The sequence below is a fragment of the Suricata suricatta genome, chromosome 2 (assembly GCF_006229205.1).
Source record: "Suricata suricatta isolate VVHF042 chromosome 2, meerkat_22Aug2017_6uvM2_HiC, whole genome shotgun sequence".
Taxonomy (NCBI): Eukaryota; Metazoa; Chordata; class Mammalia; order Carnivora; family Herpestidae; genus Suricata; species Suricata suricatta.
Genome location: NC_043701.1, coordinates 31379644 through 31508964, shown reverse-complemented (window position 1 = coordinate 31508964; position 129321 = coordinate 31379644). Strand labels below are relative to the sequence as shown.

At 38.1% G+C, this 129321-nt stretch overlaps 2 long non-coding RNA genes across 4 annotated transcripts; one reads left to right on the top strand and one right to left on the bottom strand.

Annotated features, from left to right (window-relative positions):
* Positions 1 to 31167: 31167 nt before the first annotated feature.
* LOC115279931 lies at positions 31168 to 126088 on the bottom strand. Of its 3 annotated transcripts, none has more exons than XR_003903588.1 (5): positions 125953 to 126088; positions 119451 to 119530; positions 114071 to 114145; positions 63578 to 63719; positions 31168 to 31436 (listed from the first exon to the last, which is right to left on the bottom strand). It is a non-coding gene; the product is annotated as an uncharacterized LOC115279931 (long non-coding RNA). The 3 variants fall into 3 exon arrangements; XR_003903590.1 differs by lacking the exon at positions 31168 to 31436 and adding an exon at positions 118923 to 119080 and having other exon boundaries at positions 63453 to 63719; XR_003903587.1 differs by lacking the exon at positions 31168 to 31436 and having other exon boundaries at positions 63453 to 63719.
* On the top strand, positions 87683 to 92029 carry LOC115279942. Its single transcript, XR_003903591.1, has 3 exons — positions 87683 to 87742; positions 88207 to 88268; positions 91872 to 92029. It is a non-coding gene; the product is annotated as an uncharacterized LOC115279942 (long non-coding RNA).
* Positions 126089 to 129321: the final 3233 nt, after the last annotated feature.

Here is a 129321-nt window from a genome sequence, read left to right as displayed (position 1 = left end):
GTCTGGCTAGAGGTTTATTGATTTTGTTTATTTTTTCAAAGAACCAACTCTTGGTTTCATTGATCTGCTCGACTGTCCTTTTGGCTTCTATATTGTTTATTTCTGCCTTGATCTTTATTATTTCTTTTCTTCTGCTGGGTTTGGGGTGCTCTTGCTGCTTCCTTTCTAGTTCCAGTAGATTCTCTGTTAATTTTTGAATTTGCGCTCTTTCTAGTTTGTTGAGATTGGCCTGGATTGCAATATACTTTCCTCTTAGGACTGCCTTTGCTGCGTCCCAGAGATTTTGGATTGTTGTATTTTCGTTTTCGTTGGTTTCCATATATTTTTTAATTTCTTCTCTAATTGCCTGGTTAACGCAATCATTCTTTAATAGGGTGGTTTTTAACCTCCCCATTTTTGGAAGTTTTCCATATTTTTTCCTGTGGTTCATAATATTATGCTTTTATCTGTGATGATGCAAACATGCAGTTGTTTCCATTTTCACTGTTGTAAAATATTTTCATGGTGGATATGCCACAGATTATGTATTCTTCCTAATTCTGATAAACCTTTGTGTTTTCTTTTAATATAAACAATGTTGTATGTATGTGTTTCAAGTACACATTTACAACAGTAAAGATACTTGGAAGTAGAATTCTGTATATAGGACTTGAACACAAATTCACTGATGGCTGTACCATTTTACCATTAGCAGTTAGTGAGAATATTCTAGGCTCTACATACTCACTGACATTTGAGATTGTTAAACTTTAAATAATTTTTTTCAATCTAGTGGGTTTGAAATGGATTCTCATTATAATTTTAATTTGCATTTTCCCAATTTCCTAATGAGGAAATGTCTTATGTATTATATACATATATAATACAAATGTCTTATATATTACATAATATAAAGATTCTAGATATTGTCAGATGCTTGTATTCCTTCTGTTGAGGTATGGTGAAGTCTTCTGCTCATTTTTTTCCAGTTGAGTGCTTGTCTTTTAGTTATTATTCTGTAAGATTTTAAAATATTCTAGATCACAAACCATCTCAGAATCTAAGTATTGCAAATATCTTATAGTTTATGACTTGTCTTTTTATTCTTTTTTCTGTTCTTTGATGAACTGAGTTCTTAATTATGAAGCAGTCAAATTTGTCACTCTTTTGCCTGTTGATTTGCACTTTTTTTGGTCTTATGTAAGAAATCTTTATGTTAAGGTCATAAAATTATTTTTTTAACTAGTCTTCTAAAAATGTTACCATTTTTACTTGTATTTAAGTCTTTAATACATCCCCAAATAACTTGGTGGGAACAGCATGAGATCAAGATCCAATTTCATTTTTCTCTTTGGATAATCTCTTGTTCTAGTACTATCATATTAAATAATCAATTCTTTCTACTGATATGCAAAGCCTGATGTATCACAAGTCAAGGGTTTATGTATTTCTGGTCATATTCTGGCCTCTCTATGCTTTTCAACCACATCACAATGTCACATTAAGAAATAAAGCTTCATACTAAGTCTTTATTTAGATATTTTATATTTTTCAAAAAGTTTGGCAATTTTTTCCAAAAAAAGTGTTCTCCTTCTCTTACAATTCTTATTACATTTTTTCCTAGGTACTTCATGTTTTGTTGTTTTTGTAAAGGATGTGGTTTTTATTTTTATTATTATTTTTTCTTTATTTATTTTGAGAGAGAGAGCTGAGTGTGCAAGCAGGGGAGAGGCAGAGAGAGAGAGAGAGAGAGAGAGAGAGAAAGAGAGGCAGAGAATCCCAAGAAGGATCCCTACTGTCAGCACAGAGCCCGATGTGGGGCTCCATGTCAAGAACCATGAGATAATGATCTGAGGTAAAACCAAGAATCAGACACTTAACTGATTGAGCCATCCCAGCACCCCAGAATGTCATTTTAAATTGCACATTCTTGCTGATTGCTACTAATGTATAAGAAATATATTTGAAAAAAAGAAATATATTTGAATTTTATACATTCATTTTTATTTCTGTAGCAAATCTTGCTTAACTTTATTAATTTTAATACTATAGCTATGATTCCCTTTGTATTTTCTTTATTGTCAAACACCTCTCATTTCTTATATATTTATTTTTATTTTTTAAACTTTAAAAAAGTTTATTTATTTATTTTGAGAGAGAGAGAGAGAGAAAGAGCACAAGCAGGTAAGGGGCAGAGAGACCGAGAGATGGATTCCCAAGCAGGCTCCACGCCATCAGTGCAGAGCCCATGAAATGTGAGATCATGACCTGAGCCAAAACAAAGAGAGACCCAGGCAGCCCTCTTATACATTTTAATTCTTTTTGACTTGCCTATTCTGGCCATGGCCTCAACTACAATTTTGACAAGACAGTGAGACTCTCTGTATTTTTCCTTAAGAGGAAAAATCATAAGAGGACTTATTTTGACTTCATCATTAAGTATGATTCTTGTGATATGCTTTTTGCAAATGTCCTTTCTTAGATTAATGATATCCCATTCTATTTTCAGTTTGCAAAAACAGAAAAATTATCAAAGTTTCCAGCATTTTAATAAATTTTTCTGCATATGGTTTGTCTTCTGTAAGTTAGAAACATGGTGAAATACATTGGTTGATGTTTTTAAATTTCATTTACAGGTACTTTCTTTTCTCTTTCTTCCTCCCTCCCTAAAACTCTCTCCCTTTCTTTCTGTCTTCCTTCCTTCCTTCCTTCCTTTCTTTTCTCTTTCTTCCTCCCTCCCTAAAACTCTCTCCCTTTCTGTCTTGCTGTCTTGCTGTCTTCCTTCCTTCCTTCCTTCCTTCCTTCCTTCCTTCCTTCCTTCTTTTCTTTCTTTCTTTCTTTCTTTCTTTCTTTCTTTCTTTCTTTCTTTCTTTCTTTCTTCTTTTCTTTCTATTTTAAAGAGATAGTGCAAGTGGGGGAAAGGAGCAGAGGGAGAGAGAGAATCCCAAGCAGGCTCCTTGCTCAGTGCAGAGCCTGATGTGGGCTTAATCCCATGACTCTGGGATCACAACCTGAGTGGAAATCAAGAGTCAGACCCTCAGCCAACTAAACCATCTAGGCCCCCCTACATGAACTTTAAATTTATTATAGCAACTTCAAAAGACCCCGAATAGCCAAAGTCATATTGAAGAAGAAAACCAAAACGGGAGGCATCATAATCCCAGACTGTAGCCTCTACTACAAAGCCGTCATCATCAAGACAGTATGGTATTGGCACAAAAACAGACACATAGACCAATGGAATAGAATTGAGAACCCAGAACTGGGCCCACAAATGTACGGCCAATTAATTTTTGACAAAGCAGGAAAGAGTATCCGATGGAAAAAAGATGGCCTCTTTAGCAAGTGGTGCTGGGAGAACTGGACAGCAACATGCAGAAGAATGAAACTAGACCACTTTCTTACACCATCCACAAAAATAAACTCAAAATGGATGAAGGACCTGAATGTGAGACAGGAAACCATCAAAACTCTCAAGGAGAAAGTAGGAAACAGCCTCCTTGACCTCAACCGTAGCAATTTCCTACTCAACACATCCCCAAAGGCAAGGGAAATAAAAGCAAAAATGAACTATTGGGACCTCATCAAGATAAAAAGCTTCTGCACTGCAAAGGAAACAATCAAGAAAACTTATAGGCAACCGACAGAATGGGAAAAGATAGTTGCAAATGACATATCAGATAAAGGGCTAGTAGCCAAAATCTACAAGGAACTCACCAAACTCCATACCCAAAAAACAAATAACCTAGTGAAGGAATGGGCAGAAGACATAAACAGAAACTTCTCCAAAGAGGACATCCAGATGGCCTACAGGCACATGGAACGAGGCTCAACATCACTCATCATCAGGGAAACACAAATCAAAACCACACTGAGATACCACCTCACACCAGTCAGAGTGGTTAAAATGAACAAATCAAGAGTCTATAGATACTGGCGAGGGTGTAGAGAGACGGGCACCCTCCTACACCGTTGGTGGGAATGTAAACTGGTGCAGCTGCTCTGGAAAACAGTGTGGAGGTTCCTCAAAAAACTATCCATAGAACTCCCTTATGACCCAGCAATAGCACTGCTGGGGATTTACCCAAGGGACATAGAAGTGCTGATGCATAGGGGCACAGGTACCCCAATGTTCATAGCAGCACTGTCAAGAATAGCCAAAACATGGAAAGAGCCTGAATGCCCATCACCTGATGAATGGATCAAGAAGATGTATATATATATATACATATATACACACATATATATACACACACAATGGAGTATTACATGGCAATGAGAAAGAATGAAATCTGGCCATGTAGCAAAGTGGATGGACCTCGAGGGTGTCATGCTAAGCAAAATAAGTCAGTTGGAGGACAGATACCATATGTTTGCACTCATAGATCTAACAGGAGAACAGGAGAAACCTAATGGAGGACCAGGGGGAGGGGAAGAGAGATAGAGAGTTGGGGAGAGAGAGGGATGCAACACCTGAGAGACTATTGAATACTGAAAACAAACTGAGGGTTGAAGGGGAAGGGGGAGGGGGGAAAAGAGGTGGTGGTGATGGAGGAGGGCACTTGTGGGGAAGAGCACTGGGTGTTAAATGGAAACCAATTTGACAATAAACTATTTAAAAATAAATAAGGAAATAAAAATAAAATAAAATAAAATAAATAAATTTATTATAGCAACTTCATACTTTTCGGTGTGAATTATCCAGCTTATATATAGTAAGATTCATACTTTTTTCAGCATAGAATTGTATGAGTTTTGACAAATGCATAGAATTGTGTAACCATCACCATGATCAAGACACAGAACAATTACATATCTCACCCAACCCTCACTCCCCATTTCTCTTGTAGTGACTCCGTATGGTTATATTCAATCTCACCCTTATCCTCTGGAAACCACTCTGTCCCTATAGTTCTACCTTTCCCAAAATGTTATATAAATGAAATCACACAGTACCTACACATTGAGTCTGCTTTTTTTGCTTTGTAGAATGCATTTGAGATTCATCCACATTATTGCATGTATCTATACTTCTTTTCTTTTTATTGCTGAATATAATTCCACTGTGTGAATGTAACACACTTTGCTTACCAGCTCCCTAGTTGAGGTAGATTTCTGTTGTCTCCTGTTTCTGATTATTACAAATGAAGTTGCTATAAACATTCATGTACAGGCTGTTAAGTGAACATTGGTTTTCATTTCATTTGAAATAAAATATCCAGGAGTGGGATTGCTGGATTGCAGAGAAGTCAAGGAAATGAATTAGGAAGTATTTCCTCCTTTTCTGTTTTCTGGAAGAGATTACATGGAGTTAGTGATTTTTCTTCTTTAAATTTAGTAGAATTCACAAGAAAAATAATCTGTACCTAGATTTTTCCCTTTTGGAATGTTATTAGCTGTGAATTAAATTTAATAGATAGATAGATAGATGATAGATAGATAGATAGATAGATGATAGATTACTTGAGCTACCTCTTCTTAAGTGAACTTTAGTAATTTATGTCTTCAAGGAAATGATATGTGATATCTAAGTCATCAGATTATAGATACAGAATTGCTCTTGTATTTCATTATTATTTTTTCATAATGGCTTCAGTATTTATAGTGAGATCTTCTCATTTATTCCTGTTATTTATAATTTGTGTCTCTTTTTTCTTTCATCAGTTTGGTTAGAAGATTATCAAATTTATCTCACCAAAGAAGTAGTTTTGGCTTAAGTGATATTTATTGTTTCTCCTTTTTACATTTCATTGATTTCTTCTTTCAACTTTATTATTTTCTTCTTTTTGTTTACTTTGTGTTTAGTTGGCTCTTCTTTTACTAGTTTCTCAAGATGAAAACTTAGATTATTGATTCGAGCCTTTCTTGTTTTTAAATGTAAGTGGTTTTTTTTTTTTTGCCACAAGATTTCCTTTAAGTATCTGTAGCCCACAGATTTGATGTGTTGTATTTTTATTTTCATTCTGTTCAAAATATTTTTTAACTTACCCTGAGGCTTCCTCTTTGACCCACGGATTATTTAGAAGTATCCTGTTTAGTTTCTGAATATTTTGGGATTCTCCAGGTATCTTTCTGTGATTTTTTAAAAATTCTTCTCCTTTTTAAATTTAATTTTTAAAGTTATCTCTATGGTCAATGTTGGGCTAGAATAATGACCCTAAGATTGAGAGTCATATGCTCTATAGTCTGAACTAGCCAAGTGCTCCTGTGATATTTCTGTTTTATACTTTATCCAGAATTTTATTATTCCATTTGGGATGGCTTGCAGGGTATCTAGTCTATCAAACTGCTATAAACAGAGCTCATGGTTTTTATTTCATGTTATACAGCCTCTTATTTTTATGTGCCTTCTGTTTATTGTTTACACTAGTAAAATATCTCTAGAAGTTTCTTTATATAATAAAAAACTTATATTTATATAGCAACCTGCAGTTTATATAAGTAACTTTTATGTTCATCCTACTAACTTTATTAGGAATGTAGGTTACAATGATTGTCTCTATGTTAAAGAGGAATAAATGAGCTCATAAAGATTTGCTTATCAAAAGTACAAGGTGGAATCAGAATGATTGTTCAGTCCTCGTTCTTCTTTATCATGTTGCATCCAGGATAGTACAAAATAAACTGCAAATTTTCTGCAGTTGGGAAATTGACTGGGGAGGTCAAATTGAGGGGGCTGGAGAAAGGGGCAACAATTGGCTTTGCATTGACATTGACTACAGTTCTGCACTGGCTTTCTTGTTCTACTGCAAATTGAATGTTAATTTAGTAAGGAGGCTTGGAAATGCTTGATCACAAAAGTATTATCCTTTTTATTTACCCTTAAAAACAGTCCAAAAATTGTATTCAAGACTTTAAAAACTTTAGAAGAATAGAATGAGATATGTAGAGACTGCATTTGATCCTTAAATACCAATCAAGGAAGGGTGCTGACTTGACTTCAAACATAGGAAAGGCTTGTTTTTGTTGATACTCAAGTTAAAAATACAAAGCGTAAGTCTTTGGTCTAATATTTTTCATAATATGGATGTTTTCTTTTAATATCTCTAATGATATTTCTACTATAATAAACTTTTAAAATGGAAACAATACATACCTCTCCTTTTAAAAACATTTAATGTAATAATATCCAGGCATAAGATGGTGTTATTTTTTTAATTATATAGTTTATTACCAAGTTGGTTTCCATATAACACCCAGTGCTCTTCCCCACAAGTGTCCCTCTCCATGGCCATCACCCCCTCCTCCTTACCCCCTCCCTCTTGAGCCCTCAGTTTGTTTTCAGTCTTCAAGAGTCTCTCATGATTTGCCTCACTCCCTCTCCCTAACTCTTCCCCCTCTTTCCCCTTCCCATAGTCCCCTGTTAGGTTTCTCCTGTTAGACCTATGAGTGAAAACATATGATATATGTCCTTCTCTGCCTGACTTATTTCGCTTAGCATGACTCTCTCTAGGTCCATCAATTTTGCAACAAATGGCCATATTTCATTCTTTCTCATTGCCATGTAGTATTCCATTGTATATATATACCATATCTTCTTGATCTATTCTTCAGTTGGTGGACATTTAGGCTCTTTCCATGATTTGGCTATTGTTGACAGTCATGCTATGAACATTGATGCCCCTATGCAACAGCACTTCTGTATCCCTTGGGTAAATCCCCAGCAGTGCTATTGCTGAGTCATAGGGGAGTTCTACTGATAGGTTTTTGAGGAACCTCCACACTGTTTTCGAGAGTGGCTGCACCAGTTTACTCCTATCAACAGTGTAGGAGGGTGCCTGTTTCTCCACATCCTTGTCAGCATCTATAGACTCTTGATTTGTTCATTTTAGCCACTCTGACTGGTGTGAGGTGGTATCTCAGTGTGGTTTTGATTTGTATTCCCCTGATAATGAGTGAGGCTGAGCATCATTTCATGTGCCTGTTGGCTATCTGGATGTCTTCCCTAGAGAAGTGTCTATTCATGTCTTCTGCCGTTTCTTCACTGGGTTATTCACTATTCAGGTGTGGAGTTTGGTAGGTTCCTTGTAGATTTTGGCTACTAGCCCTTTATCCGATATGTCATTTGCCACTATCTTTTCCCGTTCTGTTGTTTGCCTATAAGTTTTTTCATTGTTTCCTTTACAGTACAGAAGTTTTTTATCTTGATGATATCCCAATAATTCATTTTTGTTCTTGATTTTCTTGCCTTTGGGGATGTGTTGAGTAGGAAATTGCTGCGATTGAGGTCAAGGAGGCTGTTTCCTGCTTTATTCTCTAGGGATTTTTTATGGTTTCCTGTCTCACGTTCAGGTCCTTCGTCCATTTTGGGTTTATTTTTGTGAATGGTGTAAGAAAGTGGTCTAGTTTCATTCTTCTGCATGTTGCTGTCCAGTTCTCCCAGCACCACCTGTTAAAGAGGCTGTTTTTCCCCCCATTGGATACTCTTTCTTGCTTTGTCAAAGATTAATTAGCCATACACTTGTGGGTCCAGCTCTGGGCTCTCTATTCTATTCCACTGCTCTATGTGTCTGTTTTTGTGTCAATACCATACTGTCTTGATGATGACAGCTTTGTAGTAGAGGCTAACAAACAGAGGCTGACACCTCCAATGATCCCTTGTCAGTTTACTGATAGTGTGATTTTCCTCATTAGATTTACCAATTATGTCTTAATATATTGAAGAAACTAGCTTCAGAGGAACAGTATAGATCCACTTTTTGTTTTATTTGGTATAACACATCAAATGCTGTAACATTTGGGGTAGATCTGGATGAATGGCATTGGTATGTTGTACTCCAGTCATTAAAAAAGGATATTTGGTTAAAATATTCATCTTTAATCTCAATTATTACTTTCATCATTTCCGTAAACCTAGTTTCTTGATGCTTAAAAATTTTCATGTAGCTCTTGACCCAAACTCTACTATTTGGACTCTGTATAGTTTAGATATAGTCTTCTATATTAAAAATAATTTTCCAAAATTTCTCTTCTAACCTATTGCAGTGATTGCATCAATAATTTCACACATGTTTACCTTCTCCACAATGAGACACAGCCCACATTTCTTGCCAGTTATTGCACCCATCTCTGAGTCTATAATGTCTGCATAATGTCTATTCTTCTCAGTCAAGTCCTGATATGCCTCCTGGTAATCCCTACTCCTATGTTCCAAATGAGAAATTTAACCACTCCTAATATATCCAATCTACAAATAGAAGAAATATTGATTAAACAAACAACAACTTGCACTTAAAAAAATACTGCATAAGAGTGGGGGGTATGCAGGAAAGCAGCACAAATGGCACTATCCTTGCCTTGCTGGATAAGGAAGCAGGTTAATTCTGCTGGGTCACTCTCTCTCTCTCTCTCTTTTTAATGTTTACTTATTTTTGAGAAAGATAGAGAGACAGAGTGCAAGTGTGGGAGGGTCAGAGAGAGAGGGAGACACAGAATCTGAAGCAGGCTCCAGGCTCTGAGCATTCAGCATACAGCCCGACATGATGCTCAAACTCATGAACTGTAAGATCATGAACTGAGCCGAAGTCAGACACTCAACTGCCTAAGCCACCTAGGCACCACTCCCTTTAAAAAATTTTTTTAATGTTTATTTATTTTTCAAAAATGTTTTAATGTTTATTTGGGGGCACTCTCCTTTACAGCAATGGATGATCCACTGGATTAGTCATTTAGGCCTGTCTGTTATCTACCAGAATGATTTATTTTTTTTTAATGTTTTATTTATTTTTGATAGAGAGAGAGACAGAGCATGAGAGGGGAAGGGGCAGAGAGAGAGAAGGAGACACAGAACCAGAAGCAGGCTCCAGGCTCTGAGCTAACTGTCAGCACAGAGCCTGACGTGGGGCTCGAACCCACGAATGTGAGATCTGACCTGAGCCGAAGTCGGAGGCTTAACCGACTGAGCCACCCAGGCGCCCCTACCAGAATGATTTAATGTGCTTGGTGTTTTATAATGGTTTTGATCATCAGGGACATTTGGGAGGAATTTTCAATTGGGAGATAGAATAACCTATGATAACAAATAGAACAAAACATGGAAGGGCTCAACAAGCTAGAGGTTTATATCTTGCTTATATAATAGCTCAGGACAGCTCCAGCTTTGGCATCATCAACATGCAGTTTACAAAGTTGTTCTGGTGGTCATCTCCACCTCTATTAGCTAGAAGGAGAAAGAGCATGGAGATGCATGTGTAGTAGGTTTTCACAAGCCAAGACTAGAAAGAAAGACACCACACCCTCTCATGTGTCATTGGGAATATTTAGTTAAAGAACTACAATGCAGTGGAAGGGAGTCTGGATGTGTGCTTGAAGAAGGGAAAACAATTTCTTGGTGGATAGTGAGTCATCTTTGCCCTGGTGTTTCCTTAGCTGTGCATTTCCTGCTGTTGGTGATATAGAGCATCAAGAATTGCCTCAGGCAGTTGGGTAGTCGAGGATTCCCTTAAGCCAGGCTTGTTTTTGTGTTTTCTTTTTTTGTTTGGGGGAGTTGGTGACAACAGAACCACCTGGAAACTCTACAAGGTTGCATGTTTAGGAACTCCAGTTTGCTAGTAACCGAAGCCAGTAATCTTACCATGTCAAGGCATCTGAATCTGGATCTCCTTCACCTCCACAGTCAGTCTCCTGGTGACTTCCCAAGGCACACCACCCACCCTTCTCTACATGATGGGCTGCTGTGTTGGGGCAGGGACAAATGTCTCTCTGTACCAGGTGCTTTCAATATCCTTTGTAATCTCAGGAAAGGAGAATGGCCTTTGCCAGGTAACAGGGCTTTGTGAAAATATAGGAGAGCAGGCTTCTCCATTCTGACTGTGCATTGGCTGGATTTTGGTGCAGAGAAGTGCCTTTTGAAATCGAGAGCATGCCCTGTGGCAGAATGGGATCTCTATACATGGCTGTGCCAGGCCACTACACCTGTTCCACTTTCAGATGGCTCTGCTCAGACCACATTTTTTTTTCACGCAGCACCTTATCAAAGGTTGCAAGATATAGATAATACCTCCAAAATCCCATTTTGTTTTCTATCAAGTTCAGTAAAGCTCTAAGCTCAGTAAGGATAGGCACATGGTCTAAATAACAACAAATAACCTGTAATGATTAACTGCTTTGTTTTTGAGCTTCCTAACTTATGATGGAGAAACTCTCCCTGCCCCTCTGCACCTAAACATGGCCACTTCCATGTTTTGGATCTGTTCCTCTCAATGCCTTTGTTCCAGTTACACAATTTGGGATTAATTAGGGTTCTGTTGGTTGCCAATGTCACAGACTCCACCCAGAGTTGCTCAACAAGAAATAAACTAAAAATACAGACCCATTAGTAAGCAGTGCTATTTCAAAACAAATATAATTTGGGACCCATATGTAATATAAACATTTCTAGAAGCATTAAAAAATAGGTGAAATTAATCTTAAAATCTAGTTTATTTACACTAACATATCCAACATATTATAATTTATATGTATTCATTATAAAAATTACTGATGAATTTTGCATTCTTTTTTTTAATGCCATGTCTTAGAAACTCAGTGTTATTTTAAACCATAAAGAACAATTCAGTTTGGATTGGCCATATTTCAAGTGCTCACTAGCCACAAGTGGCCAGCGGCTACCATATTAGATAACACAACACTGAAGCACATTAGTGTGACTCTTAGAATCAAGGAGTTGCTTAAAACCACCTCTGCCTTTGAGATTATTTGATTTTTTTAAAGTAATCTCTACACCCAATATGGGGCTTGAACTCATGAACACGAGATCAAGGGTCATATGCTATTCCAACTGAGTCAGCCAGGTGCCCCAGCACATCTGCTTTTGTGTGAAAGCTCCATTTTTGTTTGCTTTTGATTTGCTTTCTTAGTATGGCTGGCCACATAACTACCAGTCTCTCTGGACTTACACACCCATAGCTTCATCACCAGAGAGGGAAGAACTCTATTTCCCCTCCCTGTCACTATTTTCCTAACTGCCCCAGCTCCAGTTCAAGAAATCTTTGGGAATAACTCTGACTGTGCCTATTTCTAGGCCAATCAGGTGACCCCTTGCTGAGGTAAGGTAATGAGATTGGTCTAGCTTGGGCAGGCATGGAGTTCTATGATTGACAGGTCCCAGTAAAATTTTATGACTAGAGTAGCTAAGAGAGGGCAATCTTGGAAAGGAGAGGGGCTGCTGTTAGGAAGCAAAAACAATAAATAGATATTACGATACCTATGAAAGAATAAAAATGGCTATTAATGACAGTATTAAGAGTCTTTATTCTTGGATAAACTGAAAACTTGAGTATAGATAGTAGCATATGTGCTTACTATGTAAATACTCCATGAACAGGTTTGGAATATCAGAAAAATGAGAACAATAGCTTCATTTAACAACTAACCTCTCAATCAGCCTATTACTCTTAAAACACTTATTTTTGTTCCTTTGTTAAAAAATAATCAGGAAGTGTAATACATTGATTTGGTAGTTTAATATTAAACCATACAATGTTGTGTTCCTAACTAGGAATGAATGTGTGGAATTTCTGAATCAAAGAACAAAATTTCAGGGAGCAATAGCTTTTCTGAGAACACACCCATGGTGATTATTTTACAAAAAGCGGGGAATAAAGCAGAATCCCATAAAACTCTGATAAGTAACAGACCCTATTGATTCCAGGACCTTACCAATTACTGTCATTTTGCAAAATCCTTCTTAGAAAGATTGACTGATATATAAGTGAAATCTGGGATGTTTTCAGATCAAGACACAGAACAGAAACTACTCTGACTACTGCAGTAGGTGATCATTTTAAGGTTAAGGTTAAGGATGACTTTATCTTAATCCATTGGGATTCATCAGTAGCTTTCAACATTATGAGTGCCTGATGCTAATATTCTCCTTAAGTGTTCTGGCTAATGTAAAGGAGACAGCTTTCTCCAGGGTAAATGCCATCCTGTCTAACACACTGTAACCGAAGATGTTCCTATGCTTAGTTTAAATTGGTACTGACTGCAGAGAACATCTTGAGAATTGGCAGAGTTGAGAAAAGTATTTTTTACATATTTTTCTTAGGTTCCAACTCTTCTATGTTTTGCTGGGAAGTCAAAAACAGAGAATATCCACCACTATACCCTCTTCATCACAGAATCAGCAGTTCCCTAAGTGGACATTGCAGTTAGCTAGGTGCTGATTAAAACTGTGTCTGCGGCCCCACAAGACTCTATCTGGGTGGGACTTAGGGATACGGGTGTTTTATAGGCCCTGCAGGTAATTCTAATACAGATCACATTTAAGAAAAATCTACTTTAGTTCATAAGTTGTATTAATCTAATTCTCCATTCTTATCATGTATGGAGGAATAAACTAAAATAAAATGAAATAATCCCCCTTGTGTAAAGCTCCTTCTCAAACTTTCTTTAATCCAGGATTCCCAGGGAAGGAGGCCCTGGAGGAGAGCTCCGTGTCTGTGAAACTTCTGAGATGGTGTGTGGATTGTGTACACATGTGCACTTTTCTGGGGAAAGGCTCCCGTAACTTTTACCAGATTCTCAAAATTCTCAAGCATTGCATTAATGGCTCCCCACTGACCACTGAGTTAAATACAAATCCCTCAACTTGGCATTTAAGGCATGCAGAGAACTATCCCAAATTCTCTTTCTTGTTTTTCTCTTACTCCTCTGCATGTGCCCTAATTCTACTCAGAGACTACTGATCATTCCCTGAGTTTATTTCTATTTCTTCACTTACTCAGTCCAGGCTGCTACAGCAAACTACCATCGACTGGGTGGCTTAAACAACAAACATTTATCTCTCCCAGTTCTGGGGCTGGGAGGGCCTCCTCTTTTTATAAGGGCAATAATTCTATTCATGAGGGTTCTACACTATGACCTTATTATCTTCCAAAGGCCCCACCTCCAAATGCTCTCATAACAGAAGGGGAGGCTTCAACACGTAAATGGGGGACAGACATTCAGTCTAGAGTGTGCACCTTTGTCCGGGAAGTTTCACATGGGATTCCTTTTTTGTTGAAATCCACAATCATCTATTTCTGTTTTCAGCCACATCTCACTTATCTGAAAGAGATCCTCCCATTTGGGTAGGACTGCTTCCTCTTCTAAGACCCCAAAGCATTTGGTTCAGATCAGTTTTGTACTGGAGTTCCTTGCTTCTTTTATGCTGTTTTCTAACTTGAGAATTGTTTCTCAGTCATCTCTGTAACCACTCCTGGTTCCAGCCCTGTGCTCAGCATAGGGTCTTCCACAGAAAATACTAAAAAAACAGTTGTCAAGTTAACTAAACAAAGTAGTCACTTTGGGATGTTATATACTTATTTCAATAAGCAAAACACCTCTTCAACTTTTCTTTAGGAACTAAAGGCAGAACTTGTAGTGCCTTGTTTTTGTATATCTTCAATGGTGGAAAAATCATCATCCTTTGGGGATGAATATATATCAGAAAACAGTAAAAAGTCACGTAAAACCAAGTCAGCTGCAGCTGTCACTAATTATCCTGTCAACTGATGTTCATATGGTTCCAAAATATTGGTTCCACACTGTTTTTTTAAATTTAAATCTATGTTAGTTAACATATAGTATAATAATGCTTTCACATACAACACCCAGTGCTCATCCCAGCAAGTGCCCTCCTTAATGCCCATCACCCATTTAGCCCATCCCCCCAACACCCCTCCTGCAACCCCCCATTTGTCCTTTGCATTTAAGAGTCTCTTATGGTTTGCCTCCTTCTGTGTTTTTATCTTACTTTTCCTTCCCTTCCCCTAAGTTCATCTGTTTTATTTCTTAAATTCCACATATGTTGCTCCACACATTTTAAATCAAGAGGTATATAAACCGAAAACACTTTAAAATAAGTGTTTCTGAGGTATAATTTATATTTAGTTAACTATAGCTTTTTAAGGTGCATGTATAGTTTAAGTTTTTACCAACTTATACAATCATGTAATTATCACAGTAATCAAGACACAGCTTATGTCGTCGACTATATTCTCATTAGTTCCCTTGTGTCCCACAGGAAAACACTCTCTCCCACCCCCTTCTCCCAAGCCCCTGACAACTGCTGATCTGTTTTCTGGCATTACAGTTAGCCAACTTTCTCCCAGTAAATACATGTTAAATGAGTGAAATTATATAATATGTCACGATGAGTCTGGCTTCTTTTATTCAGCAGAATGTTTTTGAGACCTGAGGTGACTTTTTAAAAGAGGACATCACTCTTTCGGACATACTTTGGCATATTCTTGAAAAACTGCATTGGGGAACCCCATACACATTTTCTATTGCTTGGTGACTGCATTAATTTCCTTAGGCTGGCTATAGCAAATTATCACAGACTTGGTAGCTTAAGACAACAAAAATGTATTATCTTACAGTTGTAGAAGTGAGAATTTTAAAATCAAAGGGTCAGCAAGGCTGTGATCCCTCCAGAAGCTCTAGGGAAGATTCCATTCTTTGGCTCTTCGTGGTGCTGGTGGTTGCTGGCATTTCTAGGGTTGTGACTGGATCATTTTACTCTCTCCCCATCTTTACACCCTTCTCCTCTTTTCTGTGTGTCCTTCATCTGTGTGTCTTTCATAAGGATACTTGTCAATGAATTCAGGGCCCACATGGATAATCTAGAATGATCTCATCTCAGAATCCTCAATTATGTCTGCAAAGATCCTTTTTCCAAATAAGGTCAGGCTCAGTTTCCAGGTATTAAGAGGTGAGCATATCTCTTGGGGATGGGAAAGTCACCATTCAACCCACTATAGTCTACTCTCTGGTCCTCCAAAATTCACATCTGTCCCATGTGCAAAATACATTCACCCCGTCCCAACACTCCCAAATGTCTCAACCAATCAAGGCATCAAGTCTAAGTTCAAAACCTTACCTAGTCATCACCAGGTCAAAAAGTTCCAAATCTCATCATCTACATCAACCAAATCAGGTGTGAGTGAGATTCTGGGTATACTGATCCTGAGGCGAAATGCCTCTCCATTTACAAGATCTATGAAACTACAGCTGAAGGCATCTGCTTCCAAAATACAATGGTGGGAGGAGCATAGAATAGACATCCATTCCAAAAGGGAGCAAAGGGAGGAAATAAAGGAGCAACCAGCCTGAAGCAAGTTCCAAAAGGGCAGACCTAATTCCTTTTGTTTCTATGGCTCAAGGTTCTGTCCTCTGGGGCCACAACAGCTCGGTAGCCTCTGTGCCTTGCTCTCACTGTCCGTAGAGTCATTTTTCCATTTTCTTGAAGGATAGCACATGTTTGCAGCTGAGTAGCTCTCTCAGCTCGTTCCCTAAGGAGAATTTTGAAAAGTCCAGCCACCGTCTTTCACTCTGTCGTCTCTTGTCAGCCTTGGTGCACGCTGGCATCAGTTCTGCTTATGCAAGGCTTCAAAATCTTGTGGGTTTTTGTCAATGTGATTAACATATATAACCAGTTGACTTTAAATAAAGGAGATTATCCTCAGTAATTCTCACTGAGCCTGACTCAATCCATTGCCTTAAGAGCAGAACCAAGGCTTCCCTGGGGAAGAAGAAATCCTGCCTGTAGAAGCAGCGGCGGTCCCTGCTCAAAACTTTCCAACCTGCCTGCCTTTTGGCTTCTGGCTTCTGTTCCGTGCCCGCCGTCACAGCAGCGGCTACGTCACTGTTTCCTCTCTCAAAGCTGCCACCACTTGCTCTTTTTTCAAGCCCTCCCTCTTTTTATGCCTCCCACCTAGTTTTAACAGTTTCAGAATAAACAAACGGGATAACAAATGTAAACAACATAGATTTATCTTATTAAAGTTTATCTATTTATTTTGAGAGAGAGCTCTCACACGAGCAGGGGAGAGGAAGAAAGAGAGAAAGAGAGACAGAAAGAGAGAGAATTTCAAACAGGCTCCCTACTGTCAGTGCAGAGCCCAACATGGGGCTCAAACTCACCAACCATGAGATCATGACTTGAGCCAAAATCAAGAGTAAGATACTCAATTGACTTAGTCACCTAGGTGCCCCACAAACACAGAAATTTTACAAACATTCCCGCGGGACTGTAAAATGTTAATAGCCATGTTAAAAAATAGGATTTTCCAAGGCTTTCATTTATTTGAGGGGAGGGCTCACTAAACACCCCTTCTATTGATCTTTCCTTTCTCTAGGGCCCTTTGTAGGAATTGAGGTGACCAGAGGTGGAGCGGTGGCTGCCTCTTTATCTTGGGTGGCCAGTCTTCTTCCTTGCTGGGAGACAGCAGAGTCCCTATTGTCTCTTATGTCTTTAGCTGACTGGCAAAATTTTATGAGTCTTACATTCTAACTTGTTTAATACTGCTAAGAAGTAACATTTTTTTTCTAGCCCAATAATGTGAATAGTTTTTTTAAAATATGAAGACTCAAAGCATGAATGTTCATAATACATAATACATAATGCTCATCATCACTGATTGGATTTCTAATGGTTCATTTATTTGGGATGACTGAAAGGAACTTTTCAAAATGAATCCCATTGATATTGTGAATGCCAAGACAGTAGGCTGATTAAAATGATCCCAGAGAGAATGGTCAAAATCTTCTTTACTTCCTATCTCTGTATCAAAAAAGATAATTTTATTGCAAAGAAATGAGTACCAGGAAAAAACTTTGTTAAACAGAAATGTGGCAGTGTCCTACTTTTTCATGTTATCTCCACTATATGAGACTCAAAGCATTTACAGACAAATTTAGTGTCATAGTACTTTACATCAATAGGAATGACATGTGCACATTTTGTCTCTCCTCATTCAAGCTCAGGAAGCAAGAGTTCACAAGAAGCTGGTGAATCCTGAGATTTTATAACACAGACAAATTGAATAAGTTATCAACATGTGAATGTTTTTGATCCAGTTTTTCTGTGTTCACTATGAAAATGAGCCACTGTGTCCATGACGATTTTCTAAGATCCAATGAGTGTCAGTTATGCAGTCACAGACATGGTATAAAGTGCTATGGAAGGAAAGGAGACACCGCATGATGAAAAAAAATGTAATTTTCTATTTTTAAGTCTCATGACGGCCCCTAAATCCCTTGCCTCATTTCCTTCTAACAGCTGTCTTTGAAATTGGAGAAAATATGTGCCCAAGATTAAATAAGGGCCAAGGCTTTCAAATGTTCCTCTGGGGATTGTGTGTATCAAATTTCCTTCATGTAGACCATTTATTCTTCAGTTTTGAAACCATATACATCATTCAGGTCCATGAAACTTGATATGTAACCGGATTTTGCTGCTACGATGATAATGATCACTATCTCTCAAATTTTTTTAAAGTTTTAAACAGATGCTTATGCCTTACGAATATCTAATTTTAAGGATGAGTCCATATACACCAAGTTTTTGATATAATAAAATAAAAAGCAATTTATTTATTCATTCATTAGATACTTATCCTTTACTAGCTTTCTGACTTCGGATAAATCATGTAAATTCTGGGTGTTTCAGTTTTCTCATTTCTAAAACAGAGATAATTATAAAATACATAAGTCCAAGGGCTGTTTGGAAATAACTCACTTAGCAGACTGCCTGACACACTGTTGGTATGTTGTTGTATCATTTTTATCATTATGGATGGTAATATTTTTTTGATGTTTATTTATTTATTTTGAGAGAAAGAAAGAACATGAGCAGGGCAGGGGCAGAGAGAGAGGGAGAGAGAAAAGCCCAAACAGGTTCTGTGCTGTCAGCACACATCCCAACGAGGGGATTGATCTCATGAACTGTGAGATCATGGTCTGAGCTGAAATCAAGAGTCAAATGCTCAACTGACTGAGCCACCCAGGCACCAGTATCACTGTGGTTGATAGTATTATTTATAGTTCATCTTCATGTACAGGTGATCTTCTAGGCATATGGCATGAAAGGAATAAATCAGCCACAGTCCCTTCTTTTTAGAAATTCCTTAAAAAAAACAATTTGACAATAAACTATTTAAAAAAAAGAAATTCCTTGTGTATAGGGAGAAAAGGCATATAAACATTTAATTGTACCTCATTATTACACCTACAGAAATAGAGGCCTGCTGTATAAAGCATTATAATAACTCAAGGAGAATGTTAACATGTCCTGGTATTAGCAGGAGAGGCTTGGAAGGAGAGCTGACTTTTGAACTCAGCCTTGAAAGACGGAAGGGCACCTTCTAAATCAGACCAGAAATGGAGGAAATTTTTGGAAGTAAGGAAACAACATGTAAGAGATATGAATGAAAATGGCTCCTCTGTAGACTGGCTGGGAGTTCCGGAGGGATGCCGCCTGGAGAACACATGAGGGTTGGTTGAGAAATGAGGGAGAGTATGACATTACTCCATTATTCACGTTTTTATTATCTCTCTCTCCCACTAAGGCTTAAATTGCATCAAGGCAAGGACTTAGCTTGTTTTGTTTTCTGTATCTCCAGCAACTTCCAAAGTGTTTGAAACAGTGGAAAATATATATTGGTTAAATAAACATCTTAACCATCTTAACTTTGTGTCATCTATTAATGACACAAGGTACTTGCCTCTAATATATTTTTTAGCCCCTTCCTATGTGCTTCTTGCCTCTTTGTTAGTAACTTGGAAGCTATACCTTTCTATGTACATCTCTGTGAAACATGATCAGTTTTATGGTGGCTGGCATATAGCCAATACGCATAAATATTTGCTGAATTTAAATATTAAGTGTAAGATACTTCTATGAGCTTATTTCCTATTTCATTATTTGGTATGGATAGATGCTAGAAATAGGGAGAAAACGTTGCAGAAGGCAAGCTAGCCTCCCTCACAATTACACCTCTGGAGGCTGTTTTCTCTCACCTGCTTACAGAGAAATAAAAGCCACACTGAACGTGCAGGTATTTTGTACTGTGTCCAGTTTCAGTGCAGCATGCAGCTCTCTTTAGGTAGTAGCCAGGTATCTCTCTCTTTGCCTGCATAGGATGACTAACTCAAATATCTTGTTTGAGCAATTTTAATAGACCCAAACACATGTGGAGTGCTCTACTCACCCCCTGCATTTTTGTGGGCGAACCTTTTTACATAAATAAAACATATGACTCTCATGGGGCCAGGCAGAGTGATTTAGGGAGGTCAAAACTAACAATATAGTCAATGGCCATCAACTCCCTTTACAGAGAGCTATCCCTGGAATTTTTCACACATTGACCTCCCTTCTCCTCCCCTGAATTGTGACATGGTGGAAATAAAAATGTGTGTTCTTTTCCCTGTAGGATTTATAACTAGCTTGAGAAGAGACTTTTAATTTAAAAAAATTACAGCATAAGGCAGAATGTAATGGGTGGAACATTTAGCTTCAATCATAAACAATCACTTAGCTGTTCAAATGATCAATGTTCTCATTTTCCTAACAGTTAGATTAACTCAAGGAGGGCCAAGAGCATGTCAGCCTCTGTATTGTTGCATCCCAGTCCCTAATCCAGTGCTAGCAAAGCAGGTGTTCAATACATATTTATGGGATAAAGGTTAATCCTTTCCTATCTAGTGGAAGAGTTTTGTTGTGTGACCAGCCCATTATGTAGCTTCTGGAGCTCTTATAAGCATATTCTTTGTCCAAGGGCTAGTTCAGTATTCATCACCTCTTACAGTGCATACCTGTGTCCTCCGGAGAAGCTGCCTGATGAGGAGAGGTATGTGGTTGAAAGAGGTCTAGAGTTATTATTTTGAATCCCTTTTTTCTGGGAGCCACTTCTGAAGTAAGGCAGGTTTGCAAGGCCTCTCAACGTAGGGATGGTGACCAGCATCTGCACCCACTCAACCCCCACTCAATTTCTGCTTGAGCACCGACCCCCAAGGCACCTGACTGACTGATATCAGGAGTGACTTGCCTTCTAATGTTAAAAATACGTGAATTGTACCTTGTGAAAAAAACTTGTTATAGTACTTTCTTCTTTAGTGATTATAGGAGCAAATGTTACATTTCCTGAGAAAACTTGTTTTTCTTCTCCTCAAAAACAGGCTATTGACCCCTGTTCACAAAGACCTAATTCTTGCCTTAGCTATGCTAAAAACTTTGCCTTGTAGTTGAATGCTAAAGATCCCTTCCTATCCCATATGACAAACATCTAGTCACCTATTGATAAAGGTTATGCATGAGCCTTCCACCAATCTATGTTCTGGGTAATTTTTACATACCAAAGAATTTGTTATCAGAAATTACTGTTTAAGGCAATTGCCACTTCTGTTTTGTACCCCATACATTTTTTTCAATAAATAAAGCTGACTCTCAGGATAGAGATGCCTGCCTGGTGAACAGAAAGAAAGAAGCGAGGCTCTCTCACTCCCTTTTGCTGACACCGTCCATCCTTCAGGGAGACCCTGACCTGCTGGAGCTGGACTCTGGCACCTTTTCTTGCATTCCTACATATAGTACCTGAGTAACTCCCTTAACTCTGAGACCCAAATACCAGTAGGAACAGTTACTCTTCTGCTATCTTCCCAAAGCTGCTGCATATAAAAGTGTTTGCAAATTATCAGGCAATACAACAAATAAAAATAGCTGTTAGACTCCTTTACAGTCAGGACAGATAAAAGGGCTGTGCTCCTGAAGCTGTTTGGTGAGCCGTCTTGACCACTAAGTATTCCTCTGATCTCAACAATGATAGCTATCGGACCACTTAGGAGGGCAGATGCTCTTTGTAGTATGTTCAGTTCCTACAGGAGACATATAGCATCACAGTGATGGTACATCCTGGCTGTGTGTAAGAATGGCATGTCACATAGGCATTATAATGACTTCTCGGACTTGTTTTTATATTTTATTTTTTAAATCTTTGCTACTTCTTGAACATATTGCTTAGCAAGAAGGCCTCAGAGACCAACTATCAACTTTTATCTGCTGAGGAATACCCGTAAATGTACACGCAGCCCTGAGGTAAATTCAGGCAGGGCCGATCTGTATTACTGCCTTAGATACTGGCTCTGAATGATGTTGGCAGCTTCACAAGGGACATACATCTAGATGTGACAACAAAGCCAGAAGCAGACTCTCATATCAATCCATCCTTAGGCCTAAGCTGAAATGCAAACACCCATCAGAGTGTTAGTCATTAGGCATTATCAATCAAATTTGCTCCTCTCCTGATGTAGGACGAAGGTAGTGATGCACAGAAGGTGCTCTGAGTGTTGGGAAGGGAGGGTATGTGTGTGGAGCAAGGGAGCCCCTGGAAAGGAAAAGGAACGCAGGAAGACCATCATGGGGGCACTAGGAGATAAAGTCCGTTAAAGGCTGAAATTATGTTCATTTCAGTTATTGTGCCAACTACATATATTAACTCATGATCAATTACAAATGTAGTTTAAACATTCTGGGGAAAACCTCCATGTTCAAGATATTTTGTTTCATTTCTAAAAATGGAGAAGTTATTTAAGTGGTATCAGACACTTCTTGTTCAGGCAGTGAGAACTTCAAGTTGATTTATTTATAAATTATTCTCTTCTTTTTGTGAAGTGTACTTTGTAGAATGACAGTGGCTGTGTAGATGACCAAAGCATTCAATGTTCTTCCAGGTACTTTTGGCAGTCTTCATATTGGAGCATGAGGGTTTGGACTGTGCATCCTGAGTGTACAGAGAATGATAAAATTACTACCAGAGTTCTTCTTCCTGTTAAGAAGAGGAAACTGTACGATCCAATTTTTAAGAATGTGCCTTTTATTCAACATTCCTCTGCTGCTCCTTGAAAGATATTCAGTCCTTGCCAAGATAAGGTCATGTGGGATTTACAAGGCTCTTTAAAGCTGTGTCAGAAATACACTAGGAAAAAGCATTTTATATACGACTACAAGTGAGTCTAGAGAGTCAGAGTTCTGAGAATTCAGCACTTTGAGGAAGAGAGAGTGCTAGAATGTTTGGGAAGGTACATTTGGGATTGTGACTATGAAAACCAGGATACAATAGAGAATGTATAGCTGGAGTTTTTAGGTGAAAACAACAGAACCCTATCATGCCAGTTTACACAGGAAAAGAATGTAATAAAGGATATTAGGCAGCTCCTAAACTCTCTGGGAGGTCAGAGAATGGCCAGAATTGAACCAAGAATAATGCCCAAACCGAACCATATACTGAGGTTAATTCAGCAGAGACCCTACTGCTTTTGCTACTCAGTGCAGACACACAGCTTGCCTCACTGATGCTTGGTATTTGATCCTAGGACTTCTGTCACTGCTTCTCTGCAATTTGGCTATCTTTTCTAGTGGAGTCCCTTTGGTACTTGCTTCTCATGTTGATTTCTTTCTATATAGAAATCTCAGGTAATACATCGGACTGCTTTTAGCCTAGCTTCAATAAAGGCTGGGAAAGAGTTCTACCATAGGGATATGGGACACAATCAGGGAAATACTTCAAATAATAGAAAGAGAAGTAAAAAGATACTGGTTACATTCATGACAAAGGTTTATAAAAAGTAAAATGTTTTTATTTGTGGAGCACTTGGGTGGCTCAGTTGGTTGAGCATCTGCCTTTAGCTCAGCTCATGATCTCACGGTTTATGGTTCCAGCCCCACGTCAGACTTGCTGCTGTTGGTGCAGAGCCCACTTCAGATCCTCCATTCTCCTCTCTCTGCCCCTTCCCCACTCATGCTCTCTTTCTCAAAAATGAATAAACATTTATTTAAAAAATTGTTTTTACTTGCCCTTTCCCTATAGCTAATGTGGGATTTCAGCCCCTGGCAAAGATGCCTTTAAAATATGGTAGGACTTCCAGATAAATCTCGTCCATGCTCATAAATAAATCTAGATCATGATCACATGGAGGTAAATCTGGACATAATATTTCTCAACATTTCTGAAGCTATAGTGTATTAAAGAGTGTCACCATGGTCTTCATTACTCCCAAAAGTCTCATAGAACTTTGATGAAAACATATCTTTCAGTTTTTAATAACAGCCAGGTTTGTGTCTTCCTTACTGGCTTCAGATCTGAATCCCATGGACACCTGGCCATGTGCAAAATCCAAGTGACTGTACATTGTACTTAAAATAGTACTGTTCCTGCACCCATTATCACTGAACCTTATTTCTGGGTCAGTCTGCTTCCTGTGTTTCTTAAGATGCCTTTTCTACCGAAAGATTTCTCAGTCCCTCATACAAGTAGACTTCTGGATGACTTTGCCCCTAAATTTTCCAAACTCACCAGGATATTTATGAATTCTCCTTAGAAACTAGCAATGCTTTCTTAGCTCCTGTTATCTGAAAAGTCTTTATTTCACTTTTTGAAAGAAATTTTTGCTAGGTATAGAATTCTAGATTGATACTTTACTTTTCTCAATAATTTAAAGATGTCACTTCATTTTCTCCTGACTTGCAATGCTTCAGATGAGAAGTCTGCTGTCATTCTCATATTTGCTCCTTTTTACATATTGTCTTTTTTATTTTTTCCTTTGTGGACTCTTAAGATTTTCTTTCATTGTTAGTTTTCAGTAACTTGAATATGAGGTAGAGTGATATTATTTCCTTATGGCTCTCATACGCTTTGGACAATTAAGATGAAATAAAGACATTTTCAGACATGTTAGAGCTGACAGAGCTCTAATATGCTGCCAATCAGGTCTGCTCAAGGTTGTCTGATGGCATATTTTTAACAAATAGCTTTCCAGTAAAACAAGCCAAGAGTTGTTGAATATTCTGATTTCCATGTTGTATATAATCCTATAATGGCCATTTTGAAGCCATCAGCCAGTCATCTCTGAATATAGAGTAAAGAAGAGATGCACAGAATTTGTTATTGCAAGCCTTATGTGAGGAGGCTCCAGCACACCACTGCCTTCACTATAGAAATATTAAAGGAAGTCCTTCAGGTAGAAGAAAAATGATGCCAGATGGAAACTTGTATCTACATAAAGAAATGAAAAACACTAGAAATTAAAAATATATGGGTAAATATAAAACACTTTTTTTCTAAATAAGTGTTTTGCTTTAAAAGATAATAGACTGCCTAAAGTAAAAATAAACCCTAGTGTAATCACTAAAAAGCAATAACAACAGCAAAGAGATACAAGTAATGAAATGATGGAGAAAAATAAAATTATACAGAAACTAATTAATCTCCTTGTCCCCCCCCCCCCCAAAAAAAGGCAGAAAGAGAGAAAAAAGAATAGTTCAAATAGAATGCCTGAGCTCAACCATATTGACTGTTACATGTAATTTAAATAGTCTAACCATACCAGTTACAAGGTCAAGGCTGTCAGATTGCATTAACAAAAAAAGCCCAACTGTATGCTCTTTTTATGAAACCCACTCACACATATATAACCCTCTCACAACTGGTCAAAAGTGATACTTGTATCAATCTCACTAAGGGAAGCCATTGGTGATTTATGGATAATATAAAATCTTAAAAATTAAAGAAACTTTATAATCTGTGTTTTCAAAGTAATAGATAGCCAATTCATACCATATGTAACACATTTAGCTAGGCCCTAAGGGGAAGGATTACAAAAGATTATAGCATGCCATTTCTAAATTTAACAACAGATTGATCATATTCTAATAAGAATGAAGTAAATTTACAGTGTTCTGACTTTGGAATCAGAATATATGGGATGTACAATTTTTAGCTATGTGGTTTTGCTAAAGCATACTTATCTAGGACTCAATTTTTCTTTCTGTAAAACAGTGGGTTCTCTAGGGAAGTAAGGAGTCATTTATCATAATTTTAAAATATATGTAAAAGCATCTCACAATACACCCCATCTTTAACATACTCCCAGCTTGAGTCATGAGGTTCTACATAATCTGTGTACATATTTTGAAAAAGCTTCCCTGTAATTCTGCCCACCTCCAGCCCTACAGCCTACCCACCAGTTGAAGATCACCAAAGTAGATCATTTCTATGGACCTTCCATCTATGACACTTTATGATTCTCTATTTTTCACAGAATTAATATTTGGGTGTTCTTCAAATTAAGTCAAATTTGCAGACAACTATTAGGCTAGTGCTGACAAGACCCAGTATGTCTTCTTGACATCTTGCCATTTCCTTTCAATTGATGTATCAGAAATTGCCCATTATAACTTTTACTTACCTACAAATATTTTATTTCAGAGTGAATGCATATATCCAATAAAGAATACACTGTAGATGCACATATTTAGTTGTCTATGCAATTCAGTTCACTACAGCAGAATTGCTTAGGGATTGTTTAATGCTGCCTTGGTCTAGGGTGGCTGGCATTGATCTGTTGAAAAATCAATGAAGTCTGTGCTTTGGAAAAGAGAGCACTAAATTAGTTTTACTGGTTCACAAAACTGGAAAGTAGGTCATTGCCCAACATTCCAGTAATTGCTGCTAGTTCTTGCAGGCTCAGTGGCAGATACTGAGGGACAGGACAGTCACTCAAAGCCCTGGGGGTAGAGGGACTCAGGTCCCATTATTCCAAGAGGGGCTAGTCAAGCATAGTATTCAAAAAGGGAGAAGAGCATGAACTCCCCACTCAGTCTTCATCATCTAGGGCTACAGGAAATAATTTTCTGCCACAGCATATGGTTTATTTTAGTTTTAATATGTCAGAGATGTTTCCTTTAATTATTTTCTCATTACTTTCTGCTTTTCAAAAAAGACTTTTACCCACCCCTCCCCTGAGAGTGCTTGAGATTTCTGTGTTATTTCATTTCTAACATGTTGCATTTCAAAAGACTTGCAGAATTAAATCTTGGCAGAAAAAAGGGGGCTAATTAAGTAAGAGTGGGTCATGTTCTAATTTCCCATTCTTAGAATGAAAGCCTTTTTAATTGTAAGGCTTAAGTTAAGGGACTAAAATTTTTATTTTAATAACCATGAACATCACCATCTCATACATTGGTCAAAAGAGAAACTTGTATAAATCCCATTGAGGGAAGCCATTGATGATTTCAGAGAGAAGGAGATGGAAGGCAAAGTAGAATAGCAAGGGATCACAGGCAAGAATGATACAGCTTTGGTGTTAGCTATCCTATGATATGTGGTATTACTCTTGTGGCCCTCGGTTGAGACCTAGACTATAGATTTAACAAGGGCTAGCCTTTATTGGAATCAAGGAATATGAGAAGCCTTTTCCCCCTGACTTCACATTTCCCCCTGACTCTCAATGTCTCCCCTTTCAGTCTTCTCCTTTTTCCCACAGAGAAGGTGCCTCTCTTGCCCTCAGTTACTTATCAACAAGGCCGTGACTTAGCATAACCCCAGGAGGCACCATTTAGAGATGGTGCCTGGAGTTGGGTAATACTATGACTCTTTTGCTTTCACGGAAAGATTGAAAAATCTTTGAGGCAGAAGAACCTCACTCTCCAGTAGTGAAGCATCAGGAAATTTGGCAGAGACAGGAGAGACAGTTGAACTGGTAGTTTCCTAGTGTTCTATTATCACTACATTGTAAGGGACTATGTATGATATGTCTCTAGCAACGATTCTTGCAGGACAGCATCACTGCTGCATTGTTCAGTACATTTTCTAGAGAATATGATAGAGAAGGATGAGAATTTGTTACCAGAGATCTTGTGATATCTGCAGTGCTCTGACATACATTATATTCTTTCAGACTTTTGACATCATTTTGGGGCTAGGAATATCAGACATTATCATGTCCACTATATAAAATTAGAAACACTAAATCCGAGAGACCAAACTACATTCCTAATATGCATAAATGAAAAGTTGAGTTCCACTAAAAATCAAGTGGCCTTCCTCTTAATCAATCTTATTCTAAGTTTGTGTGTGTGTGTGTGTGTGTGGTATTCATTCTACACATTCATTTTACAGTAGAGAGTTCCATTTTGGATCAGGTCCACTCAGGGCTATGAAGTAGAAGCCAAAACAAACATATGTAGCTTTCTGGTCTTTTAGTCCCAGCTCTGTTTTCTAAACAGAGCCCGAGGCAAAAGCTTACATGCTAATACTTCATTATCAATGTATCCCAGGAAATTAAGAGTAACAGAAAAAAGGATATGAGGGAAGAAAGGAAGAAGAGTTTAGTGGATTCTGGGATATAGCACCTAGATCTCATTTCAGGAATGACAGGACTGTTCCCCGGGCTGCTGGAACTGCTGCCAGGGGACAGCCCTTTGTGGTCAGCCCTTTTCAGGAATTGCCTCAGTTGAAGAGAGACACTTCGTCCTACCAACACCCTCTTCCCAGTGACTGATCAATGCAGCAGCATAAAGGTCTGGCCATCTTGTCTCAATCTGAGACAATTTTGAAGGCTCATCTCAGTTCCAGAGTTCTCCCATGGAATCAGATGGCTCCTTTGTTGGGACTCATCACAGCCCAGCTTTTCCCTTTGCCTATTTCCATCCTTTCCCAAGATCACTCCCTAATAAATTTCTTGCATGTTAATTTCTGTCTTAGTTTGCTTCCCCAGGAGCCCAACTTGTAAAATTACACATTAACCTTTTGCAGTAGGCCAATGTTAACTCTTCTGCCCTCTGTCATAGGATTGTCCAAAGAGATCTGGGTGATCTGAACATCCTGCAGAACATTATACTGTCATTATAATGAGGATATCATGCCAACTGGACCATAAAAGTGAGAAGTGGTAAATATTTTGGAGGCTTTGGTAAGACACAAGTGCCCTAGCAGGTGGGAAATAACCCTTACAAAGCCTCAAGGGCCTATCACATCAATGGTATTTTGGGTGTCCAAAATCTAAGAAATCTCCAAATAAAAATAAAATTATTTTATCTTTTATCTCTCACTACAAAAAAAAAAAGAATTGTTATGTCTAATAGACCTCCTCAGATTCTGAAGTAGCATATCGCACAGTTGGGAATTCTTCTCTGACCTGAATACCAGGTAACACAAGAGGGTCTCAGCTCTAAGTGGGTCCTAGAGTAGGAAAGAGCTCTTCAGCTGGTATAGGCCCAACAATAGCTGGGCCACACAAATTAGCTAACCCTATAATATTAAAGGCATCAGTGGTGGGAAAGTCACCATATGGAGTTTATGGCAGCCTCAGTGGGAATGATAATACAGACTGCTAAGGTCATCCATGTGCAGAGAAACTGCCATGCAGCTTCTATCATACTACTAGGGAAAGATGGACTACCTGACTAACGGGACATTAAGTGACTATGTGGCCATAACTACCATCATGAGCAGGGCTCTGTCAAATACACTAAGCCATAGGTTCAGGGGGTTCCAGCTCCAAACTGAGCCCAAGCAAGACCAGTGTCTACAAGCAAGCTGCATAACAGGTGGCATAGACCCCTCATGTCATCTGTCTCTGCTGTTCTAGGGCCTCTTGTTGAGTTCACTCTTATAACAGCAGAGGGAAATCTCATGCCCAGCTGATAGAGGAAAATCCTCAGGCTTGGTTATAGATGGTATAGCTTGGTATGTAGGTATAACTCAAAAGTGAATGGAACCATTTTATAGTCTAACTTGAGTGTGTTCAGTGTGCAGCACTTTTGTTGGTGCACCTGGTTAACTGAATTTATGAGCAAAGAGAACCCTCCTAAGGCTATAACATATCCAAATACATAGGCAATGGAAAACATCTTGGCCAGCAGATAAAGGGTCCTGAAGGAGAAAGATTGTAAGGAGTAAGCACAACATATGAAGATTTTTGTATTACATGCAACACCCACTAGAATACATCTATCACAGAAGAAGCACTAAATAATCATGTAGACAAAACAACTCAACCATTGTCAGCTCAGAGCCCAATGCAGGGCTCAAACTCATGAACCATAAGATCATGACCTGAGCCAAAATCAAGAGTTGAATGCTTTGCCAACAGAGCCACCCAGGCACCCCTGGTTTCCCAATTTTTATAGGGCACATAGAGAGACTATGCAAAGGAACTGCATTTCAGAACTGTCCATGGGGATGGAGAGAGGGGAAGATGACAGAGCGCTTTTTCTACTGCCTCCTTCCCAGGGGTTCCTAAACCTATGATGGTGGTAGCAACAGCAGCCAGAATTTCTGACCACAGGCATGACATGAGCCATCAATAGTACCACTCTGGTCAGAAAGTGACTGAGGATACAGGGCCGAAGAGAGGTGTGATGGAAAATAAACTATGATCAGTATAATTAGTAGGGATGTATATACACATGTCTAATTTCTGAAGGACCTAGCTATATGTTTATCCTGCTATGAAATATTTACTTCTCTTATCTGATTGAGGGAGAGAAAGTAAGCAGAATAGTAAGGGTGGCAAAACAATAGCAACAACAACAACAATAATAATAATAATAATAATAATAATAATAATAATTTTTAAAATGTATGACTGTTAGTTCTTCACAGCTAACAAAAATGGAAAAATATGCTTCTTTAGATGAGAAATTATGAGACATTTTTCTTCTACTTACCCACAAGCATTTCAATTTCCTCTCTCTTTCAGCAAAGGGGAGGATTTGATGGCTGGGCTAAACTGGATTTTTCCATGCAACAGAAAGCTAGGAAGAAGCCACAGAAGCCCAGATATTGAAGGACACTGGAGGTGAAATATAATCCAACCACCTCACTATACAAATTAGGAAGCAGATCTAGAGAGGGAAAATGAGCTCGGTGTCAGCTTTTGATTTAGGAGGAAATGATTAAGAAAGAAATGATTGTATTCCTGTTAAAATTAAGTGGTGTCCTCATTAAAAGTTAGCCTCTTAGGAAAGAGCAGGCATGGGTGGAGACTGTGTTCACTGGATCTCTGTTATGCTATATGGATTTCATATTCATTATTTCCTCTAATTAACTGATTAATCCTCACAAAATCCTAAGAGGTAGATATCATTACACCTATTAATTAAGAAGTTTAGTAGCCTGTGCAAGGCCAGATTAATAATTAGTAGCTCCTGGAATCAAACCCTGATTTCTGACGCTGAATATCCTATTCATTCAATAGTGCTGTACCAACTCCAGAAGTGAAGCAGTTAAAGATCACTGAAGCCAAAAACAATGAAATCATATTTTCATTTTAATATGCTGTTTCCACTTCCTTTTCATTATGTGAGTCAAAAACATCAAAGATTATAGAACAATGGCTTGTCCCAAGTTAATAAGAGCTTAACTTTCCGTTTGACTCAATAAAACACTGACATAAATATGAGCAAAAACATTCAGGAAAGACATTTCCAAATCTCCTCACCACCACGTGGGGCAGAAGCAGCAAAGTCTTCCCACCCCAGCACCTCCCTGTTTAAAATGAGGCCACTCCATTCCTGGGCTTTCTAGCTCTAAAACAGAACAGAGCAGAACAAAACAGGACAAAACAAAACACAACCACTACCTGCATAGTTCGTTTCTTTCTTTTCCTGTAATTTTTTTTACAAACTTTTAAATCTTCCAAGAATAGGAACACCAGTGGGAAAGGGGCAGACTCACAGAAATGCTGACCCAGTGCAAACACAGGAAGTGCAGTTGCATCAGGAGACTGGAGCAAGTCACCCTGAGTTGCCCGTGGTGCTTTAGATTGACTGGCTTAGGCTGGTTGGTTGCACAGCTCATGGGGAGTCTAGTCTGGGTGCTATTGCTACAGCACAGTCATATCTTAGGTATCACCTGGGAAAAGAATAAGAGATTCCTTTAGACCTACCTATCTAATCAATCACAGAAAATATTTAATTTTTTTCTTTTTCTTTTTAAATTTTAAAAATTTATTTATTTTTAAAATAAGCTTTATATGCATTGTGAATCCCAATACAGGGCTTGAACTCATGACTCCACGTTTAAGACCTGAGATGAGATCAAGAGTTGGGAGCTTAACTAACTGAGCCACCTGGGCACCCCCCACCCCAACGACCACCAATTTTTTTTTCTTAAATAAGTCATTGGATTTTTCCCTTCCCTTTTCTTTGCTCCCACTTTTCTCCTCCTCTTACACTTACTATGTACCAACCACAATTCTCTGTACTTTACATGTTTTAACTCTGAGGAAGACAAATTTGCTATTCTCATTTTACAGATGAATCCACTGATATACAAAAAAAAGTTAAATAAATATCTTTGGTCCCACAGTAAATACATCGGGGGGCCAGTGTTTGAACTCAAGAAGCCTGGCTCAGGATGTTACAATCCATAATCACAGTGCTATAGTCATATGCTGTACGTTCTTCTTACTTCCCAGAATTGATCAACCATGTGCTTATTTGTTTATGAAGATCACTAGAGATGCCTGGCTCAACCCAAAGCAATTAAACAAAATGTTTATTTATTTTAAGAGAAAGAGAGAGGAAGCTAGCCAGGGAGGGGCAGAGAGAGAGGGAGAGAGAATCCCAAGCAGGCTCCATGCTGTCAACACAGAGCCCGATGTGGGGTGTGATTCTACAAACAGTGAGGTCAGGACCTGAGCCGAAGTCAAGAGTCAGATTCTTAACTGCCTGAGCCACCCAGGTACCCCTCAACCCACAGCATATTAATCAGTTTTTAGCTCATTTATAAATCTGAAAGACAGTCACATTGAAATAGCTAGTTTCTAACAGCACTCCTGTGGACTGCTTAGGGTTACACTGTGTACCTGTCTAGTTGAGTCATTTATTCTTCATCTCCAGCTTCAAGCTCATCTGTAGCCTTCCAGCCTCCATGTTCCAGCCACACCGGATGTCCTACTGTACTGTCATGCCTCTGTGCTTTGCCTACATTCTTCCCACTTCCCCTAATGCCATTCCTTCCTTTCTGTACCTTAGGAACAAATTCCATGCTCCTAGCCCTATCATTCTAGCCTGTAACTAGAAACATTATAATCACTTATATGTCCTTTGCCCTCTAGATTGAACTTCCCCTGAGAGATGTAACAATGTTTTTTCTTCTCTGTCTCATTTCCCATAAGAGTTAATACAAAAAAGACACTAAGTAAATTTATACATGTTTTATCAAGAAAAATTTAAATGTGAGGAAAACCCTTTTAAATGTGTCTGGTATTTAAAACATTAACAATTCATTTTAGGGAAGAATCAGTTCTGAACTGACTTCATAATCCTTTTATGCTAAGACCTTCAACCAGCATAGCAAAAGTATATATAAAGATAATACAATGAGAAAAGTTCACAATAAAAATACGCTTGTGTTATTATGTGTAACCCACTGTAATTTGTCACAAACTGTCAAGCACCTAAAGGTCTTTCTCTTCTTTCAGCACACTTCCCTGGCTGGCAGAGGTGCACGTTCTATGCTACAAGGGTTTTAGAATTTAAGGACTGCACAATGCAAGGCAGTTAAAGTTTATTTAGGTCTTAAGAGAGCACCACAAAGAGATTTCTCTAAACTTACCCAGTGAGAAGGATTCACTAAATTTGTGCTCTTCTTGGAGAGAAAAGCTTGGGCTATGGGCAATCCTCCAACTCCAGGTAGGACTCAGTTGAGGATAGTCTGGCTGGAGTACTAACACTACCTTACAAACCTCCCCCTTGTCTAGTAAAGGAAAACCAACATGAGAAGTAAGTGGTCAGAACAGCACACATCTAATACTGTGGACAACTGAATCTGTAGCCTAGTGGAAAAGGCAGGTTGATACCAACTAACATTGAATTTTGTTTTATTTTATTCATTAGAAACTAATAAGAAAAGAACTAGTATATAATCGATGGCTTTAATAACAATAATAATAAAGTATACAAAAAATAGCATCATTAAACTATTGGTTGACTTTCTTCCACTAAGGCCATATTGAACTATGGCCTATTTTAGGATAAGAAAGAAACTGAGATTCTGTGTCAGGAAGGTCAGTGACTAATTTAGCTTAAACTGAAAAATATATGAACTCTCTTCACCCCCAACTCCAGTTCCTTGAAGGTAATAAGGGTTCACAATTCTTTAGCAACAATTTTGAAAACTGGAAGTTTTTAAAACTAATTTGGTGGCAATATCCAATCTGAGCTCTCTTGGCAGCAAAATCAGACCTGAATAGACACGAAGCTATTTAGAGTCTTTATTTTTCCCACTAAGTGTGAATTATTTATACATTTCTTAGCAGAAAATGAATGTGTTTAATTTGAGGGTGCTACCCCAGATCTGGAAGAAGGTATCTGGTATATGCCCATTTTCCCTTTCTAATAATGACAAACTGCATTCTAAAACACTTCTAGATTCAAAGGCGTCAGGTATTTGACCATGTACTTGTAAACAGATAACAATCCATTCCTGGATGCTAGTCTCCTTGTCATCCCGCAGAGACTAAAATGCATTTTGAATGGCAACCAACAATCAGCTTAATCCATTATCTCCTATTGTCTGCACATGTAAAAAATGTCCAGTTTTTTGGTGGATTTCAAATTAAACCAGAGGAGGTTATCATCACACTTTTTATTTCCATTTTTTAACTGCTAAAATCACCCTGGGTTTATTTTAAAAAATTATATTCTTTCACACCAGGAATGGTGCCCCTTCTATTCAATGAAGTATTTACTTTGCATTTTTCACACCAACCAGCCAATTATAGGGATAGAGCACGGAATATAAATGTTGGGAGGGTCTCAAAGATAGACAGTTCTAGACTCTGGTCTGTCATACCTCTCTTTTATTGGTAATAAATTCAAAACAAAGAATAATTGTTCCTTCTTAGAAGTTAGTGATGATCAAGTCATGCTGCAGAAGACCACAGTTGTATTTATTTTTATTATTCTCTTTTGCTCCTCCTACTCAATTATGTAGTCCAAAGCTCTACACATAGCAGGTAAGTTATGGAATTTCAGTAATAAATTACAAAGTGGTTAACCTGCTTTATGTGGGAGTGGGGGTGTCTTTTTCACATTTTTCATCTCCCTCTCCTCCTGTATTTTATTTTGGGTATTTCCTTCTGTTGTCTTTCTACTGACTACTTTTATTTTTCTACATCTAGTTTACTCTTTGTTTCATGCATTAAGATCCTTTTTACTTCTAATAACCATGTTTTCATTTTTATTATTTACTGCTGGTCTGTTTTCATGTATTCCCACTCTTGTTTGATAACTTTATGTTCTTCACTTCTGTATTTTTGAGAAATTTGGACATACTTATTTTTTTTAATGTTTTATTTATTTTTGAGAGAGACAGAGAAACAGAGCACAAGCAGGGGAGGGGAGAGAGAGGAGACACAGAATCTGAAGCAGGTTCCAGGCTCTGAGGTGTCAGCACAGTGCCTGATGTGGGGCTCAAACCCACGAGCTGTGAGATCATGAGCTGAGCTGAAGTCAGATGCTTAACCAACTGAGCCACCCAAGCACCCCAATGAACATATTTATTTTGAATGCAGAATGCTATCTTATTTATATTTTATGATTTGTGAATTCTTCTTATATATGAATCTTTTGGCTATCTCAGATGAAAGGGACTTCCTTGGGTGGTTTATAATTTTCAATCAATTCAATTTTCAAAAGAGTCTCAATTGCAAAGTACCTTATTTTTATTGACACCCTCTCCTGATCTATTTGTTTCATAGTTGGCCTAATTAATGGCTGTCGGTTAGGGTAGATTCTTAATCTTTTTTATCCTTAGTGCTGTTCTTGTTAAATGACTTCATTGAAAATTTAACAACATCCTTGTTTCCTTTCCCCAAGAAATACTTAACCAAAACCATTTTATTGATGACTTCAAGAAGTTTACAGGCTCCTTGGGGCACCTTGGTGGCTCAGTTGGTTAGGCATTGACTTCAGCTCAGGTCATGATCTTGCAGTTCTTGAGTTCAAGCCCTGCATCAGCCTCTGTGCTGACAGCTCAGAGCCTGGAGTTGCTTCAGATTCTGTCTCCTCTCGTTGCCTCTCCCTGGCTTGTGTTCAGTCTCTCTTGAAAATAAATAAAACATTTAAAAAATAAAGAAGTTTATAGGCTCCTCAAGACCCAGTCAGTTATCCTGTAGGAGGCTTTAGATCTCAGGTGAAGGACTCTGAGTTAGAGATTTTGCTTTTGTCTCCTATGAATAGAAAAATTCTAAATGTTTAGCTTTCTTGCAGTATACTAGTTACAATGATCTTAAAGGGATTTGCTTGGGGCATAGATATGTGATGCATTTTAATTTTAGGCATCCTTAAAGGTGTGTAGAGGTAATCTGTTGTGATTTTAGTTTGCATTTCCTGATGACTAGTGATGTTGAAAATTTTTTCATATGCTTGTTTGAATTCTATACACTTTTTTGGGTTGTTGGTAAAGGGTTTGAATCTTTTGCCCATTATTTAAAAATTAGGTACTCTGATTCCTTATTTTTGGGATTTTAGAGTTCTTTATATACTCTGGATGGTAGTCCATTATCAACTACATAATTTGCAAAAATTTTCTCTGACTCAACAGCTTATCTTTTTATTCTCTTAATGTCTTTTAAATATTAGAAATTTAAATTTTGACAAATTCCAATTTTCAACTTTTCCTTTTGTGGATTGTGCTTTTGGTGTAGTGCCTATGAAATCTTTGATTAACTAATGCTCACAAAGATTTTCTCTTTCTTTCTCTTTTTTTTAAGTTTTGTTATTTTAGGCCTATAATTTATTTTATTTTATTTTTTTAGGCTAATGATGTATTTTAACATTTATATATGATATATGGTTACTGCATTTTAAAATAATATTTTAAAGCATATCTTATTTCTCCTTTTTTATTTGGAGTTGTGGGGGGGCTGGTAATGAACTTATTTAATCCAGCAGATTGAGCGTTAATTGGTTCTACATTATATACTCTTTTCATTCAATAGTTCATCTGCTTGATATGCAACTAATTATATATAGGCTAATTGGCTAGTTTCCAATTAAGATAGGGAAAGGGCTGGCCATGCATGAAATACTGAGTAATGTAGAACAGTATGTAAATCATTTTTCCTGACTCTCATCAGACTGCCGGACTTCCTAAACAACTACGCTGGCGAAGTTCTTTGCATAATGATATCAAACCCATACATTAGCAAATGCATATTGGTAGTTAGGTAGTATATATTAATGGGGTGTAAATAACTTAACACAAAAGTGATTAGTTCATGAAGGCATCTCTTCAAAATATAATATTTATGAAATATATTTAATGAATATACATGTTATGATGGGAACAGATGGGTTAAGGGTTTCCTAATATTGTTTTAAACTTTAAGATATTTTCTTACCAAGTTTCTATTATTGAAAAATGCAGAAATTCATTCACATTTTTCCTGAGAAAATAAATACGTTTATAAAATAAATAACTCACAGAGACGGAAAGTACAGCATGGGGATATAGCAAATAATATTGTAATAATGTTGTATGATGACAGATGGTAACTATACTTATTGTGGTGAGCAGAGTAATGTATAAAATTGTCAAATTATTATGTGTAACACCTAAAACTAATATAACATTGTACGCCAACTACACTTCTATAATAAAAACAAAAATAAATTAAAAATATTAATGTTTCTCTGACCCAGAAAAAAAGAGATTCTTTTATAATAAAAAAATATTTTTAGAAAAAAAAATCAAAAGGAAACAAAGGGCCTTGGAATAAGACAGTGATATCTGGAATACATATTCATGAGCAGTTTGAAAAACGTAGGTCATTGTGATGCCACTTTATCTTTTGTATAAAAATTCCAAAAACTATAAAATGTAAATCACCAGGAAAAAGTCTCTGCATTTGTACCTTTGTGGGAAAACCACTGCTAACAATTTAAACTATTGTAAGAAGTTTTTAACCAATGTTTGTTTTAGGATGGGAATTATGTTTAATTGAGAAAGTGCTTCAGGCAAAATGTAAGACCTTAACAGGGTCTTGTGATATTGATGGAAGTTTTATGTAAAACAAAAGCATAGTTTTACTTATTACTTTATAGAGAAAGGGAGATGAGAGAGAGGGAGATCAGCTGGGTTGTAGACAACTGTCCATAACCCGTCATGAACTCCTGCCCTCCATCCCAGTCTCCTCCACTATTCAGTAAAATGCGCACACAAATCACAGAACATTCATTCCTGGACATCTTGTGGAACTGATGAAGAAGCCAGACCCCTATCCTGGACTAATACAGCACAAAGACATAATATGTGGATGAGGATCCTAAAGAATTAAGTACAGGAACTAGTAAAAACCATGGGATTTCTCTGGCAGGACAGTGGAATTGGTGTTTGAACCAAGTTGAACCATATCTCTAGGGGTCAGGGAGCTTCCAACGAGGGGGCTATAATCCGGGCTACACATAGATTTTACTTTTATCAAAAAGAACACACTTACCGATATAACAACATGTCCTTGGGGCACCTGAGCGTCCAACTTTGGCTTGGGTCATGGTCTCACAGTTTGTGGGTTTGAGCCCTGCATCAGGCTCTGTGCTGACAGCTCAGAGCCTGGAGTCTGCTTTGGATTCTGTGTGTGTGTGTGTGTGTGTGTGTGTGTGTGTGTGTGTGTGCGCGCGCGTGCCCCTCCCCCACTCACACTCTGTCTCTCTGTCTCTTAAAAACGAATAAATGTTTTTAAAAAAAGTCCTCAGAATATTATTAAATAGAAAAAGCAAGTTGTATAAGAGCAAGCTGTGCTGTTGTTCCAAATTCAACTGGAAGTTGAATTTCAGAGGGAGAATTTGTTATGCAAACCAGATCTATATTAAGAATGCATTCAGATACAAGTAACAGGTTGTGATTATGGAGTCTATGTGGAAAGAGATGGGGAGAGGGTGAAGAATCAAAGTTGTAAAGGATGTACGCAGAACAGACTCTGCAAAGGAAAGTGGGAACACAGAAGCCTACATCGTTTACCTGGCTCAGCGACAAGTGAAAAACTGGGATCTCCTAATGAGAAATACTTTTTGAAGATTTTGAAGATTTCCGAGATGGCAACTGCAGAGTTATTAAATTGCATGCGGGGACCCCTCTAGGGCTGAGGCCACATGCCCATGATGCCAGCTCTCAGAGGACATAGTCCATAATTCCTGTGCTTTATTGCACACTTTTCTCTTAATTGCCTACTTTTTGGGGGAAATGTATCTTTGCTTCCAAAGACAATACATGGTGAGAAAATAAAGGTTTATCTTGGCCCAGATCTCCTTGCTTGCCATCTATCTTTGCTTCATTTCAGCTTGGCAGCTTGGAAGGTCTTGCGAATTCTCTTCCTGGGACTCACCTGCATCTCTCACATTGACCAAGACCTGAAGTCTCTCACACACTACTCTCAATTATACCATTTGCTTATTATTTCGCAGTTCCAATAAAACTATCTTCCTACCTGATTGTTGTAGGAACAGTGTGCCAGCATGCGGTAGATTGTTAATACGACTTCCTGAATCACTGATTCATATAGATTTCATTCTAGTCACAGTTCTGACTGTTACTGAGGAAGACACTGAGAGGCCCCAGCTTCTCTTCTAATAAGTGATGAGTTTGAGACAAATATCAAGTCTAACACTGTATGAGTGGTTCCATGTGTAGAAAGATAACATTTAAAAAGAGAAGAAGCTGAGAGGATGGTAAGGCTTACTTCTAGCAGGTGTTCTATCTGCTTTGGAAAATATGCAAGCTGTTGGAACAGGAAAAACCATAAACACAATTCTTGATTTCCAACATACAGTTAATTAATGGATGTACTTATAACTTCTACATTAATACATTCATAGCTGCATTAGTTATTTATTCTACATGTTCAAGTCTGCTATTATGTTATTTCCTACATAGAAAATACAGCTAAGGAGGTTAGTGTGTGACTATATCTAGTTGTATATCCAGACTATTAACTGGATAAGAATTGAAGTCTGTCTTAGTCTTTGGGCAGACTAAAATTGGTTGTCTTTGTGAACTTCTTTAAGTACAATGTGGATCCCCAAAGCATAAAACCAGGTGTTATTTCCAAAAGAAATAGCAATGGAAGCGAGCTAATGACCAGAAAAGCAAGCCTTGTGCAAGATCCAGCCAGCATAGAGCTTAAACACAAAATTTCTCTTGAAATGAGCCTTCGTGTAGCAACAGACAAGAATCAAGATGTTGGGGTGCCTGGGTGGCTCAGCTGGTTGAGCATCCAGTTCTTGATTTCGCCTCAGGTCATGATCCTGGAGTCACAGGACTGAGCCTCACGTTGGCTCCACATTGAGGGTGGAGCCTGCTTAGGATTTTCTCTCTCTCTCTGTCTCTATTTGTCCCCCTCCCTCCTCCACTTGCACTCGCTCTCTCTTTCTTTCAAAAATTAAAAAACAAACAAACATGTTAATCACCATTACTAATATTAGCTGATCCAAATTCTCTTGGAAATTTTAAAATTCATTTGGGGCCAGAGGCAATGAGGGGAAATAATCACCTCCTTATTTTCAATTAAATATCTAATTTACCTTCTTTCTCTTCAGAAGTGGAGACAGAACCAATAAAACTTCTTCCCAAAAACGTCTCACTTATTGAAAGTAGCCTAATAAATTTAGAATACTAATTTGTGGGTAAGTCCAACTAAATCTAATGAACTGATTTTTCATATCAAACATAATACCATTTTGCTCCCCACCCCTGGCCTTTTCTAATTTGGAATCAGCAAAATTGATGATTTTAAGAAGTGAATGTTGTCTGGGAACATTAAATGTAGTGAAAAAAAAACTGCAGAAATCTGTGAGTTTGAAAATAGTTTATATACTTCAGCAGGAAAGTAAAATAAACACAGAGCCAATTATGAGGCAGTAGAAAGACAACTGGACCCCTAGTTTTAAGGATTTGAATTGTAGCTTTGTCACTTACTAGCTTTGAGGCTTTAGGTAAGTTTTTTAAAATATATTTCTTAGTTTCTTTATTGTGTGTGTGAGAGTGAGAGAGTGCAAGCACGTGAAGAGGGAGGGACAGACAGAGAGAGGAATGGAGACGGAGAATCCCAAGTAGGCTCTGCACTGACAGTGCAAGGCTGGATCCCACAAACCATGAGATCATGACCGGGGCCTAAGTCAAGAGTAGGATGCTCAACTAACTGAGTCACCCAGGCGCCCGTAGGCAAGTTTTAGAATTACTCCAACTCTTATTTTCCTCTCTAAAGGGATACAATTGTCTGTAGCTCACCAAGAATGCTGTGAAATCCATGCAGTGGAATGGCACTGTGGTTTTGTTTATTATGCAAATAAAGTGCATTCTCCCACAAAATTAAAATATATTATTACTATGTGCCCTTTTTTATGTAATTAATACTTTGAGAAATGAATTTTGTTTACCATTGTGTATTGTATATTTTACACTAAAAATTACCTACGTATGTATATTTTAAATATATAAAACCAAGCATACTTTTCTTTATGGGCTGAGGGACTTTCATGGGTAATTTTATCCATATGGGATTTTCACCTCATAAAAATGACTTCAGAATACAACCCCCACATAAGATGTAATTCCACTGCATATGCAAGTGTTCTGCAAACCATAAAGACCATGCAGGTATAAGATGTTATTAATAGTTTGTTTCTGAGGAGGACAACAAAAATACAGCAACAACGACAACAACAAAAGAAAAGAAAGAAAGAAAAGGAAGAAAAACACACTCCTTACATGAAAGGTTTCTCATATTGTTTTTCTTAACTACACCAGTTTTATATTTAGATGAAATAATATTGCAGTTTAGCACATACTGTTTTTAATCCTGAACAAGTATATTTGTATTCAGTTAAATATCTACAGGCTTAACAAAAGTGAGTTAAATTTTTTTGAATTTTATATCCATAAACTAGTTTTAATATAAATTTCTTGAAAATAAAAACATTGCAGCTTTTACAGATGAGAAAAAAAATTACAAAAGAATCCCAGAGGACAGAAAGACTAATTCAGCACAGCTTTGCAGTGTCAAATAAAAATTGTTTAACTTCTGTTTCCAAACTTCGATCCGAGTGGTCAAAAAATTTGTCCTTGCTTAGGGCATCTGGGTGGCTCAGTCAGTTGAGCATCTGACTCTTTTTTTTTTTTTTTAATGTTTTATTTATTTTTGAGACAGAGAGAGATAGAGCATGAGAGGGGGAGGGGCAGAGAGACAGGAAGACACTGAAACAGGCTCCAGGCTCTGAGCCAGCTGTCAGCACAGAGCCTGATGCGGGGCCCAAACCCACGACCGTGGGATCACGACCTGAGCCAAAGTCAGAGGTTTAACTGACTGAGCCACTTAGGCGCCCCGAGCATCTGACTCTTGATTTTGGCTCTGGTCATGATCCCAGGGTTGTGAGATAGCGCTCCTCGTCAGGCTCTGAGCTGAGTGTGGAGCTTAATTGGGATATTCTTTCTCTCTCTGTCTCTCTGTCTCTCTCCTTCTCTCTCTCCATGATGCAGTTTTGGAGTGGTGGGGGTCTGGAGCTGGCCAAGAACAAATTCTTGAGAAGTCTTTGGTGCAAAATAGTAATTTTACTAAAGAATGGAGACAGTACTCATGGGCAGAAAGAGCTGCCAAAAGTGAGCTAAACTTGACACAGTATTTAATAGTTATTGGAAGTCAGCTTTTAAATGATAAACAGTTTAAATTCCTTAAAAAATTTTTTTTGTTAATTTCAGAGAGACAGAGTGCCAGCAAGGTGGGGGGGAGGGGGGCAGAGGGAAGGACACCCAGAATCTGAAGCAGGTTCCAGGCTCTGAGCTGGCAGCACAGAGCCCAATGTGGGGCTCAAACTCATGAATCATGAGATCATGATCTGAGCCGAAGTCAGATGCTTAACTGACTGAGCCATCCAGGCACCCCTAGATAGTTTAAATTCTTGAGTAATCACCTTGTTATATTAGATAAATAGCCAATTTGAGAATCTTCATATTTGTTCTGTGATCACTGGAACTTCAGCAATAATTTTCAAAGTAACTGGTTATTCAACCAAAATTAATACATACATGTTTGTCTCACAAAAAAGAAAAAAAGGACTTTAAGTTATAATTTATCTAATGTTAGCAACAGAAATTTTAAAGATGATTTTTCCTCTTTTACAAATTAGAAACAAAGTGGAAAAGGCTAAGTTATTTGATGTAAATCAAGCATGTGTCACAGAGAAAATGGAACTGGAGGCAGGAAAGTCGAAAGCCAGTGAGAACAGGGCAGAGTGGCAAGGACAGCTGAAACAGCCTGCTAGTGAACACTAGCCTTACTAGACTCCTCAGAGCCATCATAAACATCTGAACTTTTTGGCTGATCTTGCAAGGGTTCCAGAATACATGCATGAAGACTCAGAATACATATATAACCCTAAATGTTGAACTTCAACATTTTCAGCAGCAATATGAAAAATGCTGTATGATACATTAATAAGCATCAAAATATAATTGCATGCTAGTAAGTGATTCTCTTGGTTTTATTTCCACTGTTTGTAGACTGATTTTTTTTTTATTCTTTAATTTGTGTTCTTCTATGATCACATCTTACTCCCAAGTATTTAAAGGTAGGCATTACCCTGAAGGGTTTCTGGGGCATGTGGTCTCGAGGAAAATGTACTAATATCAAGTGAGATCAACCTGGGTGTGAATCCTGCCTCCAGCGTTTACTAGTCAGATACCTTGGATCAAGAAACTCGTTCTCTGAGCCTTTCTTTCCTCCCGGTAAAACAAGGATCATACTGCAGAATAGACATAATGATTAAGTGAAATATACAAAATGCTTAGTTTAAAGTAGGCACACAATACATAGTAGCTCTTCATCAGCAAGACATCAGACGTTTCTCATTTTCCTCAAAGAGAAGGAAGAGCAACTTTAGAAAGAAGAGTAATGACTCTTCCACGGAAAAAAATATCTGGCTCAAATAGTTATGGTAATTGGTCATAATTTTCTCTTTCTGGCATTTTTGCAGTGGTTTTCAGATCATTATAGTAAACATTTTTTCAGCATTGTTGAGGTATGATTGGAAAATAAGAATTGTATATATTACAACATACAATGTGCTTTTTAAAAAGGTGTACTATATGATGACTTAATGGGCATAAACATCGTGAAATGATTACCACAATCAAGTTAATTACCATATTTATCACCTCACATGGTTACCATTTGTGTGTGTGTGTGTGTGTGTGTGTGTGTGTGTGTGTGTGTGTGTGGTGGGAACATTTAAGAGCTACTCTCAACAAATTTCAAGTTAACAATATAATATTATTAACTACAGTTACCAAGTTGCACATTAGAGCTTTCATTATTTATCTTATAACTAAATTTTACTCTTTAACCCATTTCTCCCTCTTTGACCCTGAACCCTGGTTCTATGATTTCAACTTTTTTAGATTCTACACATAAGTGAGATCATGCAGTATTGTCTTTTTGTGTCTGGCTTACTTCACGTAGTATAATGCCCTCCAAGTTCATCCAGGTTGTCACACATGGTAGGATTTCTTTGTTTCTTATGGCTGGATTATATTCCATTGTGTACACATACTACATTTTCTTTATTCAGACACTTAGGTTGTTCCCATGTCTTGGCTATTGTAAATAGCCCTAAAATGAACATGGAAGGAGTGATTTCATTTTCTTCTGATATACGCCCAGAAGTGGGATTTCTGGATAATATGGTAGCCTTACTTTTAATTTTTTGAGGCATTTCCATACTGTTTTCCACAGTGGCTATACCAATTTACATTCCTACCAAGAAAATGTAACATGTCCATTTTCTCCACATCCTCACAACATTTGTTATCTTTTTATTAATAGTAATCTTAACAGATTTGAGATGATATCTCATTGTGATTTAGATTTGCATTTCCTTGATGATTAGTGGTGTTGAGTACCTTTTTGTATATCTGTTGGCCATTTGTTTATCTTCTTTGGAAAAATATCTCTTCAGGTACTTTGCCCATTTTTTTCTTTGTGTTCTTGTTTTTTTTTGCTGTTGAGCTATTTGTGCTCCTTATATGTTTTAGATGTTAGCCTCTTATCAGATACATGCAAATATAAAATATTTTCTCCCATTCCATAGGTTGTCTTTTCATTTTATTGTTTCCTTTACTGTACAGATGCCTTTTCACTCAATATGTTTATTTTTCAATTTTGCTGACTGTACTTTTGGTGTTATGTCCAAAATATCATTGCCAAGGCCAATGTCAAGAAGGTTTTTCCTTATGGTTTCTTCTAAGGGTTTTATTGTTTTATATCTTACACATAAGGTTTAATCTATTTTGAGCTAATTTTTGTGAATGGTGCAAAATAAGGGTTGAATTTCATCCTTTTGGATGTGGATATCCAGTTTTCCCAACACCATTTATTACAGAAACTATCCTTTCCCCATTCCCTTTTGGCACCCTTGTGAAAGATTAATTGACTGTATATGTGTGGGTTTATTTCTGGGTATATTGTGTGTTTGTGTGCATGTGTGTTTGTATATACAGGAGAAAAGTCTTTGTTTCTCAGTTTATTGACATAAGTATTCAGCGAGGACCTGAACAAGGTCCAGAGAAAACATGTTACTGTTATTCTGGAAAGATTATTTTACTGGATTATTTATCTTGCCATTTCTTCCTGTAAAAAGGAGTAAGAAAGATGCTTTTAAGAGAAATAACTATAATCACTAGATACGTGTTATGTAATCTGAGTCACCATCCTTTAGGAGTCTTCGTTCTATCAAGTCCTGCCCTCACCCAGCTTCTTAGTGGTTAAATAATCTCCTTTGCCTCTCACACCATCACAGGGCAAAATCTGATTTGGTTATTTATTTAGGCTTCCAACACAACTCTGAATGATAATAAATGCAGTTATTAAGTAACACCCTTTTATAGTAATTCCCAAACAACATTAAGTAGGAAGTAAGAAGTCATTAAAACAACCAAGTCTCAAATCTTAGCAAACTTAACCCAGTGTGCCAGCAGTGACACCTGCTTACTAGGCTATATCTAGGGGATCTGAAGAGTGACTTCACGAAATAGAGATCAGCCAAGAGGACAGACTGCTTTTTGCTGCTTGGAAAAAGTAGAGAAAATCTGAGATTTGGTGTTGTCATACCTATTTACCTTACTTTCGGTATTACTTAATTTATCCGTATAAGAGGTAATGAGTTTTTACATACTGATGGAAAATAGCATGAGACAAATGAAAACAACCCTCTTCAAAAGGCTTCCCTAATCGCACTGGCTGGAAATGGACCTTTTTGTTTTCCCTGCTCTCTTGTATTTGTTTTTATCATACTTCGTTAAATAGAAGTGATTTGTGTCTGTTTTATCTTTCTACTGAGACATATAGTCATTGAGAACAGGTAACTATGTCATCCATATTTTTCTATCACCTACACATTTAGCAAAGTTTTTTATATTCAGAAGATAATAAAAATATATGAAATGAGCATTTAAATGGATAAGTAGAAGGAGAGCTTTGGGCCCATTCCAGAAAGTGATCATGAAATGAGAGTAACCAAGATAAAATTAGCCTAGAATTTAACTTTACATCAAGGCATGGAATCATTATAAGTCTGCAAGCATTATTACCAGTTTGGTCTCAATTCTCCACTTTACCTGCCAAATATTTTATTTCTTTGACTTTTCTTCATGTATATATGGAAAATTTCTTACTCATTTATTATTTACTTCTCAGTTTTGTTTCTATATAAATTAGCTCTTTCAAGTTAAAAATTTCAGTGAAATTGAGCAATTGTTATTTTCTTTAAATTAGATCATAAGACTATTAGAGTTGATGAGTTATTTTCCCCCCTGAATTCCGCATAGACGTTTAGCTTCCTGTCAATCTTCAGTCATCATTAACATTGATAAGGCTAATTGTATTTCCTGTGGAGTCCTGGTTGACAATACATAATACAATTAATCAAAAGCAAAATGAAAGCAAATTGTGGACAGGGTAATTCTTTTCATAATGAGTAATATACATTGACAGATGATTTTTATTAATGAGAAGTTCACATTACTTTATAAATTTGACGTTTTCTTCCTTGTAAGCATCTGGTAAGGATTAGTTTCCCTGTCTTTGGAGAATTTGAGTCTCAAGACTGCACAGGGATAATCTGGACAGGGCCCATTGCAGACTCCTAAATTAATATAATCTATCTCCCAGATCATTTGTCTTCCTATAGAAACCTATTAAGTTCCTCTGGTATAAAGACAGACACTCATCAATCACATGACAAATGTGATAACAAGCTCGCAGTGAGGTTATGGGAAAACAGAGGGACTAAATGAGCACACAGCTCTGCTCTCTGGCTGTAAGTTGGACTCATGTATCCTCTAGAAGGATCCAGAAGCTACCTCTCCTTCTTCCCCCTTACATTTCACCAGCACATACTGTTACAGGGAGGACTGTTACCAAATTGTTCTAGCTGGCTTCAAATGCCACTGAAGACTGGAATTCATTGGGGGCTACAAAGACCACTGACTCTGTTTTAATAATCTTCTGCTCAAAATATAGAGGAATGATGTGTCTTGTTAAGGGCATAATAATGAATTAGGGAGACTGTCATTTTTAAAAGGGAGTTATATCTTCTCTTTTGTTCTTGAGACAGGAGTTTGGACAGTGCCACACGGGAGTTACATACAAGATGAACAGTAACTGAATAATGGACTTTAAAAACAGAATATTGTTTCCCATAAATATCTCTCCCAAATAAATAAATAAAATCCCAAAAGTATTTGAAACAGCATTATGTTATTAGAGAAGATGCTTCACAGTTTTCATCTAGTTGTTAGGTTTCTTCTTTTTTGTTTGTTTTAAAATCAAGAAGCCTTTCAACATAAATTGGAAACCACAGTGTTTCCAATTGGAGAGGAATGCCTACTGCCTGATGCTTTTATTTATTGCATGCATGTATTTGTAAAAATGGTTGAAGCAGTGATCTAATAATTCTTGTTTCGCTGGGAAACAATTTAATCTTAAGCCCTGTTTATGTAGCCTCCCTCAAGACTGAAATGCATCATTACCCTTCTTAGTCTTTGTGGACCCAATGAAGATCCTGCAAGAAAATTTATAGTGCCCTACAGCTACCACCACCAGATGAGAGAATTGCCCTTTATTCTGCAAGCTGACTAGAGAATGATCTCTATTGATCTCTGAAGTCATACTCAGGTTTTAACATTGTTTTTCCTTAAGTCAATAAATGAAAACTGAAGTAACCCTCAGCCAATTCTGTGTTCTGGTAATAACAGGATAACCGTGTCTTCCACTGGCACCGCACAGGCAGTTTGCTGAGGAGGCTAACTCCCCAAGTTCTGCTGTCAGGAGAGGAGGTTATGCAAGCACGGAAACAAAGCTGTTCTGTCAGCCAAAATACCAGTTAGGCTGTGTTTGCTATGGCATAAATAAGGGTTCCCTTCAGATCCAGTCAATGTGAGAAAAACAAGGAAATTACCAAGGGTGGTTTAATGTTAAGAAGATAGGAAGTTAGGAAGCATAGAGAAACTTTTAATTGTTTTACAAACGTTTCCAGTAAACCATTCTAAACAGCTGGGCATACAAAATCACTACCACAACGGTTCAGAGAAGAGCAGCTGAGACTTGGAACAGGAGGAACAAGCAGGCTGCATGATCCTCCAAGAACACAGTTAGAGAAATGACCAGAATAATGCAGATTCTAGCAAAGCACACAAGATTTCCTTCTTTTTTCCCAGCAGATCAATTTATGCAAACAAGGTACCATTCTCAAAATAAGCCACTTCTTTTTAAAATGGCATTTAATGTAAACTGAGCCGTGAGTCAGTCTTTAATACAAAGGGTGACATAATCTTCCTATGACTCTGGACGCAATATCTGTAGAGGCAGAAAATCCATAAATCCTGCAACTTTTTAATCTTGCTCTAAAAACTCTGTTCAGTATATCGTTGGATTAATAGAAGTGCTTTTTTACTATTTCCCTGAATAATACAATTATTTTATTTAATAGCTCTTTGGTTTGTCATATCTAGCAGAGTCTTTGATACTGGCCTGAATGTCTCAGATTCAGCATTTTCTCCATTTGGTCTAGAAATTCAATTCATACATATATAGATGTTTGTGCATCTACTATATATGGTATATGTTTATTACTTATGTATGTGCTTATGTCCCACCTTATCCTATGAAAACTTTAAGTGCTAACTGTAAATTCACACAATAAATTTGCAATATAAAAAATTGAGACTATAAGACAGGGAAAGTCTAAATTAGCATGAGACGTACATTGGCTAGAGGAAAAAGGGAGAACTTTTATGCTTAAACATGCTATAAATTTCTATTTAGTTGCTATAACAGAGCTATGACCTGAGTTCTGAACTTTAGAAATGACAATATAATAATGTAAACAGGGATAATTAAATTGTTTTCATTATGTATAAAGATCAAAAACAAGGCACAGAACGTTTTCAGGAGGATCACAGCTTATGCCTAAAAGTTAGCTACTACAACATTCCGTCATGACCCATTGTATTGGGCACGCTTGTGGAAGTCATAAACATCACCCTCAAGAACAAACAGAAAAGTCATGCGTGGTAGTGTGTCCTGAGGAATGACAACAGCTTGATGTCTTATTTCAATTTCAGGAAAACAGTTCTCCCTGACATGTTCATGGGGAGGGAAGGTGATATAGTCGATGCACATAGAGTTTTAATGAGCGGTTTGGTCCAAGGATAAAACATACTGTGTCTCTAGTTAAACAGATGAACTGCATGAAATGTACCTGTAGGTAATTCTACTGTTGAAATTGACCCTATAGAAACTAATAGCTATGACCTATTGAGCAGTTACTATAAACCAGGTGCTTTGTTTATGTGCATTTTCCACTTATTTGTCCTAAGATTTTTAAAAATAATTACCATTTCCACTTCTGTATTTTATTAAAATTAAGACAAGAGGGCTGGAGAGAATTTAATATACCTACCAAAGGAGTGTGTGTGTGTGTGTGTGTGTGTGTAACATATATATTTAAAATTGACAAAATTAAAATAAAAAATGAAAATACACCAATGTAGTGGAATATTTGAACAGAACTCTCTCAATTAGTGATAGATCAAATGGAGATAAATCAGTACAAATAAGGAAGATTTGAAGGGAAGAACAGCTTTGCTTTCCCACAGGATTTCTCAAATTTCCCTCATGGCTTAGTACCAGACCCAGTGAATGAAAATCTCCAAGAGAGAGACTCAGAAAGCTGTATTGTAAAAAATTGCCTCAGGGGTACCTGGGTGTGTCAGTCAGTTGAGCGTTTGACTCTTGATTTTGGCTCAGGTCATGATCCCAGGGTTGTGGGATCGAGCCCCACATCAGGCTCTGAGTTGAACGTGGAGACTGTTTAGGATTCTCTCTCTCTCTCTCTCTCTCTCTCTCTCTCTCTCTCTCTCCCTCTGCCTGTCTTCCCTATTCTCTCTCAAAACTAAAAAAGAAAATAAAATGAAAAAATTACTTGCCTTAGATGATTCTTATCTTACAGGAGGTTTGGTAAACACTGATCTAATGAATATATAGAAATTCCTGAACCTAGTTCTTTTCACATTACAAGGAATATTTACCCAGATATGAAACATTAACCATGACAATACTTTGGCCATATAGTGAGTTAGAGTAAATTCCAGAGAATTGATTTCACATAAATTCCATCTCTGACTACAATTAAACAAAAATGAAATGAAAATTAAATTTTACATTCATCCACACACATGAGGAACAAAACAAAAGTAATTTTGGAATTTAAAAATATGTTTTTAATAACTCATGGCTTAAAGAAAAGGAAAAAAATTGGAAATTCAAAAATACTTAGTATTGCACAATAAAGAAACACTGTAACTCAAAATTTTGGAAATGTTGGTGAGTGGTTTGTAGTGGGGAATTTTTAGATTGAAAGGCTGTCTTGGGAAAGAAGAAGAGAGTCTAAAAATTAATGAGCTAAGCATCACTCTTAAAAAGTTGGTAAAGAACAGTAGAATAAACCCAAAGAGAGTCAAAGAAGAAAAAAAAGGCAGAAAGAAGTAGAAAACAAAAATGAGAGGATCATCAAAGCTAAAAATTGGTTATTGAAGAGACCCAAAATATTGACAACTCTCTGAAAGTTTCAAGAAAATAAGACAGGAGTTTCAAAGAAACACTTTAAAATGAAAAATTACAGATACCAAAGAGATAAAAAAAATGCTCTAATGCCAAAAGTTTTGAAATCTTTGAAGAAACAGATATCTTCCTAGAAAAATGTTTATCAAAATTGACCCATGACAAAATAGAACATGTGAGTAGCTTTCTAACTATTAGTCATTAAACAAATATATATATATTTGAATTCCCAGAAGATGCCATGCACAGATGGTTTTAGAGATGAATATTCAAGGGACATAACTCCAACTATGGCACAGAAACAGAGAGAACATTTCACAATTCATTTTATGAGGCTAAATAACATTGATGACCAAAGCAAATACGGACAATCTGAGAAAAGACATTTACATGCCAGTCTTACTTATGAAAATAAATCCACTGATTTTTTTCAGTAATAAGTTATTTTTTTATAATTTTATTTTACTAGTGTTATCATGTAATTATTTTATTAATGGAATAATATAATTCCAGTTACATTATTAGTGTCTACAAGCTGGGCACAATTACATATTTCTGGTGAACTGAAAGTTTGATCATTAGGTAGTGAACTTCTTTATTTCTATTAATGCCTTTTGTCTTAAATTATATTTATGTATTATAAATTAGCTTTATGAGCTTTCTTTCAATTAGCATTTTTAAGATACATTTTTTTCTATCCTTTCCAAATTTTCTGTGTTTTCTGTGGCTTTTAGTTATGGTTCTTATAAACAGCATCTACCTGCATTTTTTTTAATCCAATTAGATAAGGTATGTATTTTAACAGGAGAGGAATCAGTCTATTTACATGTATTTTGGTTAATCTCTATCAACAGTTTGGGCTCTCTCTTTGTCCTACTTTTTATTTTTTCCCTCTTTTCTTCTTTCTTGTCTTCTTTTAAAATTAAAAGACTTTTATTTTCATTTGTGTATTTTCCCCTCTACTGGTTTGGATGTTCCTCACTCTATTTTATTCTTCGTAAAAACCCTTGAAATTTTACCATGCTTCCATAACAAGACTTAATTTAGCATATATTTACTCTTCTCCTGAATAGCTCCAGCTCCCATGAATGTTTAATTCCACACACAACATACACTACCTTTTAGGTTTCATGCTATTTTGTTCTTTATAGTTCTTTGCTACTTTTGATGATTTTTATTCTCCAAGTTGAACATAGTTGTTTTTGCTTTGTTCAGTAGTTTTTTTAGATTTATTCTCATCTTTTAGCATTTTCTTGATTCACCCGTCCTTGTATCTGAGCCTTCTTTCTGGGAAATACTGGATTTTTAAAATCCATCCTTTAGATTTTTCTTGGCTGAGAATCTCTTGGTGGTAAGTTATCAGTTTTTATTTTTCTAAAAATGTCTTTCTTTCATGCTCCTTTTTGAGTGTTTTAAGTGTTTTGTCTTGCTACTAATTCCCCTGTCTTCCACCTTCCATTTTTGCTCTTGAGAAGGAAAACCATTAGATTAATGATTTCTCCCTTTTAGCCAGCCTATCTTGTCTTGCTGGCTGCTTTTACAATCTTTAATTTTCTCTTTGGGTTTCCCTGGGTAGGTTTTGATATGGGGTTTCTTCTAATTGTCCCTTTTTGAATTCATTAGATTTATTCAATCTTAAGATAGATGTGTTTTCAATTCTGGAAAATATTCCAATTTTTACTTATTTAAAATACTTTCTCTTCATCTTCCTTTTTTTATTCTCTCCTTTTGTCCCAGTAGGATATATTTTAGGCATTTATCCACCATGTTTCAACTTCTTCATACTTTCTCTGTCTCTCCCCAAAAATATTTGGGAATATGTTTAGGCTCTGTCATCTAGTCTGTGATTTTTCTTTTCAGCTACGTCTGATTCACTATAATAATCCATCAAGTGTTATAATTTCAATGATTTTATATTTCATCTTGAAAAGTTTTATTTGATTTTCTTAAATATGACTATTTTAAAAAATAATCTCTTGCTCCTGATGGTTTTAATTCTCTATTATATGTCTCAAGCATATTAAATATGCTGCTTTTATGTGTTTGCCCAATAATTTAAATATGTGAAGTCTAAAAATATCTAGTCCTTTTAAAAACATTTTTAATGTTTATTTTTGAGAGACAGAGAGGGAGGAGAGAGACAGAGTGTGAGTGGGGGAGGGGCAGAGAGAGGGGAGACACAGAATCTGAAGCAGATTCCAGGGTCTGAGCTGTCAGCACAGAGCCTCACATGGTACTTGAACCCTCGAACTGTGAGCTGATGACCTGAGCCTAAGTCAGGTGCTTAACTGACTGAGCTACCCAGGCACCTCCTCAATGGCTTTAACAACCGAGATTTATCCAGGTGCCCCTAAAAATTTCTAGTTCTGATGGGGTTTTGTTGTTTTTTTTTTTTTAATTTTTAATGTTTCCTATTTATTTTTGAGAGAGAGACACACATGTACACACATACATGGTGTGCAAATAGTGGAGGAGCAGAAAGAGAGAGAGACACACAGAATTCGAAGCAGGCTCCAGGCACAGACCTCAACACAGGGCTCAAACCCACAAGCAGCAAAATCATGACCTGAGCTGAAGTCATACGCTTAACCTACTGAGCCTCCCAGGCGCCCCTTGTTTTGTGATTCTTAGTCATGGTGCTATTACCTGGTATGTTTTAGAACTTTGTTTTCCATTATGTGTTATAGTTATTGGAATATTATATATGGGAGTACTCTGAAGTTTGGATAGAGGAAGCATTCTGAAAGAATGCTTCTGCTTCTGCTAGGCACACAGAGACACAGCATACTCTGGTACACTTTGTAATGACCATTAAATTCAGGTTGTAGAGGACAAAGTGTGTGGTATCAGGCCCCAATCTCTATCAAGTGCTGGCCCTTGGCTATGGATCATCAGGGGAGATACGCTGCGCCTTTCTCCAAAGCCAAGACTGATGAGTCCTTATGGACAGGTTTTATTTGTGGTTTTTCCTTTCCACCTCACTCTTTCCTGGAAGATATAGTCCTTCTTGGGTCTCTGCCCTGTACTGTGAGCCTCCAACTTGACCCCAGCATGCACACATATAAGGCCTCGCCCTGGTTCCCTGTGTGACCATTAATCTGGAGGTCCAGCCATCTTCTGCTCCTCCTGCGGGCTGCATGGCCTTAAGGTTTTATCACCTCTCATCTTACGGTCTTCCTTAACATCCCTGCCTCAGAGGATTTTTCTTACTTTCTTGCAAATTCATCTAAGACTTGTGAAGGATGTTTACACAATATTTTATGCAGCATATCAGTGTTTGGCAGGTTTTCAAGATCTCTAGTCCATCCTAATGTTGAAAATAGAAGCTCCGGTACATTTCCTTAATGGTACCTAAAGGAGGTCTTTCAAGTCTGGACTTGATAAATATAAGATTGATTAAGAATTATAAAGAGTTTTCTAAATGTTTAGCTTAAATGTAGGTATATATACAAATAAGTTTTAAAATGTGAAGATAAAGCTAGGGAGTAATCCTGCAGTGCTGTGTTAGTGGTAACTCCTTGCCCACGGGAGGCTGAAAGAATCTGTAGTTGTCATGATGACTCTGTAGCACCTACTGAGTTCTCCTTTTTAATAACGCTGATCTACACCAGTGGGTAGCTTAGTCTGAAGACTTGCAGTCCTTCTGTGTCTCTAATGGGTCTGATTTCAGCCCCCAGTGATTAGAGATCAAAGCGCTAGCTAGTCTGTTCTTTGTGTTACTTCACACATCATGCATGTGCTCAAAGTGAACTAATTTGCAGCTGCCTCGTGCTCATGGTTCACTTAATTTGAAATGCTTTCTATAATTTATAGTGATAAGTCATCTGAGGGCTTCTTGAATTTTGTTAGGAAAGAAACATAAACCATGATCTGGCCCTGGGACAACATAATAAGGATACTATGGGTAAGTTTGGGTTAAAAGCCCAAGGACATTTGCTCTATGTATACTTCTTTTTCTGTCTGAAAAATCAGGCATCTGTATTAGTTAGGATACAGGTTAGGTGCTGTGATGAGAAGACCTCTGGGTAGTGTCAGCCAGAAGTCAAGGTTCTATTCCGAAGGGAGAATGGGTACTGGGAACAACTAAGTCTCTGTGGAGGGCAATAACATGAGTTTACGCTAGATGCATAGGTTGTGGACAGACCATGAAGAATCCAAACTTAAGTACTTTAGCCTTAGCCTGATATGTAAGGGGAAACCATGGGGAAGTTTAAGTAATGCAACAGAATCTTCACATCGTGTGAAAATATAAAGTACAACTGCCGTTCAGAGAAGCCAGGGAGAAGAGCAATATGAAGAACAATTTGAAACTATCAGAACTACATTCCAGTTAGTGTTTACTACTCACATATTTAGTCTTTCTACAATGTATGTATCATTTCTGTATTAAAACAGGCTTGTTTTGGGGGCACCTGGGTGGTTCAGTCGGTTGAATGTCCAACTTCAGCTGAGGTGGTGATCTCATGGCTCATGAGTTTGAGCCCACATATGGCTCTGTGCTGACAGCTCAAAGCCTGGAGCCTGCTTCAGATTCTGTAACTACTGCTCTCTTCCTGCCCCTCCCCTGCTTGCTGTTTGTCTCTCTCTCTCAAAAATAAACATGAAGAAACATTTTTTAAATAAAAAAACAAAACAGGGTTATTTTTAATATAAACATATAAATCACTAAAACTTTTAGTATGGGAAATATCTATTTTTAGAGCATTTAGTGAGTGCGAATAAAAAGCCATTGGTGACATACTTTGGTTTCCATTATCTGTCTGTTGAAATCCCTTAAAAGGGAATACCTCACATTTACCACAGAATGATAGCTTACATTCAATTTAATACTCATCTTTATTCTTAATATTCCCTTGGGTCATTTCTCAAACAATAAATTTAGTTAATTGGGTTGACACAGGAAATTAGGAGTAATTTCAAATGCACATTCCTCTTTGCGAATAGGCAAATTGTTATTCATTAGCCCTTCAATTCCCTAGAAGAAGACTTTGACCTAAGCACAAGTGTTGTTATTGAAAACTTTAAAAGAAAGTCAAAATTGTGAGTTTCTCCTAACAACAATTTTTGGTATTTTTATACAGGCTTTTTACAAAAAGATTTTAAAGGATTTCACTGGTATTTTGACAAAGCGTCACTTCACTTATTTAATGACAAGGAAATTAAGATGTAGGTTGGATGTATATAACATTCAACATGACTCAGTTAGCTATTTTCCTGTCGGCTTTGATTTTGTTTTTAATAAATATTAGCCCATTAGTGACATAGCAGTCACTAGATTTTGTCATTGATTAACTGAAATAATAAGATCAAATTACGTGGCTTGATTTCCATGCGGACCAAACTGGCTGGGCACAATTCCACTTGCTGGAAAGGGAATGATCATCTGGTCATGTTCTTCTATAATAATTGGCATAACTTTCTGAAGGGTTCATACCCAACCAATCTGATTTCTTGCTACAACTGATGAGCCATAGAGCCTGTAAATAATTTAATTCCATTCCTTCGACATTCGGATCTAGCCAACTGTTTCTCAAACTGTGAGGTTGTGAACACTCAGCATTCTTCTCTTATTTAACATCTGATTTCTTTCCACTCTATTTCCATGTCAGCACATTATTCTTTATCTTTTATTTCCAGGTATTGTGCTCTTGCCTTCTTCCAAACAGAATTCAATTTTGAAAAGGAAAAAAACAGACAAACCATAATTTGAGTTGAGAACCTGTCTATTAGGAAAGAAGGATCCATTGCACTGTCAACAATAAGAAAATTTAAACCGTTTGCGTTTTGTTGTTTAGTGATATGAAGCAATACACCAAGAATGTTAGAAGATCCATTTAAGGACTGAAACATTTTTAAAAATTGAATCAAAGTAGATGCAAAGCTAACTAAAGGGTTTACACTGAAGCTTATAAGTTCCTTAAAAAGATTGTAAATGGAGACTTTATGAGGATGAATGCTTGCTTTTATTCTCTGAAAAGACGATGAATTTAGCTCACCATGAATTCATGCCTCTAGTGCTACCTAGGCTGTCTCTGGTACCTGGCCATCCTTTCAGGCCTGTCTTGGAGACCATTTGTGCTCACTAGCAATAAGAGCTCTTCCAGATCTTTTCTGGTCTCAAGCCTGCCTCCCACCTTCCTCTCCATTGACATCCCTGCTGGCCTTTCTGACCAGATGAAAGCCATCAGCTCTGAACTCTTCCTGTCCTGCTTCTTCTGACTGCATCTGTCTGCCCTTCTATGCTCTTGAAGGGTGGTGGGATCCCAGCACAGCCCTACATGAGGCCCTGAATAACCTCTGCTTTAAATCATAGGCTGTAGCTCAAGCAACAGTGCACCAAGGTAAATGGGCTGTTCATCCCACTCTGACTTTATGGCTAGTTTTACTAATTGACCTTCTGCTCTGTTCTTTTGATCCATAATGGACATTGTCTTAGTGATAATTTGTCCTCCCTACTAGCCTCAATTACTAAAATTCTGTCTAAATCACCATCCCATTGCTAAAACTTTGTCATTTGCTTCTAGATGCCCCAGTGCTAGAAGAACATTGCCATTTAGCACCTTCCTCAGATTCTCCACTCATGTTCTCTAGATACCTGAACTCCAAAATTCTCTCCCTTGCTACATCCCTGATAGTGGCCATGTGCTCGACCATCACCTTTTTCTTATCACCATAAGCTGGGTACTATGCTTTACTGTCCTCTGTAGACTTCCCTACTCTACTTGTACTTAATTTTGACCCCACAATCCTGCCATATCCTGATCATTATATCCAATCTCCATCTCTTGATTTGGCCAAGTATCACCAAGGCGATTAGCTCTGTTATGAAACATTGCATTTTATAAGCTTATTCTTTTTCCTTGTCTTTTTCTTTGTCAAAGCACTTTCACATCTTTCCAAGGAGAACTCTTAGAATCCTTGAAACCTGTCCTTTTAGTCCTCTCCAGTTCTACCTTTTTTTAGTTTATCCATGATTTTGATCTCTCAGTTATTTACTCTCACTCATACTTTTTCTGTGCAATCTCTCAACTGTGCCTTCAAATGTGCATGGTTTCTCAGGGTTGAGAGAAAATAATGTCTCTTGATCCTCTCGCTAGCACTTGACTACTGCCTGTTTTCTCCTTCCTTACAAAAATAAGCTTTTGGGGAAAAATGGTCTACAGTAGCTACCAGTTGATTCTGTGTTTTTATTTTATAAATGTTTTTATCTTTTTTAGTTTGTTTTTCGTTTTTAAAATCTATTTTTGAGAGAGACAGAGAGACAGAGCATGAGCATGGGAGGGGCAAAGAGACAGAGACACAGAATCTGAAGCAAGCTCCAGGCTCTGAGCCATAAGCACAGAGCCCGATGCAAGGCTTGAACTCAAAACTGCTAGATCATGACCTTAGCCCAAGTCAGATGCTTAACTGACTGAGCCACCCAGGTGCCCCTACAATAGATTCTTTAAATCTTAGATTGTGGTCTAGTCCTCTTTCCTATCCACATTGCTGAAGTGTTTGGTGTCCTAATCAATAAATTTGGTGATATATTATCAGTTCTCATTATTTTTTTTAACTCTCTGCAACAGTAACTGCCAACATTTGTTGAGTAGTTGTGTGCTAAACAACATTCAAGTTTAATGAACATCTGCAGAGTATTTTTCTCCTACATTGTCAACTTTCACCATCTTAGGAATAAATGAATATTTTTAATGTGAAATTCTTCATGAAAATGGGTCCAATAAGTGATTAAAATTTGGCCTTAGCTTCTGCTCTGTGCTTTTCCTTGTATGCTATTCTGTACATTGGGGATCCAGTTCTGTGGCACTTAGGAAGGGTTTCCTGCTTGACATCACATACTCATTTGCAAATGTCATTTTTCTAATAATCAGTGTAGAGCAGTTAAAGGCACCATTATAAACCACAGCAAGATATGAACAGACCTTTGTATGTCCTAATTACAGAGGCCCCTGTTACATGTGAAGCTTGGAGTCTCACTTATGATAGGCTTTTCTTCTTTCTAGTGTAAAATGAAAATGTACTTAGCCAGAAGGTTTTCTTTTCAGGACTTCATGTATTATTGATGTTTAATAAAAACATAATAAAAAATAATCTTATCAACAAATGCATCCTTATACTGAATTGCTCGTATCTCCCTAGAATTTCATATTTCTCTTGCTTTACCAACAACACCCTTCCCCCCTCCACACACATGCATGCACACACACAGAGAAATGAAACATCCTAAACATTTTGTATAGAAACAGCTAGAGGATAAAAGATCTAAAGATATATTTTCAGGTGGAAAAAAACCTGCATATTCTAAACCTAATACCTGCCTAAGCTCCCTTTATGCAAAGTAGCATAACTTCAAGGTCATTGTGCTTTACCTATAAATGACTGCATTTCTGTTTGGATTTTTTCCCCCTTATAATTTTAAGATATTTCTCTGTGATACCATATGAAAGTAGGGGGAAAGTATTAGTTGATGATTCTGCTTCACATCCTTGGAAGAATAAGAGACAAAGTAAATAACCAAATAAGTTATGAATTAAGAGAGAATCTACATGAGAAACCCTGTATGTCACTCCAAGGCCTTGTTTGTGCTCAGATCAAACCATTTCCTGCTCAGCTCTGTGTCACAGATATGGAGGCAGCAAAGGCTCCTGTGTCTGCTGCTGACAGATGTGCTTGGGCAATGGCACGCACTGGCAGGAGGCTGAGAGCAAGAGGAAGGAAGAAGCCAGACTATTTCCACCCCCTCGCTCTGCTGAGTACAGGTTGGATAGATACCACTTTCATCTCATGGTTCCAGTTCCCACTGGACAGGCTCCAACGGCCCCAGCGTCCTGTGGACAGCCAGCCCCTGGGCTCTGCTCACACTGAGGCCTCCTTTGTCACTTCAGCCCTGGGGTGAGAGTGGCTCTCTGAGATTAACTCCTGGGTTGCCTCGTGCTCTCTTTTGGTCTTATCTTCTTTGTAAACAATTCCCTATATTTAATTTTATCTGTTCTAAACACTCAAGTTGGTTTCCGTCTTCCTGGTTGGATCACAACAGACACATCCTGGTTATTTAGAAAAACCCAAAGAATCCAATGACTCCCTGTTTCTTCCAGATGTATTTTTTTATGGATAGAGGGGGGAAAAATCTAAGTGTACCACTTAAAAGAATGCCAACAATATTTGTTAAATCTTTTGAATTTGGAATTAAAATTATCTTCAAACATTTCCACTTTTTCATTCATGGTTTAGTGTTTCTGTATTTCTGTCTCTTAACACCAACTCCATAATGGAAATTTTATACCAGTATTTGTACTGTTCTTCAGGAGGTACAAAAGTTGACATTGCATTTTTCCAGTGTTTCAATTCACCGTCACACTTTCACTCATGGACATCTCATTTTTGGTTCAAGCTTCCCTTTCTCATTTTGCGAACATGTCTTCTTTTCCTAAGTCAGCCTCAAAGCAAAACTGTGTTTGGACTACCTCAGGCTTTGTTTAATTTATTCAAGCCAGGGAACATTTTTGATTCAATAAGTGAACCATTACTGTTAAGTGCTCAACAATATTTATATGGTGCCCACAGTCTACAACCTTGCAATACATATTATGGGCAGATAAACATGAAGGAGAACATGGGGCCCCTCCCTGATGGCTGGGGAGAGAAATGCCATTTGGCCTTCAAGGGACAAGGATAAAGAAAGACATGAGTAGTAACTATTGAAGAAAATGTAGTCCCATGGACATATGTACACTTAGATGTTGTATGGGGACATTCCATCCTGAGATGAGTATGTAAACAGACTACATTATAACCAGGTAAGAATGACGAAGAAATACTTTATGAGAAATGTAAGCCATGAGCAGAAAAAAGGGACCAGGCAGCTTTAAAGGAGATGGAGGAGTAAAATGGCATTTCCAGGTAAGGAAGAACCAAGCATAAGAGTCTTAAGTTACAAGAACAAAAAGGCAAATGGACTCACTAGCAAGGAGCAAGGAGGAAAGAATCAATCAGGGAGACAGGAAGAAAGAGATAATTGGTACAGAGTTCTGAACAAAAGCAAGGAAGAAATTTGATTTGGAAGACAAGAGGATTCCGAAGGTGAAGATAAATAACTTTCTTCTAGCCTTATCTAATTTAGGTACATTTAGACCAGGAAACATTAATATGTTTAGGGCTTTGGGGAAATGTTCCTAATATTTGAGAATAGAATAGAAACCTTTGTATTGAAGCCTCATTATATTGAGGCTGCTTGGATCCTTGGAGGTTAAGTGATTTGTACAAGTTCAAATGGCCTCCATAAAGGCTGAAAGCTAGCTCTCCAGAGTGAAGACCCATGTTTCTCTTGCCATGTCATTTTTTTTGGTTTGCTTTTTTTGTTGTTTGTTTTTTGTTTTACAAAGTACTGCTTGGTGCGACTAGCAGACAAAATATTGGACTGTATAGATAACTGCTTCAATCTAAAATGCCATATTTTCAAACAGAGGGTTACCAGAGAGGGGGTAGGTGAGGGTGGGTGAAATAGATGATGGGGATTAAGGAGTGTATTTGTTGTGATGAGCACTTGGTTAAAATAAAAACTTTTAAAAAGGGCATATTTTTTGGTTTGTCTTTGTGACAAAGTCCTTCAGTTTCTTTCCCTCTGTCCCAAGACCCTTCACTTTAATGTTGGTCTCATACATCCACCCTCTACCCTGGTAATCGAAAATCTTTGTATAACACAGATTTGGTGTGATACCCCTGTGTTTAAAATCCATGAATGCTTCTCCATTACCTGGAGGACAGGTCCATTCCGTAGTATAGCGTACAGGTAGGGTTGCCAGATTTAGCAAATAAAACCTCAGGACTTGCAGTTACATTTGAATTTTAAACAACAGAATTTTGTTTTTGTTTTTGTTTTTTTTTAAACAACAGAAACTATAACTATGTTCTATCCAATATTTGGGACATTCTTATACTTCAAAATTATTTGTTTTTTTCTTTAAAATTTAAATTTAACTGGGCTTCCTGTATTTTATCTATCAATTGTATAAATGGGGCCTGACTCCATATTCCTTAGGCTCTTCTTACACTATGCCCACCCCACCCCCAGTGCCAACATTTCAGTCCTCTCCAGAACCCCCAGGTATTAGCTGCCACCTCACATTCTGCTCTTTGCCTGAACTAGAGTTCCTGTACTTGAATCCAGACCTGGAGGACTACAGAACTCCTGGTGGGAGAAATCTAATCACGTCTAACCTGCCATTGCTCTTGGAAACCTTGACTCCTGCCAGTGGGGCAGAGTGCTGGCTATAGGGTGCAGCTATGCTGTTGGGGGCCCACAGGGGGTGTTCCAGGGCTGATCCTTTCAGTATGAAAGGGTTCTTCTTATTTCCAAGTAACCAAGGCTTGCTTGTTCCTAAAATAAGCTCCCTTACAGCTTTATGAGCCCATGACTTGGAGACTCCTTCCAAGAGTCTGGTCCTTCCTGAGGCTGCTCATCCCCTCTCCAGACTGGTAGTTCCTACCGTGACTCCTTCCTGGTTAATACGGCTCATCCCTAGATACTTTCAGCCACGTGGTTACAGGTGTCCAGCTTCTCTCCACACCAGACAGCGCTCTCCAACAAAGCTGCTTCCATAAATTATGCCTCAATTGATGTTTGTGATAAACTGATTTCCTTTACTGTATAATAGTGTCTATGTTGTAATCCTAGGAAAACTGACCCTTGGATAATCTACTTTTGAACTAAAAATCTGCATATTGTATTGAAATTCTTTGAACTTAGACATGTAAACTCAAAACTGAGAATCAAGTATACTTTCTATCATGGTATGAGGACTATGAATAATGATCTTAAGTTACTATCTGTGACAATATGTTGACCTAGAATTGAAAACAATCCCCTCATCCAAGGAAGAGATCATTCTTGACATCAAAGGTACTAACCAGGCCTGACCCTGCTTAGCTTCTGAGATCAGACGAGATCGGGCGCGTTCAGGGTGGTATGGCCGTAGACGGGAGTGTTTCTCTACTCTTAGAGACGGCTTATAAAAGATGATGAGAGTCTGAGTCTCTAGCAGGATTTATCTGGATAGGTAAGAATATATTACCGAGTTTTTATGAATGTACCACTTGAAGGACTGGGAATTGCAAAAAAAAAAAATCTGAATGTGTACTTCGATCCTTCCTTCTTCGGGCAAGAACTGCACAGCAACCATGATAACCTTTTTTCCCTTTACATGGAAGTCTCCACAGAAAAGCATCATAAAAGCCTTCCTTTTTGACTTTAGAAAGTATTTCAACATCAAAATAATGATCAAGAGGCTGAGGCAGTTGTGGCCCTGGTGAAGCTGCTCTCTCCTGAAGCAGAGGCACGGAGGAGAATGTGAACAGGAGCAGATTAAAGCAGGTAGGCCAGGCTGGGGGCGGAGGAGAAGGTAGCACACTGCAGGCAGTACGAGGTGTATTATCTTAAGCCCTGTCTGCGAGCCAGCACTGGGTAGCTCTGTAAAAAATTACATTCTGTAGAAGTACTTTGGAGCTTCCACGATGAAATATAGCTGCCTATTGATTCACATCCTTGAGATTTAAACCTTCTAGGTTTATAAATGAAATAATAATAATAATAATAATATAAAACAAATATGTGTAAGGACAACCATAGCAGTCAGACTAATTGGCACTGGTATTATATAAAACTCCTTAGAGAAATCTAGATTTAATGTTAAAATAAAAGGGAAACCTCATTTTGGGAAAAGGAGGACAACAGACTCATGAAAATGTTCCTCGTGCCCTTTTAACATTTTCTTGCTGATTCTGTACATGAAATAATTGAATACATTTCTTGGAGTCTATCAAACTGCTTTCCACAACTTGCAAAACTTAAGGGATATTATTCGATTAAAAACAAGCAAACCTGTACTCATTCTGTCAAGCAGCTGTGATGTGCCATGTTCAGAAAATAGGCTGTGCTCATTTTCGTTGATTTATTTCAAAACTTCTCTCAGTCGAAGGATCCTTGGGGGTTTAATAACTTCATGCTATAGACGATAGCAGATCTATTAGGCGGAATTGGTGAAATAGAGCCATTAACATATAAAGTCAATGCCTTATTGAGAATACATTTTAAAGTTGGTGACAGGACCTAAAAATCATCATTTAATACCATTATTTTCAAAAGCATTTTCACTTGACATGGATGCCTTAGTGATTTAGTGCCATGACTATAAAATGTCAGGAAGATTTATTGATATGAAGCAGATCAATTGATATTAGAAAATAGGAACAAGAACTAGAACATCCCTTTTCTGACTGAAAATATTCACCTATTCTAAGCAGAAAGGATTGAAGTAATATTTAATCAGCATCCTCAATATTAACATTAGAATTCTTTTTTCTTAAATTATAATCTAAAGTAAATAGCAATTGTATCTACAAGCCATGAGAGAGAATAAAAGCTGTTATATCCATGGACAGCAAAAGTTTTCAGTTTCATCCATGTCAAGTAATAGTTCTATCAATTACCATGTAAAGAATAGATTTCTCAGTGAATCCTGGATCCTTTTAGAGAAATAAATACCAGTTTATTGAACCGTATCAAATACAGTCAAAGTGAATCCCTCCTGCCATGTTAATGTTACTTCCATGGAAACAAAGCTTACAAAAATAGCTAATATTCTGTTGTGCTTAAGAAATTTAGCTGACGTGTTGCTCCAGAACAATGACTGTAATTGGCTATGGGAGTTATGAGTGGGTTTAATACTACTCCTGAGCAAGAGTGATGAATATGGTGGTAGAGGTAATCTCATAGAGCACAGAGAGCACAGAGGGCGTCACCTAGCTCAGGCAATCCAGGATGATTTCACAAGGTGTCTTGGAGAACAAGTAGGAGTTAGCTGAAGAATGAAAGAAGAGCTTTCCAGGCAGAGGATATAAAGAGGGATAAGAAACAGTAGGGAAAGAAGAACCAGGTTTTAGGCATCATTGATTGCCCCACTTAGAAATTTTGCCTGGAAGGCAGGGAGGGTCTGTAGAGTACCTTAGTTACTTTTACATTCCTAGCATCTATTTTCTATGAAGGTAATTGCACCTCAACTTTCTTTGGCGAACCATACCAATTACTTACAGTATCTGAGCATTTAATTCTAGACCAGGAACATACTGAAGAGACTTGCCAGACAGTATGTATGTAAAGAATGAACAATACACAGTACTTGCCTTCAAAGAGCACATCGTCTAGTAGCAGATATGAGAGATATAACTACAGTGAAATTATATTATAGTGAAAAATGTCATTATAGACATATGTACAAGATATTATAGAAATACGAAGAAGAATCTGAAAATGAAACCATCTAACTGGAAGGGGCTTAAGAGGACAAGGAAAGGCTTCCAGGAAAATCTGAAACATGAGCCATGTCCAAAGGACAAATTAGAGGGATGGTTGAAGGGGGTGGGGGCAGGGTGCAGATAGGATGAAATCCCTGTGAGTTCCCTTCCCCTCTAATGTTTAATGTGTTTTAGTATGGATGGAATAAGGGGTTGGTGTGAGGATATGGATAACACTGTGTGTGTACTAGAGGTGTTTGTAGAGCTTTATTCCTTGGGGGTCAAGGAACAATATACAATAAACATCTGGCATCAAATGTAGGTCTTGACTCCAAATCTTAAGGGAATGTTTATCATGACAGTAGAGTAGGGTATGACAAAGCTCAGAGGGGGAAAAGTTGTGGAGGTTCACTGCAGTAGAAAATTCTATGTACTGTGTTGCCAGCACAGGGCAAGCAATTATTGAAATAATTCCCCTTTCCTACTCTCTGCATCCACAAAGTGATCCACTGTCTTGAAGAAACTGAAAAAGGCAAAGTATTCAGATGTTGAATAATTCATTTGGCCTATTTTGCTTAGTATATTTACACATTGCTTTTGCTTGGCTATCCAAGGGGCAATGTGGATTGGACCAATTTACACCATTGATTTGAGTTGACTTTTTGGTGGCTGACAGTCTGAGTTCCCTTGATTTTCTTCTTTTAAGTTTCTCATCCTAACAACTATTATTTCTATGTTCTGAGGCTTTCCAACAAATCTAATATGAGAGGTTCAGAATCCCACAAAATGGAATGCAGGTTTTCAGACAATAATGCTTCTTCAAGAACCCGGAAGAAATCTTTCATGCATTAAAGGTGAAGGTAGAAGAGGCAGTCCATGGTGGATTTGCGGGTTTAGAAGTAGGAGCCAAAATTAAAGGACCTCCAGGGCCAGGTGTGGGAGATGCACTTTACTTATAGTAGATATGACTTTTCCTCATGTTTTATTCTTGAATCTTTGGTTTGAAATGCAAATGTCATCTCAGTATCAAGAAAGAGACATCTAGAAAATGTTTAAAATCACTTTTATGCCCAGAGATGTTTAAATTCTTCCCACAATTTATGTTTATTGATGGGGGCTCATATTTTTAAGGAATTGGCTGCCTCAGTCTCCTGTCTCCAGGAGAAGCCCACACACATGAAGGATTTTGTGAGCTCAACGGATTGTACTAAGGATTTAGGGTAGGGGGTAAAAATCACAGGAACAGTTTAGATAGCACAGAGAACAGGCTTTTGCCCTTCTGTTGGCTTTATTCTCTCTCTCCATTTCTCCCTTCTCTGGCTTCCTTCGTTGGAACCACATAAAATTGTCCCTTTGTCTAACGTATAGCACTTTAGCATTCCATTTTTGAAGAGTTCATGCTCTTCCACAAGCATTTTCTACCAAATGCAGTGTTCTAAGAAGAATTTGGTGACAATGTTTTTCTCCTTATGATAGGAGTTGTATTTACTTTCCAGGTAACTTTCTTTCCCATACTCAGGGTTTATTATTTCATATCTTTCCCTAACCCCTCACTTTTCTCATATTTCCATTTGGAAAAACAGAAGCCAACACCAGAAAGGCTCCCTTATCTTTCAATGACAAGTTTTACAAGTTTAGCTGTGTTGCCATTGATCTTTTCTTTCTTCTTGTTATGATTAGGAAGTTTCGGTTTGCTCACAAAAGCCAAAAGTTTATCATGTTCTCTGCATGCCTCCTCCTTTGCTTTCTTAAGCTTTTTATGTTTATTCTTTTCTTCAGCATCACTGATTTCTCTTGGTCAGCTGGATCTTTTTCATCATTTATATACGTTTTTTATATCTCCCATTTTATTTTTATTTTTTAACCTCATTTATTTATTTTGAGAGAGAGAAAGAGCACACAGGCAGGAGAGTGGCGGGGGGAGAGGCGGAGAAAGGGGGAAAAAGAGAGAGAGAGAAAGAGAGGGAGGGAGGGAGAGAGAGAGAGAGAGAGAGAGAGAGAGAGAATACCAAGTAGGCTCCACACCATCAGTACAAAGCCCAATATGGGGCTCAAACCCACTAACTATGAGATCATGACCTGAACTGAAGTCAAGAGCTCAGTGCTCAACTAACCAAGCCACCCAGGCACCCATGGGATCTCCCATTAAAAAATTTTTTATTAATGTTTGTTTATTTTTGAGAGAGAGACAGAGGACAAGTAGGGGAGGGGCAGAGAAACATGGAGACAGAATCCGAAGCAGGCTCCAGCCTTACAGCCATCAGCACAGAGTCTGACACAGGACTTGAACACACAGATGTGAGATCATGACCTGACCCAAAGTCAGATGCTTAACTGGTTGAGTTACCCAGGCACGCCTAGTATCTCTGATGTTAAACAAAATTGTAAGCTAACTTATGTCCTTCTCTGCCACTGCAGTTCATTATTCCTTTTTACAGAAAGAAATTTGTAAAAGCCTTATTTATGCTGTCTCCATTCCCCATTTTCAAGTAACTCTTCCACTCATTACAACCCACGTTTCCCCTTTATCCTACCACTAAAAAAATGAGTCAAAGGCATCAATTATCTCCATGTTGTAAAATCCAGTGGACACTTTTCTCTCCTTTTCTTCTTTGACTTACTTAGCAGCATCTGACAAGTTGACCACCTCCTTCTTTCTGGACACATGTCTTATCTTGGTCTGACTCCGTGTTCGTCTGACTACTGCTTAGCACTCATCTTTCTCTTTTTAAGCCCCCTTGACTGACTCCTTCTCCTCTGTCCATCCTTTAAAAAAAATAAAAAGATTCTGAGGGCTTCGTATAAGCCCTTTTTCTACTCCCTTTCCATATAATATCACCCAATTCTGTGTCTATGAATACTAAGGATTCCCAACTTCTTTCTTCCATCTCCAAATTCCCCTTTCTGCTCCAGGCTCAAATAGCAAAATGCTTATTTGATACTGTCAGTTAGGTATCTTTCAGAAAACCTGACTAGTATGTTTAAAAAGAGAAATTTTATTTTCCCCCTAAAATTGATCCCATCTCATACAAATTGAATGGTATCACCTTCTCAGCTGCCTGAAGACAGAAACCTATGATTCATTCCTGATTAGTCTGTCTCTCATTCTCCACAAAATTTCTCTTAGTACATTTTATTAATTTTACCTCTAACACAAATGAAAATCTACCTATTATCCATCTTTACTGCCACCCAATCCAAGCCAGGTGAAATCTCACAAAATCCTAATTAGTCTCTTTCTTCTCATCACTTTTCAGTTTATTTTTAGTAGCCACAGTGATCTTTTAAATACAAATTTGATTAGGCAATGGCTCCCTATTTTTCTCAAAGCTTGGTCTTGGCCTATAAGTCTCTACATTACTACTTTGTTTGCAAGTGAAACTTAATTGCCATTCAGTATGATCCAGCCTCATGGTAGCCCTTTCTTACCTTCTTAAGTACACTAATTTTCTCCAGTCTTATGGCCCTTGCACATGCTGGTTCTTCCACTTGAAATATTCATTTCATGGTTCATTACATTTTTGTTTTCTTTTCCTTCGGATCATCTGAATGGTATCTCCTAGTCATCTTAGGCTCCCATTCCCATTCACTACCACTGCCTTCTCTTCGATTTCCCTACAATTTCTAGTTGGGTTACTGACTTGTCTTTCCCATGAGACTATTGGTTTGCAGAGCCTTTAAAATTGGATGGCTAGGAGCACCTGGGTGGCTCAGTCAGTTAAGTGTCTGCTCAGCTCAAGTCATGATCTTGTGGTTAGTAAGTTCCAGCCCCGCATCAGGCTCTGTACTGACAGCTCCGAGCTTGGAGCCTGCCTCAGATGTCTCCCTGTCCCTCTGCCCCTCCCCCCACCCACACTCTATCTCTCTCTCAAAAATAAATAAACATTAAAATAAAAATTTAAAAAATTGGATGGCTAGTTCCCACTCAAGATATTTTGGTTTCAGTAATCTGTAGTCAAGATTTTTAATAACTCCCTTGGTGATTTTAATGGGCAGCCAAGATTGAGAACCACTACTCTGGACCTCAGTCAACAGCATCAGTATCAACTGCAAACTTGTTAGAAATGCAAATCCATAGGCTCTACCATGAATTTACCAAATTAGAATCTGTCCAGATGATTCTGATGCATGCTAAAGTTTAAGAACTGCTATTCTAGAATAAAATCCACAGTGTTATTCCTTGGTGAGTGTCTTTGGCCCAGGAGGCATAATACACATTTGAATCAACAAATGAATAATCAATCATAATCATAATCAATCAATAAATAACTTACATAATAAATGATATAAGGTCTGACTGGCTTTCTCTTGCAGAGTTGAATGCAGATGATTTGATACCAACATACTTTCCTCTACTAGGACCTAAGGATAAATTTATTCTGTTCGCCCTCACTAAGAAAGAATGCTGTATTAGAGAGAGAAGAGCAGCAAATAGTGTGATTTTCTGAACTGCTGCCCCAGCAATTTCCTTTCTCAGCCTCATCTATATTGTTCCAGAAACTATAACACTGGGTGTTTTGACAAGTGTGCTATTTTCACTTCTATGACTTCCACCTCCAATTTCAAGGTGGTAAAGTGGAGAGGCTATTTATTAGATTTCATTGGTAACACATTAGCACACACATTTATTTTCCTTTCATTGCCCAGTGAGTGGGTCACTAATGGCCTGCCCGATCAAATTAGGAGACGCCTGCCTTTTCCTGGATGAGCTTCCCTGTACTGCATGTGAACAGCCTTCTGTTAGAAGCCCAGTGTTGCTATCATCTGCACCTCCTCCCTGGCACCATCTGGAAACCTCACCATTCTCAGAATGTAAGGTGCATCTGCTTCATTCTTAGACATTTTATCATGCTGAGAATGCTGAGGCACTGGGAGGACTGTCATGATTGTCTTGCTGGAGAAAGAAAGAAAAAAAGATTATCTACTCTAATTCAAGTATGAAGTTGAAATATAAGCTGGAGAAAAACAATGATATTAGTTCAAGCTGCTCAGAGTGAATTATATCTCCCCTTGGATTGTGTCCCTAACAAATAAACCAAAAGCCACTACTGAAGGTGGACGCTAATTCTGTAGCTCAGGCTTATTTCTGGCATTATTCTCTATAATGCATCACTCTCCCAGACCCTAGGGAGAAATAATGCTAGAGCTCTATATTGGCCAAAAGGGCTGTGCCGGCAGCCCCCTCCACTGCCAGGGGTGCCCTGGAGAGCTCTCCTGCACCTCACAGGGACCTCGTTGGTGCATGTTTCAGTGACTTTCCCATAGCAGCAGCAGTGGCAGCGGCTCTGAAGGACACTGTAAGGACTTGCTCAACAAAGATGCCCTCCCTTCCCCCCACTAGTCTTTGGTGGCTGAAATTCTTAGCTGTCATCACTCTTTAAAAGGCAAGAGTATGGTACTGTTTGGGAAAATTTATTCCTGTCTCCTTCTCTGCTTTCTTAGTTTCCATTTTTTTTATTTAAAAAATTTTAGGTATATTTGTTTTTTAATGTTTTATTTATTTTTGAGAGAGGGAGAGAGAGAGAGAGAGAGAGAGAGAGAGACAGAGAGACAGAGAGACAGAGACAGAGAGAGGATCCAAAGCAGGCATCTGCACTGACAACAGAGAACCTGATGTGGAGCTCATACTCAGGAACCTTGAGATCATGATCTGAGCTGAAGTAGGATGCTCAGCTGACTGAGACAGCCAGGTGCCCCAGTTTCCACCTTTTTTTAAGGTGATAGGATTAGGATGATAGGCATCGAGGAGGGCACTTGTTGGGATGAGCAACTGGGTATCATATGGAAACCAACTTGACAATATATTAAAAAAAAAAAAGGTTACTGAGGATTAGCTTAAACATAGATAAAACAATGTAAAATATTGAGGAAAAAAAGATCCAGACATAGGCTCTGCTCACCCTACTCTGAATCAGACAAAACAGATACCTTGTGCTGCATAAAAATGGAATTTGTACATGCTCTGAAATGTACCACATGCCTCTGATATGGAGAAAAGAATGAGTAACCAGCTGCTACAGTGAGAATATACTATGGAAACTGATCCTGCTGCTAGAAACTTCTAGAATTGATAAAGAAGCATATTTAAAACTTAGCTCAAGGAATACATACACTCCCTGTAAAGATTTTCTCCCACTCCCCTACCACCAAACATACACACACACACAAACACATACATACTCAACCCCAAGTAAAAAACCCCACACCCTCTTTGGTGCCATAAGGGTAGGAATTTGTTTTATTAATCTTCATACTTCCAGTGTCAAGAACAGTCGTACTCCCAGTGTAGGTGTTTAGTGTTTTTTAAATAAATGAAGGGACCTCAATTTATTAAAATAATCCAGCAATAGAGTGATTTGGTTTTCCAGGGAACATAGAGTGTGGGCTGCATCTCTATAAAAATACTCTTTATTTATATCCTCTACTTATGGATGAGAAAATGGAGCTTCATAGGGATTCAGTAGTTACTTGCTCAGGGTCACTCAGGTAGAAAATAGCTGATATGGAATCTAATCCCACATTTGTCTCGTCCTGATAATCAGTCATTCTGGCATATTTCCCTGTTACTGAAGCCACTTTTCTAACATGCATTACTTTTCAGATCTAACCCAAGTAAAGCCCTTTTGGTGTAAAATAATCTTCCTAAAGACAAAAAGATTGTTCCTTTGGTGATTAAGCTTTCTTTGCTGGCTATGGTAATAGGATGTAAATGAAAAGATTTAGGTTATAGGGTCAGGTGAATCTCTTTTGAACTTGGTGAACGAGGGCAGATAATTTGATCTTTCTGAGCATTCATTTCCTATATTTAATTAGAGAAAATACTACCTATCCTGTTTTACTCACAGGGTATATAGGATCATCTAACAGTATGTGCAAATATTCTGTGAAATATAAAATGGCATGAAATGTATTTTTAAGAAAAGGACATATCAGGAATTTAGACAAATATTTGAATTACTTAAAATTTTTTGAGTCTATATATGCACTGTGTATACTACACATATTCTTATAAATCTCTTTTATTTTTAAAGTATTTGTTTATTTGCTTGTTTATTTACTTATGAGACAGAGAGAAAGAGTGCATGTGCATGAGCCGAGGAGGGGCTGAGGCAGAGGGAGAGAGAATCCATGAGGCCTCTACGCCCAGCACAGAGCCTGACTTGGGGCTTGATCCCCCGACCCTGGGATGATGACCTGAGCCAAGATCAAGCTCAGCTTACTGAGCCACCAGGTGCCCCTTTTAAATCTTTTTTTTAATGAGGATAACTTTGGGGTAATTTATGGGGTGTTTTTAGTTGAAGTTTTTCTGTTAAGTCCAACTAAGGAGACCCAGTGGATTCATTTGCCCACAATCCTGAAATGAGAGGCCTTGTGACCATGTGGCCAGCTCATTGAAGCAGATGGAGTAACACATTCGCACTAATTAAAATCTTCAAAGGGTCTTCAAAGGGTAGCAGTAAATACTATGTATTTCCCTTATTTAAAACACTAACAGATGAAAAGGTTTTTTTTCCTCCTTAATGAATATAGGATTCCCATCTGTTATCTTCACAAAAATGTACCATGTAATGCAGAAGAAAAAATAGAATTGAAAGGATTGTACGTTCTCTCTCTTTTACAGTAAGCCATTATTTTCTAGAACCAGATGATGCCTCTTTTTTTTTGGTCCTTTTCCTTTCCTTTCCTTCCCTCCCCCTACTTCCTATCTTCCTTCAAAGCCATGGAAAATTATTAGGCAGTCTTGATAAAACACCACCAAGCAGAACTCCCGGCCACCCCTACTTGGAAAACAGTGATGACACACAGCTTGGCCCACAGCACCCATCCCAAGCCCCAGCTAGCTTGTCTTTTCCTGTAGAATGGCTGGAAAGCCTAGACCTGCATTTGCCAAACGCTCAGCAGCTATAGGATACAGCCAGGCAGCGACTCAGACCTCCACGCAGTCCTGTGTGCAGGAACCTTGGATGTGGAAGTGAGGAACATCAGGACAGCGTGGCTCACAGAGCAGGCAGGTGTGGGGGTACCTGGCTCTCGGGTGGCAGCTACCCTAGGGCTTCTGGTGTCTGATCCTAGCATGTTAGGTGGTGAGTAGTGGACAATGGAGCCAGCAGTGGCTTTGTAGCAATACAGATTCTGCGAGGAGATTGGCATTTTTTCATATTTGTGTCTGTGGCTGATTATAGACAAGGGTGTTTTTCTGGTCCTCCCAGAGAAGTCTGTGAGCTACCCAACATCCATTTATAAACCCTCCTCTGTTCAAACTAGCCAGAGATGAATCTGTTGCTTGCAAGAGTCCTGACATTTATAATTAACACCATATGGAGTTTTAACCAGTTTTAACATAAATCTATTGATATGCTTCAGCAAATACCACTAGTTGCCTAACCAACAGCTATGTCCCCTCTTTCTTATTAACAGAACCCTGTTTGGTAGGGAGTAGCAATGTCCCCAGTGAAAAAAATGACATTCCCTAGCTTCTCTTGCAATTAAACATTGTTGTGGACATAATTTGAGCCCAAAGGATGTCAACTGGGGCTATCTGTGTAAGCTTTGCTTCTCTGATATAAGTATCAACCCCTTTCTGCTTCTTTCCTGCCTGAAAGACAGCCATCATGGAAAGACAAAGAGAGTGGCAGAGAACCCACCCTGACATCCATGAGCCTAAGTACCAACATCAGCAACAAATACCTGCACTACCTCCAGACTTCTTCCTGCATTATGGAAGTCTATCTCCAATATCCATTTTCAAACATTATCACACTGGGGATAAAAAGCTTCAACATTTGAGTGGGGGGGGGGGGTGGTACACAAATATTGGTAGCAGCAGCAGTTTTAATAATGTATCTATTATAATAGGTCCTATATTAGGAGTCTGGGCTAGAGAACCCCTCAGTTCCTTTCCCCACTAGTTGTTCTTTCTTTCTTTATTCTTTCCTAAAGAAGTTTCAAATTAGTAGGGAGAGGGATCTTGCCCCTTATCTAAGATACCACACTCATCTCTCAAAGAATAAGAAATAGAAGCCATGGGGAGACAGACCAGCTCTCTCTATAAAGGACTATTCTACCAGAACTCCCAAAATGTCACAGAAGCTTAATTAAAGGTAATGAGTTCCCATCACTTAGGGTGTTTTTAGATTAGGCTAAATGACCTTTGGGAGGAGATGGTAAAAAATTAATATTCGAATACTCAGCCATGATCAAAAAACCCTAAAGTGCCTGGCGGCACTTGGATTGGTTTTACAGTTCTTAGATCCTATGTCAATATCTCTTTCACAAATACTTTGCACTTGACCATGAAGAACTGGTTTGTTCTGTTCCTCCCTGACATCCCTGTGGCGAACACCACACCCCTCACACACATCACACAAATGCCATGCCTGTGGCATGTACATTCTTTGTTATAGGTACAAAGGACAGTTTTGGGGAGGCAGTGAAGCTCCAAAGGTCTTCAAAGGCCAAAGATGAAACAGATTGGAGACAAGAGCAAAGATGGAAAGAGACTAGTGAGTGCAGAAAGAAGGGTATGGAGTCCATTAAAATGGGAATTGGATGGAAGGAGATTATGAAGTTGAATTGGGTTCAGTTACTAGAAAAGAACCTGTATCTAGAGACTTGTGGGCATGGGGACAAGGAGACCTGTGGGCATGAAGAACAGTTCCAGGCTATCACCAGAGTGAACGTGCTAGGCACAAAATTTACTTTCCTCACACCCTCCTAGCTAAAAATGCTTACTCCAGGGCAGAGAAGCACAGTGGGGTAAAAATAAACCATGCTCACATGTAACAATGCCCAACACGAACCTGTAATATGCTGACCTATTTGTAGCTGATAACTTGGGACTGCTCACCTGTATGATGTAGTTTTTTTTTTTTGCAACTCTATCTAGTTGGTCAAGGGTGATGTTCCTGATAACTCATTACAAAGACAGGGTCCTGAGGGGGTTAGGGGCTGTGCTGTGTTCCCAGGCCCTCTGGTCAGGCAGGTAAGATCAGTAACACAGACAACCTTCTAGGTTGAAGGACCCTGACTGTCTAACATGTGCTCTTCTTTACATGATCAAGTCTTCTGTCTCCAGCAACAGCCACCTTTGGTCCAGAGATCTACCACATTTCTGCTTGCTCAGCCCAGGTGTTATTTAAGGTAAAAGATGCCTTGATTTCATCTCATGTTTCTTAGATTCTGGGAAGCTCTTGCTGACTCATGTTTCAGGCAGTTGAAAAGAGGCATCATTCCTCAGCAGTGCTAATGATACTTCCTTACTAAGTAAGTCACAAATCCCCAGAACCAGGTCCCCAGCCCAGTTTGTCTTCAACAAAGCAGGGATTGCTAGGAAACAGAAAACACACACCCTGGTTTGACTTTGCTTCCTCTTAGCTGGCTCTGAAGCTTGGCATGGTCTGTTTCCCACTCCCACTCAGTTCCCTATCACGGCTCAAGCTGCTGAGGAAGTGACTGGCAGAGGCTCAACCCTCCCTCTGCATTCTATGCCTTTGGGGAGGCATCCTGCCTTTCACTGCAGCTGCTGCAGGGAAATGCTCTCCTCAAGTTTTGCATGTGGCATTCTCAGATGCAAAGTGCCTCCGTGTTTCCTTTATTCTGTATTCTCTTACCTTGCAACTCTACTGCAGCTAACATCAACCCAGAGAAAAGAGCATGGCTGCATATCAAACTGGTCCTTAGGAAGGTCAAATGCCACTTCCCAGGACTCTTAGGATATTCAGTTGTTTTCTACAGGTGGCAGAATTCTTGTGAAGATTACTTTGGTCCTTGTTCAAATAATATTGGGTTTTCCCCTTTAATTGAACTGATATTTTTAGTGGGAAAGATAAAAAAGACAAAAGGCCTCTTTGATTTGTATTGGCAGTCCAGCTTTCCTGCAGATGAAAACTGGGGACTTGTCAGTCTGATCCCTCTGCTGGAGCCTCCAGGCCTCTTCCGTCCTGCTTGGCCTCCTTGACTACCAAAGTGCCACCCTCCCCCAACGTTTCTCTTTCATCCTGTTTGCCAAGGAGTGTTCCTTGCTTCATTCAGGTGTGGCGTCAGATCTCACTTCATCTTAAAATACCTCACAGACTATACAGGAGAGAAGTGATATCACCAAATGTTTATTAAGACAAATTCCAAGAATCTCTGCAACTCGACTGTAGAAACATGCTCCGTGTTAAGTTCATAATGTTAACGTTGATATTACTCATGTTGTATTAGCTGTATTCAATTTTCTTAATTTATAGGTCTTTAGAAGGCAGAGATAGATAGGGAAGAGTAACAAGATTTAATTCAATTTAATAAATATTTGTTAAGGGCTATACACATGGTAAAATCTTGGCATAGAATTGTGCAGTAATAATAGCTAATAAGTGCTTTTTGATAAGAACCCTATTTTATATATGCTGTGAGGACTTTAATTTTTGTTACGTGATTTTTTGAAAAGAAAAGAGAAAGTACTAGCTATTCTCCCAGGACAAATCATGATTTTATTGAGATTTCAAACTATATGAGAGAACTTCTAGATACCCTTTAAGTAAAGTTGAACTTTTTTTGAATCGGAAGAAAATAGTGGAAAAAAAGTATTAGTGGAATGGCATATTTCATGCTAACATTCCTCTCTAAAGTTTTAAGAAGTTAAAGAGAGTGACAAAATAAAATTCATGCAAATGATTATTCCAAATCCTATTCATACTATAAATGATGGTTCTAAAGACAGAAAAGTGGGGTGATTAGAAACATGCTCAGTTTTCTTAATCTGTCACAATCTCAGTCACAACTGGGATCATTTAGCACATCATGGTGGGGGGTTATTTTCTAAGAAAATGGGCCAACATGAAGAACAAACTGGTTGAAATTATGTATCTTCAAGTTCCAAAGAAATGTAAGAAAACTCTTAAGAACTGTCTCCCTAAGAGAGGGAAAGTTATGGCTTTTTTTGCTTCTTCAAAGCAAAACTTGACCTTGAGACAAACTTCAAAAATAGCTTGATGCCATTGCTAACAACCTTCTCTTAAAGAGTCACAATTAAGTGCCCTTGTAGTGAGTCATGGCATCCATGATAAGGGCAGCAGGGGTAGGAGTATAATCCTGTCCTCCTAATGCTCAGAGGCACGACAGGTTGTTGCCTCCATGGGTGATATGATCCATGCTGAGAAAGGTCACCTGCTACCAAGTAATTCTTCCAGTGTCTGAGTGCCCGGTGTGGCAGACTTTAGATTTTGGTTCTGCTTCTTAGCAACTGCATAACTTTAGTGATTACGATGTGACAACAGCACTAACAGCAGCCAGAACTGAATCACTTTATTTTTTTTTAAATGTTTATTTATTTTTGAGAGACAGAGAGAGACTGAGCATGAGTGGGGGAGGGGCAAAAAGAGAGGGAGACACAGAATCCGAAGCAGACCCCAGGCTCGAAGCTGTCAGCATAAACCCTAATGTGGGACTCAAACCCACAAACTGCGAGATTTTGACCTGAACCAAAGTCTGATGTTTAACCGACTGAACCACCCAGGCGCCTCTGAATCAGGCACTTTAATTATAAGCAGGCACTTAGGTTAACCAAGCATTTTACATTTATTCCCCTTTTTAAGCCTCAAACTCTGAGGAATACACAGGAGAATGGTCTCCATTCTATAGGTGAAGAATAGGAGGGGCGGGAACATCAAGAGACATGTCTAACATCATGAAGGCAGTAAGTAGCATAGTCTCTGAATACTCGTTCCTTCTCCCATAAAATGGAGATAATTTACTGACATTGTCATGCTATTGCAAGGATTAAAGAAGTAGTAAAAGTAAAGAATTGAGCACATAATAGATCCTCATTAAGTGGAGATATTGATGAAAAATGCTTCTCCTGACACCCTCCCAATACAATCCCATAATGACTCCTCACTTTATTTAGAAGTTGATAATCTACTGAACTTGCAAGCCAACTAAGAACTAGCAAAGAAACACAAAACAATCAAAATAGTCTAATCAAACTGAGCAATCAAACAACCCACTTGCCCATTATCCTAGCAGAGCCCCTGGGAGCCTTGCTTAGAGTCTATTTACTTCAAAGGAGGCCTGGTTCTGAGGAGCCTGGTTATAAGGCTTCCCAACTCACAGATGATTAGAAATGCAAATTGGAAGGGGAAGAGTCTTCTGGGAGCAAGATGTGATAGCTTATGATCTGCCTGGGTGGGGAAAACAGAAACAGTGGACCACCAGTCTGGACTCTCTGAGGAGGGCAGGGTCCCTAATGACAGATCACCAGCCCTCTGAAGAGCCGATCCTGGCACTTCGTGCCCTATTTTGGCAGAATTGCTATTCCTCCTCTGAGTCTCTTAGTGCTGCATCCATGCCCTGTCCACAGCCCCAGTGCAGCCCTTATTGCCCTGGACTGTGGTAGTGTGTTGAGAGCATCCTCATTTTAATTTGATGTTAGCCCCTTTGAATGGCAAAGGCATCATCTTTGTATCTCTGAGCTTCTCACATAATGGATGTTCAATATATGTTTGTTGAATGGTTATTGAGTCAACACATTACAAGAGAAACAAACAGGAATTTGAATTCATGTTTTTGCAGGTGGGAACCAATGCAAAGAATGTGGAGAAACTTTCTGTTCCAAGCCATTGCAACTTTTAAAAGTTTTCTATTAAACAGGTAAGCTTCAATAGCCTGGAAAATTAGTGTCAGTGTGGAGCACATCATTACCTGAAGGCTCTGGATAAAGTAGGCATTACTCTATTCTGTCCACCAGCCCACTGGTGAAGAGAGGAAAGGAACCCATGTCTTGATGAGCATTTGGGAATTCAGATAAAGAGAGAGAAAGAGGGCCCAGGACACAGATTATGAATAATGAAGATGAATGTGATTGATGTCACAACTGAACTGAGGTCCCACCTTTGTTCTGTCCTTTTGTCTGAAAATGGATGGCATTTTAGAGGAAACATGGAAGACTGATTTGTGTTACTTTGGAAGGAGGCATCAATCTTATCCATTTGATAGAATGAGCATAAGGCAGGATAATAAAGCAAGACAATAACTCATCAGCTAAATGGTGAGGCATCTATGTTTCATGGAAGGGTGTTCCTACAAGATATAGAGAAAAGCCTTTGACTGACCAAGGGATAGACCCTTGAAAGACTTAGAGAATAGAGAATCCATTAGTATCAAGATTGGGTTGTTTTCTGGAGTTGAGGGAAAAGAGGATCAGAGAGAAAGCAAATAATAAGCCAATATCATGAGTTGCCAGGGATGAGAGTTAGGGGTAGGCTTAGAAACTGCAAGTCCAGAGATGGGGCAGAGAGAGGAGACATATCAGACTGGTTTTAGGGGATCTGAATTCAGAGGAGATCCATGCCTATCTTCCAGTGTAGAATCAGAATCAGCAGCAACTCCCTCGAGTAGAAATACCTTGATGACAGGCCTTGACCTACAGGCCTGAGCAGTCCATGGGACCCTCTCCCCAACCAAAAAGAGGGGAGTAATTCTTTTCTGCCTAAGCATTTCAGGGAAGTGATGAAAGGCCATAAAGGCCACCAAGGTTTTCATGATCCCATGCTTCACAGGCATAGCAGCATGATCTGTGCCCTAATAGGGTCATGAGAGTAAGGTCAGGGAATCCTCGACCCTGGGTAGCTTGGAAAAGGTTTTTGAGGGGACCTTATTGAAAATCAGAGGGAAAGATAAACTGGAACCCTCATATAGAGGGCCATCTATTACAGATACAAATCCTTCAGATTATGCCTTAGCACTAAATAAGGCCCCAGAATCAGATACAACATCAGTGGAAAGGATTGTTTCATCCTCGTGATATGATGGGAGGTTCATTGTGGACTAAGTTTCATACCTGAAACAAATCCAGCTTTAACACACATTATGATTGACCCTAACCTAAAACCCACTATCAGGAACACCTTCCTGGCTGGAAGCTAAAGGCCTCTTGCTTTGCTTTGCAGGGATAGAAATAGCACACTATCGACCCTGTACTCAATCAAACCCTGTGTACTGAAGTGAACTGGAATCAACTAGAGTTCAGAGGGAGCAAAGCATCCAGCCTAGGCAGCCTCAGGGCTGAATGTCTTCCCAGAGCCCCTCCCCTCCCCCTCCGCATTGGTTCCTATGGTTTCCCATGGGAAGCCACCTCTGATGGCTCTGCGACAGTGCATAGCAGAAGAAAAGGTCACTTAAACCTGTGCCCACTCCTCAGTGAAAGCACAGGAGGGCATGCTCTCCACTTAGTTCTCCCCATTTCCACAACCATGAACTTTATTGTTTCAGGCAAATGCCTAGAAATGTAATAAGGAAAATTTAGATAAGCTGGAGGCTTCTGGTTCAGCCCATTTTTTTCTTTTGTAAATTTGTTTCTGCTGCTGTTCATTCACATTCATATCCTTCATAGACTATATTTAGTTTCCATATTTTATAGTTTTTAGAGGCATGAATTAAGTTTCACATGCAAAAGAAAACCTGTGAAATCTCTCCTCTCCCTGGATTAAAGAATTCACCTGACACCTGGAGCAATTTTGCCAATCGTGCCAGAAACAAGAAGCAGATTTTACCAGTGAACACAGGTTTGTGCAGCCTAGAAGTTGTACTGCAAATAACATTCTAGAGGTCAGCTGAAATGTAGCTTCTTGCCTTTGTAAGACAATATGAAATATTTTCATTTTCATTTACAAGTAACAAGTCCTCTCAGTTGAGGGCATGAATGATGGTATGATAATTTTGCCTGGTTCGGTTATATTTCAGATAATAATATATTTCAGGAAATAATGCAGGTCAGAAGTAATCCTGTTTGATACTGGGCTGGCAGCACAGGCCGCCATAACAAGATACCATAGACAAGATGGTGGCTTAGACCATAGACATTTATTTCTCATCAGAGTGCCAGCACAGCGGGGCCCTAGAGAAGACACACTTTCTGGCTTGCAGATAGCCACCTTCTTACTTGTCCTCACATGGCAGAGAGAGACAGAGACAGAGGGAGTTCTTTCTTCTTCTTTTTATAAAGCCACCAGTGAATCCTTTTAGATTAGGACCACATCCTTATGACCTCATTTAGTTTTAAATACTTCCTGAAGACTACCTCCAGATACAGTCACATTAGTCCAACATATAACTTGGAGGTGTTCTCATTGGCTTTGAAATTCTTAACACATGCTGGAGAAGTGGGAAACCAGTACAGTTGAAGGACCACTGGGACTTGCAGTCTGGTAGCAAACATTCTCTCATTTGGTCAATAACAAGAGCATTTCAAGGCTAGTGAGTCTAATAAACACTAAATCTTTCTCATCACAACAGGGACGTTCCCTTCAGTACAGGGTTCCTCCTCAGATGAACTGCTTATGAGTCAGCAGGAGCCACTGTCTGACAGTACCATAGGTGAGAAGAACTACCTTCTTCATACACTCCATTAAGATACCTTTCAGGGGCACCTGGGTGGCCCGGTAGGTTAGGTGTCCAAATTCGGCTCAGGTCATGATCTTGTGGTTTGTGAGTTTGAACCCTGCATTGGGCTTTGTGCTGACTGATCAGAGCCTGGAGCCTGCTTCAGATTCTATGTCTCCCTCTCTCTTTGCCCCTCCCATGCTCATGCTGTCTCTCTCTGTCTCTCAATAATAAATAAAAATGTTAAAAAATAATTTAAAAAGATACCTTTCAGCAAATCTTATTCTTCCCCCGATATTGCACATCCTATATTCTCTCTCTTGACTGTCTTCTATAAGACAAGCATGTCTTGTCCACATGCTATTTATGAAATCCATGGAGGAAAGAGTCAAATTCTGTTTAGGTAAGACCTCATCTTCCATTACCTATGTATCTGCCTCCAAGACCATAACTAAATTCTTCCACCATGATAATAACGAGATTCCAAGGTCTTGTCTCTTCCTTAAGCCTACCTCACTCAACTTCTGAACACAAACCAACCTTTCCTCTCTGAGTTTCTGTAGCACTTCTATTTCCTGTTCTTAAAATTCATCTGGCAATTAACTGTTTGTTATAGTCTTTCTCAACCTCAGTCCCATTCTCCAGGACTGCTAGTTCTCTATAAGAACTTGTAGGTAACCATATATGTCTGTGTGTTTCATTTCAGTGATAATCTAAAAACCAGAGGCATGCTCTGGATCATCTGATGAATACCTTGTAACTGAGAATTGCCTTATATTTTCAGTGCCCATTTGAGTTTATGACTGTTTGGTCTCAAGTAGTACCACTTTAATCATAACAAGCTAATAAACACATAGGCAGACTTAACATGCAAATGATACTTTTGCATTAAGTGAAAGCAAGGTATTCTACATGCAGACAAAAATTACCATTAGTTTCGAAAGGAAAAGTGCTTGAAAGCTATGTCATCACTCAGCATACCGTCATCAAAGTGTGTCAAACTGAGAAAAATCTATGCCAATTTAGTTTCAGTCAAACAGTATTACCTACCTCATTCAATTGATGACTGTTAATTAGAATATGTGACTCTTGTTACTTTTTCATATTTAATTTATAGGTTTGGTTTATAGCTATATAAGAGCTGTGAGCATATGGAGTACACATGGTTTATATTTAAAGATAGTTGAGTTACAGTACAATATAACAAGTCAACGCTGGAATTCCACAGGGTTTTTACAAGTTATGACTGTGAAAAAATTTTAATAAAGTTATGACTGTAAAAATACATTTCAGTTATTTTAATATAGTACTATATTGTGACATTTCTTTTAAATGTTTGTTTCAGTCTTTTACTATTTAATTATTTCCATTTGTCATTGCCTTTTTGCCCGCAAGGAAGATGTCAATTTTTGCACGACAAAAGTGGGATTTCAGACCATGTACATCCTCCTTACCATTACACAGTGCTGAAGACGAATGAATGGCCATGCATTTGTGGACTGTAGTTCTTTAATCAACCATTCTGAACTTAAATTCCCACTCTAGAATATTGTCTCTCTGTTTTTAAAATCCAGTTCTAATGAAGGTATTTTTAAAAATCTATTTACTCTTATGCTTCTGGTGACTACTATGATTACAGTCAAATAATAGCCTGCTTCACTGAGTATATCTGGGTGCTAAGAACTGCTCTGAGGATTTTATATAGATCATCCCATTTCATCATAAAAACTGTAGAAATGCAGATGGGATAATATACAGATTACTTCTGCTTCTTAATGAGGAAGAGAAGACATACTACGTATAAGTACCTTGCTCAAGGGTCATACTACTAGTAAGGGGAAATATAGTTCTAACCAACACATAACCAAGGCCCATGGTCCGGTATGTACTGCCTACATCTTAAGTGTGCAATAGAGGGGGTGCCTGAGTGGCTCAGTTGGTTAACTGTCCAACTTTGGCCTGGGTCATAATCTCGTGGTTCAAGAGTTTGAGCCCCCTGTCAGGCTCTGTGCTGACAGCTCAGTTCCTGGAGCTTGTTTTGGATTCTGTGTCTCTCTTTGCCCCTCCCCTACTTGCACTCTGTCTTTCTCTTTCTCAAATATAAATAAAAATGTTTAAAAATTAAGTTTGCAATAGGAATATGAAAATTAATGGTTTATATTGCATTGATTTTTGTATCTCACACCACACCTATTGCAGGAAGGTGCAGATAGGAGAGGGAAAATGTTCCTCTTTACTCTATAAGTATGTAGCTACCACATCATTTATTCCACACCTACCATATAATGTCTATTATAAAGGTGCAAATGACAAAGTATATGTTGTTCAAACTTCAAATTTCTTAAATGGACATCTTATTGAAAAGTAAATGTTTTGATACTTATTTGGCCTATTACTCATTTTATTTTGCTCTTTACTTTGATGGGAATACTCCTTGGGATATATATATATATAGCATTCAAATATTTGTTGAATGTATGAAATCCTTCTTTCTATTTCGTGCTCAGAAACAGTCACATGTCCTATAGTTTAGATTCATCTTCCATGTACAAAATTCACTTTATTTTCATTGTCAATTCATTCTTTACCAATTAAAAAAATCTACTGATTCTCAAACCATGTCTGGGTGCCTGACAAAATGAGTTGTGGCAAAGATGGTCTAATATTTTTATGACCTTCATGATGCAATCTATTTGAGCCTAATCATTTACTGGAATAATGACACATGTGTTGACTGTAGGAAATTAATTAAGTTGTGGTCAATACACAGAGCCTTTGAAACACATTATTTTCACTATCTTAATTTTAATTTTGCCTTAGCTGTCAGAAAAATGGATGCTCTCACAGGGTCTCTCCTCCCTGTGAGTTTACTATACATATACTTTTTACATGTAACAAATCGAATTCCCTCAGTTATTGCACAGAGATTTGATTTCCCAGGAGGCCCTTCTTTTTCCTGCCCTCGATTTAAGATTTGTTCTCTTGTAACTCTACAGCCTAGTGTATCATCTCATGGAAACGATCAGTTCCATCCAAGACTAAACACGAAGGTAACCCCATGGTCATTATTAGTCTGCTATGTGTGAGTGTATAGACTGTGGTCGTCTTGGATAGTTCCTGAGACTCATTCATGCATTTATGTATTCACTCATTCCTTCAACACACCTTTAGATGTTAAATTTAATACTTACTCTCTGACAGGAAGTAGAGCTAGGGATATAGAAATGACTAAGGAGAGAAAATCCTGCTCTGAGAGTACTAACACTTTGGTGAGACATACAAATAATCACTGCACGGTGAGATAAACACTATAAATTCACGGGTGCTCAGATTCTATGAGGAGGGTGCGTTAAGGATGAGGTGGTGAACATAGAAAGAAGTATGACTTTGGGTTGTTAGATAACTTTTTGCCAGTTTTAATGAGATAAAATTGATATAGAATATTTAATAAGTTTAAAGTGTATAACACAATGATTTGCTAAATGTATATACTGTGAAACGATTACTACAATAAATTTAGTTAACATCTATTACCTCACAGAGTCATGGATTAGTTTTTCCTTGCAATGAGAACTTTTAAGATCAATTCTCTTAGTAACTTTCAAATATATAATACAGTATTTTAACTATAGTCATCATGCTGCACATTACACCCCTAAGACTTACTTACCTTAAAACTAGAAGTTTGTACCTTTTGACCACCTCCATTCCCTGCCACTGGCAACCACAAATCTAATCAATGTTTCTATGAGTCTGGTTTTTTCAGATTCTACTTATAAGTGAGAGCATACAGTATTTGTCCTTCTTATTTCACTTGGTATAATACCCTCTCTGTCCATCTATGTTGTTGCAAATGTCAGGATTTCCTTCTTTTTTTATGGTTGAATAATATTTCATTGAATGTATATGCTACATTTTCTTTATTCATTTACTGAACAATACTTAGGTTGTTTACATGTCATGGCTATTGTAACTAATGCTGCAGTGAACATGGGCGTGAAAATATCTCTTGATGATAGTGAATATATGTGGAAGTGGAATAACTGGATCATATGAGATAATTCTATTTTTTATTTTTCTGAGGAACTTCCCTTCCATAGTGTCTGTACTACTTTACATTCTCACCAACAGTTCGCAAGGGTTCTTCCCCCATATTCTCCCCAGTACTTGTTACCTCTTGTCTTTTTGATGATAGCCATTCTAAAAGGTGTGAGGTGATATTTCATTGTGGTTTTGATTTGCATTTCCCTAATGATTAGTGATGTTAAGCACCTTTCTATGTATCTGTTGGCCACCTGAGTATTTTGGGGAAATGTCTATTCAGGTCTTTTGCTCATTTTTAATCAGATTATTTATGTTTTTGCTATTGAATTGTAAGAGATTCTTATATACTTTGGATGTTAACTTATTAGATATGTGGTCTGCAAATATTTCCCCCTATTTCACAGTATGCCTTTTCAGTTTTTGGATTGTTTCTTTTGCTATGCAGAAGCTTTTTAATTTGATGTATCATACTCACTTGTTTTTTATTTTGTTTTCAGTGCTTTAGATGTCATATCCTCCAAAATCACTGCCAAGACTCATGTCAAGTTTTTCCCTATGTTTTCTTCTAGTTTTATGGTTTCAGGTCTTACATTTAAATGTTTAATCCATTTTGAGTTGATTTTTGTAAGAGTGGGTCTAAGATACTTTTTTTTTTTTTTTTCATCTGATTATCTAATTTCCCCAGCACCATCTATTGAAGAGACTGTCTTTTCTCCACTGAATATTCTCGGCTCCCTTGTCAAATATTAGCTGACTGTAAATGCATGGGTTTATTTTTGGATTCTTGATTCTGTTATGACATCTTGAAGTCTGTTTAGAACAGCACCCAGAGTGATGGGTATAATGCCCCATCTGCAAGGCCATCTTTAGAAAGTATGAAACCTCACTCAGAGATGGAGTGAGAAGCTGAAAATTCTGGCAGCCAGCTTAAAAGTTTTTTGAAATTTTGTGTGCTGTTCTTTTTTAATATGTATAAATTCACGTGAATTTTTATTCTATCATAATATAGCATATTTATTTTAATATAAAAATGTGTTAAATTAATTAGCCTCCCCCATTTTGCAACTGACAAGTTCCTCAAGTAAAATGTATACTCTAGGAAAAAAATGCCAAAATCTTCCTAGGACTTTTCATACTCTTTGGCACAGGAATGGGTACTCCTATTTTAAGCTGAGGGGAAAAAAACATTAAAAAGAAAAGAAACAGAGTAACAGAATACTTCATTCAGTATGGGGAGAGTATGATAAGCCCCAAATATATTTGACTAAGCCAATTAACAAAACAGCATAAAATCCAATTCAAATCCTTGGGCCATAATAATTTTGGCAAACAATTTAAAAGAAAGTTGACAAAGCTGTGATGCAACTAATTTTGAAAATGCAAAGCATTGGCTTAACAATTAGACTTTTTAAAAGATAGATAAGAGAGAAGATTTGAGTATATTTGTATTCTAGTTACCAAAGAATATATCTTAAAGTTATACTTACTCTATAACTTGTCATTATAAAATTTTGTTTTGATCTAAGTCTATTCCTGTCTTCTTATATTGAACATTTTGTGTAGGTTGTTCCAAGTTCTGTTGATTTATAATCTTGAGACTATGAATGTTTATTGTAGGAAGGTACATAGAAAATGCTTGTTAAAGAGAAAAAAATTTTTAATGTTGAAACGATTTACCCTAGGAGGCTGATCTTACTCACCAGTGAGTAGATGCTTAACCCACTGACTCAGACTTCCTTGATCTGATTTTAATTATCTACACTGGTATAAAAAGTTTTGAACAGACTCCCTTAGAACTAGGAATACAGTTAGGGCAATCCTGCTTATGAAAAGATACGTTTAGAAGTAAAATAAAGTGATTCTCACAGATTAACCTTAAAACACAATGCAAAGTCTTGATTTCCCTTTAAGTTCCCCAACTGGAAGTCAACAAAACCTAGTTATTATCCACCTGTTCCTCCCTCCCCCCTGTACATTCTGATGGCAGCTCTAGCAAGCTGCTGCTCTTCCTCCTTCCCTCCCTTTAAGGCGCCAACCAGGTTGCCCAAACCAAAGTCTTTCTTGATTTCTCCCCCTTCTTTCTACCCACCAACCTCTCACCACCCTTAACAGCAAACTGTATCCAAGAAATATTCACGGTGGCTGCATCCTGCTGAACACTGGGAATTCTTTCAGGCCTTTACTCCCTGATCTCCTATTCTTGGCCTTCTATGCCTTCACTTCGTGTTCTAGAACCCAGTAACCTAGATTCCGATGACAGCTTGGTGAGGAACTTAGAAATCCCACAGGATGTTACCATTCAGAATCTGTCCCCTTCCAGCTCCCAAGCCTATAACCAGGTTTTCAGGTTGGTGCATTCCAACCTCTATCCACTGCATCTGTTCCACTCAGGGAGGGAAATCCAGGATACATCTCCCAGCCAGTCATTCCTCATTTCAATCCACACCCTACCTGCCACCAGAGGTGCCACATCACTCCTCCATTCAAAGCAGTCAGTGAATCCCTGCTGCCTGGTATGTAACATCTGTAACCTCACTTAGAAGCACATTTAAGGCCCACTGCAACCTGGCTCAGATGATTATGTCCCCTACATTCATGTCACATCTGATTATTCCAAATATTCATTATTTTATTTAATATTCTATGAGTTGCTATGTTGAAGCATTGATTGGGCTAGGGGTTCCACAATGAATAATTTTGGCACTCTTAGGGAAGTATTATCTAGAGGGGGTATGGGAAGTAAATAATGAAAACAGTGATGAGAGCATTGAGAGATGGTTAAGACACAACCTAGGCATGTACTAAATCCAGCTTGGAAGCCTCTGGTAGCCATGAATCTCCAGAAGACAAATGCGAAAAACAAGATCTGAAGGGTAAATATGTACTATGTTAAGAACTTATCAACTAGTTTCTTTCTTTTGAAACAGCTTTTTTCTTTCCCGTGAGAAGTCGTACTTGATTTTCAGGGTCACATCCTGAGGTTTTCCTTGACCTTCCCAGGCAGACTTCAATGTTCTCCCACCTATGGCTCCATAACACATCTTCCTTACCCATATTACTGCTATTACCTGATTGCATCACAGTGACTGATGAAGGTGACTTGCCTCACTCTCACCTAGAGCTCCATGTTTATGCTCAATGACATCAGACTCATAGTACGTGTTCAAGAGAGTTTGATGAATAATAGAATTGAACAAACAATAAATATGTCAACTTTGACATTTCAAAGTCAGTTTTAAAATAGCTGAAATATCTGTAGGACATACATTACGGTGTGTCCTTTATTACACAGAAATCTTTTTGTATTTTACAATACAATATGTGAGGAAATCAGAAAAGAATTATTCTCTATGAAAATGAACAAGGGAACAAATGCTTTCATACATTTGGGCACATTTTCTAAAACTGGACTAATTCAAGCAATGTTTATAATAGCTTCTGGGGTCCCTGCATCGCTCAGTTGGTTGGGTGTCTGACTCTTGATTTCGGCTCAGGTCATGATCTCATGGTCTTAGGAATAAACCCCATGCAGGGCTCCATGGTTAAGATTCTCTTTCTCTCCCTCTGTCCCTCACCTGCTGGCTTTCTCTCTCTCTCTTTCTTTCTCTCTCTCTCTCAAAAAAAGGGAAGTTTATATAATAGCTCCTAAATTGTGGGTTGTTAGACACTGCCTTTTATCGGCTTCAGCTGTGAGTGGGGTCAGTATGGACAGCTCAAGAAAGCACCCTGAAGTCGCATGCCATGCCTGGCCATAGCAAACCCACCCACAGGCTTCAGGACCACTGGAATGGCACTAATCTTCACCCAGGCCACTGGGGTCACTGTCTATGTCCTTTGCACATGGCAAGAAAGACAACAGAATTTGATAAACATGTGCAAACACACACATGCACATGTACACACACACACACACACACACACACACACTTCCTGGATAATTAAACTAACAACAATTATACCAAAAGCTTAGTGTCTATTTTGTTATTTGTAAAGGTCACTCCCATTTAAATTGCTGGTGGACTTCTCTACAATTTCTGACTTCACATCCTCTAGTGGTATTATACATGGGCTATTTTGGTCATTAGCAAGCTCAGGATAACTGAAGATATATTACCCATACACGTCACATGTTATTTTAAAATTTCTTCTAAAATGTTGAAAGACATTTCTTGTGGATACTGGCATGCTATTATTTGTTTTGCTTTTCCATCTGGTGTTCAATTAATATACTAATAACCACTCTAATTTCTCTTGCTATTATATTGATCTTATTTTTCCTGTGGCAGGTTTATTTTTAAACATGCCCTCAATTGGGGATTGAGAAGTACTGCAGATTGGAGACAATATTTCATTTATAGCTACTGTGTGTGATGGAGCCCAAGTGTTGTTAATGTTCTGTAATGGGGGCATGGCTAAATCTACTCTCATCTCTCCACATGCTTAGCATTCTCTTGGATGTTAGTTTCATTAACTTTATACTATAATTTTGTTTATAAATATTATGTTAATAAGTACAACCAATATTGTAAAGCACAGATGGAATATTAAAAATCAGAGGGAGAGGGATTATAAAACACTTGCAGACAAATGCATACGTTGAGTGGTCTTTTTTCTTCTATTCACACGTTTCATCTTGCCTGTTAGTTCTGTTGTTCCCTATGGAAGTTACTGAACTTTGCTCTCAAGTCTCAGGGGCATTTTGCAGGTGCAAAGCTAGGAATTTAAGGGCAGCTGAGTGAGAGGACAACTGAGTGAGAGAACAACTCTTGTTTATGAGGAAGATAAAGGCAAAAAACTTCTATATTGCCAAAGATGATGGCCAAAAGTTCTACTTCTTCTCTATCTCTCCTATGGTCTTGTACAGTGCTGGGCAATTAGGAGGCACTCAATCTTTGTGGATTGATAGAAAGAGGTCGCTTGATGCATGTTCAAGTGAAGACAACTCAGTGAGTTCATTCCTCTTTTAAGCCAGTCTGTACCATATTACAAACTTCATACAATGCCAGCCCACCTCAGATCTGACCAAGTCACAGAAAACTCTGAGGTCCATCACCACTCCTGGATGCATCCCTAGCGATAGGTCAGCAAAATGGCTCCTTTGTTCCAGTTTCTTTTGCTACTCCCATCAAAATCTCTAAGTAACTGGTGGGGCTTTTCTGAATAGAAAAATATCTTTAAGGGAGGGGTAAAAGGAAAAGGGGGTGATGGTCATAGATGAGGGCACTTGTGGAGAAGATCACTGGGTGTTATATGGAAACCAACTTGACAAAAAACTATCAATAAAAAAAAGTCTTTAAGACAAGTTGTTACATTTTCTCTTCATTATCCATAAATGCTGGGATGAAATGCTGAAAAAGACCTGGACCCCTCCTTCCAGGAGTTTTGCACACTGCTGTAGATTGTAGTCCTGGGCAAAGTACAGATGCTCAGTGAATGCCTTCAGGATTGAAGGAGCCGAAGGAGACATCTACTTCCTGCCTCCTGAATATCACAATTGTTTCCTTCATAAAGATACTTAGACTAGAAGAGTGAACTTGAGTCATTCCTCAAAACACATTTGGCTTCATATTTTGTTTTGTTTCATCACATTTTCCTTAATGTAAGGAAATAATTACCATCAAGAGTCAATTTGCTTTTCAAATATAGTCAAAAGTCACTGAGATGCACATTTCATAAGTAAAGTGGCTGATAAAATCAAAATAAAATATAGCTATGAAGTAATGAGGTCACTGATAAACTGATCTGGAATGATATGATAATAATAGAAACTAACATTTTGAATACTTAATTAGCACCCAGCACTTTGCATGCATTATTTCATTCAATCTTCATAACCACCAAATAATTTGTATACCACTTTTATTTCCATTTATTTCTATTTATTTTATTTCCATTTAAAAAATGAATAGAGAAGCTAAAAAAATTGCCCAAACTGATATAAGAGAAAGGTTGAGACTGGAAGCCAGGCATCCTTAGGACCAGACCTGTGTGCTAAAGCATTAAACTGACCTCCACAAAATGAGGTCTAGAGATGTTCTGAGTAAGTACACAAGATTATGAAGACATTTCAGGAATGATTCAGACTCTTCAAATCCAGATACAGTGGCTGCAGTAGGTTGGCTAAAAATTAGTTCAAATTTACATGGCTGCATATAGTCAAGGTGACTATATGTAGCTATACATTTTGAGTATGCACTTAGTAAAATAAGAATAGAAGTTTTAATGCATTATCTGAAAGACAATGAGGAAAGCAGCTTAATGTTACCTCTTATTTTATCAAAGAAATCTATATTAACACAAGAAAGGACAGGGAGGAAAGAATAGAGAATATACTATCAAGTTTAGAGAATTAATTACATTTTTTAGTTTTCTCTTATTTTTCACAGAACTTGATAAGGTAAAACAAGAATACACAAGTCATTGTTCACAAGTTTTGAGTGTTAACTTTTGTTTTTGTTTGCTTCATGATTACCCAGAGGATTGCCAGAGCTCACGAGTTCCTGTACTGTCGATGGTCTGTAGTAGACCACTCATATCATGCCCGGCTTTGAAAGAATCAAATTTGAAGACCAATGTAAAGCTTGTAAACAAACAACAAACAACAACAAACAAGCTCAATAAATTTTGGAAAATATATGGGATCAGGCAAATGTTAAGTTTCTTTTCACTTTCACGATATGAAGTAAACACATCTAACTCTTTGAAAGGTACTTGGGAATATAAGCTTGGAAAACGTTCCAGGAATGACTTTGAAATGCAGTGTGTGTGTGGGGGGAATGGGGAATCAGTATTTATGGGACTTGTATTACACATGTTACTATCCTGTCAGTTACAGAAATGCTTCTTTGAATATAGATTTATCATCTGCAGTTATATAAGTAAAGTATGTTCACTAAATTCACAATGCACTTTTAAACATATTTTTAATTGAACAGGTTTTTACTGGCAGACAGAAAAATTCGTGCTGGAATAAATAATTATATAGTGTTTAATCTTTGAAGATGAAAAAGCTTAAAATGGGAGGAAAGGGCATTTAGTTATTAACTGTGTAACTCCAGACACATCAAACCAAAAATCTGGTGGAATCAAAATACTCCTGGGTTTTTCTGACCCTTTCATGCTCAGAAACCTTAATTTCAACAGCTTCAGGATGTTATTTTGCATGTTTTTGCAACTCATTAAAGAAGATAAAAATATTTTCTTCTGAATGAACTCTTTATTTTAAAATCAAAACCTTTAGACTTTACTGAAAGATGTTAAAAGGATCCAAAATACCCCAGGATTTATTACAACAGTATACAGCTTTAAATTCTAAGCCCCGGCTCCGATCACCCCTCACCAGCATGCCAATCGGTCGTTGGATTTAATTTAGTATTAGTAGACAGTGAGGGGGTCATCCCGTTCTTTGACCTACATAACTTCAAGTAGACTGACAATGCCAGTTTCTTTCCTCCCAAATCCACTGCTTTTGACAGAATTGTACAGTTGTGTCACTGCTTGGCTTTAGGTGTCATTGTTTGCTTCTGGATTAGCCTATCAAGATGGAAAATTCTCTTGATAAAAATTTAAAAGAAAAACAGCAAGTTATAAAACCTACTTTTAAAAATTTAAGTACCTTTAAGATGCATGTAAGATTGTATTTTATTTTAATTTTCATCTTTATTTACTTTTGAGAGAGAGAGCAAAAGAGCAAGAGAGCAAGTGTGAGTGGGAGAAGGGCAAAGGGAGAGGAGGAGACACAGCACCTGAGCAGGCTCCAGGCTCTGAGCTGGCAATCTAGAACCCAACATGGAGCTCTAACTCATTAACTGTGAGAGCATGACCTGAGCCAAAGTGGGATACTCAACTGATTGAGCCACCCAGATGCCCCTGTAAAATTGTTTTAAAAAAAATTTAAAAGTTACATTATATGTTCATAGAAAAATGCAGAAATATTAAACTGTATGGTAAGTGTAGTTATCTTTAGTAGGTGAGATTGTAGGAAGTGCTTATTTCTTCTTTGTGGTTTTAAAATTATTTTCTAAGCTTCCTACCACAAGTAGTGCTCCTTTTGCGAACAAGGGGGAAAAAGCCAAGCACTAAATATTATTTCAAACATTTGACATTAAATATAAAAGCTAGAATTAAATATGGTCAAAATGACTATTGAACTCTCCTGTTTGGACTCTTCCTTCTATTATAGACCTAAAGGATTTGCTTATATAATTTATACACTTATAAGAAAGATATGATCTTCAGTACTTTTTTGTGTTTTTGAATGTAAGCTATTAACAGTAGGGTGATAAGGCTTTTTAAAAATGGAGTTTACCACACCAAACTTTAAGCATGAGGGCACCATGTCAGTGTAGCTGATGTAATATGTTAAGAGGTGAAAGACAAAGGTAATGACACCCTGGGCTGAGCACATTCTACTTACTTCCCACCAATGGTCAGGTGCCACCTGGGCCTTCCCTGAAGCTGAACTATGTCTCTCTACCAAGTGACTCCTCAATTCTGCTTTGAAGGGGCTGGCTTCAAAAAGGTGAAACATCAAAAAGATTTATTTTGCCTAGTTTCAAGGAGGAGAACTGGAACCATGGAGCCAGATCTAAGTACAGCCTAAGGACGAATGCCATGAGAGGCAAGATCAAAATCTCTCTTCCCTGGGGGAAGAAGTAAGATGTCAGTGAGAGTCTGGTCCAGCTGGGACAGACTGAGGGAATCTCTCCACCAAAAACAGGTAATAGTGAAATCAAGAGACTGTCAAGAACAGAGAGTCAAGCAGGAACCAAATCTCGTAAGAAAGAGAGTGGAATTGCCCCAGTGGAATGGTGAGAAGCACGAATCAAGGTCAGGAATTAACTCAAGGATAGGTGATGATGGTGATGACTTAGGATCAAGATCAGCTATATAATTCATGAAGCCCCGTGCAAAATGAGAAGTGCAAAGTTAAAATAGAGAGTCATTTGTTTAAAATTTTTAAGAATTTCAAGACAGCACCAGCAGAGTATTAAGTCAAGTTTAGGGCCCTTGTAGGCACAATAGGAAGCTGGCCCTGAACAATAATGTTTCATCACCAGGAAAGGAGGGTGGTGTTCCTGGGTTTATCATCTTTCAATGGTTTTCACTTGCCACCTCCCCCGTAAGTAATGTGGAGACATGTGGTAAACTAAAATGATGAGGACCAGAAAGAGGATAGCCAGTCAAAATGGACTTGAAAAGTATAGTAACAGGAAATATTCAAACAGAGGCTGCATGTTACAGAGAAAATTCAAGAATTTGGTGGCTATTTAGACTTGAATAACTTTAAGATCTCTTTAAACTTAGCATCAAAAGTTCTATGCTAGGTTTTGGGTGCTAAAAATCACTTAAAAGTATCCTTCAGACTATGGGTTCTATAAATCCTGAGTTTTCCACATATTTCCAATTCTCATAGATACTTTAATTTCATAAATATTGTACTTATTTGTCAGCCAATTCTTTCTCAGAAGCATAGACGCTCTAACACAGTACTCCTTGCTGATCTGCTTAGCCTTGTAGGTAGATTTGTGATGGCCCTAGAGACCTTTCACACCTGTTCCCTCAACTCTATATATAAGAATTAGGAATAGAACATTAGATTCTATTTCTCTGCTCAACTAAGGCCAAGCCTTCTTCCTGTTTCTTCTTCTATATGAACATTTACAAAATGCAGAGGACTCATTTTCTTAACTGCTTATCTCCTCATGGTGGAGTGTACAAATCCTTCATTCCCCTTTCCTCCCTGTCTCTGTGTTCACAGTCTTTGCCATGGAAAGCCTCAGTCCTTCCCACTAAAAGTGAAGTATATTTCTCACTGATGGTGAGCTGTACTATGTGGCTCATTTTGCCCATGGAATGTGAGTGGGAATAGTGTGAAAGCCCCAAGTCTGGACCTTAAGAAGGCAGACTTGCCTGTTCTTTACTTCTATTAATGCTATAAGAACATGCTCCAGGTGCCCCAGTGGTCAGAGGGGATAGGAAAAAAGAGTCATGGAGCAGACCTGGTCCCATGCCGCAGGTTGGGACTAAGCCCAGGAAAGCCAAGCTTTAATCAGCTATGTTAAAAGCAAGATATAAGTGTATGAACAAGAATAAATAGTTATAGGTTTAAGCTACTGGTTTGTTATGCAGCATTACTGTAACAAAAACTGATATGTTGATAAGTATGGAAGCATACATTTAATCAATTAAGGGATAGTGAACGTTTAGCTCATTCATCAGCTGTGAAGAATTCTGAAGTTCTGGAGTAGGCGGGCGTGAATTGACATAGTAATCCACTCGCCGTCTTAAACTCAGAGACTTCCTCTATCAGAGAGGCGATAATAAGATGCACAGCTTCTTGTAGTTCTTATGAAGATTAAATGAGATAATACACTCTGAGTTCTCAGCACAGTGTCTGATATATACTAAGAGCAAAATAGTTGTCAACTGTTATTGAGGTTAGCCTTGAGTATACACAGAATGGCCAAGCAAGTGCATCTGGAGGGGTGTGGATATTTGAAATAGGAATCACCTCAAGAGGCTCAAACAATATCTGCTATTACATCAAACACAACCAAATTGAGTCAATAACCAATAATGGGAAAAGATAGTGTCAGGTGAGAAGCATTCGTATTTTCTGAAATTAGTACTGTGGTATAGCTGCTACATCAAGAACTAGATCCTATCAAGCTACAGGAGTTACCAGAAGTGAAAGATAAAAGGCAAACTTGCTCTAGGACCCATTATTATTTATCATAGGCACAGGGAGGAAAAGGAACAGATGGCCAATTATTTCTGCAACTTCAATAAACGAAGTGTTTTTATTGGGGGAGGGTGAGTTGCGATCAGCTGTCCTGCTAATCTACTGGGGGGAAGGCCAGTAAACACTTTGACGTGATAGAGGTTAGACACACCAATATCCACAATCTGTTCTTGGCTCACATAAATATCATAATTTTTCTTTTGCAACAATTTCTGTTACTGATTTATCAAGGACATCTGTGCCTTTAACAATGGTTTGCTTCTTTTCTGTCAATCATTTTATCTTAATTGATTTTTTTGACAGTTAAATGAGATAATACATGTGAAAAAGAGCTTTGCAAAGTGTAAAGGGATGTACTTACTGGCTGATTTTATTTAAATTGAATTGTGCAAGGAATTAAACATGGATATCTGTCCCATTACAAATTGTGAGCTGTCAAATGTGGGATTAGAACTTGGTGACAAAACCAAGGAAAATGAGCAGCTGGCTAGGGGGTTGGGAGAAGTGGAATAGCCTTTCCTTCCAGAACCACTCCCTGAGGGGACAGAGATGGGAACAGGAGAACAGATAAAAGAACAGTAAGCTTCTTAAGTGCTTGTTTTTCTCTCCCAAGTGTGTTTCTGCCTGACAGAGTGACCAACTGACACTTGAATTGAATGAAAACAAAAGTATATATAACTTGCTACTTGGACACCAAATGGTTCCTATTGTTTCTTCTGCAGTTTCCATTTCTCTTTGCAGAGTTCTAGGTCTTAAAAGTGTCTTAGAGATTCAATTACCAACAAGTGACCAAAGTTCAGGATAAGGTCTCTCCTCATTTTCTCTGGCTCCTCATAAGAGGGTGTGCAGTCCCCAGAGAAGCAGCCTAAGGAGGAAAATCACTTTGGAAACTTGGTCCCCTCCTGTGGTGCCCCAAGAAGACTGGGGAGAGTCAAAGGTGGGGCTGCTGGCTCCACTTCACATTAGCTCTATGGTCATAACCAACTCAGGTTCCTTCCTGGTCCACTAAAAATGGGTAACAATAGTGTCTGCTTCATGGGGACGTTTGAGGGTTAAGTGACATAGTTCCTGAAAGACTATCCCAGTGCTTGACTGTGCTCACTTAACCTTAGCACTGTTAGAGTCAGCCCATGGTGAGGCAGGGAGCCTCGTGTCTGGAGGGAAGGGGGGAGTAGGAGAGATGGCAGAAATCATTGTGAGCTGATACACAGAAAAGACAAAAACTCACTAATTTAAACTAATTCAGGTTTTGTGGAAATTGAATATCTGACAGGTCTAAGTTCTTTTGTACTATAAAGGAAGTAAATGCTAAAGAAACTAGTAGTATAGGGAAGTTACACGGAGACTATTCAGGGGGAGTATTATTTTTAAGGGCACGAGAAGAATGCACCTAGTCTTAGCTATTTGATAATATATTACTCCAGTTCTATCTATTTGATAATGCAACTGAAACAATCAAGTTAAGGTCACTGCATAGATTCAAAAGAGACAAAACCTCCTTTTTAATAGGAGCCTGAGGTACCTTTTTACCAATTCACAGATTTTAGTGATATTTTCCTGTAAATCTGCCATGTTGTACAAGTTTGGAAAACAGCATTCTCAAGTCCTTTCTATACAAAAACTTGACACAGATCCAAATAAATCATTCTCAAATTATACTGCCAGTGACTACACTGTATGAACATTTATGAAGTCATTTTGACAAACTATGTCCTACCATATCTGCACAAATGATTTTTAAATATATTTAGGGCTACAGATATTAATTAGCTGGGCCCAGAGAGCAAATCAACTCCATCTCTACTCTGTATAAGAAAATGTGCTCCCCCTCCCCCACCTGCCACTGTGGTGTCAGATTACTCATGTCACCAGCCAGAAAAAATACAATCAAATCTGGCTTGGCCTTCCATTTTATCTTCTGTGGGCAAAGCCTTCAGGAATCATGGAGAGGTGCCACACTGAAATGTGTTCATTAGCCTGCCCTCTGGGGTAAGTCCTCTGAATTGGTGCCCTGTCCTGCTGCCGCATGGATTTCTAAGACAACAGTGACACACAGTGAAATCAGCTCCAGGCCAACAGCTGCCAGATACCCAAGTAGGGCATGAAGATTGCTCAGGCTTTGGTCACAGCCTTGATCACTCTCTGTTTCCCCACTGAGTCAGAAGCAAAAGGCCAGCAATGGCATCATTTCTTAGCCATGGCTCCAGAGTCTTTGGGACATGATTGTATAGTACTCTATTTGGGAAATCTCTTCACTCCTGCTGCGAAAATATGCCTCCCTTTTCTGCCAAAAGTATGTGTTCAAACCTTTCTAAAGTAGAGTTGCGAATTACAAAGTTTCTTTCAGTAAGCACCTTTTATCCTTTAGACCGCTCTTTTGAGCTAGAGGATAAATTTGAAACAGGATAAAGGAGGTAGATAAAATAGAAATAGGAAAGATAGTAGGAATTTGACAGCCAAATAGCCAGTGCTCAAATATAATTTTAAACATCTTGATCTTAGATGTTAGGTGCAAAATACATTTTCTAGCTTTTTTCCTTCTTTTTTTAAAATGTAGCTTTCCCTTGTAGGACATAATCTTTGCCTGGGTTATTTCATAGGGGAAAAATCTCCATACAGCCAGCTTAGAAATAGAATGTGTGGGCAGGAGGGAAGAAAACCAGAAATAAGGCCGTAAGGATGAATCTTTGGGTCTTCTGACCTGTCTGGCGTATGACACATATATTGTGTTATATGTAGTTACTGTACCATTTACACGGAAATGTAGGTCCTCACGAGATTTGTAAGCAACCTTTAATGATTTTATGCATTTGGATATGATATACTTAGATTATACTTAGAATTAAACCTAACAAAAGACAACCAGCTTGGCTTAACTGTAACAAAAAACTTGGGGAAAGTTATTCCCAGAATGATGCTGGGCATTTCAGAAAGTCTGATTTTTAAAACACCAACTAAGTTGTCAAAAACATATGGTGGTTTGTTTGTTGTTGTTGTTGTTGTTGTTGTTTGAGTCAGAGCCCTGCATATTTGGTGAGATATAGCAATTCATTTCCAAACTTGGAAATTATAATGAATATGTTTATACTTGAGTGGACAAGTGGAGAAGAAGCCTTGGTGACAGCCAAGTGGTTGACTTCAACCTACAAATGTATTTTGCTTAGCCTGTATGCTGTTAGACACTTTTTTTCGAGAAGCATTTAATAATTGGGAGAGTTTATACAAAAAATCCCTATTTTATGGCTTCTTCTGAATACTGGCCAATCTTGGGACTATAGTCCCACATGGAAGAATCTTCAAGAAACTTTAGAAAGAATATAGTTCATTATTGTCACCAAAGGCGTCTCAGCAGCATTTGAATCGAGGACTTCTAATACAGATGATCCATAAATAGACTAAAAATTCCCAGTAAGTTATTATACATATAGTGTGCATTATTCTGCATTTCTTAGCCTGGTTTAATAGCCATACAAAATGTGAGTACACACACGCACACACACACACACACACACACACACACACACACACACACAACATTGTTGAAAGGGCCTAAAATGAGAACTAAAAGGTATGTTATGGTTTGTTTGTTTTTTTCAGTCCTGGCTCTGTCAGCATGACTTGGATAATATTCTCTATTATTTCTAGGACTACAAGACTCACTTGTAAAATGAACCTAGAGATCATCCTAGCTGCCATCCTAATCTGTTTGCCCCCTCCCCAACCCCATAACGTTATTTAGGAAAGTTTACTTTGGGACTTCAATGACCCAGTTTGGTTTCTTTTACAATTAAAATTCATGGGATTACTGAGGCACCTGGATGGTTGAGTTGGTTAAGTATCTGACTTCAGTTCAGGTCATGATCTCATGGTTCATGAGTTCAAGCCCCACATCAGGGGTCCTGGTTTGATTTTCTTGACTAGGTGATTTAATAAAAATATTCAAATCTGCTAATATGAACACAAAACCCACATATGGGTAGTTGATGTGGGAAGCTACTATGACAAGTGTTTGAAATTACTTAATTTAGGAGTCTTAGCTAAAATGACCTACATCAGGTTCTCTGTTGTCAGCGCAGAGCCCACTTCAGATCCTTGGTCCCCCTCTCTCACTACCCCTATCTCCCCTCAAAAATAAATAAGCATTAAAAAATAAGTAAAAAAAAAAAAAAACAGACTTGGAAGCCATAACCTCAGAGATTCTGACACAATATATCTGGGCTTGTGGTCTCTAAATATGTTTTTTTTAATTTTTAAAAATGTTTATTTTTGAGAGAGAAAGACATAGTGTGAGCAGGGGAGGAGCAAAGACACAGGGAGACACAGAAACAGAAGCAGGATCCAGGCTCTGAGCTGTCAGCACAGAGCCCGACATTGGGCTCAAACTCACAAATTGTGAGATCATGACCTGGGCTGAAGTCAGACGCTTAACTGACTGAGCCACCAGGCGCCCCTCTACATGTTTTAAGTTCTTTGATTCCAATTATTACCAGGACTTGGAAAATATGTAGTATGATATAAGTGAAGAATATAACTACTTATTATGTGCTATATTTTTAGTCTGTGATCTAAATTTTAGGAACTTAGCTATTTCCTAATCTCCTAAAATGAACCCTAAGTTGTTTAGTGTCTATGCAGCTTAGAACAAATAAGTAAAAAACATTTAAAAAAAATTACATGATATGCTAACTGTTGTCTATCTCTGTAGGTACCAATAAACTACCAATTTTTTCCTTATCAAGATATTTCAGGAATATTAGTAGTACCAATTGAAGAAGACTGCTTCCTTATCTCTTGACAAAAATACTCAATTACTATGGTAACCACTGAGATAGGACAAGATTTCTCCTTAAAGGCAGAGAATAGAATCAAGCATCAGTTGCAGAAGAGGAGTCCTAATGACCCACAAGTGATACTTTTAGCTATATTTTCATAAACTCAGGTCATTTTAGCTAAGACTCCTAAATTAAGTAATTTCAAACACTTGTCATAGTAGCTTCCCACATCAACTACCCATATGTGGGTTTTGTGTTCATATTAGCAGATTTGAATATTTTTATTAAATCACCTAGTTAAGAAAATCAAACCAGTATTAATATGTAGAACAAAGAAAAGAATGAAAGCTGATGAAATATTCTTTCTTTATAATAATGATGATCGTAAGGACAGCTCCCATTTGATGAGGACTCAGTATACCAAATACTTCCTATATATTATCATTCTTTCCTTTAGCAGCACCACAAAGTAGGTATTATTTTCACAGCTTATAGAAGAGGAAATTTTAGAGGATTAAATAATTTATCCACCAACACACAGCTAGCAAATAAAAGAATTAAGATGACATCATTCTGACTCCAGAATCTTGTTCTCCAAAATAAAAACATAATACATACCACAGAAATATAAACTGTGATCTTCCTAGCCCCATATTCTCTCTCAAAGGACACCAGATCTCTTTGTGGGGCAAGATGCACAGCACTGCATTGCCCTCTAAAGTTAGTAATATACAATCCTATCAACCCCTGAACTCATTCTCTAATTTCTTTAACTGGTATTTTTTTAGCTATGCAGTCATGCAACAAACATTATTACATAATTACCAAGAGCCAGGCACTATAGTTGTTATTGTCAATATAAAGGCATAAGGCAGCCTCTGTACTAAATAAGCTCATAATCTAGTGATAGAGAAAGAAAGAAAGAATCTTAATACAATATGTAGGAGTTGCACAAAAGAAAGTTATTTGCAATGGTGGGGGTGGTCAGGGAAGCCATTACATCATTTCTTTGAACTGGATCTAGTATGGAGTAGGATTGGCAGGGAGATAGGAGAATGAAACTTTAAGCTGTGGGAACCACACTTATGCAAGGATGCAGTCATGACATGGCTTGATGTTGGGAGTCTCTTGGGTTGGAGTTTAGTTGGCAATGAGAGGGAAGGGAAGAATGAGAATGGAGAACTAGAGAGCAGTTAGGGGATTATACACTACTGTAATTACACTCAATTTTTACTTACTTAGCACTATGTGCTCAGCAACGTCCCAAGTACTTTACATACATTATTTCATGAGGAAGTTTACAGCTGGAGAAATTGCAACTCAGGTAGATGAGTGATTTGTCTAGACTACATAGCTTGGATAGAGGTAGAATTTGAGTTCAGATTTGATTTATCTCTAAGCATGCATTTCTCTTCTACTTATCACATGTTGATTTTGGGAGATTATTGCCCAATAAGAAATGAGGAGCTACTTGAGAATTTCTAACTACCATGTAATATGCAATGCAATGCATTTTGAATTTGGGAAGGATCTCTCTGGCAGCAATGTAAAGAATTAACTGAGAGTGATATAAGACTAGATCAATTAAGAAGTTACTACAAGGGTCCAAGTAAGAAAACATAAGATCCTAGGTCAATGGTTCTCATAATTGACTGTCTAGTGGGAAACTTTAAAAAATATATAATGCCTTGGTCCCATATGCAGAGATTCTATGTTAATTGGTACCAGATATGGCCTGAGCATTGATATTTTTAAGGTTCCCCAGATGATTCTACTATGCAGCCAGAGTTGAGAGCCATTGTCCTTGGCCAAGTCAATGACAATGAGGAAAAAATTGAAGAGTTGGGCTTGAATACTGTTTAGGAACTAGGGTCAACAGGACTTAGTGGTTGATTAGATGTGTGTACAGTGGTGATGGAGTGAAGGTAAGATTGAGGAAAGACTCTAAGGTGACTCCTAGGTTTCTGATTTGGGAGACTTGAGAGATTGTGGCCCCATTACCAGGCCCTATTACTCTCTAACAGCAGTAAGAGAAGGTTAATAATCTCTTAAAGTAGTGGTATATAGAACAGAATAATTATATTATAAAAATAATGAATTTTTAACACATTTGTGTTTGCATAAAACAATAAAAATAAGTACCTTTTGTGTCAAAGTGAGAAAATATAACTTTTAAGACCTTTAAATTAAATCCTACCCTGCTATCTCCTATTCCTAATGTTGCCAACCTTACTTCACCTTCTCTCCAGGCAGTCTCACCGTACCTGGCACCTGTAAAGATCAGGGAGAGCAGGTTGATGATGGGAATGGGCTGTCACACTGCCACAATCCCATCTACTCACAAGCACTCTGGAGGGATGGGCTCTACTGATCTCCTAAACTCAGAACCAGTCCTAGAGGTAATGCAGACAGCAGATGAGAAGAGGAAGCAACTTCCGGAATTAGCTGATACTAACTAATTTACACCAATTAGCAACTGAGTTAAAGGCAGAAACAACAGGTGGTTTGCACTCTGGCTGCACACTGAAATCAACTATGAAGCTTTAAAAGATATTGACATCCACTGCCAGAGACTCTCATTTTAATTAGTCTGGGTTTTCCTCAACACTGGTATTTTCCTAACACTCTTGGGTTATGGTAATGTGAAGCCTAGGTTAAGAATCGTTTAGTACCTTCACGAATCTTTTAACGAATAGACTGCATTCAAGTTAGAAAGTAGATTTTTCTGGTTTATTTAAAATGGCCAGAGAATGACTTTCTTTTACTGGAGGAGAAGCAAAAACTATTGCACATGTTAACGATTTTTCAAGCAACTTGCACTTAGTGGTCAAAAATTCATAAACTTCTAGATATTAGTGCCAGATGCTATGGTTTTTACTTTTCAGACAGAAATGAACTGTCTGTACTGTAGCTTATGGTAACAGAGTCTACTCAGAGAAGCAGACCTATGCCTGGCCTGGTAATGTAACAAAAGGAAATTCAGTGTGGACACTAGTTTAAAAGTGTTGGAAGTAGGGTGCCTGGGTGCCCCAGTCAATTAAGCCTCTGACTTTGGCTCAGGTCATGATCACACGGTTTGTAGGTTCGAGCCCCATGTCGGGCTCTGCACTGACAGTTCAGAGCCTGGAGCCTGCTTCAGATTCTGTGTCTCCCTCTCTCTCTGCCCCTCCCTCACTCATGCTGTTTCTGTCTCAATAATAAATATTTTTAAGAAAGTATTGGAAGAGCTAAAAGGGAAAATGGGCTGGGAAGGCAACCCAAAGATGGAACAAAAAGAAGCTACACACCACCTAAGGAAGTGGAGACACGAAAGTAGGGAACATTTTTACTGCCACACATTCTTACTGCCTGGGCTGCCTTTAGAAGTGGGGCCTCGAAGGAAGTAGCTGACTGACAGGAGCTGGAACCACAGAGATGTAGCTACTGTTGGAGATGTGTCTTAAAGCTGAGAGGAAGGGAGGAAAGCCTGATTCTTCCCTTCAGTTGCTCTCCAATCTCACACCTGTACCCCCCATTGGCTGGAGCTAATAGGAAGCCAGTTAGAAAGGTATCCCGAGAACCATACTCTGCAGGACTTTTCACTCGGCAATACATTGCAGCGCTGGAGGCTGGGAATGAATCTTAAAGCAAAGAGGCAAATGACCAGGACTAGGATGCTGAGCCAGATTTGTCTAGATTCTGACTGTAGATGTATTCCATACCTGCTGTTAAGTATACGTGGTACAGAATACAAAGCTACTGGAAAATTCTGAGTTTTCCTTTTATTCCAGGTACATAAGAACAACTATTCTAGCGACATATGTTAGTAATTGTTCTGACATCATAAGCTTCTTAGCTAAGTTCACATTTACAGAATATATTCCAATATAAACATGTGAAAAAATATATTTGACATGAGTAAATGAAAGAAAAACTACAGAATACAAGAAAGATGAAACTTTGGACAGGTGTAGTCTCAATGCACAGGATTTTACAGATACTGAACAGTTAGCAGTAGGGCAACAGCTGCATTGAGGGTGCTATTTTCAGATAAGTGGTAAGTCTCATTTTCACAAGCCAATTTGCAAAGAGTAACCTTTTAGAAGAATAATTTTTCCCCACTCAAAAGCTACCTTGGCTACATGACTGAAAAATAATCAAGAGTAAAATTGTCTTCATGCAAACCTGTCACTGAAGGGGCCATATGGGCTTCAATTCTAGGACTAACTTGCTACCTATTGGTGGCCATCTATACTATTTTGAAGGGTCTTGCTTTTTCCAGGACAGCATCCTTGGTTAAGACAGAGGAGTCTGGTCCCAGATGAGCCATCTGGCTGGAACACTGATGAGAGGCACACCTTGAATTTGTACTAAGCGATAGGTACAGATACAACAACTCTTATCATTTTCCTATGAAAGCATTAATCTGAGTCAGGTGGAAAAACTGATTATTTTCCTATCCCCCTTTGAACTTTAAGAAGATTAAAAAGAACAAGATAAATCTAAGAGGAATGTAATTTAGTCTTAGCTGTCTATTCATGAGTCTATTCTAATTGAGATGACGATTACAGTGGATTACAAACCCAATGATTTTACAGTGATTTCTTTTTTCAAAATGGAATTTCTCCAGAACTTGGTAGTTTGCCTTCTTAAAGTACAAGTAAATACAACCAAAACATTAAAAATACTCACATTACAATGAACTTGGCCTACTTCCATTCCATTACATGTACAATATTTATTTGACCTGGACCTCTGTGTATTTTTTCAAGAATGCATTTTCTTGTGATCAGTTCCAAACATATGCAGAGCATTAAAAGAATTAGGTTAGTCTGAAAATATGTGAGTCCTTTGTCAGCATCTTATGGAGAACATGGTATCTCTTTCAGATCCTGACTTCCAAGAAGAGATGAGTACTTGTCTTAACAGGTTGGTTTTCTTTCACTAGGCTCAACCAATGGTGATAATAAGTAGAGGTACCAGGTGTGCTATGTTTCATTGGTAGGGTTATTAGGTTAACTTAAGACTTGAAGGGTCATACACTAGTACAAGAACTTTCTTGCATGGGGTGTGTCTATGTTTTGCATACTAAATGCTAATGGTCTGTGAATTGCCAGAAAATTCTGATATGGTCCAACCAACCAAATATCCAATAGGGTTTTTTGTTGGTTTTCCTATTTGTTGTGACTCTCATTTTCATGATGGCAAAAGGTAACATTTTACAGTATTTAAATTTTTGGATGCCTGGGTGGCTTGGTTGGTTGAGCATCTGACTCTTGACTTCAGCTCAGGTCATGATCCCAGGCTTGTGGGATTGAGCCCCATTTTGGGCAATGTGCTGAGTGTGGAGTCTGCTTAAGATTCTTTCTTTCCCTCTGACCCTCTCTCTTGCTTATACACACATACTCTCTCTCTAAAATAAAATAAAATAAAATAAAATAAAATAAAATAAAATAAAATAAAATAAAATAAAATGAAACTTAAATTTTATGTTTTTCAAAATTTTAATCAATTGATTCGTGTAACAAACTCCCTTTCATGTTTTATCTGCTCCTGCACTTTGGGGAGTAACAAGGACCTGACCAGAGTTAACTGTGTGTCAAAGAATTTACTGATTTATTTTATAGCAAGACCTATGACATGGGGCTTTCTGTTACAGGCAGTGAAAACAGGTAATCCCCACTGAGGAAAGAAATCATTCAGAAGTGTCTCTGTAACTAAATACAATCAACGTTCCTGCAAGAATAGTCTTTTCTTCATCTGGACATTTCCACGTTTATGTAAAATCTGTAGCCATTTTTAGCTTTGTTCTCTCTTTTGACTCCATCTAGGTTTCCAATGAGATAGTCCCCAGTTCAGTGTGGAAATTAGGTTTTTTATATACACTTCCTTCCACACATGTGACATTGTAATAAAAAAGTGGTTTGTTGTCCTTAATAATCTCATTTGGCTCCAGCACACATCTTTGAGATAATTCCTTTGTTAGCTGGTCATATTCTAAAAGTGTGCAAAGCATATTATGCTTCTCTAATCTAAATTATGCAAAGAAGCAGACCCTTACTTTGCATTATATTTTATAGACACTAGTTTTTATTAAATTGGCATAAATATACCATCCTTGGAATTTGTTTTTTTTTTCAATTTAAATTTCATTCTCTTCAGATCTTTAGTCTGCTTCTTCCTAAAACATTATTTGAAAATAAACATATCAATACATTATATGGCAAATTTCCCCCCACACTATTTTATTCTTTACTTTATAACATCCTTTCATTATTTATTATACTTTATTTTTAAACTTCATTTTCACGTATTCAGGGGAGTTAGAGTTACATCTTAAGGACGGGGAAGTTTTTAATCACTAGATGTTTTCTAACCAGTTTAATGACCAAGAAGCTATTCATACCAATTTATATTTTAGTCATTCACAGTGGAATTTCAAACCAAAGAGCTGTGGGACATGTAATCGATACAAGTTATAGAACAGAATATTGGATATCCATTATGTATTAGTAGACATTCTTTAATCAATTCAAAACTACCTTTCAGAACCATGGACAGCTATATCAAACTCGTGCTGATCTCAAAAATTGGGATTATATAATGAAAAATCTAAAAACTTTTAATCATGTAGACTTGCTTAATGCTCAGAAGTTTTAAACTTCTTAGTTATCCTTAGAAGAATTATGCAGCACATTGGGGTCTGAGCTAACTTCAGGAAGCTTGCCTAGGAACATAAAGTCAGAGTCTACTAACATTAGTAAATTAGCCACTGTTATAACCCTCATAGCTGAGGAGACTTGTTTGAATAGTCTTTATATATATATAAAGACTTTATTTACTTTATTTATATAATGTTATATATAACGTTAGTAAATTGCACACTGTTATAACCCTCATAGCTGAGGAGACTTGTTTGAATAGTCTTTATATATTTGTGTCTTTCTCAAAGAGACTAATATCCTGGGAAAGTTTAGTGACCTTTGGCTTTGACCTAATAGTAGTATATTTTGAGGGTATATAATGTAGCCTAACAGAATGTTATAATTCTATGCAATTATATGTGAGTACATTAGAAAAAGTTAAAGAGGAGACAGTAGAAGTAGGAAAGGTAGAAAATGTATAAATAATCTTGAAGAGGTATTTAGAGATTTGTGGTCAGTTTGATCTACAATATTATGGGAACCAGTGAAAGAAAAGAGGAAAAAAGAAAAATGTAGTCATAGCAATATGCAAAGAAATGTTATTTTACCTCTGTCACTAGACATATGAATATTTTACTGTTAGATAAAAATCATCCTATACAGTATTTATTAGGTTATTCCATGGTTTTCTGATAAACTTTTATCACCCAAGATAAAATGTGAGCATAAGGGGCCTGGATTAGATCCTTAGCATATTTCACTCAACTTTTTATGCTGGATTTCTATTATCTATCTACCCTCTTTCTCCTCTGTCCAATTTCCCCACTGTCATTATATTCTTGTGGATCTTTTTTTATTATGAATGTTCCTTTTCATGTGAAAATGAAGCTGGTGTCTCTTTGGAAAGGAAATAAGACTAATTGGCTACTTTGGCAATTGCTTAGTCCTGAGTCTAGCAGGAAGGGCTGGGTTTTGGCAGGAAAGAGAATTAAATGTTCAAATTCCCAATCTGTCAGCTAGCAGATGTATATTTGAATAGGAGAACAAAGAACCTTCTGGAACCAAGTTGAGGGCCTTGGGTGTGTTGTCATATGGAAGGGGAATCTGTTTCAGCTCAGAAATAAATGCTCAACTCCGTGTGTTCTGACTTTCTGCACCAGTCCCCTCACCTGACCTCTGCAACCATGTGCCTCCAGCCTGCTGAAAAAATATCACTCTAAAGGGGACACATATGGCCACAAAGTCACGTTTTCACCCTTGTCACACGTCTGTACATCTTTATTATTGAGCTAATTACATTAGGTAGCATCAGGTGCTTTCCACCCGTCCTTTCTTTGTGCTGTGTCACAATCCCATCTCCCTATTTCCAACAAGGCCAAGTTTGGGAAAACCACTGACTGCCTTCTGGCCTCAGTCAATAGCAAGAAGCCAGCGTTCCCTACACAAAGAGCCAACAACCTGTTTCCTGGCATTTGGCTTCTGCTAGAAGAAACCCTCTTTTCATTCTCTTTTGTCTTTATGGTATTAAGGGGAAACCTAAAAAACTGGTGTGGCTTGAAAAACCTTTAGATATTATTGATGCCACGTTATTTTTAGCAAACCTGTACATTGTTTATAAACCTTTTCTACATAGTAAAATCCATTATAGCTTCAAATCTCATCCAGACTCAGATAACTTCTTACACCTCCATTGTCCCTCCCTTGGTCTAAATCACCATCAGATCTCACCTGTAATATCTTTGCTTTCCAAGTAGCCTCTGGAATTTACCTTTGTTCCACTTCAGTCTAATCTCAACCCAGAAACCAGGGGGATTTTGTCATATCATATCACATCACATCTCTGTTAGAGACCAATACTGGCTTCCCAGCACACGCAGATAAAAACTGAAGTCCTTACAGTTATTCATAATGTTCTGTAGGACCTGGTTCACCAACTCTCTGGTCTCAACTCCTCACTTTTTTCTTCCTTATGGCCACTCAACTCCAGCCCTCCCGTCCTCGTTGATGTTTACTACCCATGCTCCTACTGCAAGGTCTTTGCAGTGCTCTTCCCTGAGGGAGTCCCAAAGCTCAATTCCTCACTTTTTACCCTGCACATTTTTTCTTCCCTGCTTTTTTCTCTTTAGTATTCATCATTATACATTTTACTTCTTTAGATTGTTTATTGTCTTGCCTGTTATAATGCAAGCTTCATTTCTCTCCAATTTCCCTATGTTAGCCTGGTGAATTTCCTCTCTTGCTAGCATTTGGCATTCTTTGATGTATTTAACTTGATATCTTTTCATCAAAACTAGCAATTTGGTTTTTGCCTTTCCCAGCTTTGTTGAGATATAATTGACATGTAACATTGTATAAGTTCAAGTTGTACAACAATATGTTGATTTGGCACACTTACATATTGCAAAATGATTACCAATATAGATAGCATCAGCTAACATATCCATCACCTCACATAGTTACCTTCTTTCTGTGTGATAACAACACTTAAGATCTACTTTCTTAGGAACTTTCAAATATACAATACAGTGTTATTAACTACAGTCACCATGCTATACATCAGATTCTCAGGACGTATCCATCTTATAATTGAGAACTTGTATCCTTTGATTAAAAACTCTGCATTTAAAGCTACCATTTTGAATCCTTTCTCCCCCCACACAGGTCCAACTTCAATCCATTTCATTTCAATCCATACCAAACATATCAAAATAGCAAAAATCCTTCATATAATCAGGAAAGGGGGAAATATTCTAAGGCAGAATGGTTTTTCACTGGCCAATCCTGTGTAACAGGTAAAGAAGCACAAAATCATAGAAGGCTAAAATATTATTTAATGCATAAAAATGATGGGAGAGACATCTACCCAGAACAGATGATCTCCAGATACCCAGTGTGAAAGCAATGGAAAAAGGTAAGTTTCTCCCAATTCTGATGAAGTTCCCAACAGGGATATAACTTTTGGAAACTCTCAGGCTTTTTGGTCTTTGGATATTTCCTGTCTGATGGGGTCTAGTTTTGTGCATACTTCTACCTTCTTAGAGTCATTCTGAATGAGAGCCATTTGAAATCAATATAGAAAGAACTTATGTCTCCAGTCCCTTAAATATTAAGTGGACCCTTATGAGACTGGTTATATTACCAACCATCCTTTTACCTGTGACTTTGGGGGCCACACCTTTTTCGGAGTTTTCTTCTGGGCAAGTGAATGAATGGGAGTACCTCTTATTAGAATTTTTCCAATCTGGGGAATGACCTCATGCCCCATAATTTATAAGAGTATGCTTTTTCCAACTCCTGCTCACAAATAAAATTAATTTGTCAAATACTTTTATTTTAGCTAAAAGTTCAAACTAGTTAAGATGAAGAGTTTGCCCCAAACACTACTACCTTAGATTATTTTTGTTCATGTACAGTTTTTAATAATTTTGAAAAATCATTTATTGCTTCAAAGACTTTTTATTTTCAAGGGGAAAAATCATCATGATACTAAATAGTTATAAAGCATTTAATTTCTGACACACTGTAAGAACTGACATTTAAAAATGAAACTATTACAGCATTCTTCTAAATGTTTCATGAGAAATTAAATGCTGTAATTTGATAAGTACCATAATCCTTTTAAAGTATATTAAACTCTTCCTTACCATCTAGAAACTTTCTATCTTTCCTTTTCCTTTGTTAAGTCATATTTCTATTGTACCATACCTTCCTAGATATTTATCCTTCTTTATTTTGCGCTTGGAAAACATTTTGTTGATCATATCATTCTAACCTATAACAAAATATGCACAGGGGTTTAAATTTTAATTTTTAATTTTCTCTAACCATGAGATTTTAAACGTTATGCTTTTTTTCTGGATTGGGTTACAATTATAATTTTTAGTAACATATCCTTGATCAAAACAGTGTAAGTATATTACAAATTCAGTGAACTAAACATAAAAGATAAACTTTAATTGACAAATCTTTAAATGAGATGAATCATGATCAAACTTTTCTTAGGCTTTTAGTGAAAGGCAACTTCATTTACTACTAAAAACTGGTTATACTTTATAATCTGAAACATTTTATAATATGAAATTTTATGAGGACTGACTGTAATTAGAATACTTTATATAATATTATAAATGTTAATTTCCAAGCTCTACCCCCAAGAGATTCTAATGAAGTAGTTCACCCCTCCCCCTTGCACTTTGGAAAGCAGTATAACCTACTGAAGATGTGGGTCCTAATTCTAAGTGCAAAGGATAACTCCTTCGAAAGATCTAAGTTAAAGGCTGAGTGCTCAGGACCGGGGCAGGAGCAGTGAAGAGCGTGTTATTGGGGACCAGAAGAGGGTAGAGAGATACCAGCTAGGCATATCTCAGTAGTCTAGGTAGGAGATGGTGGTGGCTTAGCACAGGGTAGTGATAATCATGATGGAAATAAATAGGTGCGAAAAACATTTTAAAGGTAGAGTTAAACACAGTTTGGTGATTAAATGAATGTGGACGGAGATGTAGAAAAAAGTGTTGAGGGTGACTCTCAGATTTCTGGCTTAAACTGAGCGATGATAGTTAATGAAATAGGGAATACTGCAAGTAGGATAGTTTGGGAAGTAGAGAAGGACCACAGGTCCATTCTGGACTGCCTGTTGCTTAGACACCCATGATACTCTTGTTGGTCAGCTACAGCAGCATGCACCTCAGAAAGCCAGGACAAACTAAAGCAGCAGCTCTCAGACTTTAGCGTCAGAATCGGCGGTGGAGCTTGTTCAAACACAGACGACCAGACCCCACACTCAGGGTTTATGATCTTATACATCTGGGGGAGTAGGGGCAGGAACTTGAATTTCTAACAAGGATCCAGAAGATGTTACTGTTGACTCGGGGATCAGATTTTCAGAACAATAGAGGTAGAGCTTGATATTTGGGAGTCACCTGGAACAGGGATGGTATCTGAGGCCATAGAAATTGATGAAGTTACTGAGGGAAGAGGCCAGAAACAGAACTCTATAAAGCTTCAAAAATTAAAATACCAGTGGAGGAACTGAGTACACTACAGACAGTGAGAAGATGAGACTGAGAGTACAAACAAAGTAGGTGGCCTTTCACTCATGTGACCTCTCATAGTTCTTTGTCGCCCTATAGAATTTGCTTACCTAGTCCTAATGAAATACAACAAAATAATGAATAAGTGTACTTATTCAACATTTGCTTTCTGCTTCCCTCAGCTAAAAGTTATGAAGCCAAATTAGGACATAAAAGCTGAGGAATTAGGTTTGTTAAAAGGATAGATACATCTCTTAGAAGGAACACAACACCCATCCAAATTACTAAGGATCATCAATATGATGATGCTAAATGGATGAAATCATTTGAAATCTCATCTGGCCCTGTGGGTTCTATTTCCATTATGCTGGTATTTAGTGGTGGACTACCTCTGTGTCTTCAGAATGTGAAGGACGGTGCTTGGTCCTCAAAGGGAAAGAAACATTGCATGCCTTCTCCCTGTCCCCTTACCAAAGGGTCCAACACTCTTCCTGACTTATGCTCTTTTTCACTGTTTCCAGTTCACTCAATTCCTTTCTCATAAACTTGAAAATATTAGCCCAAGTTTATTTATGAACGTTTCATGGAGGGATATCTAAGCATTTCTCATATTTTTTAAGACAAATTGACTTCCAACCCTACCAGGGTCTTTTGTGACATCAAGGAAGGCCATTTGGCCTGCTGGGCCACATACGTGCCTCAACATCCAGTGACATCTATTGCATGACTCAAGTCCCCAGTAATGCATGCAGAGTTATTTCTGTTACCATCAACCCCCAGAGACAAAGGGAACATTTTGTTAGTGATTCTCTTCTGGGGTTAGTCTGAGGTAATTTTAGCATCTCTGATCATGGGTAGAATTCACTTGAGCTCCTGACATTTTCTGGCTCCTTGTAGCCCTATGGGCCAGGACTGCCCACACATAACAGGTGATTTGCCCACACAGAGAAAGCACAAAACAGCTTCTGCCTTAACAATGAAGTCCTCCAGCCATATTTTCTGATGTTTTCCCTTGTTGCCAAACTGTCCTGTCATTCTCTGGATTCTGCCTAATAGTCCTCCCCTGTACATGGATGGAACAGCCTGCCAGCCTGCCCGCCCATCTCTCCGTCAGGCCCAACCACCCCCCCACCTGCCTGCTCGTCTGCCCACCTGCTTGCCTGGGCTGTGGATCGGGCTTTGTCTGTTCATCTGACACATGATTTTTTTTGTTCTGTTTTGTTTCTGTTTTGGTAGAGAATAAACTTTGCAGAGTTTTTGTTTTGTTTTGTTTTTGCAATCTGAGCAAATTTGATCCATATCTCCCTCACCTTTTGTTTTAGTTTCAGTTACAAGTAGTAAATGTGAAATCAATGTTCTCCTGAAACTCATGCTATGCAATAAATATGGAACTATTTTTAGTAAATTGGACATTTAAAAAATTCAGCTGTAGTTGAATATTTAAAGGATTTCTGGGACAAACATTTACATATTGAAAAGGATTCATTTATGCTATGATAAAGGTACCTTTAGGCTGGATCTTCTTAAAGTGGACCACTCCAGCATGTGAGCATAACTTCCATCATTCATAATCCTTCTTATCTATGGAAGGAAAATAATTTCAATATTGCTGGGTATTACCATAGAACTTGCCAGAATAGAACTAGATTGAATAGAGTAAGCCCTCTGCGCCCCCTCCCAGCTGTGACAGCCTACAGGACTCAATCCTGAACTGGTGTGTTCTGGATGACATAAATGTCAAGAGTCATAAACTTCCATGTTGAAGATGTTTTCTGCCCGAAGGCCCCAACAATCTAGGTAATACCAGGACTCTATACATAAAACAACTAGAATGTGGTACAATGAAACCAATCATTTCTGTCAAGTTAATGAATATGTCAACTGAGAAATGAAAAGTCCATCTGCAGCAACGGGTACTGTCTGAAATGAGTGCATCAGCTGTGCCCCAGTTTAATGCACAGGCTGAATATAGAAATGGCCTATATACCACTAACATTTTCTTCCACACAAAGAAGACTATGATTTTGTTTACATGACAGCCAAAGGAGGGCATTCTTTCCTTCTTGGAGTCATCAAAGTGCTCCACATTTTCTTACAATTGCCAGTGCCCCTATAGAAACAAATTCTTTGAATCCACCATTTTAAAAATATGTTATTAAAATAAAATCAGCCAGTTATTTATTCCTCCAATCTAGGTTTCTGGGAGACAAACTGCTGGACTCTGGAGCTTACTGATGATGTAATAGGCTCAGAACAAACATAGGGTTAGCACACCATGGCAGTTATATATGAACAGACCTAATATATTAATAAGTGTCCATTTTCAGCATCCAGCAAATACTTAAGTTTCAGTATGTTTATATTTTAAACTTACTTTTAAAAGATACTGAATTATAACTATCCTGGGTTCAGAGCATACATCAAATGTACCTTTGTAATTCCCATAACACATCCTATAGGGAACTGCACAGAACAGGTGCACAATTAATTCCTAAGATAGCCATAGAATATCAGAGTTGAACCCCAGGGAACCCTTAAAAATATTCTGGTCCAACATTTTTTTGAAGTATGAATTCTTCCTTCCTTTCTTTCTATTTAGTTACTGAGAGAAAGACAGAGAGAGAGAGAGAGAGAGAGAGAGATGGAGGAAGAGAGAGGGAGAGGGAGAAAGAGAGAGAGAGGGAGAGAGATGGAAAGAAAGTGGGGAGAGAGAGATGGAGGGAGAATGAGCAGGAAAAGGGCAAAGATAGAGAGAGGATCCCGAACAGGCTCAGAGCAGAGCCGAACCCAGATCTCAGTCTCATGAGATCATGAGATCATGACCTGAGCCAAAATCAAGAGTTAGACGCTCAACTGACTGAACCACCCAGGTGCCCCTGAAGTATAAATTCTTCTAAATATCTGACACAAAACATCTGCTCAGTCTTGGCATGGATGCTCCTAAAGTTAGGGAAGTCACTGCCTTCTGGGCAAGTCCATTCAAAGTTGGGGAGTTTTAACTTACTTAATGAAAAAAGGAATGAAACAAACAGTGGAGAAATACACAAAAGTATAGCACTAGATGGACAGCACTCTAGTGATCAAAATCAACATGTTAAACTCCATGATCAAGTATTATAATCAGTTCCTTGCATGTACCCACAATTCGCTTTCTTCTCTTTAGCTGTATCCTACTCCTTTGACTAAACCACAACCCTGCTAAAGAACATCTCTCCTACCATCCATGCCTGCACTTCTGCTGTACACGTACAGCTAAAATACAGATCTACCATGACTGGTAACTCTTTAAATTCATGAACCTCAGAGGGCTCCTAAGAAGGCGTGACATTCTATCCCTGACTAATTCCTTCTCCCACTCTTCTGGATGACTTTCAGGCCTCTCTTCTTTCCTCAAAATTTCAAGTATTCTCCCTATCCCTATTTACAGTGTATCACCTTGCTTCCTATTTCACTGGGAAAAAAATAGATGTAATCTGAAGAGAAATTCCTCATTCCCCCACTGTATCTACCTACTTACTGGCATCTGTTCTCATAAGGTATCTTTGCACCAAGGCTAATCCCTCCAGTTATACATTAGCCCCAACCTCTTTTGCCTGCTTAAGGTTTTATCATCAATTTCTCCCTTCCTACTTAGATTATTACCATGAATATAAACATGGTAATATTTCCCTTGATTTAAAATACCCTTTCTTGGCTCCATAGCTCAGGGGTTAGAGCACTGGTCTCATAAAATACCCTTTCTTTATCCTTTCCCTGCTTCTGCTATCTCATTTTTCTCATTCCTTTTACAACAAAACTCCTTGAAAATAACTGTCTATCCTCTGTAGCTACAATTTTTATTTTCTTCAATACCGATTCAAACCATTTCAGTCATACTTTCACCTATATCACTATTACAGGGACCATTTTCTTAACAAAATTATGTTGTTAAGTACATCTGATCATAATTTTTAATAATCTCTTAATAGCATTTGGCAGGGACACCTGGGTGGCTCAGTTGGCTCAGCATCAGACATCAGCTCAAGTCATGATCTCGTGGTTCAAGAGTTCAAGCCCCTATTTGGGCTCTGTGCTGACAATTCAAAGGCTGCTTGGGATTTTCTCTCTCTCTCTCTCTCTCTCTCTCTCTCTCTCACACACACACACACACACTACATAAATAAATAAAATTGCATTTGGCATAGTTGATTACTCTCCCCTTTCTCCAAATATTTTCTTCACTTGGTGAGGTAGCTCTGATCAATTCTTCTCCTTCTTGTAAGTGCATGCCACTCCCCTGCTAAGAAATGGTGCCTATTCCTCTACTTCCCTTGAATTTACTGTAGTCTGTCATTGCTCTGACTAACAGAATATGCTTTGACTAATAGAAATAATACTTTAAGGTCCAGATGTAGCCTTTAAGAGAACTGACAGTTCCGTTTTCTTGTCCTCTTGAACCCTGAACCAAGAAAGCCAGGAGGCCACATATAATACCGAGGTGCCAGACATGTGAGTGAAAAAATAACTTTGGTCTTTCAGCCCAGTCAAGTCTTCAATGACTACAGATCCAGCCAAGATCTGACTGCAGCCAGAGGAGAGACATCAAGCATGAACCACCTAGTTGAGCCCAGTCAATTCATACAGCCTTAACATATAATAAGCTGTTTGTTTAAGGCACAAAGTTTTAGGTTGGTTTCTTATACAGCAAAAATAACTGGGTCACCATATTTAGGAAACCTGGAAACATGGCTTCAAACTAAAGGGAGTTTAACTGACCACGGGCACCCGACTGCTGTCTCTGGAATGCACTGTCGTATCTGCATAGCACACGAAACGCTGCATGTGGCAGGAATATCAAGGCAGACCCATTCCTGGGAAACTAGCACTTCTCCAGATGGTTGCCTTTGGCTGGAGGACTTCCCCGTGGACTTGCTAAACCCTCTTTGAACTGAATCCATTCAACCTCCCCCACCCAAATCCTTTTCTCTTGTGATCAGACTCTCATCGCAGTCTGACAGCTGCCCCAGTCTTGTGGGGCTCCCTCCTCTGCTTTCCCTAACAGGCATTTCCCCCCCCTAATGAAATGCTTGCATGTTTAGTTCTATCTTGGCTTCTGCGCAGAGGATCTGGGTTAACCTACCATACTTGCCTGGCTCTCCCCCTATTCTTTAGTCACTGCTTTTCAGTCTCTTTCACTGGTGTCTCTTTACTTCCTTGAAGTCAAAGTGTTGATGTGCCCTAAGACTCAGTCCTTGGACTTTTTTTTTTTTATCGACACTTTTTTGCTAGGAGATTTTGACGAATCTTAGGGCTTTAAATACCACCAATATGTTGAATTCTCCAAAATATAGATCTCTCTACAACCTGGTCATCTCCTCTGAACTCCAGACCCGATAGTTCACTTAGGTGTCTTATGGGAGCTTCTCAAACTTGATGAGTCCAAAATTGTGCTACTAACATTCCCCTCACCCCAAATTGTTTCTCTTGCATTCCTCTTGATCTCTGTAAATGGAAATCCCATCCTTCTAGTGGCTGTGACCATTCTTGACTCTCTTATGTATCAGTTCTGGTTATCTACAGATTCTGTTAACTTTAATTCCAAAATCTGACCACGTCTCATCACCTTTCTTGATACTGTCTTGGTCCAATGTATCATCTTTCTCACTTGGATTATTTCAACAATCTTTAATCTGGTTCCCTGCTTCTCTTCTAATCCTATCTTCACTGTAGTCTCAGGGCGGCTGCTGGAGCAATCTTGTTAAAATCAGTCAGATCATGTCATTCCTCTGCCTCAAACCTTCATTTACTCAAAATTCTTGCTCTGAGCAAAAGACAAAGTCCTCATCATGATGTGTAAAGGCTCCATGACGGGGCCCCCAGTACTCATCTTGTCACCTCTCCTCTTTGCTCACTCTGCTCTATCACGTTGGTTTCCTTAATTCACCTCAAATCTTCCCAGCTTGGCCCAACTTCAGAGGGCCTATGCCTTGGCCTTCTGCCTGGAACACTCTTCCTCTTAATAGCAGCCTCTCCCATCTTTTCAGGGATTTTTCTTTTTCTAGTTTACTTATTTATTTTGAGAAGGAGAGAGAATAAGAAGGGGAGGAGCAGAGAGAGAGAGGGAAAGAGAGAATCCCAAGGAGGCTGGGCAGTTAGCACAGAGCCTGATGTGGGGCTTGAACTCAGGAACCATGAGATCATGACCTGAGCTGAAATCAGAGGCTCAGATGACTGAACCACTTAGGCACCACTCCCCTTCCAGTGTTTATGCAAATATCACCCTCTCTAAAATTACTGTTCCCAGGACACTTCATACTTCTTTTACCTATTTTATTTTTCTCCTTAGCACTTGTCACCAAAATAGTGTATATTTGCTTACTTTTTCTGTTGTTTGTCTACACCACTCTAATGTACACTCCAGGAAAGAGCAGATTTTTGTCTGCTTCATTCTGTTGTTTCTCAGCACCTAGAGAGCATTGTCTGTTACATAGAAGATGCTTAGTAAATATTCATTGAATGAAGAGATACGTTATTTTTCTGAAATAAAATAAACACACATGAGCCAAATTTCACTGTCTGGCACATATAAAATGCCCAATAAATATCCATTGAACTAATGAATTCTTTTCTTAAGATTTGAAACACAAAATACATGAGCAAAAACTTCACTGCAGTAAGTTAGAGACGCTGTTTCACTGAAAATGTGCAGAGTACATCATTCTGTAAGTAGATCATAACTGGGGTTTGGGAATCTGTTCATCACATAGATGTTTTCAAAACAGTGGTGTATTCTTTGACCTTCATGTGTAAGGTCTTTTTCTTGTCACTAATCTATTGGAGATCCTATCTTTGACTGCTGATCATAGTAGAATTTAATTAAAGTACATTAAAGGGGGAAATTCCCTACCTTATTTCTTGGCAGAAGAAAACAACTCCAACTGAATTCATTTTGTGACGAAGTTCATTTGTTCAGATAGTATATGCAGACTTAAATGAGAGAAAGAAAAAGGGGAAAAAGGATAAGCTTAAGCATTTAAACTTTCTTTTCTTAATCCCTATAGATGGAGAAGGCACATCTTTAGTCACTCGAGCCCTGTAGTTTCTGGTGCCAAAAATTCCACTCCTCCTTTCTCCTACTCTTCTTGACATATATTTAAAACAGCCAAATGCAAAAGGAACTCACCATATCTTCACGAGGAGAGGAAGCTGTGCATTCCCTTACTGTATCCTGGGATATTTTTAGCGCATTTAAAGAACAGATTTTGACAATAGCAAAATAGGGCTGTTTGAGAACTAGTTATTTAAACCCCTGCTGAATGTATCCTGACAAAAATTAGAGAGTTTTATTAATTAGATAGCCTGAGGAGACAATTAAAATCTTGAATCACCACCCTGTGTGCCAAAATAAGCTGAAATCTTCAAACTTAGCTTTGTAATGAGAAGGTCCCAGGGAGAGAACCTGGCTGGCAGCACGCGTTAGTGACAGAAACCGCAGCAGCCAGTTCAGGACAAAGGAAACATGGGTGTCACTGAGAATCTGTGTGCCTGACTCCAATCTCCAAGAAGCCAGGACAGGGAACTGGAATTTACTGCCTTGAAAAGCACGAGACTGTGACGTTTTCTTCCCAATTGACACTGAAGCCATGGTGCCATTATCTGCACAAAGGGCAGAAAAGGCAAAGTTTAATTGCCCCACTGCTTTCTTAAGGATAAAAAGGTGGGGACGAGAAATCAATGGAATTCCTCCCCAAGCCCCAGCAGGCAATATTTTTATCTAATCATTTGTATTGGAGCTCTAGTGATTTTCATGCAACTTCAAATATTCTCCAGAATAAAGTACCATGTTGTAGCTCCCATAAATGAGAATGCTTACATTTCAAAAATATGACATTTTTGAAATCATTTGCATTTTAAAGGTCTAAGGAATTTTAATCACCGATCAGTTTTAACCCACGGTTCCGGCATGCGAACATGAGCATACACCCTCGACTTTGCCATCCTCATAAAAATTCTCTGTTAAGCTCTGGCTTTCATGTGTTTTTAAAGTGGCTCAGCCCCCCTGCAGCTCTCACTGGCCTGCTTTCCCAAGTGGTCCCCCTGCTTGGAAGATGAAAGGTCCTCTTCACCTCAGCCAGGGCTTGGCTTCGCTTACACACGAGTGGAAAATAACTTAAAGACAGAACAAGAACTGAGTATCCAGGCTGACCTTGAGCTGGCACAACGCATTTCCTCACAGAGGCTTTTTGGTTCTCGGGTGGTCTTTATTCCCAATGGGAAAAGCCACCTGATACTCAAATTTCTTTAATTAAAATAAATTCCACAGCTTCATATCTATCTAGTCATTATGGAATATAAGAAGCCAACTTATTTCATGGCATAATAGTTTTGGATTCTGGAGTCAGGCTGCCTGCATTCAAATTCTACCTTCATCTTGAGGAAGTTACTTAACCATTCTGTGTCCTATTTCCTCATCTATAAAATGAGAAATACTGCTTCCATAAAATGGGAATATTATGTATTTCAAGGGGTTGTTGTAAGTATTAAACAAGTAAATATGCATAAAATATTCTATAAGCATAAGCTATAATTATTTTATATATCCTTTTTACTAACATAGTAAGATAAGTAAGATATACAGTAAAATAAAAGATAAGTAAAATATACAGTTGGGCTGCTAATGACAATTAATGCCTTCAGGATTAAAGTCACATAAAAATTCTGTGACACCTGCTGGCTCTTTGGTATTGACCATTGCTATGGTCTGAATATTTTGTCCCTCCACTCCCAATTTATATGTTGAAATCTTAATCCTCAAAGTTGATGGTATTAGGAAGGTGGGGCCTTTGGTAGGTGAGCAGTAGGTCATAGGGGTCTAGCCCTCATAAAGGCAATTAATATTTTATAAAAGAGACCCTACAGAGATCCCTAGACCCTTCTGCCATGTGAAGACATAGCAAAAGGCATTCTGATCTTGGATTCCCAGCCTCCAGAACTGTAAGAAATAAACTTCTGTGGTTTATAAGCCATCTAGTCTGTGGTATTTTATTATAGAAGCCTGAAAAGATTAAGGCAACCATTTTGACAGTTACTAAACACTTGTCATGTCCACAGCAAATGTTCAATAGACTCCATTTTTGGCCATCCATTAGCTGGTGTTCAGGGCTACAAGGCTAGTTTCTTATGAATGAAGATATGATGTTCTTGCCAAATAAGAGCCAGACAATACATCTCTAAAGTAATATGCAGTCAATAAATTTTAAGTGATTCTCATGGAATTATGTGCCATTACCACTAATAAGCTTTTATTGGGTGATGATTGTGGGCTGGGCATGGAGCCAGATGCTGAGGACACACAGAGCCATGACAAAGTCCTTTACAATAGGCTTAAGATCTAGTTGGAAAGACAGGATATAGTCATCAAGAGATAAATAAAAACAAATGGCAGCATAAGGTCAGCACAAGGTCAGCACAAAGGAAGTGGAGCCGATAATCATGTTCTAGCAATTCTAAAGAAGCAAGAGGTTATCCTGGGTTTGGGCAGTTGAAAAGTATCTTCCTACATAAAAAACTAGAATTCAGGCAAATTTTTGAAGCTGAAGCAGATTTTAAACAAGTAGGAAAAAGAGGGGAGAGGCATTTCAGTGGTGAAAGAATCAGAAATGTTTATGGCATAACTGGGAAATGAGCTGGCTAGTTTAGCTGGATCAGGGTGTCATGACCCTTCACCCGTCGTGATTCCCCAATTTCACAGAATCTGTATTTTTAAATGCAATTTGAATTTAGATTCACTGAAAAATTCTGTATTTCCTCATGCAGGGCACTGTCTCCCACATCTACATAGTCAACCAGTGTAAAGGAGCAGTTCCTAGTGTACTATAGTCAACCTTCTCTGCAACTATTATTTCATTTGTCAGCATATCCAATCAGATGGAGGTTGATGAAAGTTGGAAGAGAGACTTAATTCAGCCACAGGACTACTTTAAATTTTTTCTTGAAAAGGGGCTAAGAAAATGAGAAGAAAATTAATAGAATATATATTTCTTCTGCCCATGCTACTCTGTACCTAATCAGAAAAGCAGAACATTTAGAAGTAAAAGGAAGTATAGTGACTATTTGTATATCCCTCTTCACAATGAAGAGACAGATATATTCATGAAGAAATAAGAGTGCATAGTAATTATGGGCAAAATCAGGACCAGAACTCCAGATTGCAAGTCAGAACCTGATCTCCTGACTATCTGGATATGAGGCTGGTGGGGTGAACCTGGCTGATGAAAATTGGCCAGAGAAACCAGAAGGAAGTCAATGGACAGGTGATTGTGGATGGACTCTGGCTTTAAAAGAGAAGTTGAGAGAGTAGAGAATTCTGGAAGAGTGAAGACATGATTGAGGCCAGAAAAAACAGGACCAGGATCAGAACCATTGAGAAGTGGGACTCTGTGAGTTTGAGGTCACTTGATGTGACTTAGGGATCTGAGACTAGAGTGGAGGCACATGGCACTCCCTATGAATTCTAATTCAACCTGTGAAATGAGTTATACTTTTGGTGATCAGAAATGGACCTCAAAGAGTATTTCCTTGAATATCAAAGACTCTAATATATTTTTTGATACTTCATTTAAAGTTCTTGTTTTACTTGTCAACTGATTCTACAATTACTGCTATTAGGACCTCTGACCAGTAGAATATAGGAAGATTCCAGCATGCAAAATACAATGTTAGATCATATAAAAACATGATTGATATGATACTCACTGAGATTCATCTGGATAATCAGTAAATCAATGCTTGTTGTAATGGTTACTTTTAGTTGGTAGATGGCTTCTGCAAAATTTATTTTACTTTCTGGTTTAATTATAACATTTCAAAGACTTTTTTCTTTGGGTCTATCTCTCTAAAGAATATTTTTCCCTTCACAGAAAATCGGGATGCTCAACTCAGCAAACCTGACACACGAATAATACTGGTGTCGAGATTTGTCTTTTTAATATTTTATAAATGGTAATGACGAGGGAGTGGGAGCACAGTGCCATTTGCAAGCCTGAAGATAAAAGTCATGTTGTAGATAATTGAATTCTATGCAGATAGAGATAAATCCCAATGAGACATATAAAGGTAAAGAAACAAAATAGTTTTAATATGGAAAAAATGTTAAGAATACCAATTAAGGGATAAATAAAAATTAAAGTTGTAAGAGTTATAAATTATGATTTACAAGGTCATTTTGATTGATTAATGTCTTATGAGAAAATTATTTAAAGTGAATTGGAGGTTATTGGTTGTAATCATACAAGTTGACAGCCTAGAAGGCCAAGGCGTGGGTATAGTAAGGATAAATAGTGGACATAAATGTTGTCAATCCCTGTACAGAAAATGTTATAGCCTCACCTGAATTGCTTCATGCACTTCTTGTCATTGTACCTCCAGAAAAAGAGAGTCAATCCGGAATAGCCTTGCAATCTTTCTAATCATTGTTTCCCCAAAGTTCTTGGAATATAACAGGTTTCAAAAAATATTTTGTAAAATGAATCATTAGAAGATCTGATATGATAAATTAGAACAATGGGATGGCGTAAGCAAAGGTATGGTTGCCGATTTGAAAAGGTCAGTCTGAGAGTTAGAGGCTGAGCATTTAGGATAAAACTAACAAAATGGATGGAATCTCCCCACTTGATAAAAAATTCAGTATATAATAAATATGAGCTATCCTGTGACATTTAAGAGATAAATATAAATCAAATAAAAAGGGATTTGCAAAACACACTAAATGTACATATCTCATTAATTCACAAGGTACATATATTGAAAATGTATATAAGCTTTTTTAAAAGGGTTTAAGATAATATAAAAATATATATTTAAGGAAACAGGAATGTTTAAGTGTCCTAAGTTTCTGAGATTGAGACAATCAGGAAGAAACTATGCTCCAACCCCCTCAAGGCATAAATTATGTATAGTGTGAAAAACACTAAATTTGGAATCAGAATAGCTGTACTCAATTTCATTCTGCTACTTACTAGCTCTATGACCTTGCACAAGTCACAATTCCTCTAATCTCATTTTGTCACCTGAGAAATGGGGATAGTAAGAAGTTCACTGTGAAACTGTTGAATAATAAATACAGTAATATAGTTGAATGTACATTCAGCACAAATGGATATATCATATGCAAGGCATGAAATAATTCCTGGGTATCACTAAGCTATAGAATATTAGGATGACCCAAGGTGATACTGATGTTTTGAGAATTCAATATCCAAAGTTTACATTTATCAAATTTCCAATTGACATTCTTCTGGGAATATACTAATTTCATGACAGTAGTTATCTCTACCATGGGTACTTAGTACAAACACCTACCTTTTATTCTTAGAATGCAGGGTTAGATGGGAAGGTGAGTGTGGAAAGGAGGGGATTCTAATGGCCTTTTATTTATTTTTGAAAACTTATTTATTTTGAGAGGCAGAAGGAGAGGGAAAGAATCCCATGCAGGTTCCACACTTCCAGCTCAGGGCCCAATCTTGGGTTCGAACCAACGACCTGAGCAAAAATCGAGTCAGAGGCTTAACCAACTGAGACACCCAGGCACCCCCTGATGGCCTTTTTAAAAATGCCTGAGGAGATTTACAAGTTTTATTTTATTTTTATTTTTTTTAAATGTTTTTGTTTGTTTATTTTTGAGAGACAGAGAGAGAGACAGTATGAGCAGGGGAGGGTCAGAGAGAGAGGGAGAAACAGAATCTGAAGCAGGCTCCAGGTTCTGAGCTAGCTGTCAGCACAGAGCCTGAAGCAGGGCTCGAACCCACAAACTGTGAGATCATGACCTGAGCTGAAGCCAGACGCTTAACCAACTGAGCCACCCAGGTGCCCCTACAAGTTTTAAAACCTGGCAACCTTCACCATTTCCTTGGCATGAGTAGATACAAGAGATGGCATAAATATTACTGAATAAGGAGCACTTGGGTGGTTCATTCGATTAAGCCTCTGACTCTTGGTTTCCACTCAGGTCATGATACTGCATTCGGTTCAGCGCTGGAGCGTGGAGCCTGTTTCAGATCCTGTGTCTCCCTGTGCCCTTCCCCTGTGCATGCCCTCTCTCTCAAAAATAAATAAACATTAAAAAAAAAAGTTACTGAATAAAGACTTCATTTTCAGAGCTAAGGCAGATCTGCCAGGATCCTAGTGCCTGAGTGGCAACTCCTCAGAAATCCTGGCTTCTGGAGAGAGGTAACACAGCAGTAGGTTTTTTTCTTAAAGATTACATTAAAACTATAATATTAAATGATTAAAAAGGATTAACCCAGATTTTAATGGAGCCAGGATTACTGGACCCCACGGAAGCCCATTCAAACAGCCACAATGGTCTCTAGGAGTCTGGCTCAGTAAAACACAAACAAACAAAAACTGACCTGCTGTAAACGACTCACTGGTTCCCAGAGAGAGCATGTAAACTGATTTCTGATAACATCTCTTGTCTCCTCAAGCACCTTTAGTGTACTGGTTCACAATCTTGGCTTAAAAAAGAATCACACTGGGAAGCTTTCAAAAGTCCAGACGCTTAGGCTATATTCTAGAACAACTAAATTAGAATCTTTGGGGGTAGGATCCAGGCATTGGTATTTTTAAGGCTCCCCAGATGATTCCAATGGTGGCTAAGGTTGAAAACCACAACTATAATAGGTTTCCATTCCCAGCTGAATCAAATTCTTCTCCTTAGCTTGGCGCTGAACTCCAGCACATCTTGGGCCCCATTTATGTTTTCAGGCTTATTTACCATATTCCCAATGCACTAGCCTTATCAGTCTGTTAGGTTCTTGCATGGTTTACCTACTGATAAAGGTCCCTGTGTTTACTTCCACTTAACTTACCTTTGCTTATTCAAATTACATTGATCTTTCAATACCCAGCACCATTGGTATTTCCATGAAGCGTTCCCTGATCCTCCAGTGTGGTGTTTTTACGATTTACTTATTTTTGAGAGAGAGTGCAAGCAGAGAAGTGACAGAGAAAGGGGAGACAGAAGATTCACTGCACTCCTGCACTGACAGGATCAAGCCCAATGTGGGGCTCAAACTCAGCCAAAGTCAGATGCTTAACCGACTGAGCCACTCAGGTTCCCCTCTAGTGTAATGTTTTTAGAACATGCCCACAAATTATTGGACTCTTCTCCCACAAAAGGTAGAGTGTAATTCCTTTCCCTTTAAATATAGGCCAGCCCTAGTGAATTGATTTCAACAAACGATTGGTAGAGTGACTTTTATGTAAGGCTGGATTACAAAAAGCCATACAGCTTCCACCCGCTGCTCTCTTTCAACACACAGCCCAAGATAGAGACACCAGGTAGAGGGCCACAAAAAGACAGAGTGTGATGCCCAAGAAGCTCAACTATCCCAGAAGACCAGCTTTTTGAGTCTAGACAGCATCAACTGCCAGACATGCAAACAAATGAACTTTCAGATGATTCCAACTCCTAACTTCTAAACCATCCAACTGAGATCCCAGACCTTACAAAGTAGACAATTTATCCCTGCTGTGCCCTCTCTTACTTCCCAAACCACAGAACAATAAATGGGTACTTAACAACACTAAGTCTCAGGATAACTTGTTACATAGTCATCATAATGGAAACTCACTTCTCTATCTCATTTTATCTCTGTCACATATGGTACATAACATATTCTCTTACTACTTTTATTCCTAAACTTGTTGTATCTTCCATCCTAGATTGCTAGGTACTTGATGGTGGAACTCCGGTTTATTGATTTTTGTATCTTCCACAATGCCTGGTCTTTTTAAAAAATTTATTAATGTTTTTATTTATTTTTGAGAGAGAGAGAGACAACATGAGCAGGGGAGAGTCAGAGAGAGGGAGACACAGAATCTGAAGACAGGCTCCAGGCTTTGAGCTGACAGCACAGAGCCTGACATGGGGCTCGAACCCACGAACCATGAGATCATGACCTGAGCTGAAGCCAGATGCTCAACCGACTGGGGTGCCACCTAGGCACCCCAACGATGCCTTGTCTTAAAATGTGTTCAAAATTGGTAACTTCCAATGCAAACAAGAATTAGCCTTCCTAAGGCATGTTTCTGCTTTTGCTTGGTTCCAAACGCCTGGCTCTAACTGTTATTATCTTTACCTCGATTAATGAAATTAAAGACCTTGTATTACATCGACAATACAAAAAAACCAAAATGTTGAGAATAACTGAATGCAGAAGAATGAATGATAGAAACATGTGGAATGTAACTAATTAAATACAATAATATGTATGAATATAATACAAATACAAACAATATGCATTATGGGTCTCATGTTAGCCTTTCTAATCTTCACTCTAGGGAACTGACAGATTCTTAGCTGTATGGCTAAAGGGAATGCTTCTGACCCTGTCTGGTCTGTGTTTTCTCCTTTTCTTGAGCCATTTATGTATTCCATACAAGGTGTTTTTGTCTCACGTCATGTGTGCTAGAATGTTTGTTCCTTTTAAGGATTTTTGTTAAATGTAAAGAGTTGTCTATTTTAAAGCGCAGCACAGCATGGTTGGAAAAGCCCAGACATAATGGGTTGAAATCCTGGGTTGAAGTTGCAGTTGGCTAATCTGCCTTCAGCAAACACCTTCACATTGATGATACTCAATCTCCTTAACTGAAAGAGGGGGAGAGAGATACTTACCATATAGGATTGTCAAAAATAAGTGAAATTAAATACTAACAGTGAATAGGCAGTGATCAGCACATAGTTGACATTCAAAATCACTGGTATCTTATCAATTTCCTTAAATTTTCAAGGCAAATTTACTTAGGTTTAGAGTTTTAGTGATCTTTATGTATAAGGAAGTTCACTTTACTTTAATAGGCTCTACCAAATGGTGGCTAGAGCTGTGACTTGAAAAAGTCTTCGGTCTCTTTTGTCTCTGTCTCTGTTTTTCTCTTTTGAGCAACCTTTTTTCTTTTCCCCTTCCTGTTCTGCTAGACTCATGCTAACCTAAACTAAGAGTGTTATTTCAGTCTCTGATAGGTTGCCATAAAGAGAAGTTTTTTGAGGTAGAATGTAATCGAAAAAGTGCTACCCTACTGAGCAGATGTCTTTGATTCCATAATATTTCCTATGTTATAATTCTAAGCGTTCCCCTGGCTGTAGTTTTCAGAGCAGAGATTAGCTATATAACAATTTTATTACTTCTATGAATAGATTTCAAATCAATTTTTTAAAGTACAGGCCCAAGAGATAAGTACCAGCTCTCTCTCCAACCCTTTTTCTTCATTTAGAGTTACCACATCTGTTTGTTATCCTTCCCTCTCATCCATTAGCTCACCAAGTCTGGTTGATTGTTCTAGTGAAATACCTCTCAAATCTTCCCATTCTTCTTGGCCCTGCTACCACTAACATAATTAAGTCAAGATAAGTGCATTTCAAACTTTAATATGTATTGGAATCACTGAGTGAACTTATTAAAATGCAGGTTCATAGCAGCAATGTCAACAATAGCCAAAACATGGAAGGAGCCTAAATGTCCATCACCTGACGAATGGATCAAGAAGATGTGGTATATATACACGATGGAGTACTACATGACAATGAGAGGGAATGACATATGGCCCTTTGTAGGAAAGTGGATGGACCTTGAGGGTGTCATGCTGAGTGAAGTAAGCCAGGCAGAGAAGGACAGAAACCATATGTTTGCACTCATAGGTCTAGCAGGAAAACAAGAGAGACCTAATGGAGAACCAAGGGGAGCGGAGGAGGGAGAGAGAGTTGGGGAGAGAGAGGGATG